Source organism: Equus przewalskii, chromosome 4 (assembly GCF_037783145.1).
Source record: "Equus przewalskii isolate Varuska chromosome 4, EquPr2, whole genome shotgun sequence".
Lineage (NCBI taxonomy): Eukaryota > Metazoa > Chordata > Mammalia > Perissodactyla > Equidae > Equus > Equus przewalskii.
Window position 1 is genome coordinate 45,413,235 of NC_091834.1, and position 144,179 is coordinate 45,557,413.

A 144,179-nucleotide genomic window follows, 5' to 3' on the forward strand; every position below is an offset into this window, starting at 1 on the left:
CTTGTGTCCCTAGCCAAACAGTAGTCCCCCCACCACCACCACATGCACACACCACTATTCTGACTTTGATCACCATATTAGTTTTGTTTTTTCCTGAACCTCCTGTAAGTAGGATCATACATCATGTAGTCTTTTGTGTCTGGCTCATTTCACTCAGCATTAAGTCTGTCAGCTTGGTAAGTGTTTTTTTGCACCAGTAATAAGATCTTTCATTACTGTGCAGGAATTAGTAGATCAAGGAGTGTAAGTATGTATAGCATTTGTAAGGAATGGCAAATATTTTTCCTAATTAGTCATAGTAAAAGTTCCGGTTGGTCCACATCTTCACCCATTCCCTTTTGATCTTTTTCATTTTAGCCATTCTGATGGATATGGAGTGATTTTAACTTCCATTTCTCTGATAACTAACATTTTGAGGATTTTTTAATACTTTTATTGGCTATTTTAATATTCTCTCTTACGAAGTATTGTTTAAATCTTACCTATTTATAATTGAATGTTTTCTCATTTAATATAGGAGTTCTTTATATATTCCGATGTAAGCCTGTTGAGATATATGTATTGGGAATATCTTCTCTTAGTTTTGCTTACTTTTCATTCTCTTTATTTTAATGAAAAGAAGCTCTGAATTTTTATAAATGTCAATATTTTTATGGTAACTGCATGGAGATATATATATATGGATATGGATATGATATACTGCATGGAGAATTGATTGTATTAGCTTTCACATTTAAGTCTATGATCAATCTTGCAGTAATTTGTATGTGGTATAAAACAAGGGTCCAGGTTCTTTTTTAACAAAAATATGTGTAATCCAATTAACCCATCACCATTACTCAGATGGTTGTCCTCTCTCTCCCAAATTGCAGTTGAGATACATGCAAGAACCAAGTACAGATATATTTCTTTTGGAGGACACTGAATCTGTCAAAAAAAAAAAAAGGGACATTCTGAAAAATGTCTTTTAGGGGGCATTTTTGTTTTTGTTTAATAGATAAATTCTGGAGAATGTATGCAAATATCCTAAAATAAAAAGTTTGTTTAAAAATATATGCATGGGCTAGCCCCAGTGGCCTAGTTCTGCACACTCTGCTTCAGTGACCCGGGTTTGGTTCTCAGGCATGGACCTACACCACTCGGCTGTCAGCAGCCATGCTGTGGTGGCAGCTCACAAACAAAAAAAGGAGGAAGATTGGCAATAGATGTTAGCTCAGGGCAAGTCTTCCTCAGCAAAAAAACCAAAAAAATGTATGCAGTCTTCCGGTTTCAACTCTGACATGTTAGGAACTTAGAAGTCATCACTCTGACCCTTACAACAAGAAAAATGCTGAACAAAACAGTGACTTATCTTGGGTTAATCAGACAATTGAGATTGCAAGGCAAGCCACCATGCAAAATCTGGAGAGGAAGGCAAATACAGTCAGACATCGCTTAACAACAGAGGCACGTTCTGAGAAATGTGTTGTTAGGTGATTTCATCATTGTGTGAACATCTTGGAGTGTACTGAAGGGGAACAAAATCTGCCATCACAAAATATGTCTCTTTAACATGAGGATTAATTTAGGCTGACTATTTTTAAGAAACAAAAGACTCAGAAATTTTTTTTCTTCTCATCTCCCCATTAATTGCCTACAAGAATTCAGATTTAAAAACCTGCCTCAGGAAGCAAGCTATCACCTTGGCACAACATGAACTAGGTGATAGATGGGGAGGAATCTAGAAAAGCCTGTTGGTTGGTCTTCTCTCTGTGTTCTGTTTCTGCATGACCAAACACTTGTTTTCCAAATGTTTGCTCCTTTTCACCTACCTGTGAATTGCCTTCCTTCCCTTTGAAGTCCCTGACTCTCCCCATCCCCCCAACATTTTCTTTTGTCTTTGGCTGAGGTTGGTATTTAAGGTGAGGGCTTCAGTAATTTTGGCGAGTGACTGGTTTTTCCTGGATTTCTCCCAGGTGTGCATGTCATTAAACTTGTTTTTCTTCTGTTAATGTGTCTCATGTCAATTTATTTCTTAGGCCAGCTGGAAGAACATAGAAGGGTAGAAGAAAATTTCTTCCTCTTCCACTGTACTTACACAAACCAAATGGTATACCCTATTACATACCTAGGCTTTACGGTACTAATCATATGGGACCACTGTCCTTTATGTGGTGTGACGTTGACTAAAATGTCATTATGCAGTACATGACTTTACAGAGAATCACAGGTGAAATCAGCTTAGCTGGAGCAGAAGCTGCTGTAGCTACACACTGGTAGGACTACTTAAACCTCACTTTGATGAATTGAAGGGGGCAGAGCTAAACTAGCATCAGAATGAGAAACTTCTGGGGGCCACAGTCTTAGAGAAGGTCCCCACACTTTTCCTGGATTCTTATCTACAGGTTGATCTCCACATTCACTAATTTTATCTTCTCCTCTGTTCAGTATGCTGTTAAAACTATTCAATACATCATTCATTTCAGATACAATTGTTTGCTGTTCTGTTGTCCTGAAATATCCATTAAGTTCTTTTTTATAGATTCTTAAGTTCGGTATAAATCATTCATTTCCTCATTTTTCTCTGTTATCTTTAATATATTAATCACAGTAATTTTGAAATCTTTTTCTGCAACTCCATTTCCTTAATCATCTGAGTCTGAATCTATTGACTATTTGACATCTTGAATATCAGTGACTACCTATTGTTTTTGTTGTTGTTGTATTTTGCTTGTTTAATAATTTTTAATTTTATGTTAAACGTTCTAAATTCCTTTATATGGGAGTTCTTGATTATGTTATATTCTTCTAGATTTTGTCATGTTTTGCTCTGGCAAGCAGTTAATTACCAGCATCTACTTCTAAAGGCTTGGTTGAAGGATTTATAGCTGTGATCTATGTTAGTTATCCTCTTACTCCTACTTTTTGTCCTTACTTGTAAGACTGATCTTTCTGAGTTTTTAACTGAAAGCCCTGATTATGAAGGATTCTCTATTTTGGTGGGTCCAAAATTCAGTCTCCCTTTTCACAGTCCTGTGTAGCTTCTAAAATCTTTTCTCAACCTTTCAGTATCCTAACAGTTATTTTCTGCTAGATCTCCCAGTGCTTCATACTAAATATGCAAAGCTTATGAGTTGGCCAAAGACCAGAGGGACATTTTTATGCAGATTTTTGGGGCTGGTTAAATTGGCCTCCTTCTCTTTAGTACTCTGACCCTCAAATGCCAACTGACTACATAACCCTGAACTCTAATCTTTGTTTTTTCCACCCAGTGAGGCTGTACTCTATGGTTGGGCTCTATTTTCCTGTGTTGTTGTTTGGAAAATACCTCAATGAGAAAGCCAGTGAATGTGGGGCTCACCTCATCTTCTTCCCTTCTCTCAAGGATAATAGCCCTGTGTGGTAGCTTCTCAGTGCCTGTAAATTGTTTTTTAAATTTAGAATTTTTTCTAGTTTTTATTGTATTCATAGTGGGAGTTTAAATCTGTACCTAGCTCCTCCATAATAGCCAGAAACAGTCATTAAATTTTGAAAACTACTTTCTTACAAGAAGATTATTTTATTTCAATATATATTTTTAATCAGATGATAGGATATTTTAGCCATTTTTGAAACTTTGTGTTTTATTCCATAACACCCCCATCCCCAATAAAGACTATAAGATATAATGGAATAGACAACGAGGAACCAAATTTTTAATGATATTGCAGAGGGTCTGTTTTCTCTGAGATATAAAACAATTTTACTAAAATGTCATTTTAAAACTAGATCTTCTTATAAAAGATTAATTCTATGTGCTGAATACTTGGTCCCAAATCACTGAAGTTCTTTAGAAGATAAATGATTGTTTGAGCTAGTCAAGGACCTAGAAGGGAAAAAAAGCATGATACATTCAAATTGGGTAATTTGAGGAGTGTTTAATAAAATGACTGTTTTTTAAAGTATGTGGACAAAGAATAGGGAAACTACAAGAAGTCGTGCTACACCTTGGGACTAGTGAATTATGGCACTAATACTACCCCTAAGACAGAAGGGGCAAAGGGATAAAAAGGGCTCTTTTGAGAGGAATCCTGACAGGAGCTGAGATCTTTAGTCAAGAGACTTCACCAACCCATGTCACCTCACAAGAAGGAAGCCAAGGAGAAGAAAAGACATTCAGGCCTCACTTTGCTCCCTTCCTCTAATCTCCTACTGGGGCTTATCCAATTAAATAGGATGTCAGAGGACAAGGGAGTTTGTTGATGTAATCTCTACAAGTCCAGTCTGCCAGAATATAGAGTAGGGTGGAGATAAATAAGGAGTGTTTCTAGTCTAGCTGGTTTAAAGCTGTCTAGCACACCAGTGACAGGGTTTGTTTTTCCCTTAATAATAATTTCAGCTTGGACTTTTTTTTTTTCTCAAATGAGGTAATGAATTCACAGCATAAACACGCAGCACACGCTTACATACAATAAATATAGTGTGCGTATATGTATATATAAAATATTTCTTTCATCTCAGTTAAGTAATTTTATACAGTGAAGTTTAATTTGGGTATATATTAATTAATTATTTGCGAATATATTAAATACCCACTAACTAAACAATTCTATAATTTGAAAATTAAAATTGCTATTTACCCTATCTTGACTTTCTAGCTGATTCAAAGGCAAAGTTGTGAAGAAAGTTAAATCCTTTTTCTTCTTACTGTTGAACTCTTTCCACTTTTCCCTTTCATTAGACTCTTAGAATTTGGAGACTGAAAGCACAGTGAGTCTCCTCCATGACAGTCTACCCAGAATCCTCATACCCTCGGGAGAAGACTTCCTATTCTCCAATGATGTCGCTTAAAATACAGAGTTACTTTCACATCATAAGTAATCTATACAGGATATTCTGTATTTAAGAAGATTTCACAGGGGTCGGCCCGGTGGCGCAGTGGTTAAGTTTGCACTTCTAGCTTCTTGGCAGCCCGGGCTTCCCCGGTTCAGAACCCGGGTGCAGACATGGCACCACTTGGCACACCATGCTGTGGTAGGCATCCCACATAAAAAGTAGCAGAAGATGGGCATGGGTGTTAGCTCAGGGCCAGGCTTCCTCAGCAAAAAAGAGGAGGACTGGCAATAGTTAGCTCAGAGCTAATCTTCCTCAAAAAAAAAAAAAAGAAGAGAAGAAGAAGAAGAAGAAGATTTCACAGAAGAATAAATCTTTAAAGCCAAGGAGCCCACTTTAGTGGAAATTATTTTTTGCCAGATGCCGTCCTGCAACCACTGCAGCCCAGTGACACAGTCGGGGCACACGAAGCACGGGTGTTGCAAAGTAACCCCTGCAGGAACGGCCGAGGGTCCTCCTTGCTCAAACTGCTGTTCCTAGTTGCTGTATTGGCTCTCTTCATGACGCTTGTGCTTACCCAGGGGAATCTGCTGGGAAAGGTAAATGCCACTGTAATAGACAAGAAAGACCCTCTTCTGACTAACACTCCTTCAACATCCCCAGGGCCCTGCCCAAGAAAGAGGGACATTCAGCTGGGATATCAGGGAAGACCCTTCCCAAACAAATATGGGCCTATCCCCTTGCCTTCCCCTATAGTCATTGCAGGCAGAGAAATACCCCGGGCCATTAAGGTAGAAGGACACTGGTGGTACCCACCCCCCCATCCCAGGGAACAGGGCTATGCAGAGGTTACCTCCCACACCCATGCCACGTACATCCACTCTAAACATAGAATAATGGCTGCTCGAAGTAAATAAGAAATACAGATGGGACTATGATGACAAGTGGGGGCGCTGGAAAGAAATAGATGGAAAGAGGGTTAAAGGGTCAGATGTCTCAGTGTGGGAGTTATATAAGAGGATGTGGGGACCTGTATGTGCCTGGTCTAAATGTACCTTGGCTCACCTTTGCCCCAAGGCTTGTTCCGTCCTCCAGCATAACCCAAGTCTTGCCCCCTGCAAAGACTGCTGTAGAGATCTATAAATATTAACTGCACTTACCCAGAAAATGAAAAGAACAGTTCTTTTCCAGGACTGAATAAGGGAAATAACCTTTAGAAACTGCTGATGACCCAGATACATTAAGGAAGTAAGATGATATCATGGGGAAAAACCAAGCTACTTCAGGGGAGAAAATAGATGTATCCCAGACGCTTATGTAATCCTCAAAATACATATAAACGCACGCTTGACAATAAAGACTTCAGACTTGCTTTCACCAACCTGGTGTGCAGTCTCAATCTCTTTGCCGACGCCGTTCATCCCTCAGGAACCTGGACTCTATTGGAGCTGGACTCCAGCAATTTTTCTCCAAAGTGATAATTTCAAGGTAGAGACATGGCATCAAAAAAACAAATCACTCAGTGATTCTTTTGATTATATGAAGGGAAAAGTTTCAGTGTTTTAGTAGCCTTTAAGGCTTCTCAAACACTTTCTAATTTCCCTCTCTAAATAAGGAGAGAGAGAGTTCCACGAGTTCAAAATCATCAAGGTCAGAGCAATGACCAACTGGAATCTATTAATTAAGTTGTTTTCTTTCCCTTGCATTAATTTCTTTACAGTTGCTCTCTATTAAGAGAAAGTACTACCTGTTTAACATGTATTGAAGTGATATCTTCTCTTTCTTATATAAATTTAAGCAAAATGAATCACTTTAAAGACAAGTATTAAGTTAATAATAGTATAGATGGCAAATCTTTTCAAGGTGATAATGAATGACTGAAGTTTCAGGAAAATTGACATCGTCTTTGTTTTTGTTCTCTGTTGAAGTCTCAAGTCTTTGAACAAAGTGTGATATATAGTAGATAATCAATAAATATTTGTTGTGTGACTGAATCTTTAATTGAAATTTAAGACAGAATAGCAAGCAGGAGTGTCTTTGAAGAGATACCCTCAAGCTATATCATATAGGCTGATCTTTATTTTGTCTACCAAGAGGCTGATCCTATTGCATACAGTGTGTGTTACTTATCTTTCAAATGCTACCTCAATATATAACTAAAATGCTGTAGAAATACAGCAATTTTGAAATTTGAGCTACTGCTAAGGACTTTTTGAATACTCTTTAAAGTTTAACAGATAATGTCTTAACTGACTAGCTGTTCATTTAGAGTAACAAACTAAGAATTATTTTATTTAAAAAAAAGTCCTTAAATTATTTTAATGGACTTTATTTGATCATTTACAAGGTAAATCACTACTTATTTTCATTACATCTGAACTTTTATTACTAAACCACACAAATTAGCAGGCTTTTGACTACAAAATTTAATTTTATTTCTTATAGTTATAAAATGATATGAAAATTCACCACTCGAGAGATGCTTATTTTATTTTTAATTAGGCATCAACACATGTTTAAATTAGGAAGACAAATGCTTTATAGGTCATTAAAAAGCAATGGATTTTCGGGGTTTTATACAAATTTACTAAGTTAGTTAAAGGACTTTTTAAAGAAAAACAAATGGCAAAATATAGCCTGTACTGTAAAAATGTCTTTTACTAAGGATGCTGTCAGTGGAAGTGTGGTTAAAGCAAATCTGTCTTTCCTTTTATTCCCTCTATGACACAGCTAACATTTCACCAGTGGTTTGACAAGTTGGACTCTTTCTAGTAAATGATGTTAAATATGAGATATTTCTTGCAGCATTCATGATAAACCAACTTTCGATTGTGTTAGGCTACTGAGATTTTACCATGGTTTTTTCCTAGAGGAAGAAAGGTGTTTGATCTGTAAAGGAAGAACTTCAGTCATCCTTCTTGGATTTAGAAGTGAAGGGGTGTAAGTCTAAGGAAATTAAGTGTAGCAGTTATAAACTATGAATTCTGGAGTAATTATTGGCTTTTATAACTTTTCTAGCTTTTTGTTATAGAGAAGAAAAATATGGTAATGATGTCAGTGATTAGTAGTAAGAAATACACATGTGTAGCCGCCCCTGACACAGGAAGGGTTAATAATCACTGGAAAAAGCTTGCCAACAAACTGTGACCCGGAGGTGAGAAGGCCGGTTAGCCAATGACGGGTAAGACCCCCTGGGGGGCAACCTAAGCCAGGCGGCGGCCGCCCGGGGGCACAGATGGAGAAACGATATCGATATCGGGAGCAAGAGTGACCGTTGCCTAAGAGACCTTGCCTGCTCTGAGATAAAAATATAGGAGCACAGCAACAACATGATAATATCAAAACAGAGGCCAAGAGAGGGCTTCTTGAGAAATCACTAAGAATTCTTGGCATTCGTTAATTACTTCATCCAGAACACCTGTGTATGTTTAACAGATGTAAGCTATGTATATATTGAAACGCTGGTTATAATAAACTCAGAGTGGCCATCAGCCCTCTCCGCATCTATCCTGATGTGTACATTGGATTGCGACACCGACAACATGCACTCAAGTATGGTCATAAAGGATAAGTTAGTAAATTGACTCTTTACAGTGGTGACAGCATGATTTGAAAGAAGCATCGAAGGGTGATGCCCCACTCCTGTGCAACATATAGACTGCCATGACTAGCCCTAACTTGAAAGAGGCCAGGGGATGTAGCAGTGATCAGATCCAGGAGAAGAAAGCTGCATAGAGAGGGTGGCCTGTCAGCAGACCACAACTGGAGATGATATCACATGGGGGAACATGAAAGAATGAATATCTTGACATTACTCTTCCCATTCTCTCCAATCTCCTGGCTTTGTCCCATTGTCTGAAGCCAAAGCCTGTGGGCAAAGGATCACTGATGCCTCCTAGGTTCAGCATCCTGGGGCACAGAACAGGGTGGGAAAAGATGGAGAAGGTATCTTCAGGGACACACAGAAGGTAGTCAACATAGCAATGGAAGAAAAACATAAATGAATATCTCAAAAAAAATCACCCCCTCACAGGAGCAAATTAGTTAAATGCGTTAAAGTAAAATATAAAGTAGTGGTTTAAATGAGATTTCAACTTGCACTTAATTTGCTTGATCATACATCTCTGATGTGTCCACAACTTTTTAAATAAATTCATGGAAAGGTTTAATCAGAATATGAAAATTACTTTAGGAAAAAAAAATCAATTTTCTTAATGACTACATAATAAGCTAACAGACTTTAAAATGTTGCTGCATGATAACTGGCTTGCCATGATTGTCCAAGCCCTGTGGGATTCAATATGAGTGCTATGAAGTGGAATGAAAGGATATGGCAAAAGAGAGCTTCTGAATTGATTTTAATAACTTTTGAAATTAGAAATAGATGTTCTCCAAGAAATAGCTTAACCTTATCAATTTTCTATTGAAGTCTTATTACATTGCAGCCTTTCAGACAAGTTCTGGTATTAAAGAAAAGCAAATTTTGTATATACAACTTTATCTCTTTTTAATTGTACATTATCCATAACCCATTTTCTAACTTAAAACGTCATATTCCATCATGATAATGGATACTGAAAAATAATAAGGATAACAATTGTTTCTTTAAATTTCAGTTGAATTTAGAAACTTCTTTTTTCTCAGTAGCTTAAAATTCTTTGTATCAATCCACCATCACAATGCTGAATTTTTTTGTTACCAGTGTGGTAACTGATTGTGTTTGGTTTATTACCCATTCACAGCTATCAATGGGGATGACAAAGCACCAAGAGACATCCAATAGAACCATCTAAATTTCAGACATACTCTTTCCTGCCTCTATTACTAGCAGCAACCTTATCTCTTCATGATAATCAGGTCCTATTACCTGTCCTGTACAGTAACTCTTTGTCTGCTTGTCTTTCGCTATCAGGAAACCAAAATGTCCAGGTGGCAACCACAGCTATAGGTTTAGTAGCAAACTCTTGCTGTGTCCCCGATGGAAGCATCCCATTCCATACCTCTCCCCAAACCTGTATCTCTAATTCAGCAGAGCCTAAAGGTGTGGGAGAGTTAAACACACATTCCTCAAGTGGGTCAGTCGGAGTGACGATGAGAGTCTACCCCTAGTCCCATGCCTTGGAACCCAGCCCAATGCATTTTAGCTTTTGAGAAAATATCACCAGATAATGGCATTTGGTTTAAAGTATATACTGCATCCTCAAGAACAGCATCCCAACCCCCAACCAGTCAGGGTATCATCCTCAGGCTGAACCTCAGCCAGGCATTCTAAAATTTTATTAGCCTGGCAGCTTTTGGGTGGTAAGATACTTACTAGGACCAGTGGGGTCCATGGTCATATGCTCTCTGTTGTATTTCTTATGCCATAAAATGGGTCCTCAGTATTGGTTACAGCTCCACCCTGTATCCAACAGTCCTTGAAGAATTTCAGTATTCCTCTTCCTTCTGTGTGCAGTTACATGGATACACATTGTGGATCCCTCTGGGGATAAACTGGGAGAACACCTACTCTAACAGCTGAGTGTTACAGGGTCCTTCCTTAAGGGCACCCAACACCTCTTTCAGTTGGGAATGAGAAATAGCTTAGATCTAGAAAATGGGTAATAGACAATGATTTTTCCATTGTAGCAGCTGACATCAGCCTTCTAGTCACCTGCTCTTGATATTTTTGGGTTATGTAAGTCAAGAAGTGCTCTTGTTGTCTGCGCCTCAGTCTTGCTCCCAGAACTACCATGATACATAAGCCCTACTTCTAATTGTCAGCATGTGCAACTCTTTGCTGGAGGAATTTTTCTGGTTCCTCCACTTTGCCCATGCAGACTAGAATGCTGGGTAATTAATGCCCACCTCCTAGTCCCCCATAACATCCTTAAACAGTGACTAGCTGGAATTTGTAGATAAATACCACGGACCCCTCAGATGTCCAGTGAATAAATTTGAGGTGTGAGTCCATCACTGTGTGAGGCCCGGCTCCAGTTGACCACAGCAGTAAATTTTTAGCTGACTTTCTTTCATTATCAGTCTCCTTTTTCCACTACCCTCCAAGTGCTACCTGGGATCACCTTCCAACAAACTACTTACACTCAAATCCTTGTTTTAGGGTCTCCTTGGAGTGGGGAGAAGTTAAATTAAGACAGTACCAAAAGCAAATCCTTGGGATGCAATAATGAAATTGACTCACTCACCAGTTAAATGCCAACAGGGTCCCACTGCAGGTGATAAATAAGATGTGATAGTCCCTGGGATGCTGTAGTATCATAAACCCTTCATGTATGGTAAATCGGGATGACATACAGATGGAAGTGAATGCCTAGGCTTATATAATATCACTAGCATTGAGAGATATGGGGTATGATATGATAAGGATTGTGGGCTTGGGTGGTTGGTCTTAATTGCCATTTAGGTACGGAAAAAAGAAAATAATCACTTTAGGTCATCCAATTCTCAAATCAGTGCATAGTGGAAAAACCCAAATTACCTAAGAGAACTGTACCTCCTGTAAATCCACTGTGTTCTTTCCATCTTGGCACTGGAAAAGCTCTAAAAAATACTAGTGGATAACCACACTAAAACACAAAAGTTGTATGATGATATGCACAAGCCAGCATAATTTGAAAGAAAAGATCATATGTCAATAAATATGGCTGGGATAACACTCTTAACTCTGTATCATCTATGAAGAATATGTAAAATAATTGTTTTCTCTCCAAATGTAGACTCAACCTTGTACACATGAAAATCTTTGTAGATTCCCTTTGCAATAGTCCATTCCTGGGTTACTCAGAACCTAGAAACAAAGTTCAGTTTTTTCTGTCAACCGAGGAAAAATCATAGTAATTTAAACAGATATTTCTTTGGACAATTAGAATTGAAATTCAGGAGACACAGATTTATGCAGAAACCCACACGTGCCCCAGAGACAAAGAAGGTAAAGGTTTGTAAAGAAGAAAAGAGATAAATCACACAGGTTGTTTTGCTAGACGCTGATTGGTGTGTAGCAACAACTGTTATTGCTTGGCTATCTGTGATTGGTTGCTAAGGCCATCACTAAGGCAAAAAGTTTTTATCTATGAGAGCAAGCATTTTTTTCTGTAGGAGTAAGCATTTTTCTTCTTAAAGGAAGATCAAGATAACAGCAGTGACTGACAGTTCAAAAATTCATATTCCATCTAGGCAGAGCAGTGGTATATTGCATAAGCCTCACTTCCTTAGTGGCTTCCCAGCTCCATTTTAGAAGCCCGAGGATATATGCTATTCCATTTTGTTATGGCCATCCACACCCCTGATTGATAGTTAACACTTTGTATGTAAAAATTATTGGAGTTTAAAGTGTGTCCTCTCTAGGAAATATTTCCAAGTCACAATGAGAACACAGTTCTTGTAAAGTGACTTGTAATTTGGCCTCAGAGCTTCTTTACGACAAAAATCCTACACTCTTGTTAAATTTCAGTACGGTAGAAACTGATGGCCTGACAATTTGCACTGTGTAACTGAGGATCCTGCCTGTTTTTAAAATTTATAACAGCATTTAAATCAACAAAAGTTAATATTGGAATCACTTATAGTCTTTCTTTTAAAAATTACAGCTAGCTTTTATAAGTTTCAAAATATTTTCTAAAAAAGAACATGATCTTCTTAAGATGTGTCAATTTACCATCATTACCAAGTAACTGTTATCCATGTTAATTTAATTTTTTAAATCTTTTGTCAATCTATGGTTTAAGTTGTACTAATATGCTCCGTTGATTCCTTCACAAGTCCGCCAGACATTTTCTGATCACCTCCTATACCCAAGGCATGATGATTGGTGCTAGGAGCTTATAACAGAGTATGACAACTGTTGATGCAAATAATTAGCAATCAATCTATAGGTGAGAGAAATATTTAATGAGCTAATGTGAAGACTAGTCAGGAGCGCTCCCTTCCTCAAGGAAGGAAGCACTCCGGGAAAGCATGGTTATATACCATTTCAGAACAAAGAAGATACATCAAGCATTACAGGAATACAATTTTTTTCCCCTAAGTCACAAGATGTTTTGCCACGGTTTAGCCCTTACACAGCAGGTCCATTTGACCTTAGTTCTCTGGGAAGAAAAGCTTGTTTTCAAAGAAGTACTGGTATTGGTGTCAGAGAGAGGGAGATATTGCATCCCTATCTTTAAAGAGTGCATTCTTTGCTTTGGGAAAATGTTTGAAGCAGATGTACAATGTGTGTTTGGTGGGCCATAAGTCAGGCTGCTCTGGGAAAAACAAGTTTTAGGCTGAATCAGATTTAAACCAGAATGGCTTTCCCATATACCTTAATATGTGAAAACTTATTATTCTTCTTATTATTTTCATCACAATATAGACAGTTAAAATATTCACAAAGCTCTGGAAATGCAGACACACAAGCTGCGAGGAGGAGACAGGAAATTACTATTAAGGTGATAAAACTTGAGCTGGGGGGCCTGCCCGGTGGCACAGCAGTTAAGTGCGCACATTCCGCTTTGGCCACCTGGGGTTTGCTGGTTTAGATCCTGGGTGCGGACATGGCAAGCCATGCTGTGGTAGGCGTCCCACATACATAGTAGAGGAAGAGGGGCACAGATGTTAGCTCAGGGCCAGTCTTCCTTGGCAAAAAAAGAGGAGAATTGGCAGCAGATGTTAGCTTAGGGCTAATCTGCCTCAAAAAACAAAAAAACACAAAAAAAATTGAGCTGGGACTAAAAGGGTTCCTAAAAGTTAGTCTGTGCTTTTTCAGTAGTTGAGCTGCAAGTAGGTGCCTGGGGGCATGGAGGAAAGAGAGATAAGCCTGGAGAGGAAAGAGGACACTGGCTGCTAGGACATGATCTGGAGGATGACGTACTTGGCACCGTGGCTGGGCCACTGGAGAGTCTTCATTATTCTCTTGCTCTTGATGACATACTCTGTACAGCCCCTCCTGCCATGACCTGAGTCTGGGCATTACCTGTCTTCTAGGGCTTACCTGAAGATGTTTCCTTTCCCCTCTATTTGGATATTGAGACATGGCTGAAGTGGTTCCTGTAAATTCCTGACATTGATCCCAAAGATGCTCCTCTAAGTAGCTGTTCTGAGAAACTCTTTCCTGACACTCTGTTTTGCAGGCCACTCGTGGACACTACCTGGCTTCTCTTCTACCCATGCCATGATTTTGCCGACATTTTTTTCTCAAATGAGACAATAGATTTGTGAGTAACTCTGTCACATAATTACAAATACATGCACAGTAGGGAGAACATTTAATCCCAACAGATCAATCAAATCCCTACTAGGAAGGAACTGCCACTGTTAAGGAAAAGACCTTGCTAAGCTGTTTGGGGAAGAAAGTAGTATTCTGCAGAAGCCAAGGCAATCAAAGAGAAGGCTCGCTACTCTGCAGGAAAGAGAGGAGAAAAATGAGAGGACCTTTTTTTTTTTTTCTATCCTTGAAAGAAAAAAAAAAGAGAGGGAAAGGCCAGAGAAAAGAACAGAAAGAGGGGCCAACCCAGGGCCGAGTGGTTAAGTTCCCGAGCTCTGCTGCCGCTGCCCAAGGTTTCACTGGTTCGGTCCCGGGCGAGGACATGGCACCACTCATCAGCCATGTTGAGGCAGTGTCCCATACATGCCACAACCAGAAGGAACTGTAACTAAGATATACAACTATGTACTGGGGGGATTTGGGGAGATAAAGCAAGAAAGAAAAAAAAGATTGTCAACACTTAGCTCAGGTGCCAATCTTTAAGGAAAAGAAAAAGTAACAGAAAGAGAAGCAGTAATGAGAGAGAGGAAGGCTGAATTCTACGCAGGGTAAAATGGAATTGGAAACCCTTAGTGGTATGCGTGGCTCTACAAATGTTCAAGAACAGACACATCCAACTGAAGTTTGTAATTTACCGTGTGTAATATAGTTGTCCAGCAAAATTTCTGTGTCTTGCAAATCTTGTATTACTGGTTTAGCTGGAGAGTGAGACATAAAGTAGTACAATGCTTGGGCTAACACCAGGTGCACGTGAAGGAATGACCACCAAACACAAAACAACAGTAACAACTCCGCTCTGCACCCAGGATTTTGCAGCGGGTATATGATATTGGTTGGAAGTGAGCTTATGTATATCCCAATGGACTGCCAGACGTGAAACGACTTAAAGGTTGCACAGATTTATAATAAACAGTTTGAAACTAAATTTTATATGTGTTCCCAAGTTGGAAAAGATTTCACGCTAATTCTCATAGAATACTCAAATTGAGTGTTTATTATAACTAATTAAGTTCCCTTGGACTTTTAAAAATAAAAGATGAATAAATGTTGTTTGTCTTGTGTCCTTTAGGTTAATAATGAATTTTGGTTGTGACTTCAATTTAGTGCATCTTTCAGTATCTGCACAGTGACTCGTTCTAGTGTTGATTTAACAGCATTTGCTATCTACCCCCGGGCACTGATGAACAATTTTTCTTCCATAATGTCATGTTACTTTAGTGATCTTTCTGTGGGTTGTAGAGCAAAACAATATTGTAGTAAAAATAGTATTACAGTAAGCTTATAGTAAATATTCCATAATCTTTGATGTGCTAGTATTTATTGCACCCCATAAATTTGAAGGGTCAAATATCTAATTTTTTATCTGTGGCTAGAAATGCTCCTGGATCCTACTATTAAATACCCAAATTGAGGCAAGTTTTAAATAATTTTGAATCTTGGTGAATTCATAAAAATTGAGCTCCTATCATATTGAACATGTATCATGTAAAAGAAATTACTCTGAACTTATCTTTATTCCCCTTTTCCCTATTTATCCTTATTACTTTACATTTATTACATATTTAGTATACTCATGAGAACATTACATTTACTATGATTGCATTATAAAGTACACATATTATAGGTTATACTTACTCTTGTTAATCTATATTTAGTTCATTCAAGGAATCTCTCTCTTATCTGTGTTTCTCAGTATCGCTGCGATTCGAATAATCAAAGCAATTTATTGATATGTCAATTTAAAGTTAAGTTCATTTAGGGGCTGGCCCGGTGGTGCATCAGTTAAGTTTTCATGTTCTGCTTCGGCGACCCGGGGTTCGAGCATTCAGATCCTGGGTGCAGACATGGCACTGCTTGGCAAGCCATGTTGTAGCAGGCGTCCCATGTATAAAGTAGAGGAAGATGGGCATGGATGTTAGCTCAGGGTCAGTCTTCCTCAGCAAAAAAAGGAGGATTGGCAGCAGATGTTAGCTCAGGGCTAATCTTCCTCAAAAAAATAAATTAAATAAATTAAATTAAGTTTATTTAAATTTTAAAAGCTTGTTTTGAGGTATTGTAAAAGGACTTGGAAAATATTTTTTTCCAAATTTAGTTCATATGTGTTTCTTTATCTGTGAACTTAGCTTTATATCCAAAGTTTTTGGCATAAAACTAAGAGTATTTCTTTTTTTTAAAAAAAGATTTTATTTTGGGTCTGGCCCCGTGGCCGAGTGGTTAAATTCGCGCGCTCCGCTGCAGGCGGCCCAGTGTTTCGTTGGTTCGAATCCTGGGCGCGGACATGGCGCTTCTCATCAGACCACGCTGAGGCGGCGTCCCACGTGCCACAGCTAGAAGGACCCACAACGAAGAAGATACAACTATGTACTGGGGGGCTTTGGGGAGAAAAAGGAAAAAATAAAATCTTTAAAAAAAAAAAAAAGATTTTATTTTTCCTTTTTCTCTCCAAAGCCCCCCGGTACATAGTTGTGCATTTTTAGTTGTGGGTCCTTCTAGTTGTAGCATGCGGGATGCCTCCTCAGCATGGCCTGATGAGTTGTGCCATGTCCGCGTCCAGGATTCCAACCAGCGAAACCCTGGGCCTCCGAAGCAGAGCGCGAGAACTTAACCACTCGGCCATTGGGGCCGGCCCCAAGAGTATTTCTTGACAAACTGCTTTATAAGTATTTGAGAAATTCTTACATAGGGCCTTTCAAGGAACATTCAGAAGATAGGGGACCAAATGATATTGACAAAATTGGCTTTTTCTTAGGACCAATATAAAAATAAGACCCTTTTGGTATTAGTCTCTTTTGAGTACTTTAATAAATATGTACATTAACTCCATTGATTTAACCTAACTTGGAATTATTATTTAATGAAAATTTTGATTAAAATTGCTTTTAATAATCATATTGAAACATTAGGTTTTATTTTTTCCCTCTTGCTTTCCATGCATAATTATAAATTGCATTCATCATTTCCTCAGCTCATAGCAACATTTAATTCATATTTATATATGGTTTTCTATATTTATCAATTAAATATAATTTTAAAAAAACTAAATATTAAAACTTCCATCCATAATAATCATCAATGGAAACAAAAAATAAAAATAAAGCTATTAACACATTTCAAAGCGAAATGGTCAGGTAACATTTTTAACATCATGCTGCTTTGAAATGTAAAACTTAACTGATTGGTAAAATGCAAGAAAACTTTCAAAGCTTAGTAAAGCAAAAAAGTCAACAAAAATTCCATTCAACTTAGAAAGCAAAATATAGATTCAAAGAAAAAAGTTCTAAGTTTCAGAAAACTTTACTAGGACTTGGAAACCTAATTCATCAGATGGGGCTTGAAAATGCAGGACTTTGTATGTGAAGTAGAAGTTTTCCTTAAATGGAAGGAACATCTGGGCACCCTCAGATGAAAACAGAATGCCACAATCAGCTTATAATACAAGCCAATTCAAATGGAAAGAGACGATTCTCAAAAAAGAAAATCCATTTTGAGAATAAAGGAACATAGTCAAAACCTACAATTTATTCTTAATGGTGCTTCATTTTTCATTTGCTTTATAGCAGCCTTCTACCCAAGGGGCAGGGATTGACAAACTATTCTTTAGTCCCTTAATTTTAGCTGTCCCTTTAACTGTGACTCTGGGGCTGTAATGTACAAACAGGACAATAAATCAGAAGGAACAAAAAACCTTTAAAACTGTAAGACAGAGGGGAAACAGAAAGTATGCTGAAAAATTCCCTTTACATGAATCCTTAATAATTGATAAAAAGCATCTAGTTTGCTGAGTCCAGTTATAAATTTTCAAGACAGATACGTGTGTTCCTGATTTTCCTTGTCTAACTTTGAGTAGCACAGAGAGTGTGCTGATGTTAGACTCTGGTTACTTTATTTAAAATGAGAAGCAATTGGGTTTGGTTTTAGAAACATTCATACTGGTCACATCCTCAGCACTTTCAAAGCACACACTGCACAGCACGTTGACTTGAAGCCAGCCTTCACCTAAACATCTTTTCAAAGGAAATGCACTGCAGCTTTAGCCAATAGCACTGAGTTTAGGGTTTTTCTTTAGATAAATCTAACACTTCTTAGACAAGCTTAATTTGCTAACTCCAGAACATGAATACCAGTGCTTTTTAGCCTCTTGAATGGTTGTAGACCAGATCTCGTTCGATTTTTTCTTTCCTGACTTAAACGTTTTATAATTTAATAGTTGAACTATGCGTTATACGTGCTGAAATATTGTAGATAATTTCCTTTATGTAAGTAATAAGGCATTTTTGACCTAACAACTAGAAGCATGTATATCAAAGTAAACAGTTGTCATTAGTAGTGTTCATTACTATTTTATTTTTCATAGTAGGATGCTTAAAAGCACAGTTAGGTCAGAGGAAAGACAAAGAATGAAGGGCTGGTTTGAGGTGCTTTGGAGTGGACTAACTGACGTAGTTACTACTTGTCTCAAGGACCTTGGCAAGACTATGACAGGCTAGGATGGGTAAAATGGTTACTGGGCAGAACAAGTGAGTTGGTTGTTTTTCTGCTACTAACTCAAAGCAGGGGTGTCGACAGTGAGAAAAGCAGCTCTGGAAATGATGTACACGTGCTTCAGTTCCCCTGAACTTTGCAGAGAATCTAAAAGGGATCCTGGACCCTCACGGGGCCATGCTCAACTTATTAAATTCGGGGAGTCAGGGAACATTTATAAAATATAGATGTGGGGTGGGGGGAGGGATGGGAAGGGTTGTGCTAAGGCAGCAGTTTTCCTTTACAGTATGTAAGTAGTTTCTTCAACTTTTTTATTCTGTTCTTCCTTCTTAAGTTTAGAAGCTAACTCACAATCTTTCTACTTTATATTTGTCATTAATATTGTAGGAATTGCATATAAATAAGTAACAAAACTATACAAAAAAGTGGCAAAGCATTTTTTATGATTACCATCCATCTTTTATGTCAGCAAGGAAAAATAATGTGAGCTCATAAATTCACTTTTCAGCAGTCTTTATTTTTTCCTTTTCGGAAAGCTTTCTATCACATTATACCAAATCTCTAAACATTTTTTTCTTTTTTGTAATCAGATTCCCTGTTTTCATTAAACAATACTCATTCTGTTACCAGATGTGCTACATCGAAAGAGAGTTGCCCTGCCTCTCTTCTTTAGAGTGGAAAAGGATTTGCTTATTTATCTTTAAGATTCTTGAAGCAATTTCACATAAAACACTCAGTAATGATGGGCGTGGCAACATTCAGTAAAAATGATTTGTTTTTCCTGGTTTATTGGGGAATCAGTCATGATTCTGAAGAATTCAATTCAGCCTTGTTTGAGGAAAAATACCCTTTGTGATTTTGTGTCTTTTATATATCAAAGAATAAGTCCCAGCTTCACAAAGAAGTAAAATGTTAACTCTGTTAAAATGCGAGGGTTATCATAACACAGGGAGAGAGAGGAGACTAAGCACCCTGACATCTGCCTCCTCCTGACCTCAGATCTACTCCTGATGACTCCCATTGTCCTGGCCCTGTCAGAAACTGAATGGCAGGGAGCCGAGGTGAGGCACTCTGTAAAGATCAATATGCAGGGCACAGAGTCAGGCAGAGAATAGCTAACCACCAGCACAGATGGGTTAAAGAGCAGATTAGACAACATTTAAAAGATAATTAGTGATTTAGAGATAGGTCTGAAGAAATTACCCAGTAGTACAGAGAGACAAGGATTTGGGAAATAAGAGAGATTATTAATCCACAAGAAGATTGGAATAGGCAAGTGTTTTTCATTTCTAATGGGTGTCTTGGGGGGAAGAATACAAATAATGGAAGGGGGGCAATATTAAAGCAGATGATAATGAAAGTAATCACTATTTAATGATAATAGAAAACACATACTTAGCATTTAGTATTTTCCAGGTACTGCTCACAGCACTTGATATTCATTTACTAATTTAATCCTTGTAACAACTTTATGAGTAGGTATAGCATGAATCGACAGATACAAGAAACATAAGAATTTTTGAGCAGTATAAATAAAAAATAAATTGATGCTCAGACATCTTGTAGTCAAACTACAAAACACCAAATTAAAAGAGAAGAATAGAAAAAGAGCCAGAATAAGAGACCATAAGAACAATTAGATTGATAACAGAAATTTTAAGAATGGTGGGATAGTAGTTTCATTGTATAGAAAGAAAATAACTAAAAACCTAGAATTAGATGTTCAGTGTCGACGAAAATAATCCATAACCAATATATAAACGAAAATTTGGGTGAGTTTATTCTGAGCTGAAATCTGAGGACCATGGCCCGGGAAGAAAGGGCACCAAAGAAGTGAGGTATACAGAGTGCTATATACCCCCATACAGGACATTTCACATATGATTGAAATGTCCCTCCACAATAGTCACAAGATTGCCCTGTCGGCACAGCGCTTGATGGACACAGCAGGTAGTGGTCTGCTATCTCGTTGGGCGTAGCAGGAGGCAAGCCTATTGTCTCCAGCTGGGTGGTCACAGGTGAGCGCAGCAATCAGTTCCTAGCCTAAGGAAAGATGCTTAATCCTTAAGGGAATGCCAGTGTTGGGATGGGGAGGGAAGTTTCACCTTTATCTCAAGGGCCTTTGTTCTAGCCATAGGGAATATCTAAAGCAGACATACAATGCATGCTCAACGACTGCGGTCAGGCCCTTTTGGAAAGACAAGGTCAGGCCAAATTAGGTTTACACAAAATGGCTTCCTCATATTCTCGAATATATCCTACTGCTTGACATTTTATTTGTCACCAGCAAAATATTTTCAAGTATGAGGGAATCATAGTAACACTTTAAGACAAAAACAGAACGTTTATCATCAATATACTTTCACTAAAGGAGCTTCAAAATGAATGAACTTCAAGAGGCAAGAAAGAATGGTGAGCAGATTAGTAAGCATGGAACTAAATTTAAGCAAATATTGTCTTTATAAGGCAGCAGTAATAATTTCTAATTTAGAGTGTAAAAGAGGATAAAAGTAAAGTACAACAATAGCATGTAGCTTGGAAGGAGGTTGACAGAAGTTAAATGTTGAAAAAGTCTCATATTTTTTTAAATGAGAGTGAAGAGTGACATATTTTGCTCATCAATTGAGAAATTCAAAGGCAATCATCACAAGGATCAAAATATAATATGTATCACTCCCAAGCCAGTTAAAGGGAAAAGATGGACAAAGAATCAAACAAATATAACAGCTCAATCAACACAAAAGAAAGCAAGAAAGGAGAAAAAACTATTAAAAGTGGGCAACCAGCAAAAAATAGAATGGTAGAAATGAGTTAAAATTTATAATCACACTACATTTAGTTCTTTTCAACTGAAAGATAGAATGACTAAATATGTTAAAAAAGAGAAATTCAGCTATACATTGAATTCAAGAGGTACACACAAAACCTAAGGGGAGAGAAAGGTTAAAAGTAGTGTAGAAAAAGACTAATCAGGAAAATGTTTGTTTTTAAAAAAGGAGTAGGTATCAAAATAACCTTTAAGTAATCTTTAGTAACCTTTAACCAAAAAGCATTATTAGGGATAAAGAAGTCAGGACATTTATTGATTTACCAATAGCTGTATGTCAACTGCTGTTGTAGGCTTGTGAGTATTAACTTGTTTAAATCTCATTTCAATCCTATCAGGAAGGCATTATTTCTATTTCCATTTCTCAGATGAGGAAATAAAGGTATGGAGGTTAAATAATTTGCTCAAGGTCACATAGCTAATAAGGAATAAGGTTAAGATTCAAATCCAGTAGGTAATCTGCTCCCAGAGTCCTTATATTAATGCTATGTTAATACTGCCTGATAAAAGGCTTAGAATACTAGGAACTTGTGGGGTTCTGACTTAATGGCCTCAAGTATATAAAGTACAATTTGATAAAACTACAGGAAGAAATAGGCAAAACCAAAGATGATAAAAAAAAGATTTCAGTACCTTTCTAAATTATTAGAAGATTAAGAAGAAAAATTTGCAAGATGAAGAATTGAATGACACAATTTAACAGTTCGATTCAACAGAAACACACTCTGTACTCTGTATCAAAACTTCAGAAAATGCAGTGGTAACATATTGGTTATCTACTGCTGACTAACAAATGACCCCAAAACATAGTGGCTCAAAATAACACACGTTTATTTTATCACATTTCCAGTGGGTCAGGAATTCCGGTGTGGTTTAACTGAGTGCCTCTGGCCCTGGTCTCTTTTGCGGTTTCAGTCAGGATGATGCCTGGGGCTGCGGTCTTGACTCAGGGCTTGACTCAGGGATGCTCCACTCCAAAATCACTCATGTCATTGTTGTCAAGATTCAGTTTCTCCTGGATGTAGGACTGACTGAAGGTCTTAAACCTTCTGTCTGTTGGCTGGAGGCTCTTGCCATATAGAACTTTTCATAGACAAACTGGCTTTCCTCAGAGCAAGCCAGAGAGCGAGAGAGGGAGAGTGAGAAGGAGAGTGAAGAGAGAGAGAGAGAGATGCAAGCTATAGTTATTTCATAACCTAATTTCAGAAGTGACAGCGACTACTTCTGTCGCATTCTATTTGTTAGAAGTGGATCACCAAGTCCAGCACACTCTCAAAGGAAGAGGATTACATAAGGGTGTGAATATCAGAAAGTGGGAGTCACTGGGGATCATCTTCGAGGTTGCCTAGCAGAGTAATAAACACAAAATACAGGACAGAGAAGCAGGATTATCAGAGGAACATAGAAGTAGGTGCAATCTTGTTAGCACTGGCATACTTCTGAATTGGATGATTGAACTGTGAATGTCCATTTTAATATGCTTTATAGCGTTAGAGATATAGTACTGTTTCCTTCTGCATGTATAAATTATCCCATATTTTTTCAAAAAGAAAGATACTGGTCATCTTCTGAAACAAAACGAATCTTTACTTATTTAAGACCGACCCTTGATAACTTTAGTTTCTACTGAAAATTAACCATTCAACTGATTTATGAGTTCTTGGGAAAGTCGCTTCATACCTGCCACCACAGATTATCTACATAAAATGAATAGTGTATTTTAATTCTTTCTGTCCTTAAAGTAAAATGTTCATTAATCCATTTTAAAGTATCTTTAGTTCAGTCTTTTAAAGGTTCCAAAATTTTCACATAAAAGGCACTCTACAAACTTAGAAGTAGAAGAAATTATTTTGTGGTGCATTTGCTCCCATAAATTTAAGCAATTTGAGCTTTTTGCTTGAATTATTGAGGTGATTAACTCAACTCTTTGCTGTAAATGTGACCTCTAAATATTAGAACTAATACACACAAAAGAACATGGTTCCATCATTGTGATATGTAGTATATTTCTCTCCTGCCCACCCCCTTGCCTGGCATTATCAGAAATATAGTTTGATAACATGAATCAAGCTAATAACATTAGCCTATGACTGATTACCTGTCCACTTTGGCCTCATATGAAAATTCTAAGCAATTAATTTTAATCTTATGATAACACTCATGAAACTATAAACCATTCTCCTTAATTTAAATACAACGGTTTTCAACTTAAATACATATGCAATAATGAGTTAGCAATACCTTTTACTCTGAAAGGAGTGTGATTGGAAGTACCACAACTAAAGTTTTATACAAATAACATTAAATTTTAATTAATTTTTTATTGCCCCTTTTCAGTTGAGAAAAACTATGCAGTGGTTCTTTGATTTTCAACTCATATTAGTCTGAATGTCTCTTAATTGGTATTTCAAGAAAGCTGCATTGTTTGAGGCCAACTGGAGATTCTGCAAAAATATGTTACAAAAATAATTTAAGATCACTAAAAAATTTTTAAGCAGTACAAATATATATGAAGTAATAAGTAAAATCTACCTCAATCACCCCTCAGCTCCGAATCCTACTTCTCTGAAGCAACCAATTTTAAACATTTGATTTCTGTCTTTTTAGAAATTTCCTATGATATTAGAAACATATGTTTACACATATGCAAACACATACACACTTTAAAATGAGAGTGTACTATAATTATTGTCTGGAAATTTGCCTTTTCACCTAATACAACATAGCCATATGTATAAGATATGAGATATAGTTCTACAGGAATCATTGTTTTATTGGCTATATAGAAATTCCATAGCTGGATACATAGTAATTTAACTATTTTCCTATTGAAGGTCATTTAAAATATTTTGTCATTTATTTTTATTATTTAGCACTGGAAACTGAGCCACAATAAATATTTTTGGCAGTGGAATTATTATTCCAATAATTAAAGTAAATTATTATGAGCAATATATCAGAGGCTATTATTTAAAATTTTGATGTACTCCTTCAAATGGCTGTATCTTAAAATTTCTACTGACAGGTACCATTTGATAACAATGCTGTTAATACTGGGTGTGATAATTTTTTAAATTTGGGCCTCAATGAAAGGTTACATATCTTGATTTTAATTTTCATTTGTTAATTCAATCATTATTAGATATTAGCTAAAGTATTCATAATAGTATACCAATTTCAACTCAAATGAAAAACTTAAAAATAAAATTAGTCTTAAATATTTTATCTATTTTAGCATAAAAACTGTAATATGGTAGTATGAGTGTTTTCTCTGAGAGTTTTGTACATATAATAAAGAATTTACTTTGCTTTTTAAAAAATAAAGAGTAGCAATCATCTTAATTGCAATGCAGCTTTTACAAAGAGCTTGGGGCCTAAATGTTAAAATCTCATGTGTATATTTTTAGCATGAATATTCTATCAGAAGTTACAAACGGATTATTTGTTTTGGTTTCTACCGTGCTTGTCATTTTAGTATTTCCTGAGGGGTGGGGAACCTAACAACTCTCTTTCTGGCAAGTTGTCTCACCAGTGCTTAGTAACACTGACTAGCAGAGCCTGTAATCTGCCTGCCTACATGGGTTGGGAAAGGATTTTTATGTTTTAATGGAAATAATATTTACTCACTTGGAGGACTATGCACTATGGTGTTCAATGCGATTACAAACAGGAATTTTCTCGTAATTGTCTGGTTTAACAGTGATTGGAAGGTTAGGTCGTCTAAGCAGAGCTGACAGGTAATGCTCTGTCTGGGATCTTTGTTCTCTCATTTGAGAAGGAAAAAACATCCATGTCTTCCTTGGCGGCCTCCTCCTTTTTAATGTGAGTCTAAGATGGGAAGCTTTTTAGAATATATTATGCATCAGGTCTTTATCATTAACTGTAAACTGCCTTCTGTCTGCTCTAGCCCGTTGCCCTTTTGCATCAACCATATGGCTCTAGAAAAATTCCACTCTTGCTCTGCAGAGCCAGGCACACAGCCTTATGCCAACTCTCAAAATGAGCAATTCAGGTTTTATGTTCTTGTAATGCAAATTTCCATTTCCTACGACTATTTCTTCTTTTATAGGACAAAAAAGAAAACCAAAATATTTTTTCAAAATATTTGTCTGTGGCTCACGTGAGACGTGATACATTTTGTCTGCGAAGGTACCCACGTTTTTCCCCAAGCTGTCGCTGCCTTGCCACTTTTTTCTTAGGTCGAACCATTCTACTCTTCTGTGTAGGCCACTGTGTAGGAAATGAAGCGGTCAGACTCCAGATTCACCTGTGGTGCTGCAGCAGGGGTATGTGTATGGCATTACACTGGAAATGGCTTGACTCTGATGTGGGGAGATAGGTTTCAAGTCAACTCAAAAGAAAGAATTGGCAATTTTCAGAAGAAGGGTTTGAAAAAAGATCCTATCCATTTCTACAGTCTTCAGAAATTGTCAGTCATCAGGGAAAATGCCTCGGCAGAGAATGCTGATGTAGCAAAGAGCAGTCAGAACAAGGGAATGAGGCATCCTGCAGTCACCATCTCCATTAACTACGATAGGAGGCAGCATCACAGTCTTCCCTAGAAATGAATGACAGGTCTTGGTGGCTAAAAACACAACTTGGGGCCATGGAATAAGCAAACCGTCTAGAATTGCCTTTGATTTGAAATCAAAGCTCTCAACCAAAACAGGATCATCTCAGCTCAGGCAGCATTGAACCAATGCGGTGAAGGAAACACAGTATCTCTTGGCCACATTAGTAAGGATTACCACTAAATCCTTGGTGAGGAAGATTGAAGTTTGATATCAGAACCCGCTCTATATATGTTCCATCAGTCTATCTGTCTATGTGATCGAATTGGAAAATAAAATAAATTGGGATTATTCTCACTATAATGTTTGTATCCAGTAAGTCTTATACTTTTCTCAAGTTCATAGTGTCTCAAGTCAAAGACTCTCCAGGAACTGTCACGTACAGGACATATGGCTGGAGGGACCCTGCTTACTTCAGACAAAATTATAGTGCCAAGAAGGGGCATATTTCGGAAAGCATTATGCTTTACAAAGACTTCTTTCTTTCAGGGTGTGCTACACATTGACTTATGATTATTTGTCAATGAGATGGAAAAAAAGGTATAATTTTGAAATACTTGAAAGTATTGATATTTTAATTGCTAGAATTTTCCAAGTTCGATGTATATATGGAAAACAAAAGGATTCCTGCTTACCCTAATACTACTCACAGCAATTGTAGTCTCATAGAGATTGAGCAAATCACCAAATCTTCAAATGAAAGTAATAATCCCTTACTAGCACAGTGGGAATTGCTAACTGCACTCAGCCAAGTGGCTATAATTATTTATTGACCACTAGATGTAAAAAAGACGTCTAGGCTCGCAAGAAAGACTGATGTTATACTAATGAAGGATTTTATTTTTGAAAAATGTCATGTTTGCATTAAATAATAATGCTCTCTTACCAAAGTGGTCATTCTGCATTTCTGGTTTGCTACCTAGGAACTGAGGATCTAGCACCATCTGCCGGCAAAAATCTGCTACTTTTCATTTGCCTATACAAGCAATTTTACAAAAGCTTTACAACTGAGGTTAAAATTGTTCCACAATGATGGAGAAGGCTGTCCATACAATAAAAATATAAATTGAAATGCCACCTCGTTTGTCTTTCCTTTGTTTTATTCTCCAGGAGCATCCACAGTGGCTATTTAAGGACTAGTATGGTCTGTGTCTTGGTCTGCCTCAGGCTGCCACACTCTAGCAGGCAGGGCCACCTTTCTGATCAAACACAAGAGGCACAGGAACTAGGGTCCACAATACTTTTAAAGGCTCATGAAAATGTCTTAATTGCTTTTAAAATCAGAGGAAAAAAAGAACTTTCAGGTCAAAAAAATGTTTTAATATATGATGTTAATATATTGACCTCTACACCAACCCAGTTGTAGAATACCATTTTTAATATTTTTAAGTGGAGGAAGAGGCCTGGGAAGACAAAAGTGCTTAGGGCCCACGAAGGTCTTACTGGCAGGCTGATTGCTCAGTGCCGAGGGACTCCTTGAGGAGCACCTCCTCCAGGCGAGTCAGGAGGCAGAATCAGCTTCACCCTTGCAAATGACTTAGAACAGAGCTTGGCACACACGCAGCTCACAAATTTTAGTCATTATATGCTAGCTGCTGTTAGTCTTTTTAGTCTGTCCTTACTAATTGTATACCAGAGTTGATTTAAAGTTTGCGTTCTCTTATTTTATCTTGTTTTTAACTCATGTGTTGTTTAATCAATGCTTTCTAAAAGTAAATTCTTTAATCAGGGAACAAGAGACACCAACGTCCAGTAATCATTGGAAGACCTAAAACCCAAATAGAGGAGTCTACTTACCATAATTTCCTAAGCTGGTTCCACTGATACATTTTTAGCAACAAAAAACATAATAAAACCAATATATTGGGTATTTATGAGACAACAGTCACTGTGAAGTATTTATAATGTCATTTTAAATTTAAAATTCCCCAGTAATCCTATGAAATAGGTATTATTTACCCCTATCTTACAAATGAAGCAATTCAATTTAGAGGGAGGTGAAGCTGTCTGTCCAAGTCCACATAACTGGAAAGAGGTAGAGAGAGGATGTGGGGCTGAATTCAAACCCAGGTCCCCGCAACTGTAAAGTCTCAGCCCCATGTGTCAGGCTGCTCTCCTGCCTTCAGTCCTGTTTCTGCATGTGCTCTTTCTTAACTGACACCTCTCTAGATACAGATGTGTATTCCACAGCTGAAATAAAACAGGCTACTAATTCAGAAAGTCTTCTTTTCAATATTTTGAATATTTGTTCCTTTCAAAATATTTTTGTCCAATAAGTTAACAAATTAAAATCTCTTATTTTGACATGCATAGCTTTCTTCTATCAACCCATAATGTGGATTGAAAAGATAAGGGGAAAGAGATACTCAAGTAGGATGCTTTATCGAAATTATTAAGTGGTCTTGAGTCATTAAAAGTCATTGAAAATTCTTGGCTTTTTTTTTTAAATGTGTGATACTATGCTGTTGAAATAAATAATAGGCCTTGGTTTCAGACAGATGTGCATCCAGATACAAGCACTGCAATATGTAAACAGCAAGACATAAACTAATTGGACTTTTCTGGTCTTTGGTGTCTTCATGTGTAAGGTGAGGATAGATTTCCTTATCTCTCAATAGTTTTGTGAGGTCTGAATAGTTGATAATAATTAAAATCCCTAGCATCATGCTCAATATATTTTAGTTTTCTTTCCTCAAATTAGCCTGATAATTTGATAATATAATTGATCTACTTCTAATCAAGAAAACACTTCTGATTCTCATAGTGTGCTACTGAATGCTTTATGAAAATAAAGTGGATGTTGATTGGAGACAGCATCATACCCAGTACTGCCCTTTGACAGACATATTTGTTCACATGAGTTTTAGTTTACTTGCATTAAAGAAATAGATTTTAAAAACCCCAAATACAAAAAACATCCCTTGACAACCATAGTCTGACTAGAATTATCATAATTTCTCAAGAATAGGAGCCCATTCTGGCCCAATTACTTACCTCAATTTCAGCATCACAGAAGTCTGGAAACCATGGCATCCTGGGAACTTCCTGTATTCAGATCTGTTGCATGCCCAACTCAGAACATGAACTTTCCCATAGCCTAACACACAGGCAGCTGCACCCACTGTATGGCTCTGCTGGCCCTGATCATGGCTGATTGCCCAGAGATGGACACTGGCTCAAGCCTACCTAATCCACTGACTGGTCATTACCCTCTGAGATTTTTCTAACTTAAGGCTTTTGAACTAAACGACACGTTTTCCAGCCAATGAGTGGCAGCTATAGGAACCGAAGGATTGCTGTGTAGATCTGATGGCCGCTTTGGACCTTGATGAAGATCAGCAAAGGACGGCAATGGGTGGAGAGAACCAGAAATTTACAGAGAAGACAAAAAGAGATCATCTATGCAGCTCCAAAAAAAGAAAAAGAGAGTCTCCTTTCTTGATTGCTTCCTGGTTCCCATTAAGCCCAGCTTCACATCTTGTCCTTGAGCTCTGTGAGATTTCTCTGCATCCTTTTAAAGAACCACCATTCTCATTGAGTTGAATCAAACTTAAACCTCAACTTGATGGCTCCCACCTGAGAGAAGGGAGGTGTTTTTCACCCATGTGAGCCGTTGGATAGAAAATGAAGGAAACAGAGCAGTTATCCACTCTTCAACACCAGAGACAGGTAGCATTCCCACATACTCGTCCACAGCAAACTTTGGATCACTCCAGGCCACTGTGACATGATGACTAGGGAATGTGCAGTGTCAAGGATCCTGTCCATTTTTCAACATCAAGAAAGAGTGATATGAGGAGGTCCTTGTGAAGCAAATTGAAAAGTGGGGAAAAACACCTGACAAGAACTAATCAACAGAGTCAATTTTTGCAGCCTGTTTTCAGGGATTAAGGGCTGAGTTCTATGAAAAATGGAAGGTATCTAGGAATAGGCTTTATAAGATGTTTCTTATTCAACATTAAATCTTAGGGATTTCAGCACAACTCTGTTTTACTGCTCTTTACACATATACCATTTCATCTACCTGATCAGACGAAGAAAATGTGTTTAAGACTTATGCAATCTTAAGACTGTCAGACTTTTTTCTATAAACAAGAATTAGGTTGATATTTTCAGTATCATTTGCAAACAGTGATTGAGAAAATATCAGCTGCAGGGCTATTCAGTGTCCATTATATAAGAATTAATTAATACATTCCACTGAGACCACCTATTTTGCTTTCTGTGTACAAACGGCTATATCTCTTTTATAAAAACAAAAAAGATAGAATCTTATAACTCTGCCTAATATTTATTTCTTATTTATAATTTATCCCATTGTAGATATGCAATACAATGTTTCTATTTTTAGGTTTTCTGTGTTTTTTTCTGTATTTAACACGTTATTTAATATGTACACCACTTCATCTCATTTTAGAAGTAACTGGTATGCATACCATAAAGAATAAATTAAGTGACATAAAAAAGCAAAATATTATATTAATTTGATTATTATAAATATGCATGGTTTAAACTCCAGCACATAAATACTTTAAAAACATTTACATAGTTATAATGGTGTTTATTAAATGGATATAATATATACAATATGTATACGTTTCTATTATGGGCTCCAAATATCCCCAAATATATCTAACCTGAAATTTAAAATTTTATTATGTATGTTGCAATTCAGATAAGTTTTATAATATGTGAATAAGATACGTTTATAATTCTATCAAAAAGATTATGATACTTTAATATTTTAGAAGGAAGACTACTAGGCATATTTTAAAGTTTAGAGAAGCTCTGTATTTTAAATAGAGGATCAAAGAAAGGATAGAATATTTGATAACTCAAACATTTCATTTAAATGTTAACATGAATAAATACAAAATAGCCAAGCATATTAAACAAAGTCTATGATCTGAATTCTTTTTGGAAAATGATTTAAAAGGTAAACATTGAAAATTACACATTTTAAAGTACTTTTGCTTACATTCTCAAACACTCATCTTCAAAGCATTTTTCAAACAGATTTTGGATAAAAATTTTTAAGTTAATAGATGTGAAAATATCACCAAGAAAAAAGAAAAAATCAAATTTCTTCTCCATAAATTTATCAAATTACTTGCTTTCTAAACTCACATTATGTTTCTAAAACATTACTTTCATTTGCATGAGTCATTAGCTTTCATAAGGAGTACTTTTATATAAAATCTGTAAACCATAGCATTTCTTCATTATCAGCATATATGGGTCCATTAAATCTATTATAAATGAATAATCTACTGATTAATATTTTAGTTGTAGCTTGGGATTCTTGGTGTGGATCTAGGAAATATTTATGAAAGATTTAAAGTATTGGTTGAGACATTTCAGAATAAATTCTTGAGCAATTATAATATTGTAACCATAAAAAGTATACACTGAAAATCAATTTAATAAGGCTATTGATAAAATTGCCATGCTGTGTACTGAGCAAAGGTGGCAAAGAGATGGGTATAAAAATTGTATAGATTTTCATTATATATATTTTTGTTGGAATTTCAGTTCCAATTATTAACTTTAAAAAAGTATTCATTTTTATCTAGAGTATTTTTTCTTTCTAATACTCATTCTCACAAGAGCTTAAAAATTTAAGTGCATACTAATTTTCAAAGGTTTATTTTGCATTTTATTTCTGTATTTTTGGTAATGAAATGAAACATAGTAAAACATTAAATTCTAAGTAATTCTTTAAAACAACCTTTCTTGCAGCAAACATAAAATGATTGGTTAAAATCTCTTTAATTCTGACATTGGATGCTATTACTTAAAAGATTCTTGTCAAAGTTAGCAATCATATTATTCTAATAATGTCTTATTTTATCTTACGGTTTAGACATGGCTTAGGAATGCTCACTCTATTTAAAAGAACAAAAGAGTTTTGTAAACTCATATAATTCAAAATATGTATGTTCACATTAAAATGTTTTTTGAAAGACAAATGAAAAGTTTGAGATCAAATATTAGACAGTAGGGTTTGGAAGATTTATAATTCTAGCTAACCTATAATTATTTGCATCTCTGAGACAAACCTCTCAAATATATATATTCCCTGTTGACATTACCCACTTCTCCAATAATTGATGTCATTTAATTTTGCTTTTATTAAGCTTCCACTTCTCTTTTGATATTGGTGGAAGGATGTGATCTTGTGATAGTTTCTCTCTAGCTTCTACACCAAAATAGATCACGGTACCGAAAGAATGGAAAGATGAAACAGACATTTTCAGGTTTTGTTTCCATATAAACACAATGACCAAGTAAATCTTTTAAAACCAAAATTTTAGTATGTCTTTCCTCTTGTTCAGAAAGGGTAGCAGAAGAAAGACTGGATGTGCAAAATAAACAGACAAAACTAAATATGGTGTTTCTATCGCTGAGAAGTGATGGCTTTATCTCTGGAATATAGTCCAAAGCAATAAAATGCAGAACTCCTATTATGTCTTGTGTCAGCTCACTGTTGTCACCTTGGCACCACTGTCACTTCATTCTAAGGCTGGTAACTACATTCTCCAGAATCCCTTTCTCTATGTGATTTTGGGTTAGAATTTGCCAGTGAGAAAAAGTTTTCTGAGAGTGAGAAGATGGAAATGAATAGGAAGTCATTATTTTTTTCAGAGGTATTTGCAGCTAGATACTTGGATAGCTGAAAGATTCACAGTGGTTTTCCAGCAAATTTTTGACAATAACCCACTTTGCCTGAGATAGTTGGTGGTAGTTTTTGAAGATTCTGAAGTATTGCAGCAGCTCCAGAAAAGCTTCTGAAAGGCCCCTGCTTGGTGCTTTAGGCTGATGTCTTCAGGCTCAATCTCTCTGACCTTCAGCAGCTGCTTTCCTGACCACCCCTCACTGCCCCCACCCCTACCCCTGGCTCTTCCAACAGTCCTGTGACCTCCCAATTCTACATTAAATACTTTATATCTGGATACATCAAGTGGCTTCTGTTTTGCTGATTGATCCCCGATGATAAAGACACCACCACAGCAAGGATTGGAAAAATATTCAGTTTATTAAATATTGTGAATGTCTGGAATATCAGATACATCATGTCAATATGTAAATATCAAATCACATTTCAAAGTCAAATTTAGATTACCTGGATTTCTTCTTTGCTTTTCTATAAAAATGCTGTTTTTCTATTTTCATTGTTCTATAACAATGACAGCTAAGACCACTCCATATTTTATTAGTTTCTTCAGTCTTTAAAATAGTTTTTAAGATGATGTTCAAATAAACTTCGAGTAGTTTACTTCAACTTTTTCTGAATAAAAATTTCCATTCTTAAGATATAGGCTTGTAATTCATATACTTGACATTACTCAATGGCGTTTTATCTGTAGTAGGAAGAGGAAAATAAAGTTTCAATAAATGTTAGAAAACCATTCCACCCTTACGCATTATTTGCTGCCTCCTTCCCTCTGACATGGTACATAAAGCTCTCTCAGTTCTATGCTTGCCACTAGAGTCTAAGTACTGCTTTTACAAAATTAGGACCTAATCAAGATCATATTTAAATATCAAAACAGTTGTGAGTGAATGGAGCTTGGATACTACCTGACTCCATCTTGGCAAACGGATACATTCAAGAAACATCCATCTTCAGTAAAACTGCATAAATTTTTTCTGATCCTTCAGGAAAAGACTGTTTCAATGCATTGCAACATTTCTCTCCAGTCTCTTTCCCCATCCTTTTCCCTCACCTCACTCTGTCCTATTCAGTGTAGCAACTCATCACAAACTTACATAGTATTTTCTATATACCAGGCACTGTTCTAGGTACTTCACATATATTAACATATTTAATCCCTATAAAAACCCTATGATTAGGTGTCCTTATTAGCCCCATGTTACAGATAAAGAAACAGGCTCAGAGGAGTTCAATACCTTGCCCAAGTTCACAGAGCCAACAAGTGGCAGGGCCAAAGTTAGCAGCTAGGCCGCAGGTTATGAAGCATCTCAAAGATTTTATTAACCCACTCTCCTTAGGACCTCCCTTGACCACTTCCCCTTTCTCTGTGTCTTTTGTTTCTAGCCAGGAATTCTCTTTTTTTGGCTTTTTTTTTTTTCCATTGAAATTCTAGCAATCCAATCAATATCCTCCATTTCTTTTTTTCACCCACTACCTCAGGGTGATCCAAGAAGGGCCAGGAGGTGATTTCGCCAGCCTGAACTCTCCTTTGGGAAGGGAGGTCAGAGGGGAGCCGGGAGCAGTTAGGGAGGGTTCTGTCAATACCATAAATGGTAGCTGGGTTTTTTCCTGCTAAAGCAAAATTTGGTTTTTTTACCCTATGTTTAGGAGCCAAAGAAATATCAAAAACGAATGAAATGGCACCAGTGAGCAACCGAACAAAGCTGGAGAGAGAAACGAAGTAAGGAACTTGGGAGAGCAGGTTAGAGCAAAGCAGGACATGTGGCCCTTGAACCAGTCTTTTCATTTTTGTTTTCCTTTTCCTTCCCCGTGATCTTCTGTTCTTTCTTTCCCTAATATGGTTCCAGAGGCAGCCTCTGAAGCAGCATTAATGGAGATGAAGGTGGTCTGCTATTGATCACATGAGGAAAGATTCAGATTAAAGAAACACATCAAAATGGAATACAGAGAAGTAACCAATTTAGTATGTCAGCAGAGTGGAAAGCTTTTGAGGTTATAGGGTTTTCTGTGGCATAAAAATCTCAAATAAAATAAAATAATATATATTTCAGCTACCTTCAAACCCAAAGAACTCAAGCTTTTATTTTTATTTTTTTCAACAATAGCTGATCAAATGAGTTCTCAATAACTTTTGTTTCAAACCATAGTACCATTATGATCTTGTTTTTTTCAAAACGGGGCCATATCCTTCCAGGATGAACACCAGTACTAGGAGAATATAAATACATCCACTTTGCCTTGAAGCCAGACTGATCCAGTATCACACTTCAAGAAGAAAATTCCTTATCATTTTTCAAATTATAGTGCTCCAGCATACTTTGATATTCATGACCCTTAGGCTTTTTGAAGTACTAAATAGCGTATAATTGGTTTTTAAGTTAAAACTAACACTGATTAAGTTTAAGAAATTTTTAAGTTTTGCTGCAATTTTTTGGTGATCATTAGAGCCACCCTGGTATGTGTAGGAATTAGGACTGAAAAAATGTCTCAGCCGTTGATATTCAGAAATTTAAGATTAAAGACCAAAAAAAATTCAGTTTAATCTTAGAGGCACCAGTATGATCACAGAAACTCTTTGAATAGATATTTATATAGCACTGGCTATATAGTGTAGTATATAGTAACTGCGGGACAATTTCAGAAACTCTAAGAAAGCTTCTGCTCTTCCTTTGGTTTCTTGATTTCTGAAATACAAATAAATCCTAATTCTAATGATGGCAAGAGTTTTTTTTATTGCTTTCCCTGGAATGGATTTTAATAGGGAGCAAATGAAGAGAAAGAACACTGTCAGGGAAAAGTATGAGGATAGACAAGGCTTTAGTGACACACGACCCACTAAAAATGTTTAGGCCCACCCCAAATCAATGAAGTAGTGATTCATTGATTTAAAAGTGGTGGATTGGGGGCTAGCCCAGTGGCGCAGCAGTTAAGTGCGCATGTTCTGCCTCGGCAGCCCGGGATTCGCCGGTTCGGATCCCGGGTGCAGACATGGCACCGCTTGCCAAGCCATGCTGTGGTGGGCATCCTACATATAAAGTAGAGGAAGATGGGCATGCATGTTAGTTCAGGGCCAGTCTTCCTCAGCGAAAAGAAGAGGATTGGCAGCAGTTAGCTCGGGGCTAATCTTCCTTAAAAAAAAAAACAAAAAAGTGGTGGATTATTTTTGAGAGGAGTGAGGGTGGCCTTTTGACCCAGTATTTAACCAAAATATAAATCAGTGGTGTCTTAAATCCATATCGTGGAATATTTGCTCTCTCTCAACTCCACTGCCATGAAATAACGCATTACATTTGACAGCTGTATCTGCACAATGAAATTATTTGTGTACATCAAAATTTTGAATAATAAGATAACTCTATAATGACACAGAAATGATTATTTTTAGTTTTAGTTTTTTAGTTTTAGAGGCAAATATAAATCCTTGTATATCTTTTTATTTTGGAAATAAAAGAAAATAAAACATTAACAGATAGGCATCAAATACCAAGTAGAGTATCTGAGTAGCTAGCAGATGTCAATATCTAATATTTATTTTCACTTTAAAATTTAAAATACCTGTATTTTCTTTTCACATTTGTCTCCAGAATATCCAGTGCGGCAAGAGCATACATTGGGAAATACACACCTGCCTCCATAAAGACACTTTTGATTGCAAATTGCTGCAATACACAAATTTTTACAATTACCATCTTTGATACAAATGCTTGTAACATATTCATTCTAGTGGTCTGAAGCTATTCAGTGACTCACCTACAAAAATAGGCATAAAAATCTATGAATGACCAGCTGCCCTCTTATCTTCCTGCAACCAGAGCATGCGAGTGCGCGCACACACTCACACACACATCAAAAAACAAAACACCCAAAACTCAAAACAACACTTTTACAATTTTTGTTTTCTTTAGAGAGGAGTTTCAAATCAGTAGCAGAAGATAGCGCTTAGATTATAATTTGCTTTTTAACAATTTAGCAAAAATTTAAAAGAGACAATTCAGTACTGGCCAGTATATGGAAAAACAGACAACTTTATATACTACCATTGGAAGTTTAATGTGAAACAACTCTTGGAAATTTTCTAAAGATTTTCACAGTCTGTACTAGGAATTTCTTCCTTAAAATCTCTCCCAATGAAATTTTTAAAAATCTATATCTATCTCACTATTTTTCAATATCTATCTATTTATCTATCATCCAATTATCTATCTATCTACCTATCATCTCTCTGTTTACCTACCCACATATACAGAGAAAACGCTGATAATACTTAAAATAGTAATAACTTGTAAATAACTAAAATATTCAACATAAGGGGAAAGGTCAAGTGATTTACAGAATTTATATTATAGAACTTAATGTATCATTTAAAGTTATGCTTTTAAGGACATGGAAAATGCTTTTAAGTAATATCAAATTAAAGTAAGCGTAATATAAAATTATATGCAACAGTTACATTTTTCATGGGAGAGGTATCTGCTTCAATAGCTGATATTGGAAGCTTGCATAATTCAAGAATAATATTCTCTTTGGTATAAATGCAACATCGAAGAGTTACGTTTTCATCACGGCTCTTGTGTGAGGTTAGGCAGGTTGTGTAATGCCCAAAGCTCGACAGCAAAGGAAGCACCATTCACATCACAGACATCACAGATCTGAATATTTACTACAACAGTTTTCCAGCAGATGGCAGCAACACTTCTTGTTCAAATAACAATGTCAATAGTTTCCAGACAGTTGGAAATAAAGCATTTTGAGGAAGGGGACTTTTAAAAATTCACATAAAAGTGCTGCAAGATGCAAAAACAGGGTGCACATCTTCAGGCTGTGTTCAGAGTACCTCAATCTACAATCATGGGAGCATATTTCCACATCAATGTGCTTTTAACATCTCCTCATTCTCTCTCGTGGTCCACAGAGAACTCTCTCCAGAACGAGTAGCCCAAATTGAGGTTCCTAGCTCTTTTTTCTAGATTTTACCATATCTAACTTCCAATCAGAATTATTTATTTTCAAGTACATATTTCTTATGTAAGTACTAGCACTTAATAAATTCTTTGGTAATATTTTCCTAAGATGAGAAATGTATAAATTATGATAGCAATTACTAATAAAATAAAGTTTAAGAGTTATGAAAATTATATGCAGAGTCTCTGATACATGGAAACAGTTTGGTTCATAAGACACTGAAAAGCAGGGCAGGTATTTTTAGTAAAAAAGGCATGGTCATGTTGCAACTGTGTAATTTCAGTTTACAGTACACTTGAACCACCAGTTTTGGAATTACATAATTATTGATCATTTGAAAATATTTTTGCGAGATTTCCAATTTTTCCCATTAAGTTAATCTTCGTTAATATTTTAACATTTTATTTCAGGTTTTCATAAATTTCCAAATTGTATAAAATTTGATTTTCCTCTGTACTCTGAGATCTCATCTTTGTAAAAATTTATGTCTAAAACCATATAAAAATATATTAAAATACCAAAATCTTAACAGAAATTAGTTCTATGTGGTGAAATTTGGACTGAATAATTTTTTAAAGCTTTTTCATATTTTCTATGATTTCCATGATAGATATATATTTATACTATGAAAGAATATTTAAGCTGTATATTAAAATCCTCTGTGGCTCACCTGAGGGAATTTCATTGGCAACCCACAGACCATAATTTGGAATTATCTATGTCATACAAAATATTAATATATTAAGCCATACTTTCTTCTTTTAAATGGATATAAAAATGGAGAAGATTTCCTTTTATTTCGAAAACCATTATTTTTAAATGGATCAGCATGCTGGAATTTTTCCCTGTGGATTTCTCCTAATGCTATACTTTGTTTAATAATGCTAACAGATGCAGGATCAGAACATACAGGAGAAAACAATCCTGTAGGCTTACGTATTTGACACTGCACTCCTTCCCATGAGGCAGGACAATGGCATACATTGGGAGCAATACATTCACCACCATTCTTACATTTCTGAAAGCAAATAGCTGCAAATAGAAATATAAACAAACTAAAAATTTAATTTACTTGTCAAATCCTATCATAAACCACAAAAATTTTCATTAAGGTAAAAAAAAGGCAAACAGTTAAAAATCAATGATTAAAGGATATTTTCCCTTAACATTTTATCAGGAACATTCTCCAATGTCACTACGTATTCTTGGAAAATGATTTTAATGGTTGTATAATATTCCACGGATTGAATGCATTGTGATTTAACTTTTCCCCAGCTGTTGGACATTTATGCTGCTTCTCACTTTTCACTCTAACAAATACACTATAATAGTATCATACAAATATAAAATAATACTATAATGCTGCTAATTTTAAATAACAATTGTATAAAAAGAAAAAAATGAAACATTTGAATGAGAGAGAGCTGCTATCATCTCAAAAACTGCCAGGTGTGAAAACAGTGGCACCCTACCTTGGGAGGTTCTGAAGCGGTTAGCCTGAGCTGGGGCCAAGAAATCAGTAATGTATTAAAACTTTCCCCTGACCCCTACTTAAGATTAGGAGATCAAGAGAAAGATGCGTCATTTATCCAGGAAACTGCAGCGGACCGACTGGAAAACACAGTATATCCTCTTCCTCTGAAAGAATGAGTTCAGAGGACCTCTGACATTTTACTCTTTCCATTTCAAAAAGATACCTCCCAAAGTAGGAACAAATAAGCAAAAATAAAAACAAACAAACAAAAACAAGGAAAAATCTGCTTTGTGTTCCCATAAGGACGCAGCTTTAGCATTTAACAGTATTCCTCTTACGTGTGCCACATTGTTTCCCAATCCAACCAGAAGGACAAGAGCAAATGTTTGGTGCCACACATTTTCCTCCATTCATGCACATGGGATCACAGATACCTTAAGGTAAAAGGATGAAATATCAGTACTTAAATAGCAATAGTTTTGCTATTTAACGTGTTCGCTTTACTTGTAGTTGGCAAATACATTTAGTGGTGTCTTACTTTTTTGGCATCTCCTACCAGTGTATCCTTCACGGCAGGTGCACACATTATTTCTCATGCAGTGGCCACCATTCTTACAGGGAGGGTGGCAGATAGCTGAAAGAACACATGGCAGCAGTCTGTGAATATTACATATTCCATTATTATATATTACATATTGCATCACGTGCTTGTTATCTATGGGGCCATAAGGCAGAGAAATGTGCTCTTGGAATAAAAGATCACAACTGCAAGTCATTAAAACTGTCCTTTCTAAATCATAAAATACAATGCTCATAGCTATAACCCGCTAGTGGGTTAGCACAATTTGAAATGTATTGGTGAAGTGTTCATGACGAATGGAGTCTTCGGTATTATGGTGCACATATTATGAACCTTATCTTCTGTTTCACCATACTTTGAAATAAAGAGTGAAATGGTCTGGGCAAAACCGAGAAAATAAGTCAAAACCTAACTCAAAATAAGAATGAATCTGTTCCTGTGGAAATTAGAAAAATCTCAACAATCTGTCACATGCTATTTAGAAGATACTTCTAAGTTAATGTCTGAAAACCCATGGAGGTCACGAAGGCAGCAATATATATTTGACTAACTCCTGTGAATTCTTGGCAAAAATCTTTTTAACAATAAATCCTTGGCATTTTTGGGAATATATATTGGATAATCTTGAATACACTGTACTAGTATCTTCTATGTATATGATTTTGTTCCATGGAATCCAGAAGTTAATATTTATCGCTCATGAGAGGATTATTATTGCTCTATGTTTCTTCCAGATATGACAATTAAATGCAGTTATTTAAAAAATAATAATACATAAGCAAACATGCCTGGAAATTTTTAAATTTAATTTTTCCCTAAATAATAATTAAGTGGATTTAAGTCTGTATTTTAAAAATGAATGTCAAATTAACTGGTTTCAGTAACAGAGCTGTTGCAGACTGACCCCTTTAGAACTAGATCCATCATTAATAACTGTTTTCTTTATTTCCAAATACTGTAAGGAAAATTCAACTGATTTCCAGTGGGTTTACAAATGAAAATAATGTAGCACTTTATGTAACAATATAACTGAATAATTTTAGCAAATGGATAATTTCTACTATTTTAGACTACTTTAGTTAGTTGAGTCTGCTTTCTCTGGCATTTTTTTTTTTTTTTAAAGATTGGCACCTGAGCTAAGACTGTTGCCAATCTTCTTTTTTTTCCTGCTTTTTCTCCCCAAATCCCCCCAGTACATAGATGTATATTTCAGTTGTGGGTCCCTCCAGCTGTGGCATGTGGGACACCGACTCAGTGTACCACTCGTCACTCATCAGTGGTGCCATGTCCGTGCCCAGGATCGGGACCAGTGAAACCCTGGGCCACCAAAGCGGAGCGCAGGAACTTAACCACTCAGGCCACAGGGCCAGCCCCTCCCTGGCATTTTTTATTGGTACTTTTTATAACAGGGAAAAGCTTTTACATTTTCTGCTTTCTAATCTTTATACAACTTAATATTATTTCTATTTATTAGGAAAAAATGTATTCTTTCCATTACAAAAACACCATAGGAAATAACTATGGTTAGAAATTTAAAACTAAAAAAAAAAAGAACAGAAGACCTATTTATAATGGGTAACCTTGCTATAATCAATATTCATCTACTCCACAAAACTTGAGTGTAGAGATAAATATTACATTTAGACAAAAAAGTATACATAATTAAAGTAACATGGAGAAACAGCATAAAACTTAGGCTTGGTCATGCTCACCCCTATTCCTAATTTTAGGAAAAGAAAGGTTAGGAGAAAAATCTACATTCACACATATATTTATGAGATTCTCTAGGCTTCAGATGGATCTTCCATCAAACTCCAAAGAGAGCCAAGTAATTCAGCCTCACTCTCCGTGTGGAATGGGCTCATGGCACTCAAGGGATGAAGGAAATTGGAAGATGCATTTAATCATCTCTCCAGCCTCACATTTAAAGCTTTGCTTATTAATAGAGTAGTTTAACTCTTTCATGATGTTTCTAGCTCAATTTTTCTCTTCCTATTTTGAAATCTTTTAGAACACAGTATATGTTCCCCATATTTACCTTTAATCATGTTCTGCCTAATTTATTCAATGGTCTTCCAAGTGTGTACATCTTCCCTTCCCATCATGTGAGCTCACATAAGGCTCACAAGGGGATGTGATCTAATAAGAACAAAGACTGTGTTTTTTTTCTTCTGCATCTTCTGTAGCATGTCTTAATGACAATAATACTATTACTTAATGCTACTAGCCATGTGCTATCTGTATGTGCAGGTGGTCCACTCTATGTCTCACCTGTGCCTCACAGCAACTGTCTAGTTCAAATTTGAAACTCAAGAAGTCTGCGGTCTGGGGACTTTAAGTACATTTTCAAAATCCATGCCGGCTAGGAAGTTGTAGAGACTGGTTAATTCCAAAACCTGCCAACATGACATATATTCAATAGATGATTTTTAGTTCAACTTAATAATTCAGAGATTTCACTCCTTTCCCAGTTAAACTGCTGACATAAATTTTAGAGGAGAACTTTTCTTACTATATCTTTCATCTACTGCAAATAGCATGAGAGACGTAAGCTTTCCGTTTTCCTCCTTACATTCTCCACTCAAAACTACACTATAACTCATAAACTTGGATTTAGACAGTCTCCTAGTTTGGAAGATTTTCCTTAACTTAGTCCTTACTTCTTTCCATTTCACAAACTGATTTCTTAGAGGAAACCTGATTTAGAGGAACTCTTTCCCTATGCCAATATATTTGGTATCAGAGTGATGATTTGTTCTCTGCCTCAATTGCAACCTAAGAATCCTAGCCAACCTCCAAACGAAAGAAATGGGATTAAATCAAAGTGTGACATGGCAGGGAAAGTACAGATTTTAGGATTTAAATTATGACATATTCTCACATGCTTTTACTAAAAATCTACACTATATTCTGCATAAACTCAAAAATATGAAGATGCAGAAAATACATTTTGAATTTCATTTATTGACATTAATTCATGACTATACTGTCAGCTCAGGAAGCGCCCATTATTCTGAAAAAACCTGTAGCATTAACTATATGAGGGAAAGTGTTAAAATAACAGGACATGAAGGGGAAAAATGAAGCATCTTTATGTCTCCATGTCACCTTGCATAGCGCCGTACATAGGTGGCTCCTCATAAATGCTTAATGAAACAAGTCGAGAGAGATCATGAGATAATAGTGACATTAGATTGACCACAAATCAAACATTTTTGCTGTGAAGACAATAAAAATGACACCATTCCATTACAATAGACTGAAAAGGAACTTTCCCTATTTGTTTCACACCTTAGTCCTACAAAACCGCACAATCACCAAGGTTGTGAGCCTAACATATGTTGAATAAATATAACCATTTTTCACAATAACTCTGATCTGTTTCTATGAAGTGGTCATGTGGTGGCTAAATCTGTAACATCTCAAGAAGAAAAATAGAGAAAAAAATAAATAGCATCTTCCCTTTTGAAACTCGTCTCTTTGTGTTTACTCAGAGCTCTGTTTATGTCTAACTTTCCCTTTGCCTTTTATTTATAAAGAAAGAATAATTACCATTCTGACACTGTGCACCGAAGAATCCATTTTGACAGAGGCAAGTGTTCGGCTTATTACAGGAACCACCATTGAGGCAAACGGGGTCACACAAGGCTAATGAACAGCAGGAGGGAGAAAGACCATAAAAGTTTTATTATTTAAAAAATGAAAGCGGCACAGAAGTACAAAATGGTGATACTGAAATATTTTATTTTTACTGCAAGTAAAACCCATAACCTATAATTAATTAGACTTTGCCAAACATAAGAGGAATGAAATAACTGGTTAATAGCTTTGAAAATCTGTTCATTAAGTTGACAAATAATACCAAGCTAAGAATATGGAGGCTACAACTGAATTCAGAATGCCCTTCTTAAGCTGAAAAAGTGATTGAAAGTTAGGAGAAGACATTTCAACAGCACGAACAGGATGGTCTGTAATCTGCTCAAATACATGTGGCCATATGTACCTCTTGAAGTCTCCTTCCCAGTTGGAATAGGAACACGGCACTCAGTCCTAGCACACTAAAAACATTCTTTGTTTCTGCTTCTTTATATTTGTTATACTTTGAAAGGCACCCCCAGCTCCATTTTTCAAGCCAGATTTTAACCATTCTTCAAGGTCTACCTCAAATACTATTTTCTTCCAAACTGCACTTTCCAGAATTTAATTTCTTTCTCCTCTGCTTCCAAGGAATTGTGTATTTATTACATTACTTATTAGAACCCAACTTGCATCATAGTCTTTTTTATAATTGCGTCCCATGTCTTCTTCATTAATGATATACTACTTGAAATGAGGGCAAAAATCAAATTGATCTCTGTTTGCCTTTGCATCATGCTTCACACATAGTTAGCAAGCTGGAAAGGCTGAGTTACATTTATGTTGAGAAAAGTTATTAGATCAAAAGGGATTGAACATAGAAAATTGCAAATGCTGCTGCCAAGGAAGTAAGTCTTATGCTGTGATAAATAAATGGGATAATGTGATGGTGTCCGCTTAACTCAGAATTGCTCGAATGTTTAATGAAATAGAATATCTGTGTTATAACAAAAAAAAACTTGAAAGGGATCTAAAAGATGCAACAGAGATATGTTTCTCTCTACCATAAGACAAGTAGATGAGGGAACTATAAAGGCAAAAAAAGAAAAAGTGTTGGGTTGGATAATGGTAAAGCTGAAACACACTCCGTGGTCCAGAATATGAATGAAGATGAAAGATAGGGTTTTAAAAGTCTGTCTGAAATAAAAACTTCATAGCAATCTTCTCAGACTAGTTTTATATTTTTGGGTGCAAGTCTTTAGGACATTGTGCATTTTAAATTCCTTTTAATTGACATAGTCATTGAAAATATTTCTGATTTTACCTGTGCTACAGGTGGGTCCATACCAGCCAGGCTTGCACAGGCAAACATCTGGTGTAAGACATTCACCTCCATTTTCACAGTGCCTGTTACAAACCACTAAGTTCACAGAATAAAAAGAAAAGGAAGGTAAATTAGGCTTGGAATTGGTCATATTATTGGCGGTTTCCTAGCTGGCTCATAACTGCCAATCACATTCTCTAATGAATAAAATCAGAGAGAAAGATAAAAATAATTTATCCTTTGGCATTAAATGGTCTCCAATTCTCACATTCAGAGATATATATATATATATATATATATATATATATTTGCTAATAGAGATGGGGAAAGTAGAAAATCATTGAGCTGAATGGTAAACAAGATTTGACTATCTGAGAAAATTGTCAGTTACTGATGAAAGTAATCATAGACATAATTAAACAAGGTAGATTTATATGCAAATCAACAAATTGGAATTGTTATCTCAAAGAAATGGTCATGGATAGAGTCAAGAAGAGAGTATGCAGAATGATAACCGTCGTAATAAATCATGAGTGTATGTTTTTTACTTAGGATTTGGGTTTATCTCAGCATTAGAGCCATCAACTATCCAAAAGAACAACTTCATTATATTAGACTGCAAGAGAGCTTTGCTTACTTGTTTCACATCTTGGTCCTACAAAACCATAAGGACAAGTGCAGAGATTGCCAGCCAAGCAGGTGCCACCATGTAGACAAGGTGGGCTGCAATGTTCTGCAAACACAGATTATGTTAGTAAGTCAGCTCTTAATTAAGAAAAAAGTCAGTTTACATTTATCAAGCACAGCCACAATGAAACTTTATTTTAAGAGTAATTTATAATAAACTCAGTTCTCTTTTACTATAAAATTTACTTCTGGGAGATTGACTATATGAATTCACACTCTGAGAACACTCACAAATTATCAGCATGTTTTGCTTTATAAAACTTTTGGTTACCTGGATGAAAATAATGATCTTAGTTTTCACCTGAAAAGTAAAACTTGGACTTATGCATTCCTGCCCTACAAATAGAACAATTTTATATTTCCATGATTATTTTCATATGCCATTAATATTGAATGTTTGCTAGTTCACTCTAAATTTACTTTAATTTGTTAATGTGCCTTGCCTTGTCATGAAAGCATTTAACATGGCTCTCAGTTTATTAATAATTAACGATTTCTTCTTGCTGTCTGATATCTTCTAATTATCAGTATTTAACACTTCCTTGGAACCACGTTTGACACGTCACTCAATAATCAGGAGTCCTTTGATTGACACTAAAATATTTATAGGGATATGGTACCTTATAACTAAATCTCAAAAAAGTATTTCTTTAGATAACTTTACCAAGGACAAATAAGCTTTTGCTCTTTGGGTCTCTGATTTTGAAAATTTAAGTTTTTAAACTCTTCAAATTATTTTTAATAGATGTTTAAAAACCTTAGACTCCATCACCAGCATTAATGAATATATATTAGTATATATACAGTAAAAGCTGAATTATCTTTAAAAAGGTTTCTAAGAGAGGATTGTTTTATTTTGGCTCTATTATTTGATTTTTAATTTGAATTATCACCTTCATCACAGGTTGCTCCACCACGCCCTGGGGGACATTCACAAACGTTAGGCTTAATGCATTTTCCATGGTTTTTGCAATCAGGATGACATAGAGCTGTATAAAATAAAGCTCATGGTTTAGAAATCTCAATTATCAATGAAATTCACTGTGCAAACTAATGAGTGCTGTACGTACCAGTTTGGCAGTTGGAACCAGCGTAACCAGTTTTACATTTGCATACGTTGGGGGCAACACACTCCCTGCTTTTTCCACATGGGTGTCTACAAATGGCTGCAAAAACCAAGGGAAAAAGGCTGAATTGTTGATACAGCATATACATGTTGCCTGTAGACTTAGTTATAATAAAAGTAAACCTCTCTGAAATTTGAAAATTTTGATATTGTTATCCACAATAACCACTACGTTTATCCATAAAATTATTTTTCCCTTATATTTGTTTTACTACTAGATTGGCTGAGGAAAATGATTAATAGAGTAAGAAAGAAGTACCATATGTGGTAATTATTCTGATAGCAAAACCTGATATCAGGGATGGCTTCTAACCACAAGTGGGATTACAGTCTTTTCCAGAGGGCAGATGTTTTGGCTACTTAATAATTAGGTAAATGTTGGTGAAGCCAGGGAACATCGGGATTTCAAAGAGCAAGATACCAGGAACACACCGTAAGCTTATAGGTTTGTATTCCTTAAGCTTCTCTAACAACCTGATATATTCTAACTGGTAAGCATTCAACACTTCCTGAGGCAAGTGAAATGCATGACATTGTTTTGTTTTATTTGTTAATAATAAGGAGTTTTATGTTATAAACATTTAAGTATTGAAGATTTACTACCATTAGTCCTACAGAAAAAAAGAAAAAACAAATTTCCTCTCTGTAATACTGAGAACAAAGGAACACTCCAACAGCTCTATGCTTAAGCTGGTCTCAAATAAATCAAAACACAAACCAAACAAAACAGTAAGAACAACACAAAATAGCTTCCATGTTGTCAAAGCCAGAAATTTGATTTGCATTAGAGAAAACAATGCTGATAATTGTGAAAAGAAGTAAACACTCTTTTCAAAATTAAAGTGATGCCCAACTTGTTTTCTTCTCAAGAGTTGGAGGAATTACAGAGAAATCTAATTTATGCAAATAAGGAAGTATGCCAGATTTAGTCATTTAAAGTGCTAAATACCCACTGTGAGCTAAAAAGAACCCAGACCACATTGTTATTTTCTTTCTCTAGCTGCTTAATGCCAGGAAAGTCCTCAACCCTCTAACTCTGCTTTCTCATCTGTAAAATGGGAAAAATAACACCCAACATCTGGAGTTCTTGTGGATTATGTGACATAACTGATAAAGAATTTTTCCACAGACCTTGGAACACAGTAGGTACTCAATAAATATATTTATAATATATATTATATAATTATAATACTATATAATATTAACATTATTTAAAAAAATCTCAGAAACACTAGTTTTTATGTTTTTTGAAATGTGAAGAGAAAACACACAAATAAATTGATAAATTGAATAGAAATGAGTGAAATAAATGGAATAAGCAGAAATTAATAAATAGAAAAGAATATTTTCTAAATTAAATGTAAACTACATAGTTTTCTTTATATCTTCTGAAGAGTTGCCATACTACCTCTGCAATTGATACCATCTCCGTAATACCCAAAGGGGCAGCGTCCACATCGGAAGTGACCATCTGTGGTTGGCACACAGGAAACACCAAGAAAGCAAGGTGATTCAGCACAAGTTGATAATTTGGTCAATCCAGGCTTTTCTGGCAAAATAGCGATTGCTCTAGTAACTGATGATGCAAACTCATTCTTATACTGTGTGTAACTTTGGGTAGACCTGTTAGTTGAAGAATTATACCCTCTTGCTTCTGTTTGGATGGTGCCCTGGATAACAGCCTTTACTTCACCATGGAAGCTGTTTAGCTTGGTGCGTAAAGAACTATGATTGTTCACAGGAACTTCCCACTCATCCAGGCTGAGATTTGTATTGAGGATATGATCCACATATTCAAAATCTGATATCTGATGGGAAATAGGCTTCTCTGAATTATTCATTTGAGTTGTAACTGATTTTAATGAGAAGAGTGCAATGTCGTTGGTTGTGTCCGAGAACTTTTTGATAGTAGCAGGACTATGGGTAAGGCTTGTACCAATTAGTGAATGCTCTGTTGATGATGGCTGAAATTTTATATCTAAAGTGCCAAAAAAGAAAAAAAAGTTAGTCAATAACATTTATTACTGTTTGGCTCTACCCACAGTATTTAACATTAAGTAATTCATCCCTTCATTTAATGTCTGTTAGATGTATAACACTATACTAGGAGCCCTGCAGTAATAAGTCATCACACAGTTCCCACCTCCAAGGAACTTATAATCTATTTGGATACACAAGATAAGACAGAAGGTTAAAGAGTATAAAAGTTAAAGAAAAATAACTAATAACTTTATTGAGTTAGAAATAGCCAACAAACATTTATTGACTACCTAATACACATCAGGTTCACAGCAAAGGAGAACACAGCCCCATCCTTGAGAAACTCGCTGTTGTCAAGGACACAGACTTGTGAGCAACTCAACACAGCAACTGTGATCACCGCTATAGGAGTGGCAGTCACAAAACCCATAGGAGCAAAGAGCGAACAACTAATTTCAGCTGGAAAGGGGAGGACAGAAACAAAATGCTTAGGTGAAAATTGTTTGGTAAGTTGGATAAATGCTATTTTGTATGAGAGGCAAAGAACTGTGGCTCCAATCATTTTACCCATGTGACAAAATGAGACTTTACTTCCCTATCTTTCTTGAATACTTAACTAGAAATTAAAACATGTTTGTGTGTCTTCTTTTTGAAGGGGGAGTTTCATCATTTTTTCTCTCTTCCAGGTACTTTATTTTCCTTATAACTCTTTTTTTTATTTCTTTGGTATGGAAAAGTCTAATTTTAGAGCATGGGCATACTTTAAGCAGTCACTAGACGTGTTTCCCTTTTACACTCTCTACCGCCAATGTAGGGTTTGATTTTACACCATTTTCATGCAACCCTCACAATATGAGACAAGAAAAAACCAAACCAAACTCAATCAAAATCAGAAAAAGACAGAAGACAACAAACTAAAAACAAAAGTAAAAAGTAATCCTTAACATAACTGACAAACAGAAGCAAGGGCAATGGAAGATTTTTGGTAATTTTGAGGACTTCATAAAACCCAGACATCACGTGGCTTCAGACTCAAACAAGAGTGAACCAAATATAGCCCCAACTAGAAATAAGAGCAAAGCAAGAAGCACAATTAAGTGTCAACAAATAGAAAGAGCAAGAGGCCCTGGCCCACCAGTTCTCAGAGGAACTGATTAAGGCCCTGCCTTAGAACATCCGGGGCAGGTCAGGCTCCCCTCCCCCAGGCGCTGTGCACTGAAGGACTGTTCCTTCTCGTCCCAAACTGCCTTATGTGAACCTCTCCCTAGGAGAGGTTTTGGTATTAGGATTGGAGGAAAAAGTGGAGAAGAATCGGAATTAATTCTAGATTCCTAAAAAAAATAGCAGAAGAAAGGAAGGAAGGACAATTTATTAGCACCCGAATATTAGTAAAATACATTGTTTTATTTTGAAATTTAACATAATGACCTTCATGTTCATATTACAGTACATATCAGAAATATCTAAAAAATTACAAATAGAAGAACTGTGAGTGGATATTTGCCTTACCAATATTAAGGTGTATTATAAAGCCAAACTAATCAAAGCAATGCATTACTGGCATAGGAAAAGACTGTTAGATTTAAAAAAACCATAATAACAAGCTCAGAAATATATCTCAATATATATGTGAATTTAATAAATAAAAAACATGGTATTTAGGAGCCAGCCCAGTGGTGTAGTGGTTAAGTTCACGAACTACGCTTCAGCAGCCTGGGGTTTGGAGGTTCAGATCCCAGGTGTGGGACTGTGCACAGCTTATCAAGCCATGCTGTAGCAGCGTCCCACATGCAAAATAGAGGAAGACTAGGACAGACATTAGCTCAGGGACAATCTTCCTCAAGGAAAAAAGAGTGAGATTGGCAACTGATGTTACCTCAGGGCCAAACTTCCTCACCAAAAAGAAAAAGGTATTTAAATTCAGTGTGAAAAGTGTGACTTATTTTGCAAATGATAATACATAATTATTTATTCATCTGGAAGAAAAATAATATTAGACCTCTAACTCATTTCATAAATTAATAAATTCCAGATGGATTAAAAACTAAATGGAAAATATAAAATAATAAACATCATATAAGATAATTTAAGACATCACATGCATAACATAGAAGTTGGGAGATCCTTGTCAATGGAAGCTATAAATAAAAGCTGTAAAAAAGATGCCTATATAAAATTTTAATATCCCTGCATAAAATGACAACATAGATTGAGGTAAGCCACATAAAAAAGATAAATTCAAGTACATGTTATGTAAAGGAAGATTGACCAGAATATAGAAAATATTCTTAAAAATCTACAAAAAGTCAAAGAAAAGTTATGAACAGACAATTAATAGAAAGGAAAATCTAAATGATTATTTGAAAAAAACAATTAAATAGATAACATTTGGCAAGTCCTATCCAGAAAAAAAAGAGTGGGAAGATACAACTAAAAAACCTTGGAGATAAGAGAAGAGAAAAAACTGCATATATGGAGAGAATTTTAAATTATACAAGAATACTACAGATAATTTTAAAATAAGTTGAAATCTCCATGAGATAAATGATTTTTTTGCAAAATATAAATGCTCAAATTGACTAAGAAAGAGGTAGATTAAGTGATAGAACAAATGCCATGAAAGTAATAGAAAAATAATCTAAAATCAACCCCTAAATGATGCCAGGACAGATGATCTAATGGAAAAAATTTACCAAATAATCAAGGAAAGAATATTTTACAAAACTGTTGCAAAGCACAGAAAGATATAGAAAGTTTTATAAATATTCAGGTAGTATTATCTTATAGATAATATTATTTGTGAAAATACATAAAAATTTTAAACAAAATACTGAGACAGCACATAAAACCTTGACCAGCTTAAACTATTTTGCTTCCTTATAGCAGGCTGTTGGTTAATTAAACTTTGCTCAATAACAGACAGCACTGTGCATGAACCAGGCAGGGACCCATAGCCTCAGGACAATCCTGGAACCAAGAACCTTCAGAAATGTTGCCACCTGAGCCCTTTATGAAGCAAGAAGTCCTTCAATAAGGAAAGTCTGGCTTCCAGAAGTTTGATTACCATATATCAACTGATTTGAGACTAGCAAATAAGCTTCTGCCCCTAACCCCTTAAATTTCACCCTGAACTCTGGACTGGGGAGACAGATTTGAGAGCCTTGCCTTCTGTCTCCTTGCTGGTCAACCTCACAATAAAGCTTTTTCTTATCTCAAAAGCTGGTGCTATAGTATTGTCTTCTATGCACATTGGGCAGCAAGCCCTAGCTTCGTAACGATACTACCAAATCAAATGCAGCAGTGTAGTTACAGATTACCACATCAGGACAAAACAGACCTGTATCTCTACTAACACAATTACAGTACATAATTACACTAAGATATTAATGAAGAAAATAATATAAAGTAATGTTAAAAAGTAATTTGATACTTCAATCTTTTGTTAAAAACACTCTGAAAAACTCTAAGGAAACATTAACAGAAATTACAGCAAGTAAAAAAATGACACTGAAAAAGCATTTGGTAAAATGTAAAACCCATTCCTGATTTAAAACTAAAGAGGAAATTCTGAGCAAAAAATAAAGGAAAACTCCTTAACTGGATGAAGTGTTTCTAGCAGAAATCTACAATGATGTCATACTCAATGGTGAAACATAGGAAGAATTTCCATTAAAACCATTAAGAATCAAAGTTATTCCATGCGTACGCACTTTCACTGGAGGTCCCAGCCACTACAATGAGAGTCTAAGTGTGAGAGCTGGGACTCTGCAGTTAGATTGCGCAAATTCAAATCTCCCTTCTACAATTTACAAACTCTGTAAATCTGAACAGATCACTTAATCTATCCATGCCTCTGTTTACACATCTGTAAAATGGAAATAATAACCTTTCCTGTATATGGCTATTATGAGGATCGAATGAGATAATACATAAAAAATACTTACCTAGTGCTGGCATGTCATAAATATAGACTAAATCTTAGTTACTATTATAATAACAAAGTAAATAAGAGTAAAGGACAAACTCACAGTTTGCAAAAAATATTATTGTCTACCTATAAAACCAAGAAAGAGAATCAACTACAAAAAAGTAATGTAAATAAGAGTGTCTAGTAAGGCAAGTGGATGCATGAATAACATAAAATCATGATAGTTCTCTTATATTGCAACAATCAACAATATCTTGCCAGATGAACAACTGCAATGATATTTTGTAAAATGAACAGCTAATATTACAGAATGACAGATGACAAAGAAAGCTAATGTGAACTGTGCAAGATCTTTATGAAGACAATCATGGAATGTTACTGAATAAAATGAGAATTATAAAGAGAGCACTATGAAGAGGGAGAGGCCTTATGAACTAATGAGTTTCTGATTACTTCTAGGGTTTGAGCAGATGTTGGATGACCAGGGATTCAAAGAATGTAAGTTTGAAATGGTCACTTTCAACCATAAACTTCCCTGAAATCACTTTAAATAACATCACTTGCTCCTTATGCAACATGAATCATTTTTATGGAATATAAGCCAGAGGATTTAATAGATTAGTAAGAAAAAGAATAATTTGTAAGCTGCATATACAACCTTAGGTGATCTTTCTAACAATAAAAATACCTGAGGAATAACTATGCTGGTCTTCTGGAAGACAAATGGGAGGTATTGTCCTCAGATTTTAACTAAGACTGTTACTTACTAGAGGCATTTCCATTTGTTGGCTTAACATGCCTCTCCTTCTGTGTGGCGTTTTCACCATCCTCTTCCTTAGTTACACTTTTCTCAGACCTTGTGTGAACCACAGTATGTGTAGTAAATTCATTTAAAAACTGCGTTTCAACTGTAAATGTATACATGAAAAACAGATAGTTAAACCATTATAAAACCAAAGCACTGCGAATAAGAGCATGCAATACAAATGCCACCTGGATTGAACTGTGCAAATTAGAGAACTAGCTTAAATGTTATCTCTTCAGGAAATCTTTTCGTTATGGACTGAGCTGTTTTCCCCAAAATTCATGTGTTGAAACTCTAACTCTAAATGTGACTGTCTTTGGAGATGGGGCTATTAAGGAGGTAATTAAGGTTAAATGAGGTCATTTAATTGGGCCCCCATCCAGTAGGACTGGCGGCCTCATAAGAAGAGGAGAAGAACAAGGAGTGTGCATGTGAGGATACTGTGACAGCGGCCATCTGCAAGCCAAAGAGAGAAGCCAGAAACCAACCTTGCTGGCACCTTGATCTTGAACTTCTAGCCTCCAAAACCGTGAGAAAAAAAAAATTTCTATTGTCTAAGTCACTCAGTCTGTGGTATTCTGTTAGGGCAGTGCGAGCTGACTGACAGATGTTTCTAAGGTCCTATTCACCCACGCAATCAATTTCGTCCACCTGTGTTCTCCCACAGAACTTTGTCCTTCTTTGTGCCTTTCTGTGTCTCTTCCACTAGTAAGCAACCTCAAGAATAAGAACTGTGCTGTGTCTACTTTTACAGTCATTGGCTCTGGTACCTACTATAAAACTAACTCAACAATACCAACAACAACAAAAAATTATTTTGTGTTAACAAGCATCTTCTTAAAATACACAAGTGCTTTTGACAGAGTTAAGAAATTTATTGGTCATTCATGTGTAATGGGATTTGATTCAACTTGCTTTCCTCTTAAATTCCACTCCACAAAGGTTTTATTGAGAGAATGGGCTTCTGTTTGGAAAAGACAGCTGTTAGATCACTTTAGTGCATAGAGTGGAAGGTGTGATACTGTTGAGTGTTTGGGACTGGATGTTTAGAGGGAAATGTGGGTAGCTGAACCAGTAGGGAACTCCCCTTACCATCCTGTACTGTGCTCCTCAAGTCTATTAGTTTCAGTGCTAGAGACGCCCAGCCCAATTTGAAGCACAAGGTGATATTACATAATTTATATATATTTGTCTTCAAAATCGGGTCTCATTCGCTTAATGATACCGAAGCACCATATATAAGACACTGTCTTGTCTTCTATAATTTACTTTTATTTTTTAAGTTTTTAAAATGTTGTTATTCACTAATTTTTTGTCCCGTTTTCCCTAGTTCTAAGTGTTATCCTTGGGCAATTTCATCCATGACTGATGACCCTAAGAATTGTATCTTTAACTTAATCCCCTCTCCTGAGCTCTACTTGGAGAGTCCATAGTCACCTCAGCCTCTATGTATCCAAACTGAATTTATTATCTCTCCCCTCCAAAACCAATGTTTCTTCCTTATATGTCCCTTGTGTCTTAGTCAGCTCAGGCTGCCATAATGAAATGGCATAGATGGGTGGCTTAAACAACAGAAATTTATTTTTTTAACATTCCAGAGGGTGAGAAGTCCAAGATCAGGGTGCAGGCCCACTCAGTTCCTGGTGAGAGCTCTCTTCTTGGCTCGCAGAAAGCCACCTTCTTGTGTCCTGACATAGCAGAGAGACAGTAAACTCTCCAGTGTCTCCTTTTATAAGGACACTAATCCTATGGGATCAGGGTTCCTCCCTTGAGACCTCATTTAACCTTAATTGCTACCTTATTCCAAATACAGCCACACTGGGGGTTTCGGATTCAACATACGAATTTTAGGGGGACACAATTCAGTCCACAGCAATATAAATGCCTATTCTACACACTCATTCACCTAAACCAATCACTTGAAATTTAATAACTCTTTCCCTCACCTTGCTAATCCCAATCACTGACAACTTGCTTCTTTAGTGTCTCTTTCATCCAATGTCTCCTCATCTTAGGTCAGCAGATCTTCATGTCTTTCCCATCTGTTTGTAATACTATCTTAACTCTTTTTCTCACCTTCAAACTTACACAGTTCCTTACCTGCAAGTGCTCCATCCTCCATGCTGCTCTCAAAAAGACCCTCTCAAATCCAAACCTTATTATGTTTCTCCTGGTTTCTCAGTGATCTGGCCACTAGCTACCTCTCTAGCTTCAACTCTTGTAGCTGCCCCCCTTACCCTCTATATTTCAAACACACCGAATTATTCAGAGTGCCCAAGTAGTGCTGTGCTGTTACATGCCTCTGTACCTTTGCTCATGCTGTTTACTCTGCCTAAAAGCCTCTCTCTCTCTTGATCAGATGCATCAGATTTAGCTGTAGTGACACCTTTTTAAAAACTTTTCATTATCCCTCCTGGTAGACATGATTCCCTGTGGAGTATTCCTACTCTTCTCTCTAGGCACTTCTATCAAAAAACGCAGAACACCATATTGAACTATGTGATTATATGTCATATGCCCTGCTATTATACTCAATCTGTTAGGTCAAAGGACATATCTTATATATTTCTGCATCCTTTGCATCTAGCTTAGTGCATGACACTTAATGCATATATACTGAATGAATGCATTAGTAAAAGAGAATGGAACTGAGTAATTTGAATTAATTAAATGCAGCAAGAAACATTTCATGGTAGAAAATAGGGACTTTTACCATGGCATATTTTTCCATCACCATAAAATCCTTTTGGACATGAACCACAATGATAGGAACCAAAGGTATTGAGGCATTCCGCTCCTGGAAAGCAAGGCCTGGAGTCACATTCATCAACATCTTCCTGGCAATTTTTGCCTAAACATAATGTAGATTGAGAGTTCAAATTATTTAATTTGAAAAACATTGTATGTCCAATCAGGTGCTCATTATTTGATTTCTTTTACTCTTTACATATGTCCTGCTAACTCCAAAAAAGCTGTTGTACATTAACAGGAGAGAATTGCATTGTTTTAAAAATTTACTATATAATTAAATATAAAGTCATTAATTAGATTCTATTTAACACTAAACAAGACACTTCAAGTACATAAGATTTTCCCTATAAATAAGAAGACTTAAGAAGGCCATTAATATTTTAAGGCAAAAAATTACAATATTACAGAATACAGTAGTAATCTGTACTTTGTTAAAAAACTCAGTGATTTTTAAAAAAGTTATTCGAATGGTTGCCTGCTTAGCTTAAGGACAACTTAATTCAATCCAGTTATTGCATGGGCTGTGAAAATGAAATTTTATAGTGTTCAAGGAAAGTCAGCCTTTCGTCAATAAAATTTTTTGAGATGAAGTGTTGCTCTTTGAAATGTTTAACAATTTATTTGAATGAATATATTCACAGTCAGCAATAATAGTAACCTCTATTACAGTAAAATCCATGAAGCAATCAACATTTGAATTCTTCCAAATGTAGTTGGTAGCACATAGTCCCAAATGATAAATTTTTTATTTTAAAATGCTGAAGAAATCTAGAAGACACCTAAATATTCTCCTTAGTTTTATTATAATGTAATCTAATAAAATCTATTATAGTTGTATCTATAATAGATGCTTTCAAGGATATCAGTTCAATAACCACATATTTACTTAACATTCGTATCTACTTAAATTAAATACTGGTATGAGTTTTTAAAAAGCCTTGAGAGATTAAAGGTTGTCAGTAATGGACTTATTTGGGGTTTCTGGAATCAGACAGTGTAGGACAATTAATGAATATGCTAATATTTCATTTGATTTCAACTCTAACTTTATATCATGATATTTTTAAGTTAATGTATTATCAATAAAACCTCTCTTAAATGGTAATTTTTTTATTTCCTGCGGCAAATTTCTTTATTATTTCATATTATATTTCAATAGCAATACATTTAAATATATCTGTACCTAGCAAATATGGATAAAAATGTTTAGGAACCTACAAAATACAATATAGACATAGAATATTGTCATTAAAATTATAAAAATGGGCAAAATTATAAGAGTATATGTAAGCAATTTACAATAAAAAAGGGATATGGATAGCAAATGTATTTGTGATGACTTTACTAGAATTTTTAAATCTGTACTAAAATTTTCAGGGCCATTCATTTCTTTGAGTAATCTGTAGATTCCTTGGAAAGCCAAGGAGCTTTCCTTTCTAATTTATTAACATACCAATTTCATGAATGAGAAACCAAAACTTACCTTTAAACTCAGGTGGACAATCACAGGAATAACTGTGAAAACCACGAATACATCTGCCAAGGCCACAGGGGTTCGATTGGCACTCAGTGACCTCCACTTCGCAAAGACCACCCTGGAAGCCAGGCAAGCAGACACACAGGTACGCTCCACTTCCCGGAGGAAATTTAATATCAGACACACATGACCCACCATTCAAGCAGTCACAAGACCTCACAGTCACCTGCAAAAGAAACAAACAGTAAATGGAATACTTTGCCAAAAAATTACCTTCAGTTTATGCCCCAGAGATCCGGGTAGGCGTGTATGTTTATGTGCAAGTAGGAACAGATCACACGTTTTGCAAAAAATGTATGTATATTTAATGTAAAATAACGTTTCAAAAGATAGTTTAATAAAGCAGTTATGCTGACTCTCAAGAGCATAGCCGAAATATAAATGCTATAAGATGATCAATTTCCATAATTTCTATAATACAAGCAGAATAACTGGAAAAAAGCTCCTTAAAGTGGAAAGCACTTAGTCACCCGACTTATCGCAAAGTGTAGAAAGTCAACAGTCACTTGAATTTTCTGGTTAACATGACACAGTACACAATTTCCCTTCACAACATTATTCTGTGTGAAAATGTGTCCCAAGTTTCAAGTGAATATAGGGCAAATAAAACAGTATTAAGAGCACATGACTGACAGACTCAAAAGAATAGTCAATAAAAAAAGGAAATATAGTCCACAATTAGTTATTTTAAATCTTATATTTATAATCTGAATTTCTAATTTGACACCTCAGATTCCTTCACTTGAAGGAAATGGATATGATTACCAGTCTTAGGTTTATCACAGATCTTTCACAAAGGTAGACATGAATGCACTCTTTATTTTTATCATAGTTGAGTGCAGAAGAAAATGCTCTAGGAATTAGTAATTTAGATCCATGCTCTAGACTTGGGACTCTCTTTAAGGTTTTAAATTCATCCAAAAAAATTTCAAAAGTTTGGGAGTTTAATTTTCCACTAAATGTTTAATAATTTAGTTCTTCTTACAAATTAAGAGCATAAGTTGTATTTTAAATTTAAAATAGTTATTAATATTGTTAATTAATTGAGCGGCATTTATGTAATTATAAATATTACCTCAATCACGGCTCTAGATTCAGCATTGCAGTCATCGTTAAGGCGTAGAGTGAATCGCTGGGGAGTTTGTGACTCTGATTTCCACATAAGAAGTCCTGCAGAGGAAACATTTGCTCCTTCAGGACCAGAGTCCAAGGCAAAATGGATGTCAGATCCTTCTGGATCGAAGGCCACGAACTGGTACACAAGGTTCTCCCCATAAAATGTCTGTAATTTGTCTTGCGGTATTTGAATCACTGGGGGTTGGTTGTCTGTAAGAGAGAAAACATCTACTTTTGTATCTGTGTAGAAAAGGAAAAGGAAAAGTGTGATACAGAGAGCCCTCACTGAGAAAACGTTCTGATAAAATTTCAACTCTGCAAAAATTTCTATTACCTGCCTTCACTTTTTTTAAACATTCTGAATAAATTCAATTCCTTTCTGAGAAAACGTAAAAGTAACTGAAGATAAGGTGCAAGACTTCAAGCTTTGCTGTGAAAGTGTAAAATCACTTCGAATACAGCATAAAATACAACATTTGCTTGGTCCAGATTGCATGCAACTCCTCTCCTGTCTGAAGTTACTCCTCAGTGCTTGCTCTTTAACTCTTTCTTCCTTACCCTCTATCCTTTTCGGCGTCACTTTCTCCCTCTACACCTCCTTTGCTCGATTTCTCCCTTAGTACCCATGACAGAATTGTTCATTTGATTCCCCTGAATTTTTCTTGCTGTACCTGCCACCCCAGTTATAATAATCGGGAGCCATTTAGTCACACCAATCCTCTGCTCCTCAGAGGTCCTTCTGGCGGCCAAGCTCATCCATTGGAATGGTGGTTAGTTCAGAAGACAGAAAGAGTTCCCTTTATACTCATGAAATGATTTAAAACACCTTTCCATAACGTCATATTAGAAAATACCCCTCTTCCTTGCCAACTGGGTTAACAGCTAGAAAGAATAGTCTTTTTCATTGCACTGGGCACAAACACTCTGACTGCATCGACAAAGCACTGATGCCAAGAGACTGCAGTTCTGGCTCCCCTTCTGCCCCTGCATATCCTTATAATTTACCAATTTTAATTTCCTCACCCCTCAATATGAGGGGCTTGGAACAGATGATATTTCAAGACCCCTCATATCTTTGAACATTGTCTATCTATGACGAATCAGTCATAGCAAAGCCATTAAAAACATAGACACCAATTCAGAGATTATATTGTGTTTCCCTTGTCTCTTGCACTAAATTCTCCCCCAGATTTCCATTGTCTTCTTACAATATCCCATGAGTCTTGTACCCAAGCAATGAGTCATCTGACTCATGGTTTAACACAGTAATGAAATTTGCACATATAATAACATATATAGTGATATTACAAAGCACTGTATAAATATAAGGTTTTCTCACTCTGTAGATAAAATTACATGGGGCCAGGGAGTAATGATATCTTGTTGTATCTTAAGATGCCTGGTCTTTTGCCTGAGGAAAGAGAATGTGCAGGACACCTAGGTGGAATCATACATAGCTGTATTTAAGGAAGCAAAGAAATTATATGGTATATGACTATAATTTGGGGTATTTTTTGGGTGGAACAAACTATCTAGAAACTATCTGTACCTAATATTATACTCATAGAGTCACAAAATGGTAGGGCTGGAAAGCATTTTATAGATTATCAAGTCCAGAACATCTTATTTAACAGGTGATGAATACAGGCATAAATGCATGTTAGAAAAATCATCTCCTTTTAACTTAAATGTTAAATGCCTTGTCACAAAACTGAAAATAGCTAATACTAAAAACAGGATTTAGACTTTTGGTCTCAAAGTCATGTTCACTTTCCACTGAACCCACCGACCTAGACTGATGGATGTTTTTGCATTTACGTAATATTTGAGAGGCCATTTTGCTGGTAGCTCCGTGACTTGCACAAATTGTGTGTGGCTGAATTAACCATTTCCATTTCTTCCATTAATAATTCACTTTTGCTTTCCTAACCAAATATTAAAATAAAAATCCCATACTCTAGCATAGTATAATCATAGAGATTATATAAAATAAAAACATTTCATCTTATATTTCCTTCAAGCAAAGTAAATTATGCAGTTAGAAAAGATGCTAAATTAAATACAGGGTTCATGTTAAACATATGGTAACTTGTGGTTTTAAAATCAATTAAAAATATCTTATAGAGGAAATATTTGAATTAATAAATAATAACTTACTTTCTAAAATCGACCAAGTAAATTTTGAAATTTTAGGTCTACAAATCAAACAAGTTCTGGCAGGATTTTTATCACCTTCAATGTAGCAGAGTCCATCGATAATGCAAACATTTTCCTAATGGAAATTTTTAAAAGAGGAAAATACCAATCAGGATACAGCTATAGATAGTATTTGGCGGGGGGGGGGGGGGAACTACATAGAAGGATAGCGCATACATGTTGATGATTCCAATGAAAACATATTATGTCTGTTTTGATTAGTAAATATTTTTTATATCTCCTAATCATAAAAGCATGTTAGAAAACAAGTCATTTCCTTTATATGTAAATGACAATGGAACTGATCAATATAGAGGAAAATGCACATAACTGTACCTCTGTGCAATTATAACCTATACCTTATAAGTAACACAGAATAGAACTTCTCTTTTCGTCTTTTTTACTGCTAAACTCATGCTGGAAGTGCTTTATTTATAAAGAAATGAAACAGACTTTTTCCCTCTGCACATCTTATAGGCTCACATTAGTTTATGGTTATCCTCTCTCCCTTAGGAGCCCACTATGTCCTATCAACATAGCAAAACTAGACCAGATCCATGACATAATTATCCACACTTGATAATGTATGTCATTACACAAAATAGTGGAAAGAATGCACAGAAATAATATTAAATGTAGCAATCATTTTTAACCTGGAAAGAAGATCAAATTTTGTTCAAGACATAAAATCTTTGCTCATTTTACAAAATCTCCTTTGACATCACTTGGGCTATTGTACAAAAATAAGAACAAAATAGCCCCAAGAGGATAAAATAACCATGAATAACAACATTTTTAAAGTACTTATTGTAGAACATGTGGAAACGAACATTTGAGGGAAAATAAAAGTCAAACAACTCAAAAACAGAAACTTTTTTTTTTAAAGATTGGCACGTGAGGTAACATCTGTTGCCAATCTTCTTTTTTTAAAATTTTTTTCTTCTTCTCCCCAAAGCCCCCCAGTACATAGTTGTATATTCTAGTTGTGAGTGCCTCTGGTTGTGCTATGTGGGACACCACCTCAGCATGGCCTGATCAGCAGGGCCATGTCCGCGCCCAGGATCCAAACCGGGGAAACAAGGACCGTCAAAGTCGAGAGCACGAACTTAACCACTCGGCCATGGCGCAAACCCCAGAGACTACTTATTGAAATGATTTGATTGCTAATCTTGAGGAAAAAAGGATTTAAAAGCTTAAAATAAGATTTATCATTTTCATATACATAAATATTATTTGATATGCTCCTGCATTTTGAAGAGTGTGATATTAGATCCATGGTACCTGTTAAATCAGCAACAGACATGTGAGAGAGCTGTGGATAAATCCCGTAGACTGGATATAGATTAAGAGGGTGTTGCCGTGAGGATTCAGTTCAAACTGTGTTGTTCTGTTATCCCTCAAGTGGTGCAAGTATGCATGGTTCAGTGAATTTAGTTGCCACAGAAAACTCCCTGTAAAAGTGTTAGCCTTACACATTTCACAAACTCTACCCAAATGCATGTTACTTGCTGCAAAGATCAGGTAATCATGAAGAGATGTCTTATTGGAAAATCATTATTACTACTTAAACCACAAAGTATGTAGAGGAAAAATTCAATCTGAATCTCCTTTTCTGATTTTTTTAGGAATAAACACCATGCCACTTCAAAATGTTAAAGGTAGAAATCTCTCCTTTGCCATTTCAACAAGAGTTACAGGCAGAGTAACAATTTCAATTAACCTGTATAAACTGGAGGAAGGCTTTTCTTTATTAGCATTTCTAATATGAAGGCAAAAGAACTACATTAATATACCAACTCCATGAGAAATGAAAATACCTATGGTGTAAGTGTGAAACTAAGTGAAAAGATACCTACCTTTATAGTGCATGAGTCCTTTTCATAGAGACCACAAACTTGACAAGCCCCATCATAGATGATCATTATTTTGGGATTACTGAACCTATAACCATCATTAGATACCTGTAAGATGTAGTTCTATAATAAGATAATTTAAGTGTAGCTTCATAAATTCATTATGAAATTTTAATATATATATTTACTTTGTTTATATGAACGAGGATATCTTTTCTTTTTACCTTTAATTGCCACTTCACAATTGGTTTCTCACCCATCAGGTCCATAGTACCAGACTGCTGAACATCAGCGGGCAGCTGACAATCAACAGTTCTGCTATTTTGAAAAACAGTATGTGCGTAGACAGCTTCTCCAAGGACCCATTTACTGCTATTATACTGAAGGCAGAATGAGAAAGCAATCAACCTCTGTTAATTTATAAAAATATCTTGCTAGTGAATTACACATAATCAAAATATGAGTTTGAAAATAAATGCCTGTTATAATGGAATATATAATGAAGAAACAAAAGTGATATCGATAGCGAGTTTTATTCAGAATACTGAAAAATGTGTACACCTTCAGTGTAAACCACTTCTAATGACTCCCGCATTTCTTGCAGGTTCAAATCAAAAAAGTTATCAATTTTGGCCATAGACAATGGATTGCTACATAATGACTTTTGTAGCAAGAGGAGGCACATTTGACTATGGAGTTGACACATAATGGACTGATTTTCTGCCCAGAAACTTCCTTATTTCTCCTGAAAACCTCTCACCTTCTACTTGAAACTGCCCTTTCTTCCCTCCAACAACGTGGTTCCCATAGGTTTTCTCATCTTATATGACCCACCTCCCTGACTTCACGTGTACGGTCAGGAGTTAAGCTGAACCAATGCTTAGACTACTCGGATATTTTAACTTTCTGTGGAGGAGATGCTGGGCCTGTCTGCCTCTCGTGGCTTGAGCTGTAAGATACAAAGCTATAGAGCTGTCGGTGGCCATGTTCTTCACTATGTAGAGAAAGATTTCACCCTTTCTAGTGAAAGCGAAAAATGAAGCCACAAACACACAAAAGCAAAACTGAGACAGACAGATATACCCGCACAATACAGATACACACAGACTGAGTCTTCATGGGGGTTCAAATCCCAAGTTCAAGTTTTTTCCTGAGAATTCAGGCACATTCGTATCCTTGAGTCTGTGAAAAACGTACAATCCTCACAATAAATATCTTTTTTGCTCGAGCTAGTTCAAATGAATTTATGTAACTCAAAATTAAAGTAAATAACAAAAATCAATGAGAGTGTGGAGGAAATTCAAAACGGAATAAAAATATCAAAAAATAAGCCCAGCTGTATTACAAATGGGATATATGAACACTCTGAAGAGGGTAGGAAAGAAAACAGCTACTCTAAGTTTGGTTTTGGCTAGTGAACACATTCGCTTCTTTCTATAGTTCTGTATAGCGTGCTGGAGAATTCCAGAGTGTACTTTTTATTTATCAGATGTTTGGAGGAAAGAGGTTGTATGAGAATAAATATCACAGCAAAAAATATATCTGAAAGTGAGTACAAAATGTACTTTCCAAGAGAATATAAACCCATAAAATTCTCTCTTGGCCAATCACTTAATTGTAGCATGAAGTCATATGATTTATTCTGCCAAGAACAATATAATATGTACTCTCTTGAGTAATATTGAAGTGAATAAAATTATACATATATTACATTTTCAATTTTGTATCTTATTATTTCATTGGGATTAAAATATTTCATAGCTCATTTAGAAAGGCTCTACTCATAAAATCTCGAAATAAGCATATATCAAGTATAAGTACTTGATAAAAACACGTACAAAAGCTATTTCCTCTTGTACATTCTCAATCTTGGAATCACATTTGGCTTCATCAATTTAGAGAAAAAGTAAGAAGAATGTTAAAATATGATTTATTGTTTTACGTGTTCAGCTTACCCATGTAAATATTTTCTAAATATTAAGTTTCAGTAACTTAATCATTCTCCTGTTCAGCTCTCTGTGGATATGACATCTTTGGAAATACGTTGCTAATTGCAAAACCAAGTTATTCCAAGATAAAATTAATCTGAATAACCTATAAACTTAATTGTTTTTCAAGTCTATAATGAACATACCTGCAGTTTAGTAACTTCACACTTAAACGAAGGTGATTCTTTGAAGCCTTGACCGAAAACTCTCACCATCATACAGTTGTATTTTCGAACATTACAGAATCCAGCATTCTCAAGTTCTATAATTTCAGGAGCTTTGTCTTTGGAAAAAGTGATAACAAAATAGGACATATATTCTTCAGTTACAGAAAAAAACTAATTATTTTCAAGGCCCAAATTAAAAATATGTGAAGTAGTATTTCAAAGACTGCCCCAAATATTATTTAGTAAATTAATTAAACCATTAAATGTTAAGAGAAATCCGGTATTTAAAAATGTATCCACCATCAAACCAACAAAAATTGTATTTGAAGTACTACTGTACCTAAATATACAAGTTTAATTAATTAATTAATGTTATAATAATATTTGATATCAATTAAGGTCATGTATTAAGAAATTACTATTATAATGGCCTGTGTTTTCATTTTGCCATTTTGGTTTGTGCCATGTAGATGGGTTAAAGAAAAAATATTTTTGTAATAAAATAGTGCAGTTAACAATATAATGTATTAAAATTTTTTAAATCCTTAGTTTAAGCTTTAGAAAGGAGTTAGCAAAATTTAAGTATGCTGCCATTGTAGTATTGTTGACGTTTTAATGTATTATTGCTGTCCTGTAAGCTACCATAATCTTAAGTGTACTTCTCAGTCACAGAAAGAAAAATTTCATCTAGCAGTCAGAGTTAACTGACCCTCATATGGTAACATTGCTGTTCTTAGTAAGATCATACATTACCCGTCTACAGCCATATCACCCTGAACGTGCCTGATCTCGTCAGATCATATACTACCTATATAAGCAAGATCTGGTTGTCAAAATAGATAAATACAATATGTAAAAGTAATTGAGTCCTTTGTCTAAGTATTGGCAAAATCTAAGTGAATATAACTTTACTGACAATAGGATACAAAATCATAAGTTATGTGTACTCAGAACCTAAAAATATTTACTAAAATTTTAAAAAACATGTATTAGTTTCCCTTTCATATATTCAACAAATATTTACTAAGCAACTTCTATTTATTTGATGTTGTTAAAAGTGTATCGAGCCACCCCTGATGACCTAGTGGTTAAAGTTTGGCACACTCTGCTTTGGCGGCCTGGGTTCAGTGCCCAGGCATGGAACCACACCATTTGTCTATCAGTAGCCATGCTGTGGTGGCAGCTCACATAGAAGAACTAGAAGGACGTACGACTAGAATATACAACTATGTACTGGGGCTTTGGGGAGGGAAAAAAAAAAGGAGGAAGATTGGCAACAGATGTTAGCTCAGGATGAATCTTTCCTAGCAAAAAAAAAACCAAAACAAAACATGTATCGCATACGTGTTTTCAAGACTATGGAGAAAAAGTATATTAACTACATTAAGGGAGACAAAGACTATGAGATAGTGTGATAAAAAGTACTTTATTTTAAACGACCATGGAAGGATTCTTTGATAATATGATATTTGAACAGAGAGAAGGAATTCAGTCATGAAGACGTGGTAGAAGAATGCTCCAGTGAGAGACAGCTGTAAGTGCAAAGGTCCTGAGGTAGGAGCAGGCTTGGCCTCTTAGAGGAACAGCAAAGCAATCACTTGAGAACACTGGAGGGAGCTATGGAGGGAATGGTAGATAAATTTGGTGAGAGAGGAGACTCAGATTTTGCAGGGTCTTCTAGGCCATGGTAGGGACTGTGGCTTTTACTCGGAAGGAGATGGAGAGTCATTAGAGGTATTTAAGTAGAGGACTAATATGATCTGATTTACATGTAAAAGGGATCGCTGTAGCTGCTGCATGGAGAATAAACTTTGAGAGAATCTATAATAATCCAGGTGAGAGAGAATGGTGGCCTTGATCAAGGCTGTAGCAGGCAAAGAGATGAAATTCTTTGAAGCTAGAGTTGAAGCTGCTGCTAATAGATTAAACGACACATGAGAGAAAAAGAAAAGTCAAAATGACTATGGGTTTTTAACATGAACAGTTAGAGGAATAAAGTTTGCATTTACTGAAATGGAAAAGTCTGCAGATGGAAGGAGGCAGGATGGTGGCGGTAGGAGGAAAATCAGGAGTTACTGGTTTAGTGGTTAATAGAATCAAAATGGCTTTTTAAAATTTCTTTCTTTAATGTATTGAGACAAAATAGTTTGTACCATATAGATGGGTTAGAAAAAAATTAGCAAATTTATATAATTAGCAAAATATTATAAACACAGTGCTTATAAAATACTAAATTTAAGTCCTAGAAAAGCAATTATTCTCTACTAGTAGACGGACCAGCTGTGTGCAAAGGCCCTGAGGTCAAGAGAACTCAGCATTTTCAAGGAACAGCACAGAGACCAAAGTGGGTGGAGTGCAATGAGTGACGGCGACAGTAGTAGGGGATGAGTTTCCAGAGATAGTGTGTGTCTGATGACATTGTGCCATATAGGCCATTATAAGCACTTCAGCTTTTACTCTGAATAGGATATGACACTTCTGGAAATTATTGAGGTATTAATTAATATAATTTGAGGGTTTTTTTCCTACATAATCTGAATAAACCCTGTTAAGATAGTGAAGGTAAAAAAGAACAAAGATGTTTTCATGATCAAATAACATACACAATACCAAAGTTGGAGAGTATTTACTTACCGTGCGAATCACTGCAATCGTAGGAACTAAAGCCCGGGGAACATGCGCACCCCCATTCCATACACTGCCCGTTGCCACTGCATAAATTGGGGCATTTTAATACCAAGAGAATGTCTTCCATCGACCTGCCGTATTCTTCTGTGTTCAATCTCCCCTCTTCCAAAATCCTCTTTTCACATTCATTTTCTAACAGGGCTACACCTGCTTCTGCCCAGCTAAGATCGTCTTTTAGCAGAACATCCTTAACACACATATCTATAACACTGTCTAGTCTCTTGCCAAGAAAGGCAAGGCAGCGCCTTCCTACACTGGAGTTGGCTAGCTTCTGCTGACACAGTTCCAAGGTGCTGTACTCGGTGAGGCCAGAGGGGGTGGGCCACGTGGGGACAAACTCTTGGTGGACATCCTCAGCATGGTCCTCAGGGAAGAAATAAGCAAACTCTTCTAGGTCACTTTGGCTGAGACTTTGGAAAGCAAAAAATGGAGGAAACTCATACAAGCTTTGCCGTTTCCATCTGCGCTGTCGATCCCACCTCATTTCTTGGTTGTGACCCCCCTGGTCCCATGTGCGTCTCCCATTGTCCACAGTTTTTGGTGCACCTCGTTTTTCACTCCCAAGATGTTTTTGTAAATTTACGTCCAGTTTTGTTAGGTTCACATGATTTTTGTCTTGAGGAAAGAAATTCAAATTATTTTCTTCTCGAAGTGTATGCTTGTTTATCTCTCCGGGAAGAGCTTCTGAATTAATATATTCAGAGGTGACATCTAGTTCTGGTATCAAGGAAGAGAATTTGATGTGTGGGAGGTCTTTGCAATGTGAAATAACTTCTGATTGAGAGCCACTATCCAGATGATTAGAAGATGGATACAATGAAGGTGTGTCCAATGAGCAGCGACAATAGGATAGTTTTCCAGGCGAGGGCAGAGAAATTGGCATGGTGTCAAACATGCTTTTTCCTGGTAAAATCCTTCCAGATGGAAACCAAAAAAAGAATAGTAATTTGGACAAGAACATTTTTCTCCCAGGAATGTGTTGCAAAAAAAGAAGAGTATTGAGTTACACAAATTTAAATTTAATATTAATATAATCACAAATGAAAAATAATTTACTTTCTTACCTCCATTCATTAATAAAAGCAACACAATTATTAAAAGTTTGATCAATTTTGATCCCATTTTTATCATGGAAATCATTTTCTGGGTTCTCATCAAAAGTGCCACAAAGTCCCAAAGTATTTCCATAATCTAAGCTAGGGGCTCTGATTGTTAAACTCATGCCCCATTCACCAAGATCAGCACGGATGAACGCTCCAGAAGAAAACCAGATCTAAAATACAGAAATAAAAGTTATCATTTAAATGATATTTAATACGGATTAAGAAAAAAACTATAATTTAAGAAATAAAAACCAAACTCATTTATTCCTTCAATATAAAAAGAGAATAAAATACCAATTTTCTTTAGACTACAACTTTCATTTTAATGCTATATGTCAAAATAATGGGTTTTTGCATTTTGCTGACTTGAAATTTGATCTTCATATTGATTCTCTTATTGAGATATATTGTCCAAACTCCTTTCTTTAAATAATTTAAACCAAAGTGCAATATTTTATACAACTAAAACAGCTATAAATGTTGAGGATAATGTGTACCAAGTAATGTCTCTGATAATAATTTAACATAGAACTAGACTGCTGAGTAATTAATTTACACAGATAAATACAATTCCCGAGGAGTACATATTCCTTGGCTCATCAGCATTCTCTTGCTGCTGGTAGGCAAACAGAATCAGAAGGCAAATTATAACCAGAACATTGCTTGGGGAGCTGGGAATGAGAGCAAGGGGAGTTTGTTGAATTATCTTAATAGTCTGTGTTGTCTAATTATGATCCTCCCCACAGGAGTATCACCTCTCCCAGACGAGGGTCTTGGACGCATGGGTTGAGAAACACTCTTCCAAAACTCACTGAAGATACACCACCTATATTTCTTCCTCTGCCTCCCCTTCCCTTTTAATTTTTCAAATTTAAAAATTGCACTTCTTTTTAAAAATGTAAGTGTTCATTACAGAAAGTTATTTTAAAAGCAAACAAATCTTACATTACTACTCAATCTGAGGTAGCTAATGTTAAGATCTTGGTGCAAATTCTTCGAAAACCTCTCCTATGTTACAATAATATCCTTGCCTGTCAATAAATACACTTCTACTCCAAAATTTTCATGATTACAAAGCGTTCTATTATATGATATCGCTCTATTTAGGGTTTTGGTTAAACTCTTTTAGTCATCACTGATTTACTGTAACTCTTCCCTCTTATAAGGAGAGATGCAATGAACATCATTGGGATTACACACATCCTTAATTATTTAATATGATAAATTTTCAAAAGAAAATTACTATTTCTTGACAAAATAACATGCATGGATTCAATTTATAAATATATAAATAATATATGTGTCTTCTGGAAAGATTGTAACTATTTTTACTCTTGCCAATATTGTATGAGAGACGTTTGATCTGCATTTCTTTGATTACTAATGAGGCTGAGGTTTTCAGATTTTTGTTGTTATTTGTACTTTTTAATATATTTGTCAGTTTCATTTCTTTTGTGAATTGCCTGTTTATAATATTGGCTCCTTTTAATTGCAGTGCCCATTATACATTAGTGAGGTACAGGAGTGTTTTCTCTATTGACTGTAAGTTTTATATGTAGCAAATATTTTCCCAATTTTTAATTTGCATTTTGGTTTTGGATGATGGAATTCAAACATATGACGTTACGTTAAAAATTCTTGTTCACCTCAACGTTATAAAAACATTCGCCTACATTTTCTACTACTTTCTCTTAAATTTAAATTTTATTCACCTGGAATTTACCTTTTTGGAAGATGACAAGAAGATGACCTTAACATACAAGTATCTACCAGCCTATTCCTGAGGTAGAACTATTTGTATTCATTTCAACTGGCTGGCTATTCCTGAATATTTCTCCTTAATTATATATTTCATCTCTGTCTAATATACCATTTATTAGACACTGTCAAAAATAATTTTTATGATTAACTTACCAAGTTATCATACTGAAATCTTAAAATAAAGGAGCTTAGATTTGACAAAGTTTTAACTATGTTGTGTCTATTTGTGTGTGGTAAGTGAAAAGAATTTTATTCCTTCTAAAATCTGTGTTAATTTAAAAGCTATTTTCTTTAAAAAAATTAATGGTGAAAAATGATAGCATCTAATTTAATAGAGGTGAAAAGAAGTTCAGATTTTAATCCCAAATCTGCAGAAAGTAAGGAAAAATGTTTCTAATAGTTATGAAAATACATACTGTGACTTTTCTTCCTAAGTAAGATTCACTTATCTTGATATTGCTGGTTACATCTTGGCTCTTTACAAATAAATACGGCTGTGATTCATGTAGCTGACCACTGCACATATCCAAAGTAACTACATCACCTTCTTCTTTGGCAACAAACCCGCAGTTACATGACACAGGATACTGAAGGCTTCCACAGTCCCATTGACGTACATGGACTTCAAAGTCACGTGACACACTCTTATAAAGCACAAATGTTCCGGTCTTGAAATTGTCATATGCTCTATGGTTAACAAAAGTCAATTGCGTTAAGAATTGGTATAAAATATCACAATAGTTATAAACCAAAAATGTGTATTTAAGTTTATTTATACACATTCAATATATTTTGATGCAAGAATGAAAATCTTTATTTCTGCTAGCTCTATCTATCTCTAGCATTTATTTGTAGAGCATTGACTGAAACAATGTGGTGATAAACAGCTGAATCTCTCTTACTACTCTTCTCTTTCATTTCACTGCTTCAGTCAACCCCTACTTCCAGACTTCTCTTTCTGCCACTGCTTTCGTTTTCTTCATAGCATCTGTCTTCCTCAGATACTCTCTATATTTATTAACTGTGTATACCTCTCTTCACCTATGCAAAGGTAAGCTCCATGAGAGCAGGGCACATTTGTCTGTTTTGTTCACTGCCATACTTTTGGCACTCAGAACATGGTTTGTCCCTGAGTTGTTGCACAAGTGATCTTGTTGAATTATAATGAATTAAAGTAATCACCACTATGATTTCTTGAGGTTTTTCCACTAAAGCTTCCTAGCTTTTAGTTATAACCATAAAGGATTCTTCCATATGGGATCAGTTCCTACAACTTTTCAATGGTTGTTCAAACCTCTGGAGTATAATTTGTTACTGGAAGCATTCTATATCTGTTTATTTGTATTAAATAATTTTAGTGACAATGATCGTATTACAATTTTTAAGAAAGAATGGAGAAGATTTTGACTCAACAATGATGTGTTCTTATCATTTTCTTTAGGGACATCTTAAAATCATGAATTCCCCAGAACAGCATAACTAAGTTTAAATCCTTATATGCAGATATTAATAGCAAGACAGCTTATATTACTTTTTAGTTGTTTTGCCCATTGTATTTTAATTTCCAGAGGCAGATATCCAGGTATTCATAATGGCTACAATAGTTTTTTTTTTTCCCTGAATATCCTTGCCATGAATTAGAACTGGTTAGATTTTAAAATAATTTTAACATGTTAGTGTAATCATTTTGCCTCAACTTAAAGATTGTTTCAGAATCACATGGAAATGCAGTACAGTAAATATCTCTAGAGCAGATAATTTAAACATTATTAAAAACAAATAAATGGTAAGCTAAAATAATTGTCTGTATTTGTAAGAATCTTTATTTTTACAAATTCAGCCTCACAACTAATCCTTATATTTACTAAGGACTAGATTTTTTTTTTTTTAAATATACTTAGATTTTTTTTTTAATTTTTTTTTAAAGATTTTATTTTTTCCTTTTTCTCCCCAAAGCCCCCTGGTACATAGTTGTATATTCTTCGTTGTGGGTCCTTCTAGTTGTGGCATGTGGGACGCTGCCTCAGCGTGGTTTGATGAGCCGTGCCATGTCCGCACCCAGGATTCGAACCAACGAAACACTGGGCCACCTGCAGCGGAGCGCGCGAACTTAACCACTCGGCCACGGGGCCAGCCCCACTAAGGACTAGATTTTAAGGCAAAAACATTACACACAAATAAGTTAATATTTTGAAACAAGCCACTGATGTCCATACATCCCTTCCTTTCTAAATTTCAGTGACTAGGACTAAGAAATAATATAATAGGATGATGCTTAAAATAAATCAACAACAAAATCCAAAAGAAACAAAAACTGCTAAAAGAAAAAACTTTCAGGAAATTACCTGCCATCAAATGTAATTATATGTGGGTCAGTAAATGAATAGCAGTAAGCAGTTGGGACATCCTTTACTCTGATCTTAAAAGCAAAGATATTTTCAGTAAATATTACTATTGTTATTTAGTGACATACAATAAATTTCTTAGCAATCTCAACGAATTTTCAATTATTGTTTTTATCATAGTTATTGAATACTGGATCATTTAAAAACTGAAATAACATAAAATAATTTTGAAATGAAAAGTTTACAAAGTGTAGTGATAAAATACACATATCTATTTTAAAGCTTCAAGTGGAAACATATTTTTGTAATTTGACGACCTGGATGCTCTCTGGAATGTAGCTGTTCCACAGGAAATCCTCATTCACTATAGGTTCCACTACGATGTTTGTAACTCTATCTCCATCTTGAGTACAATCCGTCACAGCAGTGTAGTGCACAAAAGCATGGCTACAGGCTCCATTAGCACAGGATGGCGTCCGGTGAAGGTCCACGTGACAGGAAGACAGCGCCAAATTTAAGCCTAGCTGTTCTGTACCTGTTTTGTGAAAAAACACATTGAGAATTTTTCTAAGGGAATATACCAACCAAAGATGTAATAACTCGATTAACATGAAATATTGAATTGAGAGATTATTCTTAAATTAATTTCTCTTACTTAAAAAACATGACTGTAATTTTTGTCTAAATAAAACCAAGGCTGGGGGCTGGCCCAGTGGTGCAGTGGTTAAGTGCGCACATTCTGCTTCGGCGGCCCGGGGCTGGCCAGTTAGGATCCCGGGTGCAGACATGGCACCACTTGGCAAGTCATACTGTGGTAGGCATCCCACATATAAAGTACAGGAAGATGAGCATGGATGTTAGCTCAGGGCCAGCCTTCCTCAGCAAAAAGAGGAGGATTTGCAGCATTTAGCTCAGGGCTAATCTTCCTCAAATTAAAAAAAAAACAACCAAGGCTATTGAAGCCAAGACATGGAAAGCCATGACTTGGAAGCAACACAAGTGCCCATCAATCAATGAATGAATAAAGAAGATGTGGTATATATATACAATGCAATATTACCCAGCCATAATAAAAGACATAATAGTGCCATTTGCAACAACATGGATGGACTTGAGGGTATTATGCTAAGTGAAATAAGCCAGACAGAGAAAGACAAACACTATATGATTTCACTCATACGTGGAAGATAAACAAACACATGGATAAGGAGAACAGATTTGTGGTTACCAGAGGGGAGGGCATAGTGCAGAGGGTGAAAGGTGTAAAGGGGCACATATGTATGGTGATGGGTGGAAAGTAGACTATTGGTGGTGAACACGATGCGGTCTATATAGAAACTGATATATAATAATGAACACCTGAAATTACACAGTGTTGTAAGTCAATATGACCTCAATAAAACAGTTAAATAAAAAACAACCCAAAGCTATACTTGATCTTTACAAAGAATTAATCAACTTCAATATATACATATATATGTACATATATATTATTATTTCCAATAAAGTTATAAATCCATATGCACCTGGATAAAATTCAAAAGCAATATATAAAATTTATCTTTGTTTCTGCAAAAAATTCAATAATTTTAGCACCAAGAAACCTAATTTGAGTTTTTTTCTCCCTAAGAATTGGGCCTTGGGTCCAGATATGCCTGTGATATTTCTTAGGGCTTGTACTCATGTTCTATCCATTGTTGAGTGACAGAAATGATTATTGATACAGGGTTCATCAAACAGGTTTAATTATTGATACAGGGCTCATCATCTTAAAAAATAGAAAAATCAAAACAAATTAAGTAATTCCACACCAGTAGTAAACTCTCTACTTCTTTTCACCTCTCAAATCTCCCAATATATTCAGAACCTCGACATGCTCCCTTGCCTACGGGACAAAGGACAAGAAAAAATAATTTGAAAAGAAAACGGTAACAGAAAAGAACGAAGGAACTCTAGGAATTTGTGTAACTGAAAAAAAAGAATAGATTCCTCCCAAAACTGGCCACAGAGAAAGTTAACTCTCTATCCAATTAATGATTCCAAAGTCCTTCTGAGATTAAGGAGGAAGAAAGAAGTCATCAAAAACTTTCTATCTTTTCTTCCACACATCATTTTCAGGTATAAAATTATATTGGTCAGACATAGGTATACTGCACTAGATTCAAAATTCCTGAAAAAATATTTCTGTTCATGCATTTTTTCTAGAAATGGATATTTTCTCATACACATAAAAAAATAACAGAAACATCCAAACTCATAACCAGCTTCCTAAGGTGAACATGGAATATATCTGGCTTAGATATAGCCCCTGACATCACTTCCTCTGGTCTGTGGTATGAGGGCCAAGTGTTGTTCTCTTTAAGCCTGTAGAAAAAGCAGCATGGTCTTTGTAGAAATATATTAGGAGACACTGACTTGTTCTCTATGAAATTAGAGATATACTTTAAAAAGATGAGATGAGAATATCCAGGACATTTTCTCCAGAAAAAATGGAAATCATTTTTAATTGACAAAGAATAAGAACAAGCAAACTTCTAAAATGTGGGAATGTATTTAGGCTGTTTTTTATTATTATAGCAAGGATTGCCTGTTGATAGGATGTAGAAAGTAATAAACAGAAACCTCATTAAATTGGAGCCAGGGACATCTCATACCCTACAGCCATAGCAGAGCCCAACAGGAAGAAGAAAGACTTCCTCTTTTTGATCAGCAAGAAACTCAGCCAATGAGACTGTCACAAGGAGCCAATGAAAAGCCACTACACCTTGAACTCTTAGTTTACAATAGCCCTCCCAACTTCCTCCTCCCCTCTATAAAAGAGTTTCTCTTCCCTTTGCTGCTGGGAACTTGCACCAGGCTCACGACACTTGCAGACCCCGAATTGTAATTCTTTGCTGATCCTAAACAAACCCATTTTGGCTGAGGAAATAACTGGCTGTCTATTTGTTTAAGGTCAACAGAACTGAGAGTATACAAACATAGTTTGCAGTATACTTGTAACTGAACAAAATCTTTGCCTAACACAATTTTGGAAAATATCAATCAGGTCATCCTTTTCCTATTCTCCCCCATAAATTGCAGTAAAATTTGCCTAATACGCTTTTGAGAGATGGCTTGAAGTAGAATTGTGTCAGACATTCTGAGAGAGTGGGTTTAATTTCATATCTCTGGGTTATATTTCAAAATGTAGTGTTGCACATGAAATCTAAGTAGCTGGGTATTATCTAAGCCTGTTTACTGTCAACTATCTTGAGGTAGTCTCTCTTGATTCCTCTTTCTATCTCCACACCCATCTCTATTCCTGGTTGCATGATTCCCATGAGACTTTTTCTGCTAGCATTTTTATCCTTTTGTTTCTCTGATTTAGCTAGATATAATATAGACATAAAGACTTAGATACATTGCATTTGGTGTATTTATGAAATAAAATTTTATGTCCTATAGTGAAAAGGTATGCGAGCAGAATTGTAATCTCCCTTAAAGGCTATATTTTAATCTATGAACAGTAGTCCCCCCTTACCCATGGGGGATACACTCCAAGACCCCTAGTGGAATCCTGAAACCACAAATAGAAACTGAACCCCATATATACCATGTTTTTTCTATACGTACATACCTATGATAAAGTTTAATTTATAAATTAGGCATAGTAAGAGATTAAACAATAACTGATAATAAAATAGACAAATTATAAGAATATACTGTACTAAAAGTTACCACAGATCTTAGCACGTGATTTTTTTTCTTTCCTTATTTAGTTGAAAACTTTCATCTTTTCACTTAAAGGAAGCACTTTATAGCTTCTCTTTGATATATCCAAATTGCCAGCATCACTGCTCTTCCACTTTGGGGCCATTATTGAGTAAAATAGGGGTTCCTTGAACATAAACACTGCAATATCACAACAGTCAATCTGATAACAGAGATGGTCACTAACTGACTAATGGGCCAGTAGCATACACAGCATGGATCCACTAGAAAAGGGAGGATTCACATCCTGGTCAGGACAAAGTGGGATGGTGCGAGATTTTATCACACTGCTCAGAAGGGTGTGCAATTTAAACCTTATGAATTGTTTATATCTGGAATTTTCCATTTAATATTTTTGGGCCAAGGTTGACCAGGGTAACTGAAACCATGGAAACTGAAACTGCGGAGAAGAGGTGGCTATTGTATCTCTTACATGACTTGGTCTCTACATCAGAGGATTAACAGGGAAAGAAAGAACCCAATCAACTCAATCACTGCTATACATGCTTTGTTCTTTCATATTCTATCTTGTTCTGTGGGATCTCTCTCTATATATGGCTGTGACAGTGATATATATGCTGCCGTGCATGATACAATCTATAAAGTTAGTAATTAATTAGAATAATTTTTTTTTTTTGAGGAAGATCAGCCCTGAGCTAACATCTGCTGCTAATCCTTCTCCTTTTGCTGAGGAAGACTGGCCCTGAGCTCACATTCATGCCTATCTTCCTCTGCTTTATATGTGGGACGCCTACCACAGCATGGCTTGCCAAGCGGTGCCATGTCTTCACCCAGGATTCGAACTGGCGAACCCTGGGCCGCCGAAGCGGAACGTGTGAACTTAACTGCTGCACCAACGGGCCGGCCTCAGAAATAGAAGAATTTTAAAACTAAAGATCTCAAACGTAAGCTTACATTTAGGAGAGAAGTGCAAAGAATGCATTATGAGATCCACGTTGCATAAGCTTGAACTTTGAGCATAACTTATCACACCTCCCTCATTAGGAATGATTTGGAAAATCATAAAGAGCAGCTTGTCCCTCAATCTCTGAAAACAGAGCAAAGAGAAGAATAAGTATAAGGGTGAGGAGAAGAAGGAGAAGAAAAAAGGAGGAAGAAGAGGAGGAAAAAGAGGAGGAGGAGAAAGAAGATGTCAGGGAGGAGATTGTTCAATATTGTTGCTTTGTAAAATTATGCTTCAAGCCCAGGAGAGATAAATGTGGATTACAATGTAGATTGCGTTGGAAATCATAAATTTGCCCCAGTATTATTACTACGATTGAGCTATAGTTTGATAGAAACATGCAACATAACTAAATATGAGTATACTCCAGTGATATTTTCTAGAAGAAAAAAAAGCTTTAGTTATTATTTGAAGTCTAATAATAAAATTACATGAATTTAGTATATTACCTTGATCAACAGTTTTCAGTTTTAATGAGATTTTGCATTCCTGATCAAGCTCACTGAATTCAGAGCAAACAATCGGAATTGTGCTCTCTATCCTCAACTGGTATTCTTTCCCATCTTCTGATATAGTGCTCAATTCAGGTTGTAACTGGTATAAGAAAATACAGAGAGCAGTTAGGTAAAGACAGAATTTATTTCTAAGATAGAATAATTTTGAAAGGGCATTTTTCTCAGCAGTTCCTATTTTGCTAAATGAGCTGGTAGTAAGAACTTAAGCACTGGAGTTTTGAATTAAACAAGATCAATTAAATCCAAACCCTGAAAAATATCAGCAACACACAGAAGAGTACATGGAGTTTCCTCTGCTCTGAGCTTAGGGCACAATTCGGTTCCCCAACTGTTAGGCAGTCTGGGGGGAGGCTGCCTTAGTGATTCTAGTTCCATGGCAGGCTAGAGAATGAAGGAGACGGAACGATCCCCATATTCTTCCATTCTTTGCTAATACTTACTGACACGTCAATGGAAGAGACTATTCTTAGGGATTACTATCTTCCCTAATATAAATTAGAAATCTAAGTTTTAAAACATAAATCAAAATGTTGTCGCCTGAAACATCTCAACCTTCTGCTTATTTCTCAGCCTCTGCTTCCCACAGCTGGATTTACAGAGTACTGAAATCTGGGACTGGTCCTATGCCAGTTCACAGCCCAATCCTTTTTTTGAGGCAGGAAGTTTTTACTCAGTCTCAGTTCTTGGCTAGCTCTCAAAATAGATATTTCTTAGCACTGAATTTTCTCCATTAGCCCAGTCAGAAACAGTCCCTGGGGGCTGACCACTAGCCCTGATGTCTGCTGAGTTCTTACCAACGTGCATCCAAAGGTCCTGTGCTTCCAAGATCTGAGCTCTGCTTCCCCTCCCACTGGGATTGTGCTACTCTGACAACTTAGTTCACTCTTCTCACTCCTTTCCCTGGTCCCTATTGTGTATAAACGGACTTTATGCAGGAACAGGCTTTGTCCTGGTTCTGAGTTCTATTCTCACAATCTATCGAGTATCCCATCTTCTCCTTGAACTAGAGATGAGTCCAGGTGAAACTCCAGTCCCGTGGCTGAGACCTCAGAAGGTGCACAGCGCTTGCCTGCCTAGCCCTCTTGGTACCGCTCCTACTCCTCCCACCACTCCGGATTCCCTGTCACCTCTGCTCGTCTCCTGGAGTAGCTCCTCAGTTCTTGGACCCTGGTACTACGAGGATGGTCACAGATATTGCCTTGTTTAGCGAGCTCAATCTTTGCAGTCCGTAAAGCCCAGATTTCTGGGTTAATTCTACTCTAGTCAGAGGCCCTAGCACTTGACCTGGTACCTGTCTTCCAAAGTGCATAACTACTAAAAACTGATACTCCTTTATTTATACGATGGAGTGAATTATGGGAACTTTAGAATAAAGAATAAAGAACTTTTGCTTTATTTTAATTTGAGCTACTTCTGAAAAAAAATGCAAGTATATTCAAATTTTAGTTCATTAATAGGGGCCCTCAAACTTTGTTGTGCCTTAGAATTATTTGGGTTATTTTTTCAAAAATACAGACTCTTGGGTCTCAACATTCAGTCTGTGATGAAGTCCTGGACCCAGCATCCACAGATCACAGTATGAGAAGCACAGTTCCAGAGGAATAATCTTTTTGATCCATCCCCAGTGCTACATACCTTAATGCCTGCAAAAAATTCTTGGCTTTCGATGGCTAAACTTTGTACATGTGGTTCCTCCAAGAAAAAGACAGAGGCACTACAGAATACCTATGAATACAGTTAATAATTAATTATTTAGTAATAAAATTATGGAGGAAATATATGTAAATTATTGTATTTAAGTACTTGATTTTAATTTTTGGCAGATAGTGCATAAGAGATAATCAAAAACTAATTTAAAAATTTGCTTGAAAATTGAGGAAAAGTCCATCATTATAAAATACTTATTCAAATCCCAACATAAAGTGTTGTAGACTTTGTATTTAAAGATGTATTTAAAAGTGGATAAGTGATATCATCATTGATAAATTTAAATAGTTTTTCTAAAATAAAAGCATATCATTTTCAAACCAGAAAGGGAGATAGAGTTATAAAGATTCATTGATAATAATCAACGAACTGCTAAAAGAAGATACTCATATATAGTCACGAAGATTACTGTCTCATCCAATTATTACTGGAGTTGGCACAACTGCCAAGGAAAAAATAAAAAGAAAAACATTAGTGCTTTATATTCTGGGGATGAAAATATTTTTTTAGGATGTGTTAAAAAATCCACTTTTGAAAATTAATACATTCATGAAAGGAAAGAAAACCCAGTTGTTTTTGAACATACCCTGTCTCCAAGTCTGAGATTTATGCCATCCAGTTCTAACAGAGAGAATGCCTGAACTGTGGTCTCTCGCTTCAGCTCCTCTTTGACTTCTTGAGAAGAAAGTCTAGACCAAGCTATGAGAAATCCCACAGAGTTGTTTGTAGGGGAAACGTCAAAAGCACACCTGCAGAAAAGCCTGGACTCAATCAGCTCCACCACAACCTGTGGCCGTCCTGGAGCGGGTGGTGGCAATGAGGCAGACAGCTGACCTGATGGGAGAAGAGGCATAATTTGTAACTGCGCCTCTTAAAGAACGGAGACTGGCTATGGGAAAAGTTTATGAATATTGTATTTCAGAGATTAAATTTAGGAAAAATAAAATATACTTAGAAAAATAATTATTCTCTTACAATCAGCAAAGTAGCACATTCTTATTTTGACCCATAATCACAGAGCTATTGAAAGCAGAGAAATTTATCAGCTTATCAAGCTTTTATTAATGTACATGGAATATGCCTACCCTTGAAAAGTCTAGCTCTTCAATATAAAAGTAAATGACCCTTTTGTAAGCAATTATCCTTTCTAGAAGATGGAACAAACAAGCTAAATTAAGGTTTTCTACATTATAATTTCTTGTTATAAAGGAAAATAGTCACTATAGTGTAAAGTCAAATGACTTACTATTTTACTCATAATTTCCTCTTATAACTCAGCTCGTCATTACTCTGCATTGAAAGAGCTGTTCGTTACAGGAGTGATTAAACAATCTCAGTGAACTATACCAAGTGTTAAACTATAGCCTTATCCTTTTCATTTTTCTGAGGTTAAAAATGTTTGAAGTTTCCTCTAGGAATTCAGAAAGATTTTACAATTTTTAGCTCTGGGCCTTTGCAAGATTAGATCTGGGGATCTAAAATGTTTTTACATGAGTTTTGATTTATTTTGTCCTATTTTAGAAAAGAGAAAAATATCTGAGCAATAAATTTTAAAGTAAGATTTTTAAAAATGTCCTAAAACAGAAAAATATTTTTTCTATGATATACATGGTAATTTTATGATAATCATGAAATTAATTTTTCAGTCCTGTCATGTGGATTTTGGAAAGTTCTGACAGACCTTATTCTAAATGTGAAGGGGAGAAAAACCTTATGTACTTTCAGGTATTTTAAAGTGTTATTTTGTTAGATATCAGATTGCAAAATCCCAATAACATTAATTGTTATAAATAATAACAAAATTAATTAATTAAAAATTAATTAAAATTAGTTAAAAATTGAACATTAATAAATAATAAAATTAATTGTTTTCAAATTAATCTAAGTAACAGTTATTTTGCCAAATATGTTAAACATTATACACGGATTTGAAGGAAATAATAGACTACTTTTGAGTATATATTGATTTTTGAAAAATTATATATCTGAGTAAAAGTTTCCTCTCAAATAAAATAGGAAAAAGAAGCTGACTTCATTTCCAAACAGGGAAGAACTCTGTGGAAATGATTATAGCCATGTACTGCATCAGGACACTTCAGTCAATGACAGGCCACATATACGGCAGTGGTCCCATGAGATTAGTACCATATAGCCCTGGTGTGTGGTAGGCTGAACCATCTAGGCTTGTGTAAGTGCACTCCATGACGGTCACACAACGACGAAATCGCCTAAGGGTGCACCCCTCAGAATGCATCCCTGTCGTTAAGCGACGCTTGACTGTATTAGGAATAAGAGATGACAAATGACTGAAAGGAAAATAACTCATGAAAATTAAAATTTTTGAATCAATATTTTAAGTGCTGTCAGTTGATCATTGCTCACAACAATGTAGATCAAAGAAAATTTATTAAAATGTACTTAAAGAAAAAGGTTTCAAAAACGACAGATAAATTATTTATGCTTGACAAGCAAAATTATTATCCCTTTGTCAATTCTAATATTAGTATATGCTGTTAATGCATTCTCCATTTTTTCCTGAAGCTTTATCTGTTGACTTTTGACTCAATATTTTCATTCAAGTGTTACTTCCCAAATTGTGTATAATTTTGCATAGCAATTTTTCCAATTAATTGCATAAACATTCTGAATAGCATGACAAATAGCTTAAATTTATCATTTATTCAAGGGCAAAAAGGGTTTTATTATATTATTTGAGTTATAAAGAAAATCCAAAACTACTATGCAGAATAGCCAAACAATTATACTTCATGGTTAATGTTATTATTATTAGGGATATTATTTTATTCTCTTAAGAACTTAAATCACAGGGTCTAATTGAACTGAGACTTTCAGATAAAATAATACTTTATTTCAAGAATAATGGAAAAATGGGCTGGAAAATCCATTTACAACTGAATAAGGCATAGAAAAGCAACTCAGAGTGATTTATTTGAGGATTATAATAGTACTTTTTCAAGACAAAGCAAATTAATTTTAAGAATTGATATTTAATACTATATGATCTCTCTTGATTTGTTTTATGTCGTCATCATTTGTTTCACCATTAAAAACATCTTTGTTATTTATATTAATTATATGTCAACAATCACTCATTCATTTAGAATATCACCACATCATCAATATATTTGGCCATCAGCCTCCACAAAAAGGCTAATGTTTCAATAAATAATTTTAATTTCTACCCATTGTTTAGGTAGACATTGTAAATTTTATCAGACAATCTATTTAGAGTTATTCATTTTAAGAAGTATTATGGTGGGGGGTTTCTTAATATTTGAAATAACTTCAAGAAATTTTACTAAGTTAGAAAATGAAAAATACAGAATCAAATGAGAAGAAAAATTGTGAGCATCATTAACAGTTTTGGTACTTATCTTTCAAGATTTATTTGGTACAAATGCAGTCATTCCTAGAAAGCAAATTTGAGATTGTGTTGTACAATCTGATTTCTTAGCTACAATATACCGTGGATATTTACTAATGTCAAAGAATGTATTCTTGTATTTTATTTAATATTGTTTATAGAATATTTTCTTATATGGCTGCATAAAAATATTGACTCAATCAGTAGTTACTGGATATTTGCAACTTATTGTTTTCATATTATTAGAAAAGTGCTGTTATAAATATTGAACTTGCACACAAAATTATTTCTCTAGCTAGATTTTTGGAAGTGGAATTGCTAGAAAAAAATATATGTGAATATTTAGGAATTGAGATATATTGCCAAATTTTCTTATAAAAAGATCCTACCAACATACACACATGTCTGTAGGATATGAACATGCTCCACTTTCCATACCTTTGCCAACTCCGAGACTATTTCTTAAAGGCATGATAAAGTGACTTTTATTTTTGATATCCACTAGACTGGAGCATTGACAAATATTAACATAATTCAACATCTACAGTAAGTCACAGAACATAAAAACCTGTTGAAATTATTAGTTTATAAATACATCATTAAAAAGTAAAATGTGATACTTACGAACACAGTTACCGCCAATTTCAATTTCGTCAGGACCACACGGGTGTAATTTTGCATCAGAAATGGCTGAGAAGGTTAAGGTTTGTATATTTATTCAACTGAGCATAAAGATACACACACACACACACACACACACACACATATAGTGTTTGAGATGACAATTCTTCGGAGAGCATGTTTTAATAGAGTAAGACAACTTTTTCTTATTTTTTTCATAATAAAGTTTTTCCCTTTTAAGGAGAGGTCAAATGGAGATAATTTGAGACTATATTTTGAAACAATTATAGCTTTCATATCTTGTTTTCTAAATTTTACTCTGAATTATTAAGTAATGAAACATTATAAGCTCCAGAAATTTATACAGCAGTTGGTTTGGTACCCCTTCCTTGGGAATTGCCTCCCTCATAATCGTGCACAGGATTACAGAAATGAGTCAACAGCTGTCGTGGTAATACTTACAACCCAATGCCAAACTCAGTTCCTTGGAGCAAGGGTAACTACCTGAACAAAGACAGGCTCATCAGATTGCTTCCTGGAAGAATTTAGAATTTAAACTGAGAGATGAGGAGTTGAAAGCTGAGTCCAGTTAACCATGGAGCTTTCCAGGAATGACTACAAGCTCCTGTTACCAAGATCATGGGAGCTGCTCTATTGCCCACACCTTCTGAGGCCTTCTCTATTTAACTCTTCCTCAAATTCAATGACACATCCTCAAATCCTTAGAGTTGATAATTTTTTTTAACATTATTTCTACTTGTTTTCTGTTATTTGCAACCCAAACTAATGATCTGAGTTATTTTTTTATTTTGCATTTTGATCAGCCCCTATAATTGGTATTTTTAGATGAAATTTTCATTCTTCATTGCTAATATAAAGAAATACAAACGATTTTTATCTATTGATCTTTTTTCTTTGAGTATTGCTAAACTCTATAGCTCCAGTAGCTATTTTGTAGATTCCATTGGATTTCCTAAAAAGATGATCATGTCATATGTATTTATATACATGAGGAATATTGTTCCATAGTTTTCTTTTCTTGTAAAGTCTATGGCGAGATTTAGTTTCAGAATAATACTGACCTCAGAGAAGTTTAGAATCAGTCCTTCCTCTTCATTGTTCTGGAAGAGTTATGGAAAATTGGTATTATTTTCTCCTTAAATCTTTGGAAGAACTCCCAAGCCATCTGGGCGTGGGTTTTTTCTTTTGTTTTGTTTGTGGGATAGATTTTAATCAGAAGTACAATTCCTTTAATAGCTATATGGCCATTGAGGTTATCTATTTATTTTGAGTGAGCTTTGGTTTTTGTGTATTTCAAGAAATTTGTCTGCTCCATTTGTCAAATGTCTTGGCAGAATTATTCACAAAAATCCTTTTTTTATTCTTGTAACATCTGTAGAATCTGTAGTTGTATCATCTTGCTTATTTCTGATATTGCTAATTTCTTTCTTATCTTTTTTACTGATAGAATTGTCTAGAGAATGAGTAATTTTATTGAATTTCTCAAAGAACCAGCTTTTGATTTTCTCGCGTTTTCTGTTTCATTGATTTTCACTCTGATCATTATTTTCTTTTGTCTGCTTACTCTGGGTCTCATTTGTCCTTCTTCTTTTAGTCTCTTAATGTATAAACTGCATTCTTTAATTTTTGACTTTTCTTGTTTTCCAATATAGATGTTCAGTGGATTTTTCTTTTAATTAACTTCAAACTTTTTCTAATATTCTTATTTCCTTAATTTAGGGCCCAGAATGTGATCTATCTTGATAAGTGTTTCATGCGCACTTGCAAAGAATATGGATTATTCTATCATTTTGTGGAATCTTTTCTAAACGCCATTTAGATCAAATTGGTTGATAGAGTTTTTCTAATCTCCTCCATTTTTTGCCATTTTTTTTTCTACACGCTCAATTATTGACAGACGGGTGTTAATCTCCAAGATAAATCGTAGATTTGCCTATTTCTTCTTGAAGATCTGTAAGTTTTGCTTCACGCATTTTGAATCTCTGGTGTTAGGTACATAAATATTTAGAATTGTTATGTCCTGTTGTTGAATTGACCACTTTTTCACTAGGAAACGACCCTTGTTTTTTCAGGTAACACTCTTTGTTCTATAATCTACTTTGTCTAATATTAATATAGCCACTCCAGATTTCTTGTGACTTGTGTTACCTAGGTATATCTTTTTTTTTATCCTTATCCTTTCAACCTCATTTTTCTTTATATTTAAAGTGGATTTTTCTGGGCAGCCTACAGTTGGGTCTTACTTTTTTATCCAATCTGACAATTTCTGACTTCCATTTGGGGTGATTAGACCGTATATATTTAACGTGATTATTGATATGGCAGGGTTTAAATCTACCATGTTGCTGTTTTTTATTTGTCCCATTGGCACTTTTCACTTTTTCCTGCATCTCTAAAAAAATGAGTATACTTTATGATTCCATTTTATCTCTCTTGTTGGCTGACTAGCTACAATATTTGGTTTCTTTTTTAGTGGGTGCTATAGGGTTTATAGTATACACCCTTAACTTCTCATAGCCTACTTTCAATTGATATGATGCCTTTTCATGTATAGCATAAGGATTTAACTACCTTTCTAACTAGAAATACGGAAAATGTAAAAAGTATTTTTTCCATAGATTCTTCCAAATAAATAAAATATATAAATCTTTTTGTTTGAATGGCATTGATTACAAATATCATCTTGAATTAATGTTTCATTTCTTATTTGGCTTCTAGGGTCTCAAAAGGTAGATAAATTGTATGAAAATGATGTATGAATTATAAAAAAGCAGAACATTGTCATGAGAATATATTAGAGTGAAAATATTTTTCTTTAATTTTTGCTGTTTTGAAGATTTTTAAGCTAAATGTAACTGACTCTTGCCTACCCAATAGCCATAGGGGTGCTATTGGTTGGGGCAGAAATATGTCCATGCAAAAACCTACATTTCACAGGCTGCTTTTGAAGATAGAGACAAGTCAGAGAATTCTTCTGAAGTAGTTGTGATAAGGCTTTTTCCAAATTTCCTTGAAAGGGGTAAGTTTCAGTTAGTACAAGCCCTTTTCAACTCTTTTGTTTCCCCTTTTATGCTGTCTAAAATGCAGATAAAAGGCTAAAACTAGACCTTCATCCTGTCACCACAAAGGAAAAGCCTAGAGACTCACAGAGACCTAAGCTTGACATTGTAATGTGGCCAAATCACCATCAGCAGCAAACATCTGCTCCAGATTCTTGGTAAGCAAGAAAAAGAAACTCTTAAGTGGATTAAGTGACTTGTTTTTATTTGCTATCCATGAAGTCCAAATCAAGTCTAAATGGTATTTCAAGGTAATCTTTTATTGGCAAATCAGAGAGGATAATTCTCGTGTATGTCTGAATAATAACTTATACATTAAGAGTAAAAACTAACAATCATCTCCTAGAAATTCCCTTTTCCTAAAACCGGTAGGAAGACTTGAATATGGAGAATGAGAGAAATAATTTTGAATATTCAAGCTTGAGAAATTGAGTGGCAGATAATGATATTAACAAAAGAGGAAATGTATTTTAAGTTTTAAGGGTATGTCATGAAAATGAAAATTTTAAATACTGAATGTTTAAATTCAACGTACTGAACAATAATAACATTTCTGTTGAAGTGATTATTTAGATTTTATGGTATTCTCTGGTGTAGAAGTTTTGTTTTCATTTTTAAGAGTTGTCAATATTTCTTAAACTTAATGTAGATAAATTGTTGGTTTCTTCCATTGAAACACCTACAGAATTTTCCACAAATCTTTGGTAATATTATTTGAAATTTCATAAAACTTAACTATTTTCTTATGGCAAGAGTATTAAGAAATACTAAAAAGATATTTTTCAAAATCTCTCATCTTGGCCACTCGATGAAGCTGATGCATCTCTCTGGATTCCTCCTTTCCAGTGAATGACACTAGCTCTATTAACTGAGCAGATGCTGTCCTTCATTATTGAACATACTGCTTTTCAGCCAGGTTTAGCTGGCCAGCAGCTGCATATGAAATGTGAAGATTTACTGGCTAACTCTCTCAGGATAATTCTCCAAAGACTTCTCAATGCACAGAAAATAAAATGCAGAGCTCCATAAATATTAGGCCCTGTTGCCCTTCCAAACCATGTCTTGATATGCTGTCCCTCACTCACTGAGATCCAACATCGCTATCCTGTTTTCCATCTTGTGAGCACACCACACTCTTATTGCCTGAAGGCTATATTCAGATTTCACCAGTTTTCCACTAACGTTCTTTTCTGTTGCAGTATCCAATCCAGGATACCATCACATTGCATTATTCATGTTTCCTTAGTCTTTTCCAATCTGGCACATTTTCTCACTCTTTCATGTTTTTTCATGATTTTGACACTTTTCAAGAGTACTGTTCAAATATTTTGTAGAATGTTTCTCAGTTTGGGTCTATGTGAATTTTCTCATGATTATACTCGGGTTATGGCCTTGGGGGAAGAATACCATAATGGAGAACTGCATCTTACTGCATGTTATCAGTAGGTCCATGATATCAACATAGATTGTCACTGGTGAGGTTAACCCTGATCACTTGATTAATGTAGTGTCTGCTTGGTTTCTCCACTGTAAAATCACTACATTCTCCTTTCTATACACTGTTATTTGGAAGCAAGTGACTAAGCATAGCCCACAAGCAAAATGAAGGAAGTTAAGCTCCATCTTCCAGGTAGGGTAGTAGCTGCAAATATTTGCAATTCTTCTTTAAGAAAGGTCTGTCTCCTTTCCTCCATTTATTTATTTCACCAATCACGTCTTTATATAGTAGGGACTCATAGATGTTTATCTTATCCTTTGGGTCATAACAAGTTTATTTTTATATATTGTCTGAGGTATTCCACTAGAATGTAAGCTCCACGAGGGAAGAGATTCCATTTGTCTTATTCATCACCATAACCCCAAGGCCTACAATAATTCCTGGCACAAAATAAACATTCAATAAATATTGGTGAATGAAAGATGTAATAAGATCATGAAATAATCATGAATAATATCATGAATAATATCATGAAAGACATACGCTTTCATGATAACTTTTACTCACCATCCTTCATCCTTTAATTGAAAAGGGCGAAGGGGCATAAGGAGATCAAAGAATTTTTAGCACAATCATCATGGTCAGTGGAGAAATGACAAGAAATCTGCTTTGATACTTACATATCAACAAATATTTTTGAGGATTTTAAGATCTTGACAAAGAATCCTAAACAAATCTAGCAAATTAAAACCAGAAATTTAGCTTCACCCTAGCAATAATGGTAGACCAAGTCTCTTACTGACATTTGCATTAGCTCAACACAACCCATCCAGAGAATGACACAAACACACCAACACACACAGTTCCATGATTAGCAGTTCATGTGTGCCACTCATGTTTTCTTACCTTCTGCACAATATCCCATACATCCCTGAGTGGGTTGTAGTAAGTACACAAAAAATGCTCCACAGTTTCTTACAGACACTGGGATTTGAAAAAGACAACAGTCTTTTGTAGTGCTAAACAAAAACTGCCATGTGGCACAAGCTGTCAGTTGCTTAACCTCTCCAGGGGAAGGTAGTGTTTCTGAATCTCTCAGAGACAGCCAAATGGGGGCCTGCGTTCCACAGTGGTTCATCTTTTGCATGAGAGAAAACAAAAATTGAAAACCCAATTTATTTTCATACAAGGTAGATAAATCAACTTTGCATTTTCTTCTAAACAACCTTTATAACATTTTTAAAAAATCGAATATACTATACTATATAAGATATATGCTAATATACTGTACTATATATAAAAGAAAAAGTAACTTTTTGGAATACTAAATTTAAGGCAGGTTTCTCATAAATAATATAATCTTATTTGATTTAAATACCTTTATTCCATTTGTATCATAAACAAGAGAAATTCATTATATAACTTACTAAAATAGCTGATACATTCTAAGACAAGATAAGTCAATTTGAAGTCATCTTAATACAGAGCACAAAGATAAACTGATCTTGGAGGTTTCTTGAAAAATTGCTGGATATACTATATGTAAGAAGTGAATGCATAGTTCAGGAGGCATCAAATATCAAGGAAGAAGGAAAGGATTGTTCAAAGTCTAGACGCAATTATTTGTTGGCAATTTGGGAAAAAATGAAGTTAAAGCTTCATTTGAAGCCAATTACCAAAATCATTTCCAGACAGAAAATGGAATTAAGTAGAAAACTATCCCAGGAAAAATAAGAAACTATATGTAATTTGGGAAGGACCAAGGCACTTACTAAGTTCATGACTTTGGGCAAGGCACCGGTCTTTCACTTTTGTACTAGGTGGATTGTAGTACCTACATCTATACCTCACTGTGGTGAGGTATAAATGAAATAATGGACATAACACAACCTCTACATAGCAATGACTCAATAATCATTAGCCACATTATAACTCTTAATATTATTATTATTTCCATGTTTAAAAGCAATGGAAAAATCATAAAGGAAAACATTGATAGTTATGTTTAAATAATAATTTTTAAAATATAAGACAAGAGTTAAATAAGGAGAAAATTGTTAATAGCATTATATTTAGTATATTGTTTATTATTCTTTCAATATTATATTTCTTATTTTATTTTAACCATGTGATATTATCCATTGAAAAACTAGAAGATCACAAGTGGGCAAAATACACAAACACATAATTCACAGAAGGAATACAGATACCTAATGAATACATGAGAATATTCAGTATTAGAAAGAGTATTTTTATCTACTGCTACTAGAATGAAAAATTAGCATTACATTTTTTTTTTAAAAAACTTAGCTATATGTATCAAAAACCTCAAAAAGACATTAACTTTCACTAATTTCCTTATAAAAATCAATCTTACTAAATACAAATAAAATATAACGATTTATATGCATATTTGCTAAATGCAGAATTACTTATTATTACAAAAGCCTGAAGGTGAACACATGTGGCACTAGTTAAATAAATATGGTCTATACATATAACAGAATATTATTTTCAAAACTGATATTGAAGAATTTTTTAATAACATATGCAAATGCTAATGCTATAACTGAAAAAGGCATGTTATGCAATTGAACATACAGCATGAACCTTATAAAACAATATAAATAAAAGAGAACAATAGCAAAATTTTAATGGCAGTATAACTGTGCGGATGTTTTATGAATAAGTGTTATTCTATCACTTGTCCTTTCCTTATTTTCTAAGTTTTCTATAATGTACTTACTTGCTAGTATCATAAACAAAAATTTATTTAAACAGACTTGTTTAATCCTGTAGAGTGAACGAAAATTCTATGGATTCTTCGGTTGAATGCTCTAAAGTCTTGGTTCAAGAAAGGAATGAGAGTAAGGACAAGGAACACTTCCCCATGGGGCGCAGAATGACCACGTGTTAGTGCACCTCCAGGAAAAGAGCCAGGAAATCAGTTCACCATCACATTTGTACGAGGTTCTAGAATCAGTTATAGTTAATTTAGCCGAAAGAAAAGAACACAAATATTTAAGGATGTAATGAATTTCCTCAAATTTCACTTTTAAATTCTGATTTTTTTTTTAGTTTATCACAAATGAAATGTCACAAAAGTGTCAAACAAAAAGGAGAAAATAAGGCAGCAACAATGTCACGACTTAAAATTAAACATAAAATTTAGATAGCTTTCCTGAGTTTTTTTACATTACATGCTTAAAAGAGAAAATTTTCAGCTTCTGTGTAATTCACAAAATGTGGGTAATAATAAAGAAAATGAGCCTTCTATTTAATACTGACAGGAACTGAAGCACTTAAAATACACAGTATTTTACTGTTTGCAGGTTATTTGTGGTTAAGTACATGAGTCCTGAAGAATGACTGCCTGTGACAAAATCCTGGCTGTTTGACCTGAGAGATTGATGACTCTAGGAGCGTTACACCTAAGAATAAATATATGTGTCCTGAACTGTATGATAGAAATAATGACGATAGACCGTATTCTAGAGTTGTTGTAAAAATTATATAGGATACTGTAGCTAAAATCACTTCATGGACTACATGAGCATAACATTAACTTTTATTATTATTATTAAAAGGGGAACATAGGAATACTCTTTGGACTGAATCAATCTTGATACTGTGGGGGATCAGGATTGGCCACCCAATGTGTGTCTTTGGCTTGATTATTTTCAAGGACAAGAGACTCTGAAAGAAACTTTGACCTTCCCCATAACTGCCTGAAAGAACTTAAGGACAGGCCATTACCATAGATAACTCTGGATATCGGTTGACTGGGAGGGTCCTTGCTAAGCCCATTTTTATCAAAGTTCTGTCTACCAAACAATCACTTTTCCAACTCCATGTGAATTGCCTTCCTCCTCTTTGAAGTCCCAAATCATTACCCCCAACATCCTCCTTTTTCTTGAGCTAAAGATAGTATTAAAGATGGTGGGATTTGGCCATTCTGGCGAGTTACTTAGTTGTCCTGGGTTTCTCCCACGTATATGTCTTATTAAACTTTGTTTGATTTTGTCCTGTTAGTCTATCTATGTCAATTTAATTCTTAGACCAGCCAGAAGGACCTAGAGGGTAGAGGAATTGTCTTCCTCCCCTACAATACAAAATTAAAATAATATTTCGGCATGAGTAATAAATTGGTTGTGTGAAATGTGAAACAAAACAGGGTCACTTATGTGTAAGGGCTTTAAAATGGAACCAAGAAGCCATTAAGGAAATGAATCTAATGCATATTCTCAGTGGGCAGAACATGAGCTTTTGAACTGAGTGACGCTGCAAGAAACCTGCTGTGGTCACAGTGATACACTTTTCCCTGCCTCTAGCTAGCCTTAGCAATCAATTAAGTTTAGTGAAGTTTAGGGAAGACTAGCTTTCTGCGCCAACCCCAATTAGCTTTCTTTATGATGCAATTCTCTCTTTTTTGCCTTTAAAAACCCCTGCCTCTTAGTCCCCAGTGGGACACTATTTGGGTTGCTACCCAAATCTGTGTACCCCAAATTACAATTCTTTGATCCCAAAATAAATGCCTCCCTGCTTCTCATTTTGGCTCTTTATTTTTAGTGTAACAGTAGTAACAAGATTCAATCCTCATATGAAAAACTACATAAGAAAAAGCACAGGTAGTTCTTAGTGTCTGAAATACCTCAACACATTTGGTTGGCATCTCAGCAGGTCTGTCAAAGATGAGAAATCGATACCATCCGGGAGGAAGGGAGTGGTCACATATCAGGTCTTGCAAGGCTGACTGCTGGAGGTGCAATGAGTCAAAATGGACACTTCTATAAGGGTTCTGAAGAAACTGGTGTCCCCCAGGAGAGCACTCCTGAGCTAGGATGGAAAGATAGGTATCTTTATGCATCTGTTTTTGTCCTTAACATAGTTCAGTCCTCAATCAAAATTAATTCACAAAACAAAAATAAAGCAAATAAACCTGCAATTGCACATAAAAAAGACCTGAAATATCAGTCTCTCAATAAGTCAAAGGTGACTTAACTTGCATTTTCCATAAATACAATAAACCAATTAGCAAACTCTTTAGAATGTATTTTTGGGGTACTTCAGCTTCAAGAGCTTTATTTTCACTTAATTTGGACAAGCAATATTGCTGATTGCTGTTGAATTAAGATTTGTTTAATTCTACCAACTGAAGTCCCAGGCCCTAAAAGTATTCCTCTTGGGAATGGTCCTCCAGATTTGAATGCCCTTATTGACCTTCCATGACCTGCTTTCTTCCACAGTAACCAGGTGCCCCCAAATCTCATCTCTGTCTGCCAGGTCCTGGAATGCAACAAACAACAAATCTTTTCATTCCAATCTAATTTTTATAAAATGCCCTCCTACTGAAGTTTCCGGCATTCTTTAGCGCAGGAAAAAATATAAAGTTTTCAAAGTTTTTCCTTTTTTTTTTAAAGATAAAGTATTGAAGTCCCTTTTTATTACTAAGCACAGGAAAAGGAATGAGGTAGAGGGGAATAGTTTTTAAGCAAAAATAAGAAAAGACCATGGGGAAAAAAAGGATTTCTGTAGTTTCAGAAAGAGTTTCTGGAAAAAGGAACACATTTCCTGAGCAGCAGTTGCCCTGGAAGATGCTTTTTCTGTCAAACCTAACGAGACAGAACGTAAAGTTCCTCTTCTCAGCATGAAGAGAGAAGAGAAGAGGAGGCAATGAAAGCAGTCATCCTAGAAATACAACTCTTGTTTGAGGCTTCTGTACTCCCAAATAAGAAGAAACACAATGAACTGTCTTTATTTGGGTACCAAAGTATCTTGTTGATACAGTAGGTAGAAAATCTCTAAATATTAGACATTATATTTATTGTGTCGACAAAAATAATCCATAACCAATCTGTAAATGAAAATTTGGGTGAGTTTATTCAGAGCTGAAATCTGAGGACCATGGCCCGGGGCCTTTCTTCCCAAAGGAAGAAAGGGCACCAAAGAAATGAGGTGTACAGAGTGGTTATATACCCCCAAAGAGGGTGCTTTACATATGATTGAAATGTCCCTCCCACAATAGTCACAAGATTGCCCTGTCAGCACAGCACTCGATGGACACAGCAGGTAGTGGGTCTGCTATCTTGGTGGGCGTAGCAGGAGGCAAGTCTATTGTCTCGAGCTGGGCGGTCACAGGTGAGCGCAGCAAGCAGTTTCTAGCCTAAGGAAAGATGCTTAATCCTTAAGGAGACGCCAACTTTGGGAGGGGGAGGGAAGTTTCACCTTTATCTCAAGGGCCTTTGCTCTTGCCATAGGGAATCTCTACAGCAGATATACAATGCATGCTCAATGGCCTCGGTCAGGCCCTTTTGGAAAGACAAGGTCAGGCCGAATTAGGTTTATAACAAATGGCTTCCTCATATTCTCCAATATATCCTATTGCTTGCCATTTTTATTTGTCAATTGAAGGAAAACAACTATAGTAAAGATAATATCTATGAAATACAAATGTAGAAGAAAAAATTCAATCATAACTAACGTAACTCACTGTGGAAAAATTTATCTAACTGAACAAAGCTCTCAAACATTTATCACATAATTTTAGGTTACAGAAGTGTTTATAAGCCAAAATTAATTCCTGAACTCAGATTAATAAGGGGCACAATAGAGATATTAATTTGCAAGTTGATCTCACAAGCGTAGCTTACAAAAATTGTCACTATGATAATTTTCTTTTTGATTTTTATTTTGTTGTTCGTAGATACAGCAATTAAACAGCACAAAAGGTATTGTTTTGCAAGATAAAAGATGTTCCGAAAGAATATTTTTTTAGCAAAAGATTTTAGGAGTGACCACAAAAGGTTCTTCTTCCTTCTATCTCTTGCTCCTCCAGTTTTAAATTTCCCAGGAAGAATTTAACCCAAACGGCTCTTGTGACTTTGACAATCTCAATCTGTCAGCCCTAGATAAATATTTTATAAAATGTGTGTGGATAGAAATCAGGTGATGTGCTATCATTTCATCTAATTTGAAATCACTCTAAGATTCTGTCAATACCAGAATATTACATCTGTTTGGAAACAAAGGAAAATATTTGAAAAGAGGTTACTAGTGAGGTTTGCATGAACTATTGAAATGTTTTCTCTGATCTCCTCCCTGAAACAGAATTTTGTCTTGGGAGAAAAGTCAACAACGCCATGTTTCCTCTGTGCAGTATTTCTCCTTCCTAAGTGCTTCTGCACTTCTCACATTTCCTCTGATTTTGCTGCTTTGAATAATTGTTTTCTAATCCAAAGCTAAAGATGTAATGAATTTAGCAAAGTGTGACATCAACAAGACTAAAGAAGTACATAATATTTAGACAGAAATTTTTATTTAGTTTATTTTTATTTAATATTTATTTTAGAGGAAAAATTTTAATTACATATATAATTAATAATAGCTCCTATTTTGTATCAGTGATTTCACAATTGTTTTTCCAAAAATCTACTTGCATTTTTTAAAATACTCAAGCCGTATGTAGAAAATTTAAAATTTAATTGGCAATGAGAAAGTTACACTTTTAAAAACTTCACATTACAACCTTAACTCCAGAAAGCAGGACACAGTTAACTAAGTGAGAATTATAAGGATGGTTTGGGCTCCTATCTATGAATTTGGAGGCTTAGCTCTTCAAATACTAATACAGTTTACCTTATATCTACAAACAAAACTAGGAAGACATTTGCATATTCCATCATTATGTATCTATTATTTATAAATTGACACATTCTCCCAAGGTATGTGAAATCTAAGTATTGCAGATTCTATTTTATACTACCTAGCTTCTTTAAATTCTGTTGGGAAGAAGACAGAATAAATAGAAATGCAAATTTTAGTGTATATTTTATATGTACTTTTGAGGGAAAAAGTTATATTGGAAGTTTGCTAGAAAGCTCTGCACATCCCTCATATCATGAAATTGACTGATGGGTGATTTGTTTCCTTGTTTAATACAATGACTAAAACTAGAATTCTTTAAGATTCATAACTGGCAACACAAACATGTTAAGACACTAAATACAGCATTGTACTTTTAACAAATGGATATGCATAATGCCTGAAGACAGGCACTTCCTAATATCTAACTTGGTAACTATAAAACTTTTGGTCTACTGCCCTATCTATAGGAATTTAAATTTCATGAATTTTGAAAAATATTATAACTTCCCCAAGACATGGGAAAGAGAAAAATCACTTTTGAACTCCAAATTCAATGAGACATTCAAAATAAGATAATGGGTTCTCCAGCAACACAAAAGGCTGAAAAGCAAAGTAAAATAGAGAATGATTAGTTTGCTAAATCTCTTTGCCATCCTTTTATCAAGAGGCAAAAACAGAATGCTTCTTGAAGAGAATATAAATGATTAAAAGTAAAACGATGGAAAATGACATATCATGCAAACAGCAACCACAAGAAAACTGTATTGGCTACATTAATATCAGATCAAAAAACTTAAAAAAAATGTTATCAGAGATAAGGAGAGACATTTTATTATGATAAAAGTTTCAATCCATAAGGAAGATATTCAATTATATACATATGTACACCTAATAACAGAGCACCAAAACACATCAAGCAAAATCTGACAGAAATGAAGGGAAAAAATACACACTTCAACGACAGTAGTTGGTAACTTCAATACTCCATTTCAATATGAATAGAAAAATAGGCAGAAGATCAACAAGTAAATAGAGACTAGAACAACACTACAAACCAACCTGACCCAACAGACATCTATAGAACATTTCTCCCAACAACATCAGCATATAAATTCTTCTGAGGTGCACACAGAACATTCACCAAGATAGACCACACACTAGACTATAAAACAAATCTAAGTAAATTTAAGAAGATGGAAATCAAACAAAGTATGTTCTCTGACCACAATGGCATTAAATTGTAAATCAATAACAGAAATAAATTTAAGAAACTTATACATATATGGAAAATAAGCAAACTAGATAAACAATGGGTCAAAGAAGAAATAAAAAGGGAAATGAGAAAATACTTTGAGAAGAATTAAAGATACAATATACCAAAATTTATGGGATGCTGCAAAGTACTGCTCAGCAGGAAATTTATAGATATAAATGACTATATCAGAAAAGAAAAAGATTTCAACATAATAAACTAACCTTGCACCTATAGACACTGGAAAATGAAGTGCATGTTAAATCTAAAGGAAGCAGAGGGAAGGAAATGTTAAAGATTAGAAATGAAAATGAAAATAGAAAAACAACAGAGAAAAATCAAGAAAACCAAAAGCTGGTTCTCTGAAAAAAATCAACAAAATTGGCATATATCTAATTAGATTTACTGAGAAAAAAAGAGAGAAGATTCAAATTACTGGAATCAGACACGAAATAGGAGCCACCACTACAGATCTTAAGGAAAACTACCACAGTTGTATGCCAATAAATTAGATAACTTAGATGAGATTGACAAGTTCCTTAAAAAGATACAAACTACAAAACTGACCCAAGAAGAAATAAATAATCCAAATAGATTTATACCATGTAAAAAGATTGAATTAGTAATTTAAAAAAACACCTATAAAGAAAAGGCCAGGTCCAGATTGGCATCAATGCTGAATCCTACCAAATATTTAAAGAATAATACCAATTATTCACAAACATTTGCAAAAAGCAGAAAAGGATGGAACACTTCCAGACTCGTTTTATGAGCCCAGTATTACTCTGATACCAAAGTCAGATATCACAAGAAAAGAAGACTATAGACCAATATATCTTTGGAATGTGGATGCAAAAATCCTCAGCAGGGGCCAGCCTAGTGGTGTAGTAATTAAGTTTGCACACTCTGCCCCAGGTTCGCAGCTTCAGATCCCAGGCACAGACCTACAAGCTGCTCAAAGCCATGCTGTGGTAGCAGCCCATATACAAAATAGAGGAAGACTGGCATAGATGTTAGCTCAGCGACAATCTTCCTCAAGCATAAAGAGGAAGATTGGCAAAAAATGTTAGCTCAGGGACAATCTTCCTCACCAAAAAAAGAAAGAAAGAAAGAAAGAAAGAAAGAGAGAGAGAGAGAAAGAGAGAGAGAGAAAGAGAACAAATGTTAGCTCAGGGACAATCTTCCTCACCAAAAAAAGAAAGAAAGAGAGAGAGAGAGAGAGAAAGAGAGAGAGAGAGAGAAAGAAAGAAAGAAAGAGAGAGAGAAAGAGGGAGAGAGAGAGAGATAGAGAGAGAGAGAAAGAGAGAGAGAGAAAGAAAGAGAGAAAGAAAGAAAGAAAATCCTCAGCAAAATACTAGCAAATGAATCCAGAAATATAGACAAAGAATTATAAACCATGACCAAGTGGGATTGACCAAGTGGGATTTATCCTAGGAATATAAGATTGATTTTAACATCCGAAAATGAATTAATGTAATACATCATATTAATAAATAAAAAACAAAATCCACATGCTTATCTCAATAAACATGGAAAAAGTATTTGAAAAAATCTAACATCCTTTTATGGTTAAAACACTCAACAAACTAGGACTACAAGGAAACTTTCTCAACCTGAAAAGGGAGTCTACAAAAGAAACCCCACAGCTTATAGCATAGATGATGAAGAAAGACGAGATTCTTTCCCAAAAGATCAGAAACAAGACAATAATGTCCACTCTCACCACTTCTATTTAACATGTACTCTATGTTCTAGTAAGGACAACTATGCAAGACAAATAAATAAAAGCTATCCAGATTGGAAAGGAAGAATTAAAACTATTTCTATTCCTAGATGACATGATCTTGTATGTGGAAAATCCTAAGGAATCCATTACAAAAAAAAAAAAACCCAAAAAACAACTATTAGAACAAGTGCACAAGTTCAGTAAGGTTTCAGGGTACAAAATCAACATACAAAAACCAATTATATTCTCATACATGTGCAATGAATAGTCTGAAAAGAAAATTAAGAAAACAATTCCATTTCTAATAGATTCAAAAGAACAAAATACTTAGGGATAAATTTAACAAAAGAAGTACAAAAATTCTATTCTGAATATCACAAAACATTGTTGAAAGAAACTAAAGATCTAAGTAAATGAAAATACACCCATGTTGATGGGCCAGGAGACAATGTAGCTGCGACGGCAATACTCCCCAAACTGAACGCAGACCCTCACGGTCCCTATCAGAGCACCACCTGAGTCCACTGCAGGAACTGACGAACTAATCCTAACATTCATATGAAATTTCAGTGGACCAAGAATAGCTAAAACCGCCTCCAAAAAGAACAAAATAGGACTCATATTTCCCCATTTCAAAATTTACCACAAAGCAACAGTAATCAAGACAGTGTGGTGCTGACATAAGGACAGACATATAGATCTAGGAATAGAATTGAGAGTGCAGAAATAAACCTGTGTATCTATAGTTTTCAACTGAGTTTTGATAAGAGCGCCAAGACCATTCAATGGGGAGAGGACAGTCTTTTCAGCAAATGGTGCTGGGAACATGGATAGCCACGTGCAAAAGAAGAAAGTTGGACCCTTACCTTAAGCCATAGCAAAAATTAACTCAAAATGGATCAAAGACCAAAATACAAGAGCTAAAAATATAAAAACCTTAAAAAACACCATTGGGGTAATCTTCATACTTTAGATTTGGCAATGGAGTACAAGATATGACAACACAAAGCAAAAGCAACAAAAAAAAGATAAAGAAATTGGACTTTAGTGAAATTAAAAACTTCTGTGCTTCAAAAGACACTATCAAGAAAGTGAAGACAATCCACAGCATGGGAGAAAATAATTGCAAATCACATATCTGATAAGAGAATTGTATCTAGAATATACAAATAACTCACACATTTCAATAATAAAAATATTAAAAATTGGCAAAGGATCTGAGTAGATGTTTCTCCAATGTCCAATAAATAGATGAAAAAAATGCTTAACATCATTAGCCACCAGGGAAATGCAAATCCAACTGCAACGAGATGTCACTTCACATCCACTAGGATGGCTAGAGTCAAAATCTCAGACGATAACAAGCGGTGACAAGGATGTGCATAAATTGGAGCCCTCATCCACTGCTGCAGGAATATAAAACAGTGCAGCCTTTTGGAAAACATTCTGGCAGTTCCTCAAATGGTTAAATGTAAAGTTACCATATGATCCAGTAGCTCCATTCCTAGGTATACGCCCAAGAGAAACAAAAACCTGTGTCCAACAAAAACTTGTACCTGGATGTTTATAGCAGCATTATTTATAATGGCCAAAAAGTGTCAACAACCCAAATGTTCATCAAGTGATGAATGGACATACAAAACATGGTGTATTCTTACAATAGAATATTGTTCTACCCCAAAAAGGGATGAAGTACTGATACACACTACAACATGGGTGAACCCTCAAAACATTACGCTGAGTAAAAGAAGTCAGTCATAAATGACCTTATATTATATGGTTCTATTTATACAAAATATCCAGAATAGACACATCTATGGAGCAGAAAGCAGATTAGTGACTGCTTGCAGTTGGGAAGGTGGGGAGGGTGAAGGCGGCTATAGGGAGAGAATATCTAGAATATAGCATTTCTTTCTGAGATGATAAAAATGTTCTAAAATTGACTGTAGCAATGGTTGCACATATTTGTGAATATACAAAAAGCCATAGACCACTATACACTGTAATAAACCAATGCACACAGTAAATGAGTGATTTATACGGTATATGAACAATATCTTCATAAAGCAGTTTGAAAAAAGTCCTATTTTCCATTTATCTCCCCTTTTATCATTACTGTATTAAACATAAAGAAGCTATAAACTTTACCATAACTTGAGCTTAGAATCTGGTAAGGGTTAATATTTGCCTTCAGTAGAGACTACAATACTTTTATTTTTTTCCTTCTTCTTCTCCCCTAAACCCCCCAGTACACAGTTGTATATTCTGATTGTAGGTTCTGCTGGCTCTGCTATGTGGGACGTCACCTCAGCATGGCTTGATGAACAGTGCTAAGTCCGCACTCAGGATCCAAACCAGTGAAACCCTGTGCCACTGAAGCAGAGCCCCAGAACTTAACCACTGTGCCAGGGGGCCGACTCCTACAAAGCTATTACGTAGAGGCAAGAAGGGGTTATGGGATCTACAGTAAACATTGAAGCAAATTCCTTTATAAATATTGGTAATTCTTCCGGAAATATGTTGTCTAACTGTAATAAATGCACATCTAATATATTACATGTATTTTTAACAGTTCTTCATGAAGATCTAGTAAATGTGTAAACAAACCAAAGAAGTCATAGACCAATGATAGCTTGCTAAGGTGTATCATTTCAGGAAATAACTTACTTGCGTTCTAATATTCTTTTCACAGTTTTACATGGGAGAATGCTTGCTCCCTCTCCCTTTTTTACGAGCAAACTTACCTTAGTAAAATAGATTAAGATCAACAAGATAATAAGACAAAATTATACCCTAAATAGTTACAAATTTTGCACAGAATTTCTTTTTCAAGCTGCAGACAGTTTACACAGATCAGATTTATTTCTGAAAAACATAAGGAAACTTACAATATAAGAACAAGTCACCTTTCATTTAACGTTCCTACCTGTATGAACACAAAAGCAATCAGGAAGGGCTAATGAACGTTGTTTTGTTTTAACTTCACTATATTTTAAACTATGTTTCCTTTGTCGTGGATTAAAGAAGTGGAAGGGGCCCCATTCTCTCCAGAGAGATCTCTTTTATGGTAGCAAAAGTGATTCTATCAGATTACGAAAAACATACACAAAACTTATCTTACTAATTTAGTGTAGGGATAAAATGTTCATCAATTTATTATTTCCGGGGGTGGGTGGGAGTAGGGTAGAAATCAGGCAGTTTGAACCTGACTTCTTTTCCGATAATTCGGATCCACTTGCCGCTAGGACTTCTGGCAGATTCAGCAAAAGTTTCTTACAGTAAATTAAAGGGACCTTAAGGAGCAGGACGTCAGCAGGAAACAAACAAAAGAACAAAAACAGGACCGAGGGTCTTGGAGCAGGAGACGAGGAGACAAGAGCCCATGCGCAAACGAAAACTGAAGAGCGGCAAGGCTGTAAAAAGACTATTTCAAAAACAGCGGTAGGACGGGGCGGAGGTCGGTCACGGACAGTATCAAATGCGGCCATTTAGATGCACAGAGATGCACCACGTGTCATCCGGGAAGTCAGCTCCCCTCTCCCAAAGACCCAAGTGGCGCCCCTGCACTCTCATCCCCCAGTGCCCTACCTGGCCGACCTTCCCCCGGGGCCAGGAGCAGCAGTGACAGCGCCAGCACCCAGACTCCGCCAGGCATCGCTGCCGCCGCGGGTGGGGACGAAGGCGTCGTAGAGCCCGGCCGCGGGTACAAGGAGGATGGGACCACAGCAGCCCCTCAGCCCTCCTATCACAGGACTCTCTCTGTCTCTGCCTGCCGGGTCTTCAGGGTCGCCGCGCGTCCGCCCTCTGGGGCGCAGCTGGTTTTTCCACAGACTGCCGCGCGAGCCTGGTGACTCCTCCCTCCTAACCCCGCCCGCCTGCCGGAAAGCCACGCCCACCTATCCCAGGAGATCGCCGTGAGCCCTGCGAGTCCAGGCTGCGGCCTCGCCACTTTGGATGTCAACTGCAGTCGCACATCCAAGGGACAAGCTCCCAGGATATACTTTGACGTCTCAATCTCGCTGTCCAAACAGAAGGTTTAGGAAAATTTGGTAATCCTAGAAACTGCTTAGATGGCCCTCCAGTAAAAGAAGCCTAGGAAGAGGCAGCCAGCGCCGTTGATTACACCGGCAGATGCGTTCTTAACCTGGTGATCTGGAGTGGTGTTTGCCCTCAAATGTGCACACGCCTCTCAGAAATTGCTCCTGCCATCTTAGGACATCTTAGTGACGAACAATGAGAGGAGAGTGAGAGATTCGTGGTGCAACAGTAGTGGCTCTCTTCCTCTGCCTCTGTGACAACTTTCAGAAGTGGAAAGGGAGGGCATTTAGACATTTTCCAAACATGTTAGGTTAGTCCTCAGGTATTGGCTGATGAATCCCAGAGCTCTCACAGTTGTCCAGCGGTGACCCAATGACTCAGGATCTTTCAGCGCATGGCCAAGTGACTCCCAAGTTTATCCTGCGGATAGTCTGCAATCTGACGTTGTCTTTAGAGGTGAGGTTGCCTCTGCAGAGGGAGCAGCCCGCCTCCCTTTTGTTTTTTCTTAACTGATTCTGCATCTTTTTTTTTTTTAAGATTGGCGCCTGAGCTAACATCTGTTGCCAATCTTCTTTTTGTTTCTTCTTCTTCTCCCCAAGGCCCCCCAGTACATAGCTGTATATTCTAGTTGTAGGTCCTTCTGGCTCTGCTATGTTAGACTGCGCCTGGGCATGGCTTGAGGAACGGTGCTAGGTCTGCACCCAGGATCCAAACCAGTGAAACCCTGGGCTGTCTAAGCAGAGCATGCAAACTTAACCACTGGGCCATGGGTTGGCCCCTGATTCTGTATCTTTTTATGTCATTAAATGAAACCTCACTCTCCTAGTGTTTCTCTGGCAGTCTCACTTCTTGAGTGCCCTTATTCATCACTTGGGACTTCACCCTCAGAGCCTGTACCTGAACGGAAAGAAGACGCCGGTCAACAGATGGTGGTTGTGGCTCCTGCTGGGCACCAGCGTTCAGGCCACAGTTCCACTTTAGATTTGGAGGATTGAGGCTTGGACTAGGCACGGCGATAAAGACAGGAAGTACCCAAATGCAAAGAAGTTCTTCTAAAAATAGCCTCTATATTTTCTTATTTGAAAGAGAAATTACCATTCAAAAGTTTAAAACCTGTTTCCAAAAGTGTAAGTATTAACGCATCTTGGAAAAAACTTTCTTTGTGATGCACAAAACTGGTGTACAGCCCCCTTTTACATGCAGAGAAGGCACTCAATCTTCTAGGACTAAATGAAAGATAACTTTTTGAGGGATAGGTAGATGATTTTCATCTTAAAGCCTAATTATGGAAGAACAATTTAATGTGAGCAGGATGAAAACCCAGAGGTTTTTTAGTGTATGTCTTTTCTTGCAGCCTGTGAAGCCCTAGTAAAACTGGAACCGAAAAATAAACATCAACTTTCTTAGTCTATTTGTGAAATCATCAGGAATAAAGTAATAGTTAGAATCAGGATTAAACCATAACAGGATTTTTGTAAATTTATTGTCCAGCAAAATCTGTAGAAATGGAATCAGCTTTTATACTTTCTTGGAGGACAACATCATTTACCTAACTTCCAACAATGACCATAAAATTTAAAGAATAGTGGGTCTCATTTTTTCCCTTCAGTTTTGATTGATGAATACCAGTTTATGAGTTTACAATAGATTTGTAACAAAGAACAGATTTTCCTCCGTATAAGCAGGTAAGATGGAAAACAAACTGAAAACAACTTAAGAGTTTTTCAAATCTCAATGGAAAATGTATCTAAACTGGCTTGAGTCTGCAAGAATATAAGAATAAAAATTAGTTACAGGACTGTGGGAAAAACAAAAAGTAATAAAAATGATGTTTTAACATATATCTAGTGAGATTTATCAAAAATTGGTATAAGATTCAAATTTTTTTATTTTTTAAAAGAAGACAAAACAATGGATGCATGGCACCCTAATTATAAATATCAAAGTTACTTGTAAAATGCAGTAAATACCATTGAGAGAGAAATGATACAGAATGTCTGAGCGAAGATGAAATTGAGCCAACAGCTTATAAGTACAATTTAACTTGAATGAAAAGAAAAGCCTATCAGGAGAGAATGTCAAATGTTGATTTCCTTGGAAAAGGAAATAACGCAGGTCTTGTCAGGTCTGTTTGCAAAATGGTGATGAACTTGTGTGGGCAAAAACCCCAAACTTGGGACACAGAAAGACACAGTGATTAAGTGCACAAACCCTGAGATCAGGACACCTGGGCTCTAATTCTAGATCTGCTACCTATTTGCTAGCTGTGTAACCTTGGATGGCACACTTAACCCCTCTTAACTTCATTTTTCTGTACAACGGGAATGAAGGTAATAATGCCTACCCCATAGAGTTTAAGAAACAAAAGTGTATGTATGTGTGGGGTGAGTGCTGAGGAGGAGTCTGGAGAGAAAGCACTTAGATATTGTCTGGCACAGAGTAGCTAAGAGGATTGTATATAATAGTTTACTGTTAATAAAACAAAGGTGCAATACGACAGAATTATACTTTTTCTTATATCTTGCAGTTATATAAAGATGCCTCATTTCTCAGCATTATCTATTACAGCGTGCAGTATAATTTGGAGTAACCTTACTGAAAAACACATGTGTACATAACATATGAATTCCTTGGTCCATGTATGTTTTACTAAAAGAGAGCCTGGCTCTCCCTGATACGTCTTTTCTTGGGGAGTTGATAGGAATAGCATCAGAGGAAGGGAATGGCATCACCAAATCAATACTTGAGCTTCACAAATTAACGTGTTGACTCTGGCTCTGAGTTTATATTCAGGAGGCCATTGCTCCCAGACACTAAATGGAACAGATATTTTGCTCTCAACAACAGTAAATTTCTTTTTCTTAATGAGGAGCCAACTAGAGACTTGATATATTAAAGAAAATTCATTGAGAACATCCACTTATTGTGAATTTTATAATGTTTATTGTGGCATGCCACACTTCTAGAAAATAATGTGGATAAGCTGGGAGAGGGGAGCTGCACACCTGGCATGAATGCTGGTTACAAGAATGAATCTTTCTACACTCACATTCATTGCAGCATTATTTACAATAGCTAAAATGTGGAAGAAACCCTAGTGTCCATTGATGGGTGAATGATAAGCAAAATGTGGCATATACATACAATGGAATATTATTCAGCTTTATAAAGAAAGGAAATTCTGATACAAGCTACAAACATGGATGAACCTTGCAGGCATTAACGCTAAGTGAAAGAAGCCAGTCACAAAAGGACAAACACTGCGTGATTCCACTTATATGAAGTACCTAGAGTAGTCAACTTCATAGAAACAGGAAGTGGAATGGTGGTTGCCAGGGGCTGGAGGGAGGGAGGATTGGGGAGTTAGTGTTTAATGGGTACAGACTTTCAGTTTGGGAAGATGAAAAATTCTGGAGATGGATGGTGGTGATGGTTGCACACTAATGTGAATGGACTTATTGCTACTGAACTGTGTGCTTAAAAGTGGTTAAAATGGTAAATTTTGTTATGTATACTTTGCCACAATAGGAAAAAACAAGAATGACTCTTTCACCCATCAGCCCAGAAAGCAAGCTCTTTATTTAGAGAGATTTCAACATCATCAGTTCCAAGGAGATTTTGTGGAGGTTTTCAGTAGAGTAAAAATGGTTTAACCCCTGATTGAGTTTACTTTTGGACATAATTCGTAATCATAGAGGTTAACAAACTGATTACACATCAATCAGCTATACAAAACCACACAGATTGCAACATGGTGACACAAGCTTTACCAGCTACGCAGTTTTCCTATCTTGTAGATCAGAATATTTTATAGAAGACTGAGAAATTACTGTTCAAAGATTTTGTTCCTGTTATTTTTATGCAATAAAGGCAACTTTTAAAAATAATTCTTTTAGTAAAGAAATTAACTTGTTTCAACTCAATGTTTTCTATAATGTGATTTAAAAATGAGATTTGAATACTAAAGTTCCTTAGAATGGAGTTGGAAAAGGTGCATATTTTTCCTTTCATCAACAGCCATCCATATACATAAGCAATGCTATTTACATCTGAACTATATATTATAAAATATCTTTATAATTGAAATGTCTGGCTAGTAAGCATCATGATTATACTTGAATGTTATTTAGATTCTTCTAGAAGCCTTAAATAAAATGTTCTAGCAGGTGGTAAAGCTATGTGACATTTCTGCTTTTGTTTCTATGATTTATATTATCATCCCTTTCAAGTCATGAAACATTTTGAGTCTCACAATTATAACTTATAATATATAATTAGTTAAATTTTATAACTATGTAAGGAAAGTTTGATAATATTGGAGCAGTAATTTCATTATTTAGGAAATGGATAGTTAGATTTGTAAAATAATCTAATAGATGTCAGTAAATCTAGTTTTGATCCAACTGTCCCAATATCCACCCTATTCCAATTTGAAATAAATTGGAATTTTACAAGATGCAAACTCACTTTTTTTGTGTGTATGTGTGAGGAAGATAGGCCCTGAGCTAACATCTGTGCCAATCTTCCTCTATTTTATGTGCGATGCTACCACAGTGTGGCTTGATGAGCGGTGCTAGGTCGGTGCCCAGGATCCAGGTCTGCAAACCCTGAGCCACCGAAGCGGAGCGTGCAAACTTAACCACTACACCACTGGGCCGGCCCCTCAAACTTACTTTTTAAAATAGCTTTATTGAGATGTAATTTAGATAACAAAATTCATCTGTTTTTAGTGTGTAGTTCAGTGAATGTTAGCATATTTACTGAGCTGTACAAACATTACCACAATTTAATTTTAGAACATTTCCATCACTCAAAAGATAAACCTCATGCAAATTTACAGTCCATCTCCATTCCAGCCTGCAATCTTAAGTGACAACTAATCTCCCTTCTGTCTCCATATATTTGCTTTTTTTGGACATTCCATATAAATGGAATCAGACGTGTTCTTTTGTGACTGGCTTCTTTCACTTTCTGAGATTATCCATGTGGTAGCTTTATCAGTACTTTATTCCTTTTTATTGGTAAATAATATTCCATTGCATGGATATACTATATTTTGTTTATCCAGTTATCAGTTGATGGACATTTTGGGTTGTTTCCTCTTTTTGGTCATTGTGAATAATGTGGCCGGATACATCTGAGTGTAAGTCTTTGTGTGTACATGTTCATTATTTTGAGTAGAGGTCTAGGGATGGAGTTGCTGGGTCATGTGATAAGTCTTTGTCCCATTTGCAAAGAAATTTCCATCTTGTTTTCCAAATAAACTTGTTTTAAGAGGGAAAATAAATTTGTATATCATATGTGTGTTCTCAGCTTGTATTTATTTTTTCCAAAATAAAAACCCCTCAAAAACTGTTTGATCAAAAAATTAAATCTCTTGTTAGTTCCATGATTTAATTTTGAAACTTTATTGGCAAAATTGTTGTAATACTTTAAGCCATAACTAGAAAGAAAAACTGATTACCTCAAAAATGTCAATGCATTCCATTTGACAGTAAATGAAGTAAAGTAAAACTTCTCAAAATTTATTTTTATAAAATTAGGATGACAAGTTTTGAAGTCAATCTCTGAAAAGTTTTCAAACTCTTATGAATATTGCACCTGAAAATATTGCCAACATTTCTGAAATTTTCAACAGCTTTTCTTCATGAACAATTTGTCTTTTAGCAACCCTTTCAGACTTCAAATACTGCTTAGAACGTTTGAAAAAAGAAAAGCCCAAAGGCTTTAGTGTACTTAATTAAATTCTTAGATTTTCCGATGTTCCAGGTATCAGGAATTAAATTTTGTGCAGATAAGAAAAAAAACCCTCAAACAGATTAGACCAACTTTGCTTCATAAGTTGGATGTGATACTTGAAAATTTGTATGACTAAGTTATTTAACAGCTCATAAAATTTATTTCTTGATTTGTAAAGTGAGGCTCGTTACCCAGTAACTGCCTAAACAGAGAGGCGTCCAACAATCTCTCATTGATGGCCACATTCACCCCCCTGACTTCCTAGTGTTTCCAATCTGTTGCTTGTTTTGGATCCCTGCTTGATGTGCAGGAAGGGACCTGGCATCACAATTCTGCCCAGCGGAAGGCTCCAAGGCACATGCTGATTCTCTGAATCCATCATGTCTTCACCTTTAGGAAAATTTGAATTCTCCACATAGAACGTCAGCTGCAGGACTCCGTTGCTCTGAGAACTATTGCTTTATACCGAGGAGGCTGAACAAGGTGAGGCAGTTCAGTACAGTGGTTAAGACCATGAGTTCTGGAATGAGAATGCCTTGTTTGGAAAACTGACTTTGCCAATTCCCATCTAGGTAACTCTGGGTAAGATACTTAACTTTGCCGTTGTTTCTTTATCTGTAAAATAGTTAATCATAGTATTTACCTAATAAAACTACTTTGTAGATTAAACCAAACAATACATGTGAAGTCTCAGCACACATAGTGTGTAGCACATGTTCAACAAATGGCTGAGGCTTTTCTATTGTCAGTATTATTATTTCTCCTGTAGCCTGTAGTATCAATGCAACGCCATTGCCTGAGCATATCTAGTCACTGCAGCCTGAAGAAGACAAAATTACAGGAAATTGTCAGGAACTTTAGAGATTGCCTATGGCCTTCATAAATCCTCACTCTCTCTCCTATTTTTCTCCTATACAACCTTTATAATTTAGCTAATACAACACCTCTAACAAACTTCCCTGAACTTGAAGGCTGGGTGAGAGCCCCCTCCCACCATATGCTCCCATGACTACCTTGCACATTGATGCCTGGGTTTAAATGTGACATTAAGCATGCTACTTAAACTATCTGGAAAATGGAAATAATATACTAGTGCTTATCATTGTGATGGTATAAAAATTAAATGTATTAAATATAATATAAATAAAATATTAAATAACATCAAAATTAATATAAATATATTAAAAATTAAGTATGTATAAATGTATATAATATTTAGTATAGTGCCTGTCAAATACTAATAATTGACAGAACTACTGTCTGTATATTTCTATACTATTTACAAACACAATTACTGAAATATCCTATTCAGTTGTTTGTGACAGAGTAAGTGTATCTACCAGAATATGAAATCTAAGTGGAGAGGGACACTGTCTCAGTCATCACTTAATTCTAGCAAATCTATATACGAACTTAGTCCCAACTGAGCTAGAACCTTCTGCTCTAGGGGTGCCACTCCACTTTTGCTTTAGGTTTGGCAAATTTTTTCTGTAAATAGACAGATAGTAAATATTTTCAAACAATATGCTCTCTGTTGAGACTACCGTCATTTTAGAGTGAAAACAGTCATAAACAATACATAAATGATTGGGTATGGCTGTGTTACAATAAAACTTTATCCCCCAGGACAGACTACAGTCAGATTTGACCTGGGGACCGGAGTTTGTGGATCCCTCACAGATAATTTAAAGATTATATGTATTATTATCTACTTGCCTTCCACATAGTGAATGTCTTAATTCTTTAATTTTTAAATATATGATCTTATTTTTTGTTTTATTGAAACATTTTAAACCGACCTTAGAATTTCTATTTTCCCACCTGCATAATAATAAAAATAGTAAAAAAGATATTTCAGTTATATCTGAATAAAAGGTACCTATTTTAGAGCTGGAGAAGTCCTCTGGTTTTTAAGCTTATTTTAAGACAATGTATTCAAAGAAAATAGTATGTATCAAAGGCTTTGATTGAAGATGGAGTGGAAGTGCTGGGGCCCTACCCTCGAGCTCTGCAGAGGATAGTTTGGGAAACATAGCTTGAGGTCAGGGTATATACTCAGATGTCCACAGAAGCAAGGCAGGAGATGTAAGTATGTGGCAATGGCTCGGTGCAAGACAACTGGGAGAGGTGAGGACTAGGGTATGAATAATTCAATGACCGTATAGAGGGAGCAGCTGCTACCACCAGTTGATTTTTGTGCTAATGGAATCTGGGCCTATTTTGCCAGATGGTCTCTTTTTTCAATAAAAGTTAAACGTTTTTTCTTTTTTCATTTTATTATTTTTTTATATTGATGAAATACTATAATTTTAAAAGTCGGTGACTCGTTTAAAACAAACAAAAAAGAAACTTTGCTCGTCAGGGGAAAGAAACGAGTCCAGGGGATAGCCACCAATCAGCAAGCTCTGCTCAGGATCAAGGGCCTCATTTTATGGGTAAGAGAATGGAAGATCAGAAATTGAGACCTGGGTAAGGCTGGCATATGTTCTTTGACTTCAGAGTTCAAAAGCACTTTTCACTAACACACTGTCTTTGATTTGGGACGAGACCCAGGCTGATCATGTAGCAGTTAAGAGTGCAGACTTTATGGTTGGGCAAACCTGTTCTAGAAATCCCAGCTCTGGACCCTATTATGTCTCAGCTATCTTATTTGTAACATAAGGGGGTAAATGCATTCCTCATAGAGTTGGAGTCAGAGCTAAACGGGATAGTGAACAGAAAGTACTTAGCCCCATTCCTGGCATACAGTCATCTCTTGATAAATGGAGCTATTATTAAATTTTTGTAATGAAAATTTTGATATGAGGTAGTGAGAAAATACAGGTCTAAATAGCTTCATTGGGTAAGTGTGACTATGCACATTTTTGTCTTTCTGGGTCTATAGAGTACATAACTCCAAATATTATTACACAAATCAGAATTGCTTGGTTGCATTCATTTTCAAATAACAAAAAGCAACAATATGAGTGTCTATGGAAGTTTCCAAAGGATGAGATGAGAATGTAGCTCTCCTCATATGTAACACTGACAATTCATGTGCAAACCAAAGTCACATAGGGGAGCCTATCTGCCAGGTGACAGTGAGACATTATGTATCTCAGTTTCACCTTTAATGTTGTGACACTTAATATGGATGAGAAAGGAACTACACCTCAAGATAAGCAAACAGATAAATATAATCTACTACAAAAGGAGACTGAAATTGTTATGTTGAGGAAACTTGTGGCTTCTTGTAAATGATGTCATGTTGAACAATGGTTTTAATGAGAGACTTCCAATAAAATGAAGCCTTTGAAAAGACCTCTTTCTTCCCCTTTAACTACCAAAGAAAATCCCCAGTCTTGCTTCAGGGAACTGAATTTCCTGTCTCTTATTTCTTGGAGCTATAAGTTGTTCCCATTGAGTGGCAGTTTCGACTTCAGGCAGTAATGAAAGAGATATATGCTGATAAAGCACTGTAATAAAAGGATTTTGTAGATGATAGAGGACATCAACTGAGTTAAATGAAAGGCTTCAAAAAACAAATCACTATGTTCAGGTTTCATTTCTTAAAATCAAGTGTGTAGCTCACCATTAGAAGCAGGATATAAAACCAGAAGATTCCTGGGAGTCCTTGGCGGGAAAATCCTTTTCACAGTCCTCTTTAAACCTGATTATTTAAACAGTGATCAGCTTGTTTAATAAATCAGCATAACCTATTCATAATGATAATCCCTGGAAACAATAGAATTGAGTAAGTGTCAAATTAGGAGCACAGATGTGTTTTGTAATCTCCTAATTGCACTAAAATTTCCTAAGAAATTGAAATAGTAATATTTACTGTATTTCTCATTTAAATGAATATTTATGTGCGCCATGATTTGTTGGGTACTGCAGCTGAAACAGATATAAATAATATATGGGTCGCTTAAAAATAGTGCGAAAGCTGTGTCAGTCGAGTTGCAGCATAGGAAACAAAGGACATTGTGATACTGTAAGTAGAAAGGGATTTAATGGAGGAATTGGATGCTCATGAAATCATTGCAAGGGCTGAGAAAAAGACTCTAGTCTGGGTCCCAGAATCTCACAGCACAAAGATCTGACCTGATGGGGCGCCTTCTACCTCTGCCATTGTCAGAAATGTGGGTAATCAAGAGGCTGCCTTTGGAAATATTGATTTCAAGGACCCATAACCTTAGATACAAAGCAGGGTTCGCTAGGTGGAGATGAGGAAGCCATTAAAGCCTCTGCAGCCACCAACTCTGCTCTAAGTAGCCACAATGTTGGTAAATGAGAAATGGGACAGAGTCTGGCCACTCCCCTGACTATAATGTCCTCAGACACTGGTGAAACTGAAGATGAGGTACCGGAACGAAGCACTGCTACAGAAAACCTGTTTCTTCACATTCTTTTCCTCCTGAAGACATAAAAGATGCTGCAAGCTGGACACTGCTTCACACATACCTTCCAAATCCCATGAGACTAATGGTGGGAACTGAATCTGCATCTAGAAAAGTACCTAGAATGGGGCTTGGAAGTAAATTTTTCCATCTGCTGTGGTGAAGGAAAGCAGATGGGAATGTGGTGGGAATGGAAGATGTATGCCACTTGACAATATCCAATACACAGGTAAGGAGCCAGTCAATTCCATGAGCAAAGTATTATCCCATAATCCTTCCATCACTCCCACACTTACCTCAATTGATTCTTTGTTCTTACTTCTAATCAATCCTCCTTCTTCCCAGCAATTTTGTGTGTCCTCTGGAATTTGATATCATAATTGAGCCCATATAGTCAAAATCTTGACCAAATCCTCTGTCCACCTTCTTATCTCCTTATGGCCGTGCTGTTTATAAGGAAAGCACTCACTGTTCAGTTCTAAGTTGGTCATTAGAACACACTTGAATAATGTGTTAGCAGTCTCTTGAATCCTCAATGTCTCTTCTGTCTCATTGCTCCTTGAAAAAGAAAGATGATTCTCCAACTTTGATGATCATGAGATCTAGATATACTTCTCTCTCTCTACTTATCACTGACTTTCTGCCCACTTAAATTTGTTGAGCACTTGAGCAACTGGGTACTAAAGTTATCTCTGTCCTGGTTCTGAAATAATCCTGAGTATTTTAATAGATTTTGAAGAACATTTCTCACATTGCTAAACTCATCATCTTTTCACTCCTCATCTTTAGCAACTATCGCCACCACTTTGCCTATTTTGACACACTACAATGTCAAATTTCTTTTGATGGGTTGACAGTTTTATCAATGTATAATATCCTCCTTTGTCTCTTATAACATTTTTTGTTTTTAAGTGCATTTTGTCTGATGTTAGCATAGAGACTCCAGATCTATTTTTGTTACTGTTCGCGTGGAATGTCTTTTTCCCTCATTCCATTTTCAACCTATTTGGATCTAAAATGTGCCTTTTGTAGATAGCACACATTTGTCAATTCTTTAAAATCCATCCTGCCAATCTCTGCTTTTGTGTGGAGAATTTAATAGTTTTACATTCAAAGTAATCACCGAAAAGGAAGGATTTACTCCTGAAATTTTTCTATTTGTTTTCTATGTCATATAAAATTGCTATTATAACCATTATATGGTCATATATAATATATAATACATAATTCCCTCAATATGAATTCCTCCATTTTTATCTTCTTTTGTGTTTAATTGATTTTTTTTTAGTGTACTGTTTTTAAGAGAGTTCTGAGTTTTGTGAAACACAGGCAGCACTGGTCTTGTGTCGATCTTTTATGTAGCTTCAAGACAGGTCAAAACAGACAAACACAATGCTTTAAGAATAAAATCTGCTCTGCTGTGTACAGAACCAGAAACTAAGGTACCACATGAGCCATACAGGCTGCTATCTTCAAGACTGCCACGGAGCCAGGTGGGTGGTGGGACAAGAGCAACAGAAAATGCCACAAAGCTTTTCTACCATCTTTAAGTTGCCCTCTTGCATCAGCATTTGCTTAGTTGCTGTAAAACAGGAACCATATGTTTTTAACGGAACTTTTTTTAAGGGTTCTGTGACATAGATATAAGAAGAAGAATTCAGTTTCTTTAGTGTTTCCTTAACTTTCTCATGCAAATTTTCTTCCTCTTCTGATTAGTAAACAATGGTGCTCTTAACTCTTCTCCTTGGCTCATTGTTCTCAAACTTTGTCTTGATACTATTCCTCCATTTCTACTCACTCTCAGGTTTATCTATTATTTTTACCTACTGACTCATAAATGTGTAATTCCAGTCTTGACCTTTTTCCTGAGCTTCAGATTCACATAATCAATAAACGCGCTCAACATGACCACGACTTAACTCACCGATAGCATACACATTTGGCCATCATATGGGCTGTCTAACTCCTCAGCCTCCACTGCAATGACTAGTGAGGATGAGTATTTTTTCATATTTATTGACTACTTGGATTTCCTCATCTGCAATTTTTTTTCTTTATAGATTTTCCCATCGTTATCTTGGCCTGTCTTTTCTTATCAATTTATAGGAACTCTTGGTATACTGTGAGTATTAATCTTCAATTTCCCATACGTGTGGCAATATTTTTTTCTCACTCTCTCATTTGTCCTTTAAAACACAAATCTTTAACTGCCAAAGCCTATGATGCAACTTGAGACTATGATAGAGGAAAAGATTCTTGCCTTGAAGCCGTCTTTCCTAAGATTCATTAATTAAAACTTGTAGAGAATTAATTTGGTCCAGAATATGCTAATTGGTAGACTACACTTCTGTAAGATGAGGCAGAAAGAAGATATAGGAGAGAAAATAGACAAATCACATAAAACATTTATATTTACAAAGAGCACTCCAGCCTCAGGAGTGCCTTAACCAGTTTACCAGGAAACTAGGATTTTGCTCCTCACAGTAACAGCACGCTCTGTGAATTTGAGAAATTTCCTTTTCTAAAAAAGTTATAAGTTCCTTCCATCTCCTTTTAGACTCGAATCAGTAAGTAGGCTCTGTACTAACACAACACCAATATCAACAGGCAAAAAAAGAAAAGACAAAAACAGAACCATGTGATTTAAAGCAGAAGCGGGGCAAGGATCACTTGAGTGCAAAGGAAAACTGAAGAGCACAGGACTGCAAAGTGATTGTTGCAAAGATAGGAGCAGGGCAGAACTGCCACGGGTCCAGCCCAAGCATCAGATGTGGCCATAAAGTGGCACAGAGACACTCACCAGTCATTTGAGGAGTCAAATGTTCCCACTTGTGAACTGCCAGCATCCATGCCACCCACTTGCCAGCCCTCTACCTCTTCCACCTGCCCCCGGGGCCAAGAGTATCAATGCCAGCGTCCAGGCTCCTCCAGTCACAGCTGCTGTCATGGGTGGGGGCCCAAGACATTGTAGAAGTAGGGTTCTGGGAGAATGGGGCCACTGTAGCTCCTCAGCCCTGCTATCTCTGGAATTTCTCTCTCTGTTCCTGTTTGGCATTTGATGGAGCTCCTGGGCATCACCAGCCCTTCACTTGGATGGCGACAGGAGCCTTCACTCAGCTCCTTCCGGATTCCTCGCTCCCAATCCCAGCGGGCCAGAATGAAAACCGTGCCGGCACCACCCTTCGCCCCACCCTCCCCAGGAGACCACTGCGCTCCCAGACCTTCCTGGTAGTAACTCTACCACCTCGGACATCTGCTCCGTCTGCTTCCTCTTGTCACTTTGCAGTTCTGATAACTGTTTCAGGAAGACTTGCTAATTCTAGAAACAAGTGCAATGCACCTCCATTAAGGGAACCCAGCATGGTTCTTTCGGAAGGGGTGGTGCCCGCTCTCCTGCCGCCTTTGGTCTTGGTGAGCAGAGACTGGAGGAGAAAGTAGAGATTAACGTTGCAACATAGGTTCTCTCTTCTTCTGCCTCTATGACAGGAGTTCAGAAATGGAAGAGAGGGAACAGACACCTTATCCAAACCCAAGTGATCACTCATGGTCTACATGCTGATGTTTGCCAAAGCTCTCTCAGTGCTAACCACTCCCCTGGATCAAGATGGATAAATCCAAAGCCTCCTTGAATACTGCCCCCATGGATTTTAACAAACGAACATGCTCAACCAGGACCTGAACTCTATTCATACGTGCTTCAAGACTTCTCTTCATGATTTCCTATCTCAGGAATAGTTCCTTTAGTTGCCCTAAGCTGGAGGCCTGGAAGATGTCTTTGACTCTATTTCACCCTCACAGTCATTCGGTTTTAAAAACTTGTCTTTTTCTTTAATACTATTCAATTCCGTTCATTTCTCACCTTCCCCACTGACAGTACCCTAGCATAGATCACTAGCACCTCTCCTTAGATTGATGAGTACACTAACTCACCTTCTGGTCTTCATTCCTGCCCTTACACCTCTTTAAATTCTTTCTATGGGTCTCCCCTGCACTTTGGATAAGGTCCAAGGTCCGTAAAATAACCTACAGGACTCTTCAGTCAGCTTCTCTTTAGTCTTATTTCTCCGTGTTATTCTACCAGCATACAACTCTGTAGTCACTCTAAACACCTTGAAATGACCTGAACTAAGCTGCCTCTATTTCTTCCCATGTGTGCATCCCTGGCTTGCAGTTTCTCTGCCCCCACCTTTTACCTGGCTATCTCCTACCTATGTCTAAGTCTTAGCTAGCATCACTCTCTCTACAGAGTTTTCTTGACCCATCAAGAAAGGATCCCATATTGCCCTATACTTAACATTCTCACAGCTCTTATCTCCACCTACCATGTTAAAAGTTCCATTTCCTAGACTGTGAACCCCACCAAAGTCTGAGGTCCTTGATGGTAAAGACTGTTTCTGAGTCAATATATTATCCCGAGGGTTGATTTGGTGCCTGGAACGTCATCAACCCTCAAAATCCATTTGCCTAGTTACATTGAATTTGGCAAAACTCTGAATTTTACTGATGTGGAAAAATAGGTCAGGGGTCTAAGCGGACACAGTTATTCAATAGGTTCATGAGAGAATTGATAGGAAAGCCCAGGCCTGAGGCTACCTCAGCAGAGCTGCTTCTGTGACAACAGCTGACAGACCTGGCTTCCGATGCACATGGGTGCCACAGTACTTACTAAAAAGCTCAATTGCTGTCTTCTCTATGTTAAATTTCACCCCCTTCATTAGTTAAAAAGAGAAAAGAGAATCTAAGTTGATATATATGATATTTGTAAATTGATTCTAACTGCCTAACAGGCAAGAGAATGTTCAGTAATTGAACACATTTCAAGAATCTGTCTACTCTTGTTTTCAAGTTACAGGGTAAACTATTCCAGACCACACTTTCCAATATGACACAAATTCAGTAATATTAGACCTAGAGACAAAATATAAGAGCAAAGAGTAACCTTGCAAATAACCCAGTTTAACTACCTCATTTGAAAGATTAAGAAATTGAGGTTCATGCACGCCTTTTCTATAACTACCCTGTAACGCTCTACGATTTCTAAATGTACCACCTGTTCGCATTCTGTCATACCTTTGCTCATGCTGTTTCTTCTGCCTGAGCTCCCCTCTACTCCACCATTGTTTCTGCCTCTTCATAATTCAGATGAGTTACACCCAGTGACAAAAGGGTTATATATTGAATGCCAAGACGAGGATACAAACGTGCCGTCTCCACAGTGTCACATCCATTGCTATCTAACCTCTTCTGTCATTGTTGCTCCTGTGGACCTTGAGTCGCAGAACTTCAATAATAATCACCAAGCTGTATTCTGGTTTTCCTGTATTGCCGTCTCCAAACCAAAAAGGAAAAAGATCAATTTATGCCAGCAAGCAAGACTGGTAGGCTGTGTTTGGAAAGAAACATTGTTAAATGGGCAGCACTATAGCTGTAAAGCAAATATGGAATTTTTATAAGGATTAATCTCAATTGCATTATGCTAGTGAAAGAAGTCAGGCTCAAAAGGGTACTGACTGTATGATTTCATATATATGACATTCTTCCAATGGCAACATTTTCTTGTCAAAACAGGTAAGTCCTCTCCAAGGTCTGGGTGTGGGAAGTGGTTGAATTCAAAGAGGCCCAGAAATACTTTTTAGGATGAGATAGATATTTGTTCTATATCTTGCCTATAGAGATGGGAACACACCACATATGTTTTGTAACAACTCCAAAAAATGTACACTAAAAGGGTGAATTTTAGCATATAAATTATGTGATATAAGTTATGTTATTTTTAAGGTAAAAGAATATGCCAGCAGCCATATTTGTGATTCATACTCATACATCAAAGCCTCATATTATTAATCTTCCCACCCAGGCAAGGCTTGAGTGGGTGGAGTATGAGGATACTACTACTATTCTTTCTCTCGCCCAGGATGCTGTAACACATTGGACTTATACAGTCACTTTATAATTTTTATTTACTATTATGTATATGTATTATATGTAATATTAAAAATTTGATAAAAGCAAAAAAAGATTGAAACCAGGAAGTAACAACAATCCTAAATCTCAAGCTATGAAGAACGTATCTCAAATGAAGTGAAATGAAAGGTGGAGCAAGAAAAGGAAAAATTCTGGGAGAAAATATATCTCTCTGCAGATTTTGGGTAGCACACCGATTTCAGTAAACTAGATGGCAGAAAGTGAAGTGTCAGCTTATTTTGTATCTTTTAAAATTACAAAGTGAGTATTGTGGTGCCATTCTTGAATTTCTAATGAGTACACAGAATGACTGGGGGTGGGGTTAAATTAGGAAACATCACAGATATAAAAACTGTTTCTCAGGGTGTGTATGTGCATGTATGTGTATGTATGTGTATATATGTTATTTGAGAAAGGAGTTAGACACTTCCAGATGGTTAAAAATATCAAAATTATGAGGGAAATTCTTGAACTGAATAGAGAATGATTATCCCTTTGAGTTTTTAAAATGTATTATCAAGCAACAATCATCTGTAAAACACAGCAGAAATAACGCTAAACACACATGGGGATTTAGGAAGTAAGAAATGGGACATTTAAAATAATTGAAAAACATGAATTATTTCAAAAACTATGTTGGGATACCAGGGTAGCCATTTGGGAAAAAAAGGCTAAATTTCGAATTTATTTCTGAACTGAAACAGAGTGGCATCAAACCTTTAATACAAAAAGATCTGAGACACAGAGGAGAAGATTGTGTGAAGACAGAGGCACAGATCAAAGTAAACGCAGTCGAACCTGGAAGAGGCAACGAAGGATTTTCCCATAGATTCTTTGCTGCCAACGACACCTTGATTTCAGACTTCCAGCAGCTGGAACAGTGGGATTCCAGCTTAAGCTAGCTGGTCCCTTTTGTATATGCTGTGGTAAACATACCACAATCAGCAAAAGGGAGAACCAACAAAAGCCAGGCATGACAAGGACCAGGAAGAAAACGTCCAGATGAAGCTGAACTGAGCACTGTAAGTGCTTCCTGAGTTTTATTTTCTTCACATCACTCTTGAGATCCATCTTTTTTTTGTCTCTCAAGTTTTTTTAAGGGAACATTTAACATAACAGCATCAATGATTTCTCCACATTGACTTCTGACTGATATTCTTGGTCTTCATTTTCTGATTCACTATTTTAGTCTAATTCCTTGTTGTCACCATGCGAGGAACCTTCTCTAAAGAGACAAGGATCAATTCAGATGTGTAGTATAGTTTCAGCCATGGATTTTAATTGGCTCTCTTTATCATTTACAACCTGTTCCCTTGTCTGTTGATGTTTTCAAGCATTTCTTTCTGTTCCTTCAGCTCCCGCACTCTTTCCCGCCATTTAGTGTCTTCTTGGGCAAGCAGCTTAAGGCTTCCCCGAAGCTGAACATTTTCATCATAAGCATTAGTTATTCCCCTCTTATGTTGTTCTATATGTTCCTGAGATACCTTTAAGATTCTTGGCCTCAATCGCTTGTGATAGAAGGAATTTTGCTGCCTCTTTGAGTGACTGTATCTGTCTGTGGATATGAGCCAACATCACTCCATTAAATAAAATGTTAGAGGAGTCACCCTTCTGTTCTGTTCAAGAAAGTCTACTGTATCGCCCATTGAAAAGATGGACCAGTTCACATCTTTAAGTGCTGCCAAATACAGAGTTTGTGACATCAGAGGACTGTCCTCCACTGTGGGTGACTCAAGAGCTTCAAATGCTTCTGTAATGAACCTAATCGTCTCACTGACTTTACCGTATCCTTCAACTTGGGCAGAAAATCTTTTGGCTAGCTCTTTTTCCCTCAAAGCATGTCTGCTTTTTACTGTAAAAATAATTAAATTTTCACATACAAACATTTCCAAGGGAAACTCAGACAAGACTTTTGTCTGTAATTCAGACACCACCATCAGAGCACCACACAGCTGCTCTAGGACTGGCTGGAGAGACCCTTTGATAACTGTCAGCAGGCCTGTTGCCTCTGGGCAGTATTTTGTGGGCTACAATGACCTGCCTGGACTCCTGAGAGTGTCCTACCTCAAATCCATACAAATACCTGTCACCAGGACAGACCTTCAGTGAGACTGGAGCGGGGAGCCAGGTTTTCTAAATTAGTTCTCTCTAACTTTGCTTTGGTCTCTGCATAAGCACTAAGGGTTATTATTGTACAGTACATTGTGGGCAACAGAAAAAGGTTATGATAACCAGAACCAATCAGCATCATCCACTCTAGGCCCCACTGGGCCCCACAGGAAACCTAGGGGATCCAAGCAGTGCTGTACCCCAATCTCTTCTCCACACAAATGTTGGAGGCTATACTCACGGGGGAAACTGCAGTACAGGACACATGCTCATGTCCCTGGGTGAGGCCTGCTCTTCTTCAGATCGAAAGTTTCCTTCTGCAGGCTGGAAGACTGATCCTGTTTACAAAGGTCACTTAACTCTCCCTCCCCATGAAGAAAAGTCCCTCATTTGTCTTCTGTCACAACAGGTGAGCAAACACTGAGGAAAGTAAGGCCTCAACAAAAATACGACCTCACTGACTTGAATTTCAATTGTAAGAACTTGGGAGAAATCAATCAGACCTGACACATCTTCATATTTCATGGATTTCCAGTGGAGCCAGCATGTCATGGTTCAATTCAGCATTTCTGGATGTGAGAGACTCGCTTCCAGTTGTGACTCATTGACCTGGGATCTTTCCATCATGTGAACCTGCCATCTTTAGCCATGGCCACATGGCTCCCGAAGTGGCTCAGGAGATGGACTCCAAACCACCTGGTAGTCTTCGGATATGGAGTTGCCTCTGTGGAAAGACAGGGTCCTAACTGATCTCTGTCAGTCTCAGTCCCTGAGCTTTCTTGTCCATCATTGGGGCTTTGCTGTGAGTGACTTTTCACAGAGCCTTTACCTGAGGGGAAAGGAAAGAATCATCAGCAGAGCTGCTCTGAGGTCCTGGTGTGTACCAGGGTCGGGCCACAGATCCACCTATAGATTTAAGAATTGAGGCTTGGATTAGTCGTGGTCTGAAGGGCAGGAGGTGGCCAAATGAATATATTTATTTCTTTAATTCATTTTTTATTTGAAAAGGAAATTTTCATCTAAAAGTTAACCACCTGGGCTGGCCCTGTGGCCGAGTGGTTAAGTTCACACACTCCACTTCGGTGGCCCAGGGTCTCGCCAGTTTGGATCCTGGGTGCTGAGATGGCACTGCTCATCAGGCCATGCTGAGGTGGTGCCCCCCATAGCACAACCAGAAGGACCTGCAGCTAGAATATACAACTATGTACTGGGGGACTTTGGGGAGAAGAAGAAGAAAAAAGAGATAACAACCTGTCTCCGAAAGTAAAGTATCGAGCTACCTTGGAAAAAAAAATGTTTTTGTGGGGACAAATTTTCTTGAGTAACTCCTTATTATTTACAAAAAGGCACCGAAGTTCCTAGGATTAAAATGAAGTGTAAGATTTCTTAAGTGGGAGATAATCGTGTTTATCTTAAAGCCTAATTATAGAAGAACACTTTAATGAGGGGAGGATGGAACCCTCAAAGTTTGTTCATGTGCATCTTAGCTTCAGCTTATGAAAGGCTTATAAAAGTAGTACAGAAAAACAGACTTCAATTTCTCAGTCTATTTGTGGACTCAACAGGAATCAAGTATTGGTTACATTCTGAACCAAATTACAACAGACTATTGATGTATTTATTGTCCAGCATTATCTGTAAAACGCCTTCATCTTATATACTTTCTTGACTGACAACTCCATGGTTATCTGTCTTCCAACAAATGCCTGAGTATATGATTTAAAGTATAGTAGGTACAATTTTTCTTCCATTATGACACAAATGCAGCCATAGACAATGTGGAAACAAATGGGTGTGGCTGTGTTTTAATAAAATTTTATTCACAAAAATGAGTGGCAGCCATATTTGGTCTACCGGATAGTTGCTGACCCTTCACAGATTCCTCAAAAATTGCATTTAAAATTATCCACTAACCTTGCATATAGTGGGTTTTTTTCCTTAATTTTTAACCTTGTAATCTTATTTCTATTATTTTGAAAATCATTTCTATTTTAGATCTTCTGTATTCTTTAATCAGTATAAAAGAAAGTCAAAGCCAAACAGTTTTTACAGATGAGAGGATGGAAGTTCAGAAATCTTCATGACTTGAGTAAGGCTGGCATATGTTCTGTGACCTCAGTGTCCATGTGCTAGTTCAACACAAGATTGCCTTTGATTTGAGAAGAGGACTGGGCTGATCGTGCAGCAATGAAGAGCTTGGATTTTGTGGTTGGGCAGACTTGTTCTGGAATCTCAGCCCTGGGTCCTGGTATGTTTCAGCTTCCTCATTTGTAACATAAGGGAGTAAATGCATATTTCATAGGCTCGTGGTGAGGATTAAATGAGATAATAAATGGGAAGCTCTTAGCCCCATTCCTTGCATACGTTAATCACTTGATAAATAAAGATATTGCTGAATTTTAGACAGGAATGAAAATTCGAATGTGAGTTAGTGAATATAAAGAAAGTACAGGACATACCAGTTTCATTGGATAAGCATTACTGCGGGCATGTATTTTTCTTTTACCAATCTTGCTTAAAACCGCATCGACTAATATTAATTACATTTGTTATATTAACTACTATTAGTTAATACTGAATGCAAATTATTTTATAATATATTATTACATTAATTTTGCATTGAAATTTATCTTCAAGCAAATAAAAAATATATGATTTATTCTTTATGTAGTTTTTCAATACAGATTTCTTAGAAAGAAATTTTATGCTTGTTCAATCTTTTTACAAAGGATCCTGTGATACAAGAATCTTGGAAGTGCCCTTGGTGTCTCCTATTTTTTTCCTTACCTGCACTATTTCCCAAAAGATTTCTTTTCTGACTCTTAATGAGTGTTGTGGTTAATTTTTTCCTTGGCCCATTTTTCTTCTCACTTTGCCTGTTTACTATTCTTGCATGACCCATACACAGTCGTAGTTTATCTATTGTTTTTACCCACTGACTCATAAATATGCTTCTAGAATCCTGACCTTTTGCCTGAGCTTCAGGTTCATATATCAACATCTGCACGCAAGGTGACCGAGACTGAACTCACCTATGATATACACATTTGTCAGCCTCCGTCACTCACACTCCCTGCTTCACACAAACCGTGAAAACCAAACTCTGCTCTTGCCACCAGTGCATTTGTTTTTGCCTCATGGAGTTGAAATTTTCTCTCTCGAGATTTATCGTACCCACTAAAGCTCCTTGGGAATCACAGCGTCACTTATTAATCTTTGAAAGCTCAGTACTTAACTCAATATTTAATATTGACAACAAAAACATTGTTGACCTGAATTAGGATATCCTGGTAAAAACTGTAATACTCTGTTCTTATCTTTTGATGGAAGCAAGCTCCTAAAATTGGGAGGGAAATGGTCCAAATGTGCCTTAGATGTAATTTATCACAGAGGTTAAAATTATTTTTTTCATATTTAAATCTTAGTCTTTATGTGACTAGTAACTAAATAGCTCTTATTTGCCGCAAATATTAAGCAAAAAGAAGAGATTATAGGCTATTAAATTAGGGGCTCTTTGAAGTGAGGTTTTCTCTGTCTTATTACTCAGGATCCCAAGGTCACCTACAGAACCTCATTAGCTCACTCTTTCCCACTGTGCCCTCCGACACAGCAGAAGCTCACATAATAAAATCCAGTAAGGAATACAACAAAAATAGCTCGTTAAATTCACATTCTATTATAAATGACATCCAAGTGAAAACATGAGAGATTAGAAAAGAAAAGCAATTTTTTGGTTATTCATAGTACAAAATAACCTAGAATATTTTAAAAATATATAAGCAAAGAAAACAAGCTTGCTGCTTAATATCTTTATGTTAATTCCACTCACCTTGCAATGTAAAGCATCAGATCTGTGATATTTCAACTGCACCTTAGTCATGGTGTGTGCATAAAAGAGTGAACAAAACAGATGAAGATTATTGTCAAGTCTACATTAGTTCTGTCTCTGTTTGAACAAGTTCTAAAGTAGCATTGGTGTATAAGCTAAGAGATTGTGAAGACTGCAATGCTTAATAATATTGTATATTATTGTTGGGCTATATGTTCAAAAAACCATAAGAAATATACAATAAAGAAAGGACACTATCATCCCCTTACATGTGAACAGACAAACAAAATCTAAAGTATAAATACATGAAAGAATTTTTCCTCAGTGCCTGCCGTATGTGTTTAGAATATGTCTGACAATTAGAAATAATGTCAACTACTTAAACTAACTCCTCCTATTTTGACTTACAGTTAATTCCTCTATGCGGCCTCTCCTTCAGGAGAACCAGATGCAATATAGTTTATTCCCCATACAAAGGTTTCTATAATGATCTGAGTTGGGATTTCAATGAAAACAGACCCTATTGTCTTTATGATTTATTTTGATACCAAAATGGAATATCATTTATAATTCTATGATAATATTCTAGTAAGTAACTACCATAGTTTAAAAGTCATTGACTCCATTATTACTTGCATACACTATAAAACTAAGGTCTTCTCTAATACCACATCTCAAAGATAAACCTTCTGCATTTCTGGTGCTACTGAATTATAAATAACTCTACCATACTTCAACTCAAACTACCTTTCAGTTTAATGAGGATTATTCAACTATATATTTTAATGCTCTTATAATGCTTACTAAATAGAAAGATGCTCAATAAAGGTTAATTTCCTCTCACTTCCCCTTGTATCTCTAGTCAAATAAACATGAAGATATTATCCACTTTACTTTTACAGGAGCTTAGAACCTGGTGAGTGACAATATTTGCCTTAGAGAGCTGCCAGTGTATTTATGTAAAGGCTTGAAAGAAGATATGTATTCTATAGTAAAAATTGAAGTGTTTTTCTCTATTAAATTTTGGTTGCCTTTTTTTTGAAAAATATTTTGTCTAGCTGTACTAAATGCATATTTACTACATTAGATGTAAGCATTTTAAAAAGATGTTTATGAAGACATGGTGAATCTGCTAGCAAAACAAGGGAGGCACCAGCTTAGAACCTGGTGACAATGTTTGCCTGAAGAAGAGAGAAGACAAGGCCACTTACGTTCAGGCTAAAAAGAGCATATGTGGTCTACAGTAAAACTGTAGTAAAATTTGAAGTCTCTTTCCTTCTTAAATTTTGGTCAAGTACTTTTTGCAAAATATTTTTCCGAACTATAATAAATATATATTTTTTTATACTATATGCATCTATTTCTAAACATTGTTTACGAAGATGATATTTCTGTTAGAGAAAAAAGGAAAGCTCTTGAACTCAGGAGTGTTATTTCAGAATGTGATCTAATAAATTGGGTCTAATATTCATTTTTAAATTATATGGTGGGAGAGGATAGCTCCCATTTTTACAAATCAAACTAACCATAATAAAATAGATTAAAATCAACAAGATAAGACAAAATCATATCCTAAAGTTCTTGTCTTGCACTTAACTTTTTTTTTGGTTTTCCAGTGCTGAAGATTGGTCCTGAGCTAACATCTGTGCCAATCTTCCTCTATTTTGTATGCGAGTTGCCTCCACAGCATGGCTGCCAGGAGTGGTGTAGTGAGCGCCCCAGGAACCAAACCCAGGCTGCTGAAGCAGAGTGTGAGGAAGTTAACCACTTACGCCACTGGCTGGCCCCTGCACTTAACTTTTTTTTTTTTAAGGAAGATTAGCCCTGAACTAACTACTGCCAATCCTCCTCTTTTTGCTGAGGAAGACTGGCCCTGAGCTAACATCCATGCCCATCTTCCTCTACTTTATATGTGGGACACCAACCACAGCATGGCTTTTGCCAAGCAGGATCTGCACCCGGGATCTGAACTGGTGAACCTCAGGCCACCAAGAAGTGGAACGTGGGCACTTAACCACTGCCCCACGGGGCTGGCCCCTGAACTTAACTTTTTTAAGGCTGCAGATATATGTACTTCCTTTTTGCGAGACATTTAGTTTTGTGAAACATAAGGGAACTTGGAAAATAAGAACAAACTACCTTTCCTTTAATATCTCTGTCTGTTGGAATACTGAACAATAACTAGGAAGGACCAATGAGTCCTTTCTTTTTAACTGCAGCTTACATTGCCCCCAAGCGTTTTCTTGCCTAGATTAAATAGTTGGGGGAGGGGTCTTCCCTTAGTAGAGATCTAATTTACAAAAGAGATTGTAACAGAATCAGTGTCTGATTGTCCTTTAGCTAATTAAAATTTCCCTTCTGCTAGGATGCCTGGCGGGATCCAGTAGAAGTTTCCTAGAGACTATTAAAGGGATTTTAAGGAGCGAGCAATCTGCAGAAAAACTGCACAGCAGCAAGAGCCTGTACGCAAGAGGAAACTAAAACCACTGGAAGCAAAGTGGCCGTCCCAAAGTCAGGAGCGAGGCAGGCTAGCTGTCTAGCTGTCGGTCAGGGCCAATCATAACGTCCGGCCAGACATAAAGATGCTCAGCGACACTCCTCTCGTCTTCTGAGTTAGAGCTTCTCGCCTCCGCACCTGGCGGAGCTCCTGGCCCCCACTCTCCAGCCCCTCCCTCCCCAACCCTCCCCCTGCGAGCGCCCAGGCTCCGTCGGTCACCGCTGCTGCCGCTGGGGGCGTGGGAGTCAGAAGACATAGCAGAGCTCGGGCCGGGCCGCGGGGACAGGGAGAATGGGGCTGTCCCCGGACTTCCCTTCTATTCCTGCTACACGTTCAGGGTCACCGCCGGTCCTTGCTCGTGGCTCAGCCAGCCTTTTCCTGGACAGCGATGCCAGCCTGTGAACTGCTCCTTCGTGACTCCCTGTGACCCGGATCCGCAGATCTGGAAGCCTCGCCCGACCGCCCTCGGGAGCACGCGCGCCTGCTCTCTCCTGCAGTGTTCCTCGCCCTCACGTCCCTTTGGCCCTGCACTTCCAGAGGGTATGCTCACCGGATGTACCTTGGCACCACGTGTCTGGATAAGTGCAATTGTTTAGGGGAAGACTTGGTAGTTCTAGAAACTACTGAGATGGACTACCAATAGATGAGGCCAGACACAGTTCAATTGGAAGAAGCAGTGCCCCTAATTATTCTTGCAGACAGAGTCTTAACTCTCTCATCGCTGGCGCTGAATTGCCCATGAAAATGAACATGCTTCTCAGAAGATGCTCGTGCCACCCTAGGTCTTCCTTTTACAGCTAAACTACAGAACATCAGATGATAGAGGGGGCTTGTGTTTGGATGAGGAAGTTGAGATCAAGGCACACCATTTTCTGTAACTACACGGTGCCTCACTGTGACATCAAAATGTTCCACATGGTCTCACACCACGGTGGTCTTGTTCACACAGTTTCCTTTGCCCAGACTGCTTTTCCCACTCTTTCTTACTAGAAAGATCCTCTTCATGATTCAGCCAAATAAATCCGGTGATAAAGGAGTTATAAATTCCATGCCAAGAAGAGGAAGTCATCTCCAGAGTGTCACGTTCATTGTTCTCTGTGCCCCCTCACTGCTGCACCCATCGATCTTATTTATCCTTGCACGGTAATTGTCAAGCTGTATTTTAATAAACTTTTTATGTCTCTCCTTAACATTAAAAATGATTTATTTCTCGCAAATAAGCAACACTGCCAGGCCACATTTGGAAAAAAAATATTGCTGAACAGGCAGCACTCAAGCTGTGAAGCAAATACGGCATTTTTAGAAGGGTTAATCTCAGTTGCACTACACTATGTGGAAGGAGACAGACTTAAATGGCTAGATACTGTTTGATTCCATTTCTGTGTCATTATTGTAACGGTAATGCTATGTGGTCAGAGAGCAGACTGGTAGCTGCCAGGGGCTGGAGGTGGGGGATCTGCTGATTTCAAATGGGCAAGGAAGTACATTTTGGGGTGAGATGTCTGCTCTATACCTTGCTTAGAGAGGTGGGTACACACAGATTATGTTATGAAAGCTCTCAGAACTCTGCACAGAAAGGGTACATTTAGTGTACAGAAATTATGTTATTTTAAAAGGAAAAAGGAAAAAGAATTGGGCAGCAGCCACATTGGTTTATCCATAAACCAAAATCTTATTTCTGGTTAAGATTCCCAGCCCTGCAAGGGGTGAGGAGGTTGAGGAGGACTTGATCCCAGTAGTCTTTCTCTGACGAGGGTGCCGTAATGGGGAGATCACTTTGTATTCATATAGTTACTGGGTACTTCTGCCTTACTTAGATTTATATGTAAATGTTATATATGTGTTATATGTGACATTATAATGTTCACAAAATTAAAATCTAAGCCACAAATAATTTCATTCTTAAATATCAACCTATGAAAAATATATCTCAAATTTAGTGAAATGTAGAAGAACTAAAGGGCAAATTCTGAGATAATATGCATAACTGTACATTTTGAGTAGCTCACAGAATTCAGTAAAAGCAGAGAGCAAGAACTGAAGTGTCAACGTATTATTTCTCACCTGAAATGACAAAGCGAGGGATGTGGTACTGTGCCCAGATTTCTAATAAGTCCACAAATTGGTGGGTGTGGTGAGGCTAAATGAGGAAACACCATCAGTGTAGCAAAATGGTTATTAGTGTAGGGGTGTGTGTGTGTTTGGCATAGAGGGTTTTTGGAAGCCAGGAGAGTGCTTCGTTTTGGGGGGCACAAAGTCTTCCGTGCTGTTGACGCACTGGGGGCCCTACATAGTGGCAATAAGGACAAGGGCTCTCTGCATGTCCTCTACAGCAGACACTGCCTTGGTCACCATGGATCCTGAGGTCCTCTCAGCTTGCTGTTGCTTTGTAGCCATTCACAGGGCACCAGAAACTTTCTACAAGGCTGGTCTTGGTCTCTCTGCCTAGACTTGCCCTACAGCCAAAAAAGGCCTCATAAGTCTCCACCCCTACCTATCTCTCTTCTGCCTTTTCCAGACCTAGAGGAGTCTGGTTGGGGTGTGCCCATGTGTCTCTGTGTTTGCGCGGGCTGACAGGTGAAGAGAAGTATACTGTTCTGTCATCTTTCTCCCAAAGGTAAGTTAATCACTCTCCAAATACTCTCTCTCCTTCAGGGTTTACGCTTTCCAAAATAAAAAGCTAGACTATACTGACCAAATTTCTATCTTCCTGTTTATCCAGTCTCTCAGGGATTACACAGAGAGCCTAGTTAAAGGAAACAAAGACGGGGAAAAATTAAAGGAAACAAAAACTGCCATATTAAAATATGCATTATTATTGACAAGCCAAAATGCCTAAAAAGAAGTCTAAAAATAAATGTGCAGCATATGGATGAAGAAAATCTGAAGAATATGTAAAAGAAGACAATTAAATATATACCTGTGTTTTCCTGTGGATATGAGACAACATTAAAAAGAAGTCAACTCCCCTAAATTGGCCTATAAAATTATTATTAAACAAATAAAGAGTGTAATAACAGGTTGTTTCCCACCCCACGCCCCACACTGGGAGTAGGGAGAAATGCAACCAAATGATACTGGATGCATCTGCAAAAGATTAAGCAGATCTAAGAAATAGGGAAAATCTTAAAGAGAATGAAGAATTAAAAACACTAGTAAGTTTTGCTAGGGATTTTGTTGTTTTGGGTTTTTGAGGAGGGGCGGATTTCTGTTACTTTTAAACCTATCATCAATTACTAAAGCAAATATTAAGTTACTTTTACAGATTTCTTAGTACACTTGAGAGCATATAGAAATAGACTCTAATGTTTCAAATATCTCCATCTGGTCATGTCAAACTTCAGTTATGGCTAAAGTAATCATGGACCAACTTATTCATTTAAAAATACAATACTGAGGCCAGCCCTGGAGCCAAGTGGTTAAGTTCACTTGCTCCGCTTCGGCGGCCTGGCGTTCACCAGTTTGGATCCTGGGCACAGACCTAGCACTGCTCATCAAGCCATGCTGAGGCAGCGTCCCACATAGAGGAACTAGAAGAACCTACAACTAAGATATAGAACTATATATTGGGGGGCTTTGGGGAGAAGGAAAAAAAAGAAGATTGGAAACAGATGTTACCTTAGGGCCAATCTTCCTCAAAAAAAAAAAAAAAAAAAAAAACCAGCAAGAAAAGAAAGAAAGAAAGAAAGAAAAATACAATACTTATGAAGCCAGCCCTGATATCAGTCCCTCTACGTTAAACGCAGCATATGTGGGGTTAAAACCAAAGCACTCTTTCCCTGCTTACTCCCTGGCTCCAGAATGTACTATCTGTCATGGAGACACACATGGCCAAGGACAGCCATCTGGATTCCTTATCATCTCCCCCTCCTCCCAAGGCTGAATGCAGGCTGGTGGGCAAGCTCCAACCCGCCAGGCCACTGACTCGTCCCACCTCTCTACAAGTAGCTACATTCCTCACAAACCTTTAAAGCCCCTTGCCTCCCCTCTTTCAGGGAGACGAGATGGAACGAGAGAAATCTCATCTCCCAGTTGATATCATCTGAAATAAAACCCTTTCCTTGCCATAAGCCTGGCGTTCCAGTTTTTATTTGGCCCCTCCTGTGTGGCGGGCAAAGAACCGGTTTGTAGGCAGTAACAATCATGCAATCTAATTCTAGGAGGTGATGAAATGGAAATAATGTCTTAATAACAATTATATTTCAACCATTTATATTCTGGAATCCCTCTCTTAAGAGTTATCATATATAAAACTTTGAAAGAGAAAATGAATCATCAGCTAAAGGGCAGCAGTTACACTAGAAAAAGATCAATCAAAATTACTTTAAAGAGAGAAAAACACGCCCGATGTCCTGTGGATGTTCGAGAGTCAACTGCTCTAAACCTGAGTCAACCTGCACATTGCCCAGGATCCCTGTGCCCGCACATCCCCCTCCTTCTCCCTTGGGGACTTGAGGATGCAGGGAATGCCCTGACCCTCTCTGGCCACTGACCAGGGCTGCATGTGGAACAGCAGGTGCAAAAGGGACACTAGGCAGAAGCTGGATTCTAGGCTCTGAGTCAACCCTCTTTTGTCTGTCTTCATCACTTTCTTTCCTTAGGTCGTTGAGCTTTCTCTCAGTCAACAGAGCTGCCAAGCAACTTTCTTCAGGTTTTTTGTCATAGGAGAAAATCCATCTGTGATAGGAAAAAGTGATGCTTTCCAATGCTTTCTCCAGGTTTGGCCATCTTACTCTTAAGTGTCAAGCTTTCAATATGTGAGGTTGATGTTTTCATAAACTTTGGGATGTTGCTACTCTATTTCTTCTTCTTTTTTTTAACCAAGGAATTTGTTCTCTCACAGTTCTGGAAGCCAGAAGTAAGAAATCAACTTTCTGGGCTGAAAACAAGGAGTTGCCAGAGCCTCGCTCCCTCTAGAGACTCTAGGGGAGAATTTCTTCCTTGCCTCTTCCAGCTTCTGGAGGCTGCCAGCATTCCTTGCCTTGTGGCCACATCATTCCTATCTCTGCCTTCACCTTCACATTGCCTTCTCCTCTGCGTGTTCTACTCAATCTTAGGCTGTAAATTCCCTCCTCGGTTGACTCACTGAGATGCGGTTACATATTCATGATATAGTTTAGGCAGTTTTTCAAGTCTCAGCTGAAGCTTTGGAATCTCATTTTCAAAATGTGCATTTCCACACTGTAAAGATGCTTTCTCAGTGTGAGACTTAATTTGAATTGTGTTTCATGCATTTGATTGTCTTCACATAACTTTTTACATATCACTTGTTATTCCAAATTGCCATCATCAGTCTATTCTTCTCTAATGAGATCAGGCACACCTGTCTTCAGGAGAGTTTCAATCAGAGGTTTTAACTGGCTCTCTTTATCATTTACAACCAATTCCCATTGTGTGTTGAAGTTTTGAAGCACTTTTTTTCCTATTCCTCTGGCTTCCACGTTCTTTCCTGCCATTCAGCATCTTCTTGGGTAGAGTTTTAAGCTTTCCTGAAGCTGAACATTTTCAACAAAACCATTAGTTATCCCTCTCTGATATGGTTCTGTATGCTTCTGAGATGGCTTTAAGTTATTTTTGGCTGCAGTCGCTTTGAAGTGAGGGATTTTTGTGCCTCTTTAAGTGATTGCGACCGCCTTTGAAGATAAGCTATCATCACTCCATTAAATGACATTTTTGGTGACTCTCTTTTCTGTTCTTTATCAAGAAGGTCTACTGTATCCCCCCAGGGAAAGGAAGGACCTCTTCACAGCTCTAAGTGCTGCCAAACTCAGAGTCTGAAACTTCAGTGGACTGGGACCCACTGCAGGGGACTCAGGGCTCCAAAGGCTTCTGCGATCAGTCTAACCTTCTCACTGACTTTACAATATTCCTCAATTCAAACAGAAAGTCTTTTGCCTCGCTCTTTTTCCCTCCTTAATGTAAATTGGCTTTTTAGGATAAACACAGTCAAAGCAGCTCATACCAGAATTTCGCAAGGAAATCCAAACAGACTTGAGCCTTGTGTCCGTAATTCAGACAACACCATCAGAGCACTCAGAGCTGGACACAGAACTTTGTGGTCGTCAGGAGGCCCTCCCTGGCTCCAAAGGGCACAGCAACCCTACTTTTCGCTCCAGCTTTGGCAAACTTCTTCTGTAAAGGGTCAGATAGTTAACATTTTTGGTTTTACTGACTCTCCTCAGAGACTACTTTCTCTGCCATTGTGAGGCAAAAGCAGCCATAGACAATCTGCAGACAAATGGGTATAGCTGTGTTCCATTAACACTTTAGTCACAATTGCAGAACACAGCTTTATTTGGCATGCCAGCCATAGTTCGTTGACAGATTCCTTGCAGATTACATGAATAATTATCAACACCTTCCACAGACTTCTCTTTTCCTTAATTTTTATCTAGGTGATCTTATTTTTTGTTATATTGAAATTCAGGTGAAATCTGTATTCTAGAGCTTCTGTATGTTCTAATCTGTACAATAATAAACCAAAGCAAAAAGATATTCTAATTATATCTGAATAAAAAATAACTATTTTAGAAATGGAGAAATCATCTTGATCAGTGGTTTTCAAACTTTTTAAAGATAAAAAAATATTCAAAGAAAATTGAATGTATCTAGAGCTTTCACTGAAGATGGAGCGGGAGTCCCGGAGTCCTTCCCCCTGTTCCCAGGACAGCTGCCAACTGGCAGTCACACATTGTCAGTAGGACAGACTTGCTAAAGAAGAAAAGACAAAGAGGACAAAGGCAGTGATGTGAAATGAATTCAACTTTGAGTCCTGGAAAAATCTGATGTTACATTACACTTGCCTATACTTCTGGCAAAGCAGACTTCGTAGTTTACTTCCTATATGTAGTTGTCATTTTATGAGTTAAGGTTTTAAGTACTTTTTACCATTAATTTTAAAATATTAAATTAATTTAATATCATATATAATAATTATTTGACATAAAATTCTACTCTGCAAGTTGAGACTCAAATAATAACTTCTTTTTCACTAAACTATGCTTTTTCTTACTTCCAGGTTTCTTTTCTATATTTGAAAATACAAAACTAGAGGGACAGGGTGTGACTATTATTCGATACTGGTTTAATATTCTGTAACTGACTTACGAAATATATTAACTTCCATGAGTTAATACTGATATCGGTTACACTAACTGATATTAGTTAACATTATATATCCTATTTAACGTTATTTTATATTGATTTTACTGGACAAGCATCCACATGTTTTTACCAAACATTTTTTAAGAATCCTGCGACATGGAAAAAAATTAAAAATCTCCTTTCAGTGCCCTAGGGGTCTCCTGGTGTTACCCATGTAAACTATTTCCTAGCAAGTTTCTTGCTCCTCTGACTCTTAATCAATGTGTTCTTGTCTCCCTCCTTGGCCCATTGTTCTTCTCACTTTGTCTATATAGTATTATTGTATGGTCCATTCTGCCTCTTGGTTTATCTATTACTCATGTCCACCAATTCATGTGAATCTCCCGTCCTGAACTTTTATCTGAGCTTCAGATTCATAAAATCAACATCTTCATCCAACATGTCAGGACTTAACTTACTGTGTATCACCCACAACACACAAAAACACATTTACATTGTCTTAAATTACACGAAATATTTTTCTACCTTAAAACACACAGGTTTTCGATGATCTGGGCTTTGTCTAACTTCTCAGCCTCTACTCCTCACACTTCCTGATTTGCACTTAAACAGTATTAAAACTGAATTCTGCTCTAGTCCCATAGCAGATTTTCTTTTACCTCATGGTATTGGAAATATCTGTTTCTAGGTTTAACTTACCTCTGGACTGTAAGCTCCTTGAGAATCAAAGACTTGCTTATTTATCCCTGAATGTCAAGTTCCTAATTCAGTGTTTAATATTTATAATAAATATTATTTGAACTGAACTAAAATCTGTGAAACTCAAGCTACATCTAACGTTCACTACTACATAAATCTGGCGGATATTGGAAAGTCGGTGCAAACTGTAATACTCGATTCTTATCCGTAGGTGGCAGCAAGCCCCTAAAATTAGGGAGAAAATGGTCTGTGCACAGATATAGCTGATCAGAGAGGTTAAAATGATATATTCTCATTTATATATTGGCCTTTACGTGAATAACAACTACATAACCTTTTATTTTCCAGAAACACTAAGGAGAAGAGAAGGCAATCTATTAAACTGGGAGCTCCTTGAAGTGAGTGTTTTTCTGTCTTTATTCGGTGTCTCAAGAGTCACCCACAAAGCCTCATTGTCTCTCTCCTTCCAGCTTATTCCATGTAGAAGCTGTTGTTGGTCCTGCAGCCTCTACATTTTTGTTTGGTGGTCGCTGAGCAAAACCGTGAAAGTGATTACATTGATTTTTCTTAACATTTTTTTTCCCTTGACTAAAGAACCTCATTCTCTGGCTATTCCTGAACTACTTATACTCATTCCTTGTCTGTCTTCCTGAAGCATTCATCAGTTAATTTCTAATAAAATATTAGTTACATCTCCTGAAGCATTTGTACCATAATCCAGGGTAATCCTTAAAAATTAATAACAAAAAATACCAAAGGCTTTCCATCCTCCTGTTTTCTAGATGTGTCCTTCTCCATACTTACACTCATAGAAAGCACACACACATACACACAATATTTGGGATAGTTTTGGTTTTATTTTTATAAAAATGATCTTATATTGTCTTAATTTATATGAAATATTTTACTACCTTAAAATAGAATCTGTACCTCCCTCCAGGTCCGTATGTATAGATCTAACTTATTATTTCTAATAAATACAAAGTATTCCACAGTGTGGACATATCCAAATCTAGTCAATCCTCCCCTCTTCATGAATAACCAAGACATCATGGATATCAGCCTTGGATAGTCCCTTCCCTCAAAGTGTTGCCATCCAGGTATTTAACAGTTTACCCTTAGGAGTCGTCCTTTTTTCCATGTGAAAATCATATACAAACAGGAATTCCAAGTATTTTTATTTTTAGTTTTATTGATATTGCCAAATAAATGTCTGAGAAGCAACAATAATATTCCCACCAATACGATAAAGGGCATTTATGAAAAACTCACAGCCAACAACATATTCAATGCTGAAAGACTAAAAGCTTTCTCCCTAAGGTCAGGAACAAGACAAGATGTGTACTTTCTCCACTGCTATTCAACATTGTACTGGTAGCTCTAGCCAATTACAGAAGAAATAAAAGGAAATTGGCATCCAAATTGGAAAGGAAGAAGTAAAACTGTCTCTATTTGCAGGTGGCATGATCTTATATACAGAAAATTCCAGAGAATTCACAAGAAAGCAAGTAGAGCTAATAAATGAACTAGCAATATTGCAAGATACAAGATTAATACACAAAATTGTGTTCCCAAAATACCTGCAGTGAACAATCCAAAAAGGAAATTAATAAAACAATTCTATTTCTGATAGCATTTAAAAGAATAAAATGCCTAGGAGCAAATTTAACTAAGGCAGTGTAAGACTTGTATCCTGAAAACTGCAAAACATTGCTGAAAGAAAGTTTAAAAGACCTGAATAAATGAAAGTACATCTCATGTTCATTGGTAGGAAGACTTAATATTGTTAAGATGTCAATACTCCCCAAAGTTGCCTACAGATTCAATGCAATCCCTATTGGAATTTCAACAGCACTTTTGCAGAAATGGAAAAGTCAATTCTCAAATTCATATGAGTAGCTGAAAAAATCTGAAATGCAGAACAAAGTTGGAGGCCTCACAACTCAATTTCAAAACTTACTACAAACTGACAATAATCAAAACAGTGTGTATTTGGCATTAGGATGGACATACAGACTAGTGAAATAGCATTGAGAGTCAAGATATAAATCCATACATTTATGGTCGACTAATTTTGGAGAAGGTTGCAAAGTTCCTTAGATAGGGAAAGAACAGGCTTGCCAACAAATGGTGCTGAGATAACTGAATTTCTAGATACAAAGGAATAAAGTTGGGCTCCTACCTCACACTGTACAGAAAAATTAAGTCAATGGGTCAATAACCTAAATGGAAGAGCTAAACTTACAAAACTCTTAGAAGAAAACAAAGGGGCAGATCTTCATGAACTTGGATTTGGCAATGAATTCTTAGTTATGACACCAAAAGCATGAGCAACAACAACAACAAAACAGATAAACTGGACTTTGTAAAAATGAAAAGCTTTCATGCCAGAAAAAGACGTTACCAAGAGAGTAAAAAGATAATACAGAATGGGAGATAGTATTTGGATATCGTATGTCTGATAAGTGTTTAATACCCAGACTATATAAAGAACTCCTACAACTCAATAGTAAAAAGATGACCCAATTAACAGGCAAAGGACATGAATTGACATTGCTTCAAAGAAGATATGTATATGGCTGATAAGCATATGAAACATGTTCGATATCATTAGTCATTAAGGAAATACAAATCAAAAGCACAATAAGATACCACTTCACGTCTACTAGGATGGCAATAATTTTTTTTAAAAAAACTTAAAAACAACAAAAAATAACAACATTGGTGAGGATGTAGAGAAATTGGAACACTTGTTCATTGCTGGTGGGAATGTAAATGGTGCAGCCACTATGGAAAATAGTTTGTTGTTTCTTCAAAAAGCTAAGCATAAAATTACCATATGACCTAGCAATTCTACTCCTAAGCATATACCCAAAAGAATTGAAAACAAGGACTCAAACACATGTTGTATGCCAAAGTTCATTGCAGCATTATTCACAAAGGCCAAAAGGTGGAAACAATTCAAGTGACCATTGACAGATGAATGGATAAACAAAATGTAGTAGATACATATAATGAAATATTATTCAGTCATAAAAATCGGAGTTTTGATACATGCTACAACGTGGATGAACTTTGAAAACATTATGCTAAGTGCAATAAGCCAGACATAAAAGGACAATTATGTGATTCCTCTCATATGAGATATTGGGTATAGGCAGATTCATAGAGATAGAAAGTAGGTTAGAGGTTACCAGGGACTGGATGGAGGGGATAGTAGAAAGTTATTGCTTAATGGTTATGGAATTTCTGTTTGAGGTGATGAAAGTTTTAGAAATAGACAGTGGCAATAGTTGCACAACATTGTGAATGTAAATAATGATAGTGAGTTGTACACTTAAAAATGGTATTAAAAAATATACTCCAACCAACAATACACAAAAGTTTCCCTTTCTTCATACTCATGAAAACACTGGATAGGGAAATTCTTATCAATTCTTGCTAGTCTGATAAGTGTCTAATGATATTGCTTCAATTTGCATTTCTCCAACTGCTGGTGAGAGAAAATATTTTTTCATATTTACTGACCATTTTGGCTTCCTAATCTGTGCTTTTTCTTTATATGTTTTGCCCATTTCTTTTCTTTTTCTCCCCAAAGCCCCCTGGTACAGAGTTGTATATTCTTAGTTGTGGGTCCTTCTAGTTGTGGCATGTGGCACGCTGCCTCAGCGTGGTTTGATGAGCAGTGCCATGTCCGCGCCCAGGATTCAAACCAACGAAATACTGGGCCGCCTGCAGCGGAGCGCGCGAACTTAACCACTCCGCCACGGGGCCAACACCCTTGCCCATTTTTATATTTGGGCTTTTTTCTTATCAATTTGTAAGAACTCTTGGAATGTTATGAGTACCGACCTTAAATCTTCCATACATGTCACAATTTTTTCCTATTCACTCATTTTTCCTTTGAAACACAAATCTCTAAATGTCAAAGGACATACTGTATATAGTCATGGATAGAAGTTAAGAACATTCTTAATATTAGACTCACAAAAACAAAAAAAAGCGTGAGTATATAGATAGATGATACAGTTGATATGTATGTAGGTACAGATCTAGGTGTAGGTATATTTTGGATGCAAGGAAGAAAGAAGGAGTTTGCGGCATCAGGAGCTCATTTCCCTAGTGTTATACTCCTTTCACTGAAATCAATGTGGTTTTATGGTCCAGGCTCTCTTTTGGACTTGATTGGTGACAAAAGCAGTGTTATTGATCTCTCCTAGGTTGTGTCTTTGACTACTTCAGGGCACTCTGCTATAGTTTATAGTCCAGGTGGGAAGTCAAAATTTCGAGTTGAGCCTTTATGCATAATCCAAATAAATGTCGTGCTCAGTGCAACTGTCCCACTCAGTCCCTGAGGGGCAGTCTTCTCTCCCGATCCCAAGGTCTGCTCCCACCACAAAAGCAGGAGCCACTCTTCATCAGTGCATAGCCCACAGAATTGTTTTACCAAAAGTCAGGTTCTGTTTCTGTTTAAATTCAATAACAATATTGTTAGCAAAGCTACTTGTTAGTAATTTGTGGAATTAAATTCTTGCATAACCAGGTCACGAGTAGTCCTATTGTTACTTTGATTTATTTCCATTAGAGATGCAGACTATAATGAAACTTGATACTCATCCTTTTTTCCTAAACTCCCAAAGAAATTACAAACAGAAAAATACTTCCCATAATAATTAATCTGCACAAACTACAGGATGAAGCAGCCAGGTAGAAGAAGAAATAGTTTACTAAAGGTGAAGGTCAAGGATAGTTACGGAGTTTGAAGGTAATGGCAATTACGTGGTGATGAGCATTCTTCTCTTCTAAAGAAAGAGGGACAAAACGTTTTATGCTGTTAACATTTTTCATCTAATAGTTATTTGGTTCAAATAGAAACTGTTTACATCTGCTATAGTGTCTGTGCTAATAGTGGGCACATACTGGATACGTATATTTGTCAAATTATCAAGTTTAATCATTTATTCAGTCAATAAACATTTACTGAGATTATGGAATCCTAGGATTCCAGTCCCCCTCCAACATCAATACACTATACGACTTTGGGAAATTTCATTATCTATAAAATTATTTCATTAGTGTCTTCCAACTCATTTCACACTTGAAGCAGTAATGAGACCCTGTAATAACACAGTACAACATTATAAGCAACAGCAACACTGCTGTGATGACAGTAAAATAATTCTTAGCCAGGCCTTTTCCCTTTCTTAACACTTTTGGAAGAACCAAAATATTAACATTATTTTATTTGATTAAGTCACCATTAGACTCTTGTTTCTGATCTATGGCTTAACATTGCCAATCATTTTACTAAGAAATACCTAATGCGGTAATATCATCTCTCACTGGTTTGCATATGCAATTTGAATAGTCACAATTTTATTTCATTATTTAATGACATTATTTTATTAGTATTGCTTATATCATAAAATGAAAATAAATTATTCCTGAGGAAAAAATACCATGAAGCTTGAGAACATTTCAATTAGGTGGAATGGAGTAAGAAGAAATTAAGTTTGTGTTTGTATGTGCATTTGTATGTGTGAAGGTGTCAGTTCACATTTGTAAATATTTTTTAAAAGATGGAGCATGCTAACTTGTAGACACAGTGTCTGATCCTTATATGACCCACTCTGATTTGTTTTATGCCATATGGCTTATTTCACCACACTTTTAATTCTGACATGCTATAAAACACCTTTGCTTATTATATTACCTGTAGAGCATCAAGCTCTCCTTCCTTTAAAAAGATTTCATTTAGCCAATAGGCCCCACAAAAGAGCTAAGCTTTCAATAAATCATTTTAATTTCTGTCCATTCTTTAGACAGAAATAATAAATGGAATTAATTAGTCTATCCCCAGTCTTTTAAATTTTACTTTATTTTTAGTCAATAGTTATATATTTTGAGAAGAGCAAATTAAAGCATTTTTAAGCAACAAAATAATATCAAGGCTTAAGTTTATGTAGAACAATATGATTTATTTTTCCCTTCCTTTATTGGCTTATTTTGTTTTGATAATAATGGAAATACATACTTCTAAATAAATGTTTTGAAAAGTCCAGTATAATATTGAAAACTGGGAAATATGGTTTATAATCCCAACAGGAAGAGGCAATCACTATCAACATAGTCTGTTTTCATTCACTTCCTTTTTTATATCCCCCTTTTTTACATTACACTTGATCTCTCAGCATAAAACAATTTTCTATGATGCTCTTTTGTTCCAACATGGTAGACTCGGAGTAGGCAACCTTCTTACATGGTGGCTGGCTTATCCCAGAGGAAGCATCCCAGGTGAACCAGGCGGAAGTCGAATGGCCTTTTCTGATCCAGCTCAGAAGTCACATAGCATTACGTTTTCTGTAGCCTATAATCAAGAACCTGCCCAGATTCAAGGGAGGGGAACAGACCCCCACCTCTCAATGAGAAGAGAGTCAAAGAATTTTAGTTTATGTTTTAAAACCATGGCAATACAGTGAGACATAACTATAAATCAAAGTCATAACTGGCATTATTTTAATAAAGAAATGAAACATTTCTGCAATGGAAAAGTCTAAGCCATTTTTTACCCTATTCCACTGAAAGAGCGCTATGGTCTTTTTTACATTTAGGATGTGAGAATCTTTACAAACTTCCCCGATAAAATTGAGGATCACACTGAGAATACTGAAAAGGGAACAGATTTTAAGAGAGACTTTAGGAGTGAAAATTTGGAATGTTATTCCTTATACTATTCTGAATAACAGCTAAAATTACTGAGAACATGCTTTGTGCCAGGTAATTGAAAATATATCTATGTGTGTTATCTCATGTAAGTTTCATAAGATATTTGAATGTATTATGAGAAGGCCATACTGTGGAATATTCTGCAATAGAGTGAATTCTGATCTAGACTGGATCTAATACATTGATTTATAGAGATGTTCATTATATCAAGTGAAAAAGGGAGTTTCACAGACATACGTACATAAAGTATATATTTTGTAAATAAAATAAATTGCAGTTATCTATGTTATTAACACAGTTTTATATGTATTGCAATTTTTCTAAATAAGGTTTGAATCTGTATTTTAAAATGTTGGTATTAGCTTAGAAAAATGTCTGTAAGGATACAAATTGTTACAGTTGTTGTCTTAAGGAGTTAGGATTGAAGCAGGGAAGGACATTTAATTTTTTTATAGCCCTCAAAATGTTAGAATACACGTATATTGTTTCTGTAGTAATAAAACAAATTAATGTCAGAATTATTATTATTATTACTATTTTTTTGCAATGAAGTTTGGCCCTGAGCTAATATCTGTTGCCAGACTTCCTCCATTTTGTGGGATACTGCCACATCCCACAAATGTGTGGCTTGACAACGAGTGCTACATCCATCTCAGGGATCCAAACCCACAAACCATGAGCTGCTGAAGTATAGTACATGAACTCAACCACTATGCCACCAGGCCAGCCCCAATGTCAGAATATTTTGAGGGAAAGAATTGGCACAAAGGAAAACTAAGAGTAGGAAACATGAAATGAAGCCTGGAGTCTAACCAGGAAGGCATGAAAAACTTTCAAACCAGAGTAACAAGTGCTGTGGGAACCTGAAGGAAGGAAAGTTAGACCCTATTTGTGGGGTTGGGAAAGGTTACTCTGTGCTCTAAGAAGGGGTTCTCTGGACAGAAGCATGATGAAGGAACCCACATGCAGAGACGACTCGTGCAAAAACATGGAGGAAGAAAAAGCCTAAGGAGTAAGAAAGCTGGCCAGGTTCAGTTTTGTAGGAATGAAATGCCACTGAGCCAGAGAAGGGCGAGAGAAGATACTGGATAGGCTGGAATGGACCCAGTTGTGAAGCCTTTGCATTTTGAAAAGAATAATATTTTGAAATATTATTTTACCTTCTTTCTTCCAATATTTTACCTTTTATCTGTTTAGATTTTTAGTACATAGTCTCCTCTGTTTTTATTGCCTCAAGGGCAATTCTGAGACAGAAAGCTGGAATACACTGAGAATCTTCCAGCTTTTGCTTTAATTATATAAGCTCACAGGAGAATTTAGTAGATGATGACTTAGAAGGAAAAATCTTTACTCTCTAGACAGAGTGGTCATCCTCGCACCTCTGTACCCCATGCAAGAAACATTCCACATACCCAGGGAGTGGGAAAAGGAGGGTGATGGTGCACACACAGAGAACATGGAGTAGAGTTCTCTATCATCGTCCCAACAGCAAGCCTGGACCAGAGAAGGAAATATTTCATGACCGATTATTATTTTTGTATGAGCATTTTCCTTACCTTGCCAAATCACAAAGCTATTACAATTAGAGTGATGCCCTTTTTTGCCCAAGAGAGCTCTCTTGTTCTGATGTAATTATTATGGACTCTCCATTTCACTCTCAAAACGGTCATGGTTTGGGCAATAAATTATATAGTCACTCTAATTATAATCAATATATTTCAAAGTTATTCTCTCCTTCTTTGTGTTTGTCTACTCTTCCTTTTCTACCTTTCTTACTTTCCAAAGAATTTGAAGCATCTTTGTAAGTAAATATGATACAACAGCATGAAAAAGTAAACATATAGAGTTCAAAAGACCATGAAGATACAAAATAAAATAAAGCCAACAAAAAAATCAACACACAGTGAATAACACAAGGTTCTGTGTGGTTTTTGCATCTAAGCTATGAAGATGTTTTTAGTTTCAAAGTCTGCAGCAGGATTTATAGGACTAGTGAAATGAAAACGTACCAAGAGCTCAGTGCAAACATCAACAGGAAATATTTGAGGAGCTGAAGCGAGCTAATCTAAATGAATAGGTTCTCGGTAGTCGGATTTTATCAATTTTCTCATTGGACGCCTGCTGTAAACCAAGCGCGATACTAACATGTTGAAGTGATCAAGGCCAAGTTGTAGACCTCAGGAAACTTATATTCTATTAGGAAAAACAGATAACTAACAAGTAAACATTCAATAATTTTATTTCATTAAACTATGAATGAAACAAAACTGGTGTTAGTTTTAGATAGTGGTGTCAGGAGGTAAAATTTGTCGGATCCAAGAATAAAATGTAAAATATGAGGAAGAGAAGGTGGCCTCAGTATCCTTTAAACAAACTAACACTCTCTCTGAGAAAGACTCAGTTAATAACTGAGCAATCTGTAATTTAAAACTGTGTTGATTAGACTTACATGTTTATAATGAGCACTTGAGAAGTGAT

At 36.2% G+C, this 144,179-nt stretch overlaps 1 protein-coding gene across 1 annotated transcript; it reads right to left on the reverse strand.

Annotated features, from left to right (window-relative positions):
• Nucleotides 1–32,929: 32,929 nt before the first annotated feature.
• Nucleotides 32,930–102,479, reverse strand: VWDE (von Willebrand factor D and EGF domains). Its single transcript, XM_070615781.1, has 31 exons — nucleotides 102,206–102,479; nucleotides 92,647–92,831; nucleotides 88,902–89,133; nucleotides 83,481–83,546; nucleotides 80,058–80,305; nucleotides 79,400–79,489; nucleotides 77,699–77,843; nucleotides 72,853–73,070; nucleotides 72,536–72,609; nucleotides 70,607–70,877; nucleotides 68,391–68,599; nucleotides 67,273–68,240; nucleotides 64,618–64,754; nucleotides 62,708–62,863; nucleotides 62,487–62,591; nucleotides 60,592–60,706; nucleotides 58,394–58,644; nucleotides 57,265–57,484; nucleotides 55,744–55,881; nucleotides 52,993–53,133; nucleotides 47,726–48,295; nucleotides 46,262–46,357; nucleotides 46,085–46,180; nucleotides 45,142–45,237; nucleotides 44,505–44,600; nucleotides 43,157–43,252; nucleotides 39,563–39,658; nucleotides 39,363–39,458; nucleotides 38,487–38,582; nucleotides 36,144–36,247; nucleotides 32,930–33,273 (listed from the first exon to the last, which is right to left on the reverse strand). Exons 1-31 carry the CDS (start codon nucleotides 102,270–102,272, stop codon nucleotides 33,259–33,261), a joined length of 5,493 nt encoding a protein of 1,830 aa, XP_070471882.1. The 5' UTR covers nucleotides 102,273–102,479; the 3' UTR covers nucleotides 32,930–33,258.
• Between the last annotated feature and the right edge of the window lie 41,700 nt (nucleotides 102,480–144,179).

Excerpts from the sequence above, each read along its gene's own strand:
- VWDE (XM_070615781.1), bottom strand. The coding sequence starts at position 102,272 with ATGCCTGGCGGAGTCTGGGTGCTGGCGCTGTCACTGCTGCTCCTGGCC. Across the intron at positions 77,844-79,399 it reads AATTTTTTGCAGGCATTAAG|TTACAACCTGAATTGAGCAC; the intron begins GTATGTAGCACT and ends TTCTTATACCAG. Across the intron at positions 46,181-46,261 it reads TGGTTCCAACTGCCAAACTG|CTCTATGTCATCCTGATTGC; the intron begins GTACGTACAGCA and ends TATTTTATACAG.